Source organism: Schistocerca americana, chromosome 2, assembly GCF_021461395.2.
Source record: "Schistocerca americana isolate TAMUIC-IGC-003095 chromosome 2, iqSchAmer2.1, whole genome shotgun sequence".
Classification (NCBI taxonomy): Eukaryota; Metazoa; Arthropoda; class Insecta; order Orthoptera; family Acrididae; genus Schistocerca; species Schistocerca americana.
In genome coordinates, this window is record NC_060120.1 from 991,598,078 (window position 1) to 991,742,256 (window position 144,179).

The following is a 144,179-nucleotide window of genomic DNA, read 5'->3' on the forward strand; positions in this document are numbered from 1 at the left end:
AAATTCGAAAGCATAACCTGTGCTGCATCACTGTGTTTAATTTTTATCATCCTGCTATGATGCTGCTTATAATTTGTTTTAATTGCATTCATTTCAATTTTCTGAATGTCCACATTTCCGTGAATCTTACTGAAACTCTTTTCTCACTCTGAATCCTACATAAACTGCATTGCTCGTATGCCATGTTTATAAAAGTTGTAGTTCATTTGAAATTTGACTTTGATTACGATGTTAATTTTTTTCTTCTATTGGTATAACTATGAGCTGAAACAGGTTGTTCCTCTGTGAAGAGACATTAATTTCTTCCGTAGCCTTCCATCTTAGGTAGAAATTCTGTTGTAAGTTTTCAATAAAATATTAAGTAATCATTCAACGAGTAAACTTCATCTAATATTACGTAAACTGACAGATAAAGATCAAATATACCTCTCTTCCTACCTTCTTATGTTTTCACTTCAATGGAGGAAGATGGTGTGTATCTATATTTTCCGCCGTCAAAGAGAAACACGAAAAAATTGGTTTGTAGCGGGCGTTGTATCAAACTGCACAATTAATTTGATTTCGCTGAAATTCGTTAAGACTAGTTAAATTAATTATGAGATGCTTCTGAGGTGTAAAAGATTGAAGAAATTATTTAATAATTAAATTTCACATAAACAAATGTAGGTACAGAAGTCTTGCAGAAGAATAAAAATGAAAAAGTTATATATTATTATTATATATGACATTAATCCCCTTTAAAGTTTTATTCCCGAGTCCTTTCTCTATTTCGTGGTCCGAATACTTTTACAAGATCTGCCCCGCAGTTAAATGCCTCTTGTGGGTCGTAGGATTGTAAATTATAAAATTTCAGGGAAACAGCAGCAGATCTATAGTTTCTTAGCGCAAGAAGTCCTGATCCTTCTGCAGACCCCCTGTTCATCAGTCTCCCACATTTGTCGTCTAATAGGTGAATTAGAGACAGTATGCGTGGTCTAGGGATGCCGGGACGGTAGCTCAGCGTGCTCGGTCAGAGGGTTAGCAGCCCTCTGTAATAAAAAAACTGAGCTAATCGATCAACAACGAACTTAAACGGATGTCTTACGACGTCCGCCTCGAGCAGATGCAACGAACAAAAGCGAACAAATTGAGACTTAAAAAAAAAAAAAGAGGGTAGCGTCTTTGATTCATAACCAAAACGTCTTCGGTACCGGGTTCGATCCCCACCACTGCCTAAAGTTTGATAAATAATCAGCATTGGCAGCCGAAGACTTCCGGCATAAGAAATCAGCCTCATTCTGCCAACGGCCTTGTCAAAGAGGGCGGAGGAGCGGATAGAGGTTCAGGGCACTCTCTTGTCCTAGGGGTGGGAAATTGCCCCTAAAGGGGGAAGGATCAGCAATGATCAACGACATGAGGATGCAGAAGGCAATGGAAAACTCTGCATTAAAGACACGTAACGTGTATCCACAGGACATGTGGCCTGTATTTGAAGAAGTGTCATGATGATCTCTCCATCGGCAAAAGATTCCGGAATAGTCCCCCATTCGGATTTCCGGGAGGGGACTGCCAAGAGGGAGGTTACCATGAGAAAAAGATTGAATAATCAACGAAAGGATAACGTTCTACGAGTCGGGGTGTGGAATGTCAGAAGTTTGAACGTGGTAGTGAAACTAGAAAATCTGAAAAGGGAAATGCAAAGGCTCAATCTCGATATATTAGGGGTCAGTGAAGTGAAGTGGAAGGAAGACAAGGATTTCTGGTCAGATGAGTATCGGGTAATATCAACAGCAGCAGAAAATGGTATAACAGTTGTAGGATTCGTTATGAATAGGAAAATAGGGCAGAGGGTGTGTTACTGTGAACAGTTCAGTGACTGGGTTGTTCTAATCAGAATCGACAGCAGACCAACACCGACAACGATAGTTCAGGTATACATGCCGACGTCGCAAGCTGAAGATGAACAGATAGAGAAAGTGTATGGGGATATTGAAAGGGTAATGCAGTATGTAAAGGGGGACGAAAATCTAATAGTCATGGGCAACTGGAATGCAGTTCTAGGGGAAGGAGTAGCAGAAAAGGTTACAGGATAATATGGGCTTGGGACAAGAAATGAAAGAGGAGAAACACTAATTGAGATCTGTAACAAGTTTCAGCTAGTAATAGCGAATACCCTGTTCAAGAATCACAAGAGGAGGAGGTATACTTGGAAAATGCCGGGAGATACTGGAAGATTTCAATTAGATTACATCATGGTCAGACAGAGATTCCGAAATCAGATACTGGATTGTAAGGCGTACCCAGGAGCAGATATGGACTAAGATCACAATATAGTAGTGATGAAGAGCAGGCTGAAGTTCAAGACATTAGTCAGAAAGAATCAATACGCAAAGAAGTGGGATACGGAAGTACTAAGGAATGACGAGATACATTTGAAGTTCTCTATCGCTATAGATACAGCAATAAGGAATAGCGCAGTAGGCAGTACAGTTGAAGAGGAATGGACATCTCTAAAAAGGGCCATCACAGAAGTTGGGAAGGAAACCATAGGTACAAAGAAGGTAGCTGCGAAGAAACCACGGGTAACAGGAGAAATACTTCAGTTGATTGATGAAAGGAGGAAGTACAAACATGTTCCAGGAAAATCAGGAATACAGAAATACAAGCCGCTGAGGAATGAAATAAATAGGAAGTGGAGGGAAGCTAAGACGAAATGGCTGCAGGAAAAATGTGAAGACATTGAAAAAGATATGATCGTCGGAAGGACAGACTCAGCATACAGGAAAGTCAAAACAACCTTTGGTGACATTAAAATCAACGGTGGTAACATTAAGAGTGCAACGGGAATTCCACTGTTAAATGCAGAGGAGAGAGCAGATAGGTGGAAAGAATACATTGAAAGCCTCTATGAGGGTGAAGATTTGTCTCATGTGATAGAAGAAGAAACAGGAGTCGATTTAGAAGGGATTCAGTATTAGAATCGGAATTTGAAAGAGCTTTGGAGGACTTACGGTCAAATAAGGCAGAAGGGATGGATAACATTCCATCAGAATTTCTAAAATCATTGGGGGAAGTGGCAACAAAACGACTATTCACGTTGGTGTGTAGAATATATGAGTCTGGCGATATACCGTGTGACTTTCGGAAAAGCATCATCCACACAATTCCGAAGACGGCAAGAGCTGACAAGTGCGAGAATTATCGCACAATCAGCTTAACAGCTCATACATCGAAGCTGCTTACAAGAATAATATACAGAAGAATGGAAAAGAAAATTGAGAATGCGCTAGGTGACGATCAGTTTGGCTTTAGGAAAAGTAAAGGAGCGAGAGAGGCAATTCTGATGTTACGGCTAATAATGGAAGCAAGGCTAAAGAAACATCAAGACACTTTCATAGGATTTGTCGACCTGGAAAAAGCGTTCGACAGTATAAAATGGTGCAAGCTGTTCGAGATTCTTAAAAAAGTAGGGGTAAGCTATAGGGAGAGACGGGTCATATACAATATGTATGACAACCAAGAGGGAATAATAAGAGTGGACGATCAAGAACGAAGTGTTCGTATTAAGAAGGTTGTAAGACAAGGCTGTAGCCTTTCGCCCCTACTCTTCAATCTGTACATCGAGGAAGCAATGATGGAAATAAAGGAAAGGCTCAGGAGTGGAATTAAAATACAAGGTGAAAGGATATCAATGATACGATTCGCTGATGACATTGCTATCCTGAGTGAAAGTGAAGAAGAATTAAATGATCTGCTGAACGGAATGAACAGTCTAATGAGTACACAGTATGGTTTGAGAGTAAATAGGAGAAAGACGAAGGTAATGAGAAGTAATAGAAATGAGAACAGCGATAAACTTAACGTCAGGATTGATGGTCACGAAGTCAATGAAGTTAAGAAATTCTGCTACCTAGGCAGTAAAATAACCAATGACGGACGGAGCAAGGAGGACATCAAAAGCAGACTAGCTACGGCAAAAAAGGCATTTCTGGCCAACAGAAGCCTACTAATATCAAATACCGGCCTTAATTTGAGGAAGAAATTTCTGAGGATGTACGTCTGGAGTACAGCATTGTATGGTAGTGAAACATGGACTGTGGGAAAACCGGAACAGAAGAGAATCGAAGCATTTGAGATGTGGTGCTATAGACGAATGTTGAAAATTAGGTGGATTGATAAGGTAAGGAATGAGGAGGTTCTACGCAGAATCGGAGAGGAAAGGAATATGTGGAAAACACTGATAAGGAGAAGGGACAGGATGATAGGACATCTGCTAAGACATGAGGGAATGACTGCCATGGTACTAGAGGGTGCTGTAGGGGGCAAAAACTGTAGAGGAAGACAGAGATTGGAATACGTCAAGCAAATAATTGAGGACGTAGGTTGTAAGTGCACAGGAAAGGAATTCGTGGCGGGCCGCATCAAACCAGTCAGTAGACTGATGACCAAAAAAAAAAAAAAAAAGGTGGACCAGTTCAACGAATCAGGGAGTATCACTAATAGTCATGTCTCATTACTATTTCCAAACAATCTGTAGTAAAATACAGCACTAACGTTAACCAAGTATTTCTCCACTCGTCTGTTAACTACGTTCCGTCACACTGCACAGCTCCTGTATCAGCGGAGGCGGTTACGCCGCTGTGCAGTTTCTGTGAAAGCGGGTGCCGTGACTGCGCCTTAGTGAATGTGCGGGAGCCGGATGTTGTCCTGCTAAATGTATAAAAGCCCGCCGCGGCCTGGCAACAGCATCAGTCATTGCTTGCTCTCAGCAGAACACACAAGCAGCAATGAGGATCCTGGTGAGTACCACAGTAAATACTTGCTGCAATGTACCACACTCTTTCAGGTCAACCGCAGATGGGAACGGATACCGAATGAACGGCTTGTGTGACCTGTAGTTCTCGAAAGAATGTTTTACATGTCGGAAGATTGTGAAACTAATCAAGTGTATATCCATCATGTTTAACAACATTTTATTTCCAGTTAATCTTTCAAAAATGTCTATCATTATTCCTCCACATGGCGAACACATTTTTTGATATCTTAGTGTGGTTAGAAACAGTCTGCAGGGTAGGTTTGCTGAAAAATAATTGTTAAGAAGAAAATTCGATATGTACTTGATAATTGATATGTTGTATAGCTCTATGGTCTGCATTGAAATACACATTTGCAGGGGACCCTTCTATGTCTAATTTTCATAGTTCAGTGAAAATTTAACTGCATTCACTATAGTTCCTTGAGTAAAGTTGATTTTCTGGAACAGAAACAAATGCTGCACGCAAAACAGTTAACGGATAACAGGGAAAGTATTTTCTACAGATAAATGGGAACACTTCTCTAGTGTGTAAGCATTCAACATAACAAATTGTTGTTCACAGCTCTATTATCTATCATAGTATTTTCGCTACAAATGTGTGACTGTCAACAGATGTGCATGTATCTGTGCGGTCTGGCCCTGTCCGTCCTAGCTGAGGAGGAGCAGCCGGTGAAAGAGAAGCGAGGACTCTCCGGTTCACTGGGTGGTTATGGTGGCGGCTACAGTCTTGGAGGTGGCTACAGTGGCGGCTATGGAGGCGGCTACGGTGGCAGCTACGGAGGTGGCTACGGAGGTGGATACGCTGGTGGACTCGGAGGCGGCCTTGCAGGCGGCATTGGGTCCGGCATTGGAGGGGGACAACCACAGATCACTGTCAACAGAATACCTGTCCGGGTCCCAGTCCCTGTGGAGAGGATCGTTCGAGTGCCTGTGAAGGTCCCATTCACGGTAACTGTGGACCGGCCTGTTCCTGTCCAGGTACCGCAGCCGTACCCTGTCCCTGTAGACAACCCTGTGCCCGTCCCTGTCAAGGTCCCCACCCCAGTGTCCGTCCCAGTTCCTCAGCCCTACGTCGTTAAGCATCCAGGGCCCTACGTCGTCAGTGCTGGCCACGGTGGTATCGGAGGAGGTCTTGGCGGTGGTCTTGGAGGAGGCTACAGTGGTGGCCTTGCTGCAGGATATGGCGGAGCTGCCGGTGGCTTTGGAGGACATGGGGGCTACGGAAAGTATGGCCACTGAAATCTGGAGCCAAACCCAACAACCTGACTCATACATGCCACCAGTATCCATAGTAATGGAATGTAAAAGCTTTAAAAAAAAATTTTTCAGAATAAAATCTTTTCACTTTTGCTTTATTTTGTCCCACCATGGAGTAAGTGCACTCTGACACACTCATCTTTCACGGAAATGAAGGACAGTAAGTTATGTAATCATTCTATATTCACTCTGTCAAACAAGTTTTATCTTCCAATGTATGACACTGACGTTTGTCGTCCAAGAAAGTTATGTATTTTTAAGGTTTTTGTTGCTGCACATTATACATGTTTAGCATATATTTATTCTGTGTGACTGACACATAAAATCAGTCAAGAATACTGATATATAATGTAAACTTCCTCGTCTTGTGGAGGGAAGACCTAAAGTAATTTTGTGTTTTATACATTTTTTTACACCTTTTCTTCTTATTTTCGCTTTCATGTCTTTAATTTCCCGCTTTGTTGACGAGTATATTTACTATATTTGACAGCAGAGACTACTTTTGTTGTGGGTTGGCAGGAGAGCCAACACCGGGTTTTAGCTCACGCAGGCTGGCGTGAGGTCTGGAACAGGACAAGGAAATTAGACTTTAGAAAAAACGGACGTAGCTGGTGGAATACTTAACTTTAATCCATAACTGGTGAACGTCGCTCTTGACTGTACATTATTCACAATATCAATAGTAACCGAACATGCCGCCTTGCTAGGTCGTAGCAAATGACGTTGCTTAAGGCTATGCTAACTATCGTCTGGGCAAATTAGAGCGTATTTTGTCAGTGAACTATCGGTAGCAAAGTCGGTTGTACAACTGGGCGAGTGCTAGGAAGTCTCTCTAGACCTGCCGTGTGGCGGCGCTCGGTCTGCAATCACTGATAGTGGCGACACGCGGGTCCGACGTATACTAACGGACCGCGGCCGATTTAAAGGCTACCACCTAGCAAGTGTGGTGTCTGGCGGTGACACCACAACTTTATTACTTGTCGAGACGTATGTGTCATCATTAAGCATGTATGTCACTGATACTGACATCATAGTGACTAAACGCAAGCACAATCACATTCACAGACATGCCCATGTAAGACACCAAGCCAAAACGCTATGACTACCCACAGCTCACAACTGACTGGCATTGCTAACTGGGTTGGCTTTTAGTCAAAGTATTGAAAGTCAGTATCAGATTATCTTTAGTGCTTCAGAGGTCAGTACAACATTTACTCTGATCAGAACACATTTACAATCCACATTTGATGAAAGCCTTTAAGAAATACCACTACCAAATACCGAATCATAATAATGATATATGTATTTGGCTTTTCAGTACCAACAATATCATACACTTTCTGCGTAATTAGTGAGTACTTGGATAAACCTTTCACATTTCATTCAGTAAAAATTACATTAAAAAAATTAAAAATTAAAAAAATAAGCATACTCTTGAAATATAATATTCATAGCTGTGGGTTCCACCGGTCAACGAACTACGGTCGGGTAGTGGTAAGGTGCCGAGCGCAAATAAAACGAAACATTAAACAGATTTATTTAACAAAAAATTTAAGGATACCTAAATATAGTGAACATACGTACCAGTAATGCAGCTAAAGTCAAATTTTTAGAGATAAAAGTTCACCGAGAACGAAAAATTTTCAAAATATCTAAATCTAGAAAACACAAGAAACACTAGTGCAGATATTATGCGGACAGTATATCGTGGCAGTCAGCCGCGACCGTTAGCAAAAGAGAAGTTTGACTGCCGGAGCGAAGAGGAGCGTTGTGGGAGAATAAGCACCACCTCCTTCTCGAAGGGTTGCCACCCTACGCTCACTTTCTGTGCTTCCACGAAAGCAGATCTCACATAATGGTCGTAGAAACCGCCGATTCCTTTTGTTGTTGTGAGAGTCGCATTCGATTCTCTTTACGCACGAAGATTAGCCTCTTCACTCATTTCAGACTAATAAAAAAAAGCAGTCCACAACACAAAGAAAACTGGACACAGACAAAGCATTTGGTAGTGGCTACAGTGCAATTGTTTCCTTCGGTTGGCGTTGGTAGTTCCTGCCCGACATCTACCGGCATCTTACGCAACCGTAATTCAAAACATCTCCCCACTCAAAACCACCACTGTGTAGTGTCCACAAAATAAAGACAAATGTCTATGGGCGGAAGGTAACTGAGAATAAAAGAAAAGAAAGTTTTAAAATACTTAAACTTGTATAATACAAGCACTAGTAGTAATGTTAGAGACTATCATTTCTAGCCAAATGGCCACGCCAAGGGGCCCGGGTTCGAGTCCCGGCTGAGGCTGGAGACTTTCTTCGCTCAGGAACTGGGTTTGTGTTGTCCTCATCATCATTTCATCCCCATCTCCGACGCGCAAGTCGCCCAATGTGGCGTCGAATGCAATAAGTACTTGCCCTCGGCCGCCGATCTTCCCCGAATGGGGGACTCCCGGCCCACAATTCCGTACGCTCAATTCCATTCCCACCACACAGGCTGCCCCAAACGTTTACAACAGCTTCCTTGTGCTCCAAGATTACACTAACTCGGTAGTACGAATGCCGTAATTGAACCCTGTTTCTGCATATACTCCACGATGGCAACATTTACATCTGATACCAGTGGCGAGTACATCTCTCTAAATCTGTAATTGTGTGCTTTACACAAACTTAAACTTGTACAAGATCTTGGAATAAAAGTTGCAGGTAAAATGGAAATGAGCGTACGGCATCGTTGGCCGGGAGGTCCCATGCGGGGAAGTTCGGCCGAGAAGTGCAAGTCTTATTTCAGTCGACGCCACATTGGGCGACTTGCGCGCCAGTGATAAGGATGAAATGATGATGAGGACAACACAGCACGCAGTCCCCGAGCGAAGAAAATCTCCATCCCAGCTGGGAATCGAACCCCGACCTGCGTGCAGGGGCGGCGAGCACGTTAGCACTCAGCTAAGCAGGAAGACCTTTTGCAGGTTAATGCAGCTGCAGTTAGGACACAGCGGCCACACAAAATAATCACGTTTTAATTCGGCAGTCGGGATTTTCTGTTTAAATATACTGTCTAACAACGAATAATCGCAGCAGGCACAAATGGCTCTGAGCACTATGGGACTTAACTTCTGAGGTCATCAGTCCCCTAGAACTGAGAACTACATAAACCTAACTAACCCAAGGACATCATACACATCCATGCCCGAGGCAGGATTCGAACCTGCGACCGTAGCGTTCGGGCGGTTCCAGACTGTAGCGCCTAGAACCGCTCGGCCAATACTGACATCTCTTTACACAAATAGCACAGTGCTATATTTAAACAAATACACATCATACGTTGAACAATTAACACAGCATGATATTTTAACAAATACACAAATATCTCAATTTAAACGAATAGCACAGTGCAATAAGTCATATGCTGTCTACGTTATACCCGCATTATTGGTGTCTGATGTCACTATAACGCTGCCCCTAGTAGCCCCGAGTAGAATTGTAAGTAACGTCGAAAACCCAGAGTACGTACACAGACACGACATCGTTAAATTTATACTCTAAACAAGTACCACCAAAAATAAAAATGTGATGTCACAGTATGTGAAAACAATGACTTCGCTATAAGAATGCACACACCATATTAGCAAATAATGGTGGGAAATAGGAGTATATACCCCCACAACACATCGCTATGCGTACGCTGTAAACAATTTCCCCACAACTGGTACTGAATCTATGAAGAAACGCACAATATTTTAAAAACAGATAAAACCTGTGCATATATTCCTCACCATGCTCACTCACGACTTTCCAGATCACTAGCTGAGGGCTGTCACCACCTTCTGCCCACAATAGTATCTCCAGCCACAAAGTAGGTGGCAGGCCGCAACAAGCATCTCGCACATATTACCGACGGTCACAGAATTCAATGTACTGATTATGTTATTGGAGAGACACACTGACAGGGAGAGAAGAGAGAGACAGTCACCCATGGTCAACGTACCTCAGCTCACAGAAGACAACGCACCTTGAATTCCAGGAGCACACATATGCATTTACTTATGAAACACACGACGGTGTCATCAGTGGACCATGATAAAACACACGAACCTTACCTATACATACGCGAAGCAGGGCCCAGAGGAGAATACAGCCAGTCTTGAAGAAAAATACAATTTCTTTTGTTGCATTTATCTTTAATACCTGAGACTATTACTTGCAAACGTAAGCACTGTCCACAGCCCCTGGTGGGCCCATTTGCACCGACCGACCACCGTGCCATCCTTCGCCAATGGCGTCATTGGATGCGGTATGGAGTGGTGTGGCGTCAGCACACCGCTCTTGCGGCCTTTATTAGCTGTTGTGACGTGTAGTCTCTGCTACTCGGTCACGTAGTTCCTCAGCATCATGAAGCTGAGTGCTCCCGGTTCGATTTTTCCCAACAAGGAAAAATTCCTGGCGCCACTGGGAATGAAGACCGGGTTCTCCGCATGACAGTCAGCTCCCTTAACCACTCAGCTATGGGGGCAGACAATAGTGCCAGTAATGACTTGAAATTAACAACAACCTAGATGTACTGCTATTATCACCAAAGTATCCTGTGCGGCAACAAGCTTTTTCTAAGTCAACTGTACTTAAAAAAACGTTCTGGTACTTTGGCGGTGTCAGTTCTGTATAAAGTGTTTTCTGTTGATGACAGTCTTACTATACTAAAAATCGTGATGGAGTCACTAAATTGGCTCTTTGTTTACAATTACAGAGGTAATCAGTAGTTGGTGTATCACATGTCATTGTGCCAGGCGTGTTCTCACGTTGACTCCTACAATGTATAGCCAGTTCTTTTTGCTTACCAGAAAAAGAAACACACGAAAGGCGAGATAAATAATAATATTTGTATGGACTTTCAATAATACCGTGATTCCTTATGTATTGTATTGTATTGTATTGTATTGAACTTGGGACCTAGAAACGACGGAGAAACTTCGTCCCCGCCATGCCCTCAGTGGTTTACAACCCCACAACAGGCTACAGCACTCCACTCATCACACCGCCGCCCCACACCGAAACAAAGGTTATTGTGCGGTTCGGCCCCCAGTGGACCCCCCCGGGAACGTCTCACACCAGACGAGTGTAACGCCAAATGTTTGTGTGGGAGAGTAATTATGGTGTACTCGTGCGCGGAGACAGCGATTGCACAGCAATCGCCGACATGCGGTAACTGAGGCGGAATATGGGGAAACAGCTCGCATTCGTCAAGGCAGGTGGAAAACCGCCATAAAAACCATCCACAAACTGGCCGGCACCCCGGACCTCGACACTAATTCGCCGGGCGGATTTGTGTCTGGGATTGGCACGCCTTCCCGCCCAGAAAGCAGTGCGTTAGACTGCACGGCTAACCGCGCGGGCTTCCATATGTAACTTATTTCTGTCTCGTATTTCACACACACCTGGAGTGGATGGCCTGTACTGAAACTCTTTACAGACACTTATCGGTGAGTTTGAAGATGATTCTTATCTGGGAGGCGCAAGAAAACCTGATGCACACGCATACAAGTTGAAGCCGCGAGGCGGGGCTCACCGATTCGGCTCAAACTGTGTGAACAGAAGCAGGCAGATGCCTCTTTAAATTTAATAGAATATCTCACCTAAGCAGGCCGGAACGCTCTCAAAGATTTTCGAATAGAGTGTAACAGATTTTTCAGTACTTTCTTTTAAAGGGCCACAGCGCAACAGTTACGCACACGCTGCTACCGTTATTTTATTTCTTCGTAATGTCATTGCTCATTGTTGTAATGCCCTGGTCTTCATTGTTCACAACACCCTCGTGTGTCATGAAGGCTTCCCATTTTTCGGAATTGATGAATGTAGTTTTGTCATTTGTAGTGCCACGTTGTATTATTTATTTCCTCCAAATCTGAAGGCTTTTTTCCGAGATTGGGAACTTCCACTTTGGATAAGAATCAGCAAAATCGACGCCGTTCGTCTTGTCATCCAAGGACACCAAAGTGCGAGAGAAATTTTCATTAGGAAGATAAGCACTGTCGTTCACGTCTGTACTTGAAGAAGGAACCTATCACAAATAAAATAAGGCTGCGTATAGTAAAAGTGTGGTTGAGCAAAGAGAGAGAGGGAGAGAGAGAGAGAGAAAGACATAGAGAGTGAGAGAGAGGGAGGGAGAGAGAGAGAGAGAGAGAGACAGAGAGAGAGAGAGAGAGACAGAGAGAAACAGAGAATGACAAAATCCGCATACTTATTCACAATGATTTTGTTCATCAGGTTCGATATGCTGTATAGCATAAACTCTTCATCATTTATTATGAACTAATGATTCATAATTTCAGTAACCTCCTCTGCAGCTGCTTGACACATACCTATTACTCATGGACCCACAGACCAGAGGAACTGTTGAAAACAATACCTTTTCCTTTCTAAATTGAAATAAATTGAAAATGTGTAATAAAAAGCAATAGTGAATTTTTTTTCTTAAATATTTATCAACAGTTATGGTTTTTATGTTGTCACCAATCACTTCACTGCTAGAAATTTCTTTTTGGTTTCCACTTTCCAATAAAATAAGAAGTTTTCACTGAAATTAATCATAGATGCGTGAGGAGACGCTCTTCATAACAGTAGAGACCATCACAAAATGTAAGAAAAGAAATATCGTAGGGACCGACTTAAGAGATTTGAAACAGCTGCCAGAGTCATGTGCTCTGAAAGCACGAAAGAGAACAAAGGAAAAAACAGAGTGGGGATATGACTACAACAGAACGTTACTACTGAAGAACAGTTTAAATCACAAACTGTCAGAAATGTATCATTTAAAACAATTCTTGTTTACATATATTATTTAATCAAGTTTAAGTAATCGTAACTAAATTGAATGTAATATTTTTACGTATATAAATTTAACTGTTTAAGTAAATTAAAATTTTATATTTTACTCCTTTTTGTTGCTCAAAAATACCTCTACCCTATTCAGAAATCTCTTTTCTCTTTTCCTACGGCTTACTCAAACGAAATATTCTAGGAACCTGAAAGGGGCTTCTGCCCACTTTTACTCACATAGTATGAACCGAAACGGCGAGCCTCGTCACGCCCCCCGCCCCTCCCCTTGTAAGTTCGCATCTCCAATTACGTGGCCTTATTTACCAATTATTTTGAAAGAGCTTACTTTCTCATAATGTCTCGTAACCTTTTGCATTTCTGCGTCACCAGATAAATTAATTTGCAACCAAATACTCCAACGGTACTCTAGAGTGACTACTTTTTCTTTCGAAATGCATCCACAAAATTAGTGTAATATTAGAAAGGAGTCTGACATATGGATGAAAGCAGCACCTAACAAACAATCGATCGCCTAATGTCATTTTATTAGTAGTTTCAGTTAGATTTATTAACCGAATTTTCAAAAAACGAGCGAGCATTATAGAGATGCTTCATAAACACGGATAGAAATCCCTGGAGGGAAGATGAGCTTCTTTTCACGAAATACTATTGAAAGTATTTACAGAAACTCCATTTGTAGCTGACAGCAGAGCGGTTCTACGGCCACCAATGAACATTTTGGGTATGTATCGCAAATACAAGAGAAATTAGGGCTTTTACAGTGCTTTTGGACGGCCGAATTTTCCCTCGCTGTATTCATGAGTGGAACAGAAAAGGAAACATCTAGTAGTGGTACAAGGTGTCCTCGGCTGTGCTTCATACGACTTTTTGAGTCTATTGCCCTTAAAAAGCAATTTTAAATTTTGTATCTGAATACATAATTTGGATGAATGTTATACCAATTTAATAAGGTCCAGGATTAAAAAAATATATGTTCCCTCAGCTGAAATACAGCCATTATGTATATAATGCATTACTGTCTGTTTTCAGTATCACCTCCTAGTTTATAGGTACGCTATAAAAAGGATAGCTGATAACTTTTTCTTGCTCTCCATTGTCTGCGAGAGTAGATGTACTTCTACATAAGTCAAATTTCAGATGTCGTTATTACCACTCCAGTAGAAAAACTGCAGATCTGAATCCCTAATAGGAAATGAAAGCCTGTTTGATACACATTGTTTTCTTGATGCACTGTCCGTCACAATACAGAATTTAGATATATGCTGCGTTACTTTAACAAGATCCTGGGCTGAAAGAAGTATGTTTCCCCAACATTAACACGGCGCATATGTAGAATATCTATGTCGTCTGTGTTGGAGTCTACACTAGGGGTGTCAGCGCGCGCCCTTTTCAGTGGAGTATCCTACAAGTTACGTTATGAGCAACTCTCAGACCCCTAGTTTTAGCAGACTAAGGCCATACTGGATCCCGTCAAGCATATGTTCCAGTACAGAACTACATTTTTTTCCCACGTGTACACCCACTCCTGATTTTGTAACTAATTCCACTTATAATAGCCTGTACTCAACTAGTGCAATGGAAACTGATTTGTAACATACTTTTCAACCAAGAGTTAGTCTACATTATGGGTGTCAGACCCTTCTCTTACTAGAATTTGCTGTGTAGTGCTACTTACTACAGCTAACAAAATGTTCCATAAAAACTACATCATATACAACCCATCCTGATTTTGAAATGCAATTTGCTTACAATAAATACCGAGCAGAGCAGCAGATCATTGGAACTGGGTGCATTACAGATTTTCACATAGTTTACAGGCAAACAATTAAAACTGCTGGCAGAATGAGCGTGGTTTACATCATTTTCGTGATACTCATTGTTTAGAAGGTGCACTTCTACATTAACAAACTTTTGTGTGTTCTTATTACTGCAGAATGACAGTAGTGCTACATATATATATATGTTTTGCACTCACAAGCAGCTAGCCCTCAGCCAGTTTCGTTTTATAGCAACAGTGTATTTGTTGCACTGTGCTACTTGTTAAACATTAAAACCATAGGATGCTACCAGGTACTCGCTGACTGTTAGGACATATAACATGGTTAGATGGCTACTATTTTCAGCCATAGTGGCTATGTTTGTGAAGCGTGACTGTGTGGGATAATTATTTATTTCTAGTTTCTGCTACCAGTCACTTTTTTATTTTATGTTTAATCTAACATAATACAACGCGTTTCGAACATGTTCTGTTCATCTTCAGGCGTTTAAACATACATACATACATACATAAAGAGAAATGTTACTTAAAGTTAAAGACTCTTAAACTAGATTAATCTAGAACTCTTTGTCCATTGTTTGTTACTGTAGTGGCTGGTGTGGTACTTTGGGGAGGGGGGAGGAGGGGGGCAGTGTATGGCTAGAATTTGAAATCAGTGATGTCTTCTGCTGGTTTTCTTCCTTGTGGTTGACTCTGTATGATATCACAGCCTGTATAGCATGCAGATAGATTTGCATCACTTATGTGTTACGAAAACAGTGTGAAAGGCTTTTATGACAGTTGATCACTTACGATTTCACCATCTTGCTGCTTCACTTGCATCACTGGTGTAATGGCGGAGCTGTTGATTGACATTACACTATTATACATTGTATTTTGTCACTGATTGCCAACGTAATTCACTGCGCAAACTGCTTCGACGTTATGCACACACCACAAGATGGCGGACTGTAGCATGAGAGTGTGTATCGATTATCGAGGTTTTGTATCGATATTCTTGGTACTGACAGATTTGTAGTCATTATTTACATTGACATATATTGAATCTCTTGGGTTAGGACTGGCTTAAGATATTTGAAGAATTTTGAGTTTTTGAATTCGGTTATTTCATTAAGAATGCTCTCTCCATGCTTTGTATTATGTATGAAAATTTCCATTTCTTCCATGATATCCATTCTTTTACTTTTTCCTGTTTTTTTGTAAAATTTCGAGGTTGTCTTCGGTTTTCAGAGAGTGGCCTGTGTCTTTAATGTGAGTTGCTACTGCTGATTTATTACATTTATCAAGCCTGTAGCAGTCTAAATGTTCTTTGAATCGGGTTCTGAAATTTGTGCCTGTTTGGCCGATATAATATTTATTACATTGGCTGCAGGTAATTTTGTAAATGCCAGAGGCATCAAGCCTTGCATCTGGTGGTTTTATATTGTGAATAGCCCTCAAACTCAGAGCACAGCGAAAAGTCCATAAACCCGACTCACCTATCTGGCCTATTGTGAACTCAATTAATAGCCCAGCCTACAAATTAATGAGAGAACTAAATGACATACTTGTAGAGAAATACACATTTGAAAAATCAAATTCGATAAAGATCAGCTATGAACTTATTAACAGTTTGAAAGAAATGTCAGTACCACCTCAAGCCAAGCTTCTGTCTCTATGTGTTCACATGTTGACTGCAGTGGGCACGGAACCATCGGGATTCGATCGTCGATCAATGGAAACCTTTTGGCTCGTTGGATGAATCACATTTTTGATAAATTAAGTCGATGGTCGTTTCCACAAACGCCGTCATCGAGGTGAGCGGCGGCTCGAAAGGTGCAGCGTGCTTCCGGACACAGGCTGTTGGGAGCAGTATTATGATATGGGAGACATTTTCATGCACTTGCATGGGGCATTTGTAGTTATCGAAGACACGCTGACAGCTGCGAATCACCTGCGTGCCTTCATTCTTGATGTTTTCCCCGACAACGATATCATCTTTCAGCAGTACAATTGTCCGCGTCTCAGAACCAGAACCATGTTATCAGGGTTTGAGGAGCATTATAGTGAACTAACGTTGAAGTCTCGGCGACCAAATTCACCTGATGTAAAGCATATGGACCGATATGGGTCGCTATCGAGAGCCATCAGCGCGTACACAAATCAGCGGTCTGTTGTTTATGCGAAATACGTGAGCTTTTAGTAGATATTGAAACTTATTTCTTTTTGTCTACTGAAAGAAGTGAGTGGGTGAAACTTCTCAGTTTGTACTGAAACTGCTGAATGCAACTGAACCTACTGTCTCGTTACTTATTTTTATCATTACAACACTTACCTACAGAATTTTCCCTGACAAGGACGACTCAAACTTAACCGTTTCATTTATTACCCACAACATACACGCGCAACGCAGTCTGACTGCTCTAAAATGACAACCTGACTTCAAATAATTAACACAAAAGAATGGCTCTAAATTGGAAGAAATCCTAAGAATAATCCATACTTTTTCATAAGTCACTTACCTCACAGAAAATCTTCATAACACGAACTACAGCAATTACAGCAAGCAGCAACTACAGCCAGCTGAATAAAAAAAATTCTAACTACTATAATCTCTAACTACTAGTAGGCATGCGGTTAGCAAAAGAAAGATTTTGTTGAAGGGCAAACAATGTATTTAGCAGATTTTGCCTTAATCATGTGACATCCAGTTCTGAAAATTATACGAGGGTTGGAACTTAAATAGTGGCAACTATTTATTCACAACCGATAGAAAAGAGCTACATGTTTGCACCTGTTACTGTCCTTCAAAGCAGTCACCAGCGCTGTGTAGAACCCGTTGCCAGCGATGTGGAAGGCATAGTATACCGTTAGCAGAGCCTGTTCTGTTGATGGTGCGAATGGAGCAGTCTAAAGTTATGGTGATTCTCGTGTATGACTGTGATGGTGTTATCCTAACGCATTATTTTCCTCCATGCAGACTGTCAGTGCACAGTATTACTGTTCAGTTTTGGAGCATCACCTGCGACCAGCTTTGTGCAACCCACTCATCATTTTGCACGACAATGCTCGGGCGCATACAGCGCAAGCTGTGGCTACTCTGTTCGGTCGAGGGGACTGCGAAGTCCTGTACCATCCACCATACTCCCTAGACTTAAGTCCTTGTGACATTGATTTGATTCCGAAGATGAAGGAACCACTTCGTTGCATTCGCTTCAGAACTGCGCCAGAGATTCGACAGGTAGTAGACCGCTGCATTGCACACCATCAACAGAACATGCCCTGCTAACGGTATACTACGCCTTCCACGTCGCTGGCGACGGATTCTACACAACGCTGGTGACTACTTTGAAGGGCAGTAACAGGTGTAAACATGTAACTCTTTTGTATCGGTTGTGAATAAATAGTTTCCACTATTTATGTTCCAACCCTTAGATAATCGTCTGTAATTCCACTCCCCGAACATTATCAAATACATCAATCATCATTTTACGAGGTGCATTCAAGTTCTAAGGCCTCCGATTTTTTTTCTAATTAACTACTCACCCGAAATCTATGAAACTGGCGTTACTTCTCGACGTAATTGCCCTGCAGACGTACACATTTTTTACAACGCTGACGCCATGATTCCATGGCAGCGGCGAAGGCTTCTTTAGGAGTCTGTTTTGACCACTGGAAAATCGCTGAGGCAATAGCAGCATGGCTGGTGAATGGGCGGCCACGGAGAGTGTCTTTCATTGTTGGAAAAAGTCAAAAGTCACTAGGAGCCACGTCAGGTGAGACGGGAGCATGAGGAATCACTTCAAAGTTGTTATCACGAAGAAACTGTTGCGTAACGTTAGCTCGATGTGCGGGTGCGTTGTCTTGGTGAAACAGCACACGCGCAGCCCTTTCCGGACGTTTTTGTTGCAGTGCAGGAAGGAATTTGTTCTTCAAAACATTTTCGTAGGATGCACCTGTTACCGTAGTGCCCTTTGGAACGCAATGGGTAAGGATTACGCTCTCGCTGTCCCAGAACATGGCCACCATCATTTTTTCAGCGCTGGCGGTTACCCGAAATTTTTTTGGTGGCGGTGAATCTGTGTGCTTTCATTGAGCTGTCTGGCGCTTTGTTTCTGAATTGAAAAATGGCATCCACGTCTCATCCATTGTCACAACCGACGAAAGAAAAGTCCCATTCATGCTGTCATTGCGCGTCAACATTGCTTGGCAACATGCCACACGGGCAGCCATGTGGTCGTCCATCAGCATTCGTGGCACCCACCTGGATGACACTTTTCGCATTTTCAGGTCCTCATGCAGGATTGTGTGCACAGAACCCACAGAAATGCCAACTCTGGAGGCGATCTGTTCAACAGTCATTCGGCGATCCCCCAAAACAACTCTCTCCACTTTCTCGATCATGTCGTCAGACCGGCTTGTGCGAGCCCAAGGTTGTTTCGGTTTGTTGTCACACGATCTTCTGCCTTCATTAAACTGTTGCACCCACGAACGCACTTTCGACACATCCATAACTCCATCACCACATGTCTCCTTCAACTGTCGATGAATTTCAATTGGTTTCACACCACGCAAATTCAGAAAACGAGTGATTGCACGCTGTTCAAGTAAGGAAAACGTCGCCATTTTAAGTATTTAAAACAGTTCTCATTCTCGCCGCTGGCGGTAAAATTCCATCTGCCGTCCGGTGCTGCCATCTCTGGGACGTATTGACAATGAATGCGTCCTCATTTTAAAACAATGCACATGTTTCTATCTCTTTCCAGTCCAGAGAAAAAAAAAATCGGAGGCCTTAGAACTCGAATGCACCCCATATGAACACCTACTAAATGAGAAGAGCAGCATCCAACACCTTACAAGAGAACAAAAATAATGTAAATAGAGATTTGTACGTAATTTCCTGTCTGCAGACGAGTACAAATATGTTATCTGGGTGGGAATCAAAGAACATTTCTATGGGCTCTATGGCACAAAGCCATCTGATGATACAAGATTTTACGTATGTGTATCACTCGAAGGTACTACTACTTTATCAGAACCAGTATCCGAAGAAGAATTAGGAGACATAATAATAAATCATGCCAAATTACAGGAGTCCAACAGCTGAAGGTACCCCCTACGAATTTTAAAAAACTTTCAGACCGATCATCAGGAAAGAGTTCATGGAGTTAGTGAGGGAGAAACAATACTGCGGCACTTATACTCCGAAAAAGGACCTGGAGTAATCACACTCGATTCCCCAAGAGAAAGAAACCACAATGGATAACAGGTTTCATACTGACAACGTTGTTATGTGCAGACTCGTGAGTCACATTTCCTGTCATAGCGACAAAATTTAAACTGACCTCTGAAGACTCCCTCAGGCCATAAGAAATGTATAGCATGCCAACCAAAAGCATCATAGGCGAAATTGTTCATTAAAACATACTGCATTCTTCTCATGCCAGTATGTCAAAAACATTAGCGCTACTGAACATCGATTTAGAGAAAGCAGTCGGGAAGGCTAGCCATCAGTACCTGTGTCGCTCGAATTCCGCGTAATAACCTATGTCACATTTACAAACCTACATTTACATGTACATAGCTACACTACAAGCAACAGAACGGTGCGTGGCAGAGGGCAGTCATTTTCTTTCCTGTTCCACTCGTAAATAGAATGAAGGAAAAGCGATTGTCAACATGCCCCTGATGGTCCCCTTATTTCTTGTATCTTATCGTTGGGGTTCTTACGCGCAATGTATGTTGGCGGCAGCAGAATAGTTCGCCAGTCAGCTTCAAATGCCGGTTCTCTAAATATTCTCAATAGAGTTTCTCGAGGAGAACGTCGCCCTCCCTCCAGGGATTCCCATTTGAGTTCCTAAAGCACCTTCCTCACATTTAAGTGTTGCTCGAACCTACCGGTAACAAATCTAGCAGAGCGTCTCTCAGTTGCTTCAATGTCTTCCTTCAATCTGACCTGGCACGGATCCCAAACACTCGAACAGTACTCAAGAATAGGTCATACCAGCGTCCTATGTGCTATCTCCTTTACAGGTGAACCACTCTTTCCTAGAAGTCTGACAATAAACCGAGGTCGACCATTCGCATTCCTCACAAGATTGTTCCATCCTCATATCGGTTTGGAATGGTACACCCAGATACACTACTGGCCATTAAAATTGCTACACCAAGAAGAAAAGCGGATGATAAATGGGCATTCATTGGACAAATATATTATACTAGAACTGACATGTGATTACATTTTCATGCAATTTGGGTGCATAGATCCTGAGAAATCAGTACCCAGAACAACCACCTCTGGCCATAATAAAGGCCTTGATACGCCTGCACATTGCGTCAAACAGAGCTTGGGTGGCGTGTACAGGTACAACTGCCCATGCAGCTTCAACACGATCCCACAGTTCATCAAGAGTAGTAACTGGCATATTGTGACGAGCCAGTTGCTCGACCACCATCGACCAGACGTTTTCAATTGGTGAGAGATCTGGAGAATGTGCTGGCCAGGGCAGCAGTCGAACATTTTCTGTATCCAGAAAGGCCCTTACAGGACCTGCAACATGGGGTTGCGCATTATCCTGCTGAAATGTAGTGTTTCGCAGAGGTCGAATGAAGGGTAGAACCACGGGTCGTAACACATCTGAAACGTAACGTCCACTGTTCAAAGTGCCGTCACGTGTAACCAATGGCACCCCATACCATGATGCCGGTCGATGACGAATACACACTTCTAATGTGCGTTCACCCCGGTGTCGCTAACCACGGATGCGACTATCATGATGCTGTAAACAGAACCTGGATTCATCCGAAAAAATGACGTTTTGCCTTTCGTGCCCCCAGGTTCGTCGTTGAGTACACCATCACAGGCGCTCCTGTCTGTGATGCAAAGTCAAGAGTAACGGCAGCCATGGTCTCCGAGCTGATAGTGCATGCTACTGCAAACGTCGTCGAACTGTTCGTGCAGATGGTTGTTGTCTTGCAAACGTCCCCATCTGTTGACTTAGAGATCGAGACGTGGCTGCACAATCCGTTACAGCCATGAGGATAAGATGCCTGTCATATCGACTGCTAGTGATACGAGGCCGCTGGTATCTAGCACGGCGTTCCGTATTACCCTCCTTAAACCTCCGATTCCATATTCTGCTAACAGTCATTGGCTCTCGACCAGCGCGAGCAGCAATGTCGCGATATGATAAACCGCAATCGCGATAGGCTACAATGCCAGGTACGCATTTCTCCTCCTTACACGAGGCATCACAACAACGTTTCACCAGGCAATGCCGGTCAACTGCTGTTTGTGTATGAGAAATCGGTTGGAAACTTTCCTCAAGTCAGCACGTTGTAGGTGTCGCCACTGGCGCCAACCTTGTGTGAATGGTCTCAAAAGCTAATCATTTGCATATCACAGCATCTTCTTCCTGTCGGTTAAATTTCGCGTCTGTAGCACGTCATCTTCGTGGTGTAGCAATTTTAATGGCAAATAGTGTATTTAAATGCCTTGACTGTGTCAAGCAGGACACTAGTAATACGGTATCTGAACATTACTCGTTCGATCTTCCTACATCCGCATTAGCTTTCATTTTTGCACATTTACGGCTAGCTGACATTCATCAAACAAACTGGAAATTTTGTATAAGTCGTCTTGTATCCTCCTACAGTCACTCAACATCGACACCTTACCGCACACCAGTGTATCGGGCACTCCTGACGATACCCTTATCTCTGGTGAACACTCGCCGTCGAGGACAACATAACGAGTTCTGTTATTTAAGAAGTGTTCGAGCGACTTACGTATCTGTAACCTTATTCCATATGCTCCTACCTTCGTAAACAGTCTGCAATGGAGCACCGTGTTAAGTGCTTCCCGGAAATCTAGAAATATGGAATCTGCCTGTTGCCCTTCATCTGTAGTTCGCAGATATTATGTGTGGAAAAGACAAGGTGAGTTTCGCACGAGCGATGCTTTCTAAAACCATGCTGGCTCGTGGACATACGAAGCTTCTCAGTTTCAAGAAAATATATTATATTCGAACTGAGAATTTGTTCAAGGATTCTGCAGCAAACAGGCATATTGCTCTGTAATTCTGCTGTTCCTTCATTTATCCTTTTTACGTACTGGAGTCACCTGCTCCTTCTTTCAGTCGCTTGGGATTTCGCACTGGGTGAGTTATTCACTATAAATGCAAGCTAAGTAAGGGGCCAATGCTGTAGAGTACTCTTTTTAACACCGAACTAGGTGATTACCTCCACCTTGGTTCATCCGGCACCTGGTAGCTTGTTTTCAAGATAGCAAAATTCCTTCACTTCGTCTACTTCATGGACCTCAATTTTTGGTGTTAAGTTTATTGATAATCCAATTTCTGCTACTCTTCCTGACTTCCGTGTTACTCCGGTCTACTCTCACTCCTCATAGCGTGTGCTCATAAATTGTTCGTTCCATTCAACAGTCCGACAACACTTCCTCATACTGTTACATGTATGTGTACTGTACATGCATACATTGTTCACTACTGTATCTTACACATTTTTGCAATAGTTTACTCCGCTTTTCGTCAGAATTTCTATCATTTTACACCATTGTACGTTGTTGGATACACACACTAATGATCTTGTGACAGTTTTGATGGCATGATAAATTCATTTATTCATCATTTTATGATTATTAAATGAACATAGCCCTTTGTGTGAAGCAAATTCGAAAGCATAACCTGTGCTGCATCACTGTGTTTAATTTTTATCATCCTGCTATGATGCTGCTTATAATTTGTTTTAATTGCATTCATTTCAATTTTCTGAATGTCCACATTTCCGTGAATCTTACTGAAACTCTTTTCTCACTCTGAATCCTACATAAACTGCATTGCTCGTATGCCATGTTTATAAAAGTTGTAGTTCATTTGAAATTTGACTTTGATTACGATGTTAATTTTTTTCTTCTATTGGTATAACTATGAGCTGAAACAGGTTGTTCCTCTCTGAAGAGACATTAATTTCTTCCGTAGCCTTCCATCTTAGGTAGAAATTCTGTTGTAAGTTTTCAATAAAATATTAAGTAATCATTCAACGAGTAAACTTCATCAAATATTACGTAAACTGACAGATAAAGATCAAATATACCTCTCTTCCTACCTTCTTATGTTTTCACTTCAATGGAGGAAGATGGTGTGTATCTATATTTTCCGCCGTCAAAGAGAAACACGAAAAAATTGGTTTGTAGCGGGCGTTGTATCAAACTGCACAATTAATTTGATTTCGCTGAAATTCGTTAAGACTAGTTAAATTAATTCTGAGATGCTTCTGAGGTGTAAAAGATTGAAGAAATTATTTAATAATTAAATTTCACATAAACAAATGTAGGTACAGGAGTCTTGCAGAAGAATAAAAATGAAAAAGTTATATATTATTATTATATATAAGACATTAATCCCCTTTAAAGTTTTATTCCCGAGTCCTTTCTCTATTTCGTGGTCCGAATACTTTTACAAGATCTGCCCCGCAGATAAATGCCTTTTGTGGGTCGTAGGATTGTAAATTATAAAATTTCAGGGAAACAGCAGCAGATCTATAGTTTCTTAGCGCAAGAAGTCCTGATCCTTCTGCAGACCCCCTGTTCATCAGTCTCCCACATTTGTCGTCTAATAGGTGAATTAGAGACAGTATCCGGGGGTCTAGGGATGCCGGGACGGTAGCTCAGCGTGCTCGGTCAGAGGGTTAGCAGCCCTCTGTAATAAAAAAAACTGAGCTAATCGATCAACAACGAACTTAAACGGATGTCTTACGACGTCCGCCTCGAGCAGATGCAACGAACAAAAGCGAACAAATTGAGACTTAAAAAAAAAAAAAAAAAAAAAAAAAAAGAAAAAGAAGGGTAGCGTCTTTGATTCATAACCAAAACGTCTTCGGTACCGGGTTCGATCCCCACCACTGCCTAAATTTTGATAAATAATCAGCATTGGCAGCCGAAGACTTCCGGCATAAGAAATCAGCCTCATTCTGCCAACGGCCTTGTCAAAGAGGGCGGAGGAGCGGATAGAGGTTCAGGGCACTCTCTTGTCCTAGGGGTGGGAAATTGCCCCTAAAGGGGGAAGAATCAGCAATGATCAACGACATGAGGATGCAGAAGGCAATGGAAAACTCTGCATTAAAGACACGTAACGTGTATCCACAGGACATGTGGCCTGTATTTGAAGAAGTGTCATGATGATCTCTCCATCGGCAAAAGATTCCGGAATAGTCCCCCATTCGGATTTCCGGGAGGGGACTGCCAAGAGGGAGGTTACCATGAGAAAAAGATTGAATAATCAACGAAAGGATAACGTTCTACGAGTCGGGGTGTGGAATGTCAGAAGTTTGAACGTGGTAGTGAAACTAGAAAATCTGAAAAGGGAAATGCAAAGGCTCAATCTCGATATATTAGGGGTCAGTGAAGTGAAGTGGAAGGAAGACAAGGATTTCTGGTCAGATGAGTATCGGGTAATATCAACAGCAGCAGAAAATGGTATAACAGTTGTAGGATTCGTTATGAATAGGAAAATAGGGCAGAGGGTGTGTTACTGTGAACAGTTCAGTGACTGGGTTGTTCTAATCAGAATCGACAGCAGACCAACACCGACAACGATAGTTCAGGTATACATGCCGACGTCGCAAGCTGAAGATGAACAGATAGAGAAAGTGTATGGGGATATTGAAAGGGTAATGCAGTATGTAAAGGGGGACGAAAATCTAATAGTCATGGGCAACTGGAATGCAGTTCTAGGGGAAGGAGTAGCAGAAAAGGTTACAGGATAATATGGGCTTGGGACAAGAAATGAAAGAGGAGAAACACTAATTGAGATCTGTAACAAGTTTCAGCTAGTAATAGCGAATACCCTGTTCAAGAATCACAAGAGGAGGAGGTATACTTGGAAAATGCCGGGAGATACGGGAAGATTTCAATTAGATTACATCATGGTCAGACAGAGACTCCGAAATCAGATACTGGATTGTAAGGCGTACCCAGGAGCAGATATGGACTCAGATCACTATATAGTAGTGATGAAGAGTAGGCTGAAGTTCAAGACATTAGTCAGGAAGAATCAATACGCAAAGAAGTGGGATACGGAAGTACTAAGGAATGACGAGATACATTTGAAGTTCTCTATCGCTATAGATACAGCAATAAGGAATAGCGCAGTAGGCAGTACAGTTGAAGAGGAATGGACATCTCTAAAAAGGGCCATCACAGAAGTTGGGAAGGAAACCATAGGTACAAAGAAGGTAGCTGCGAAGAAACCATGGGTAACAGAAGAAATACTTCAGTTGATTGATGAAAGGAGGAAGTACAAACATGTTCCAGGAAAATCAGGAATACAGAAATACAAGTCGCTGAGGAATGAAATAAATAGGAAGTGGAGGGAAGCTAAGACGAAATGGCTGCAGGAAAAATGTGAAGACATCGAAAAAGATATGATCGTCGGAAGGACAGACTCAGCATACAGGAAAGTCAAAACAACCTTTGGTGACATTAAAATCAACGGTGGTAACATTAAGAGTGCAACGGGAATTCCACTGTTAAATGCAGAGGAGAGAGCAGATAGGTGGAAAGAATACATTGAAAGCCTCTATGAGGGTGAAGATTTGTCTCATGTGATAGAAGAAGAAACAGGAGTCGATTTAGAAGGGATTCAGTATTAGAATCGGAATTTGAAAGAGCTTTGGAGGACTTACGGTCAAATAAGGCAGAAGGGATGGATAACATTCCATCAGAATTTCTAAAATCATTGGGGGAAGTGGCAACAAAACGACTATTCACGTTGGTGTGTAGAATATATGAGTCTGGCGATATACCATGTGACTTTCGGAAAAGCATCATCCACACAATTCCGAAGACGGCAAGAGCTGACAAGTGCGAGAATTATCGCACAAACAGCTTAACAGCTCATACATCGAAGCTGCTTACAAGAATAATATACAGAAGAATGGAAAAGAAAATTGAGAATGCGCTAGGTGACGATCAGTTTGGCTTTAGGAAAAGTAAAGGAGCGAGAGAGGCAATTCTGACGTTACGGCTAATAATGGAAGCAAGGCTAAGGAAACATCAAGACACTTTCATAGGATTTGTCGACCTGGAAAAAGCGTTCGACAGTATAAAATGGTGCAAGCTGTTCGAGATTCTTAAAAAAGTAGGGGTAAGCTATAGGGAGAGACGGGTCATATACAATATGTACGACAACCAAGAGGGATAAATAAGAGTGGACGATCAAGAACGAAGTGTTCGTATTAAGAAGGGTGTAAGACAAGGCTGTAGCCTTTCGCCCCTACTCTTCAATCTGTACATCGAGGAAGCAATGATGGAAATAAAAGAAAGGCTCAGGAGTGGAATTAAAATACAAGGTGAAAGGATATCAATGATACGATTCGCTGATGACATTGCTATCCTGAGTGAAAGTGAAGAAGAATTAAATGATCTGCTGAACGGAATGAACAGTCTAATGAGTACACAGTATGGTTTGAGAGTAAATCGGAGAAAGACGAAGGTAATGAGAAGTAGTAGAAATGAGAACAGCGATAAACTTAACGTCAGGATTGATGGTCACGAAGTCAATGAAGTTAAGAAATTCTGCTACCTAGGCAGTAAAATAACCAATGACGGACGGAGCAAGGAGGACATCAAAAGCAGACTAGCTATGGCAAAAAAGGCATTTCTGGCCAAGGGAAGCCTACTAATATCAAATACCGGCCTTAATTTGAGGAAGAAATTTCTGAGGATGTACGTCTGGAGTACAGCAATGTATGGTAGTGAAACATGGACTGTGGGAAAACCGGAACAGAAGAGAATCGAAGCATTTGAGATGTGGTGCTATAGACGAATGTTGAAAATTAGGTGGATTGATAAGGTAAGGAATGAGGAGGTTCTACGCAGAATCGGAGAGGAAAGGAATATGGGGAAAACACTGATAAGGAGAAGGGACAGGACGATAGGACATCTGCTAAGACATGAGGGAATGACTGCCATGGTACTAGAGGGTGCTGTAGGGGGCAAAAACTGTAGAGGAAGACAGAGATTGGAATACGTCAAGCAAATAATTGAGGACGTAGGTTGTAAGTGCACAGGAAAGGAATTCGTGGCGGGCCGCATCAAACCAGTCAGTAGACTGATGACCAAAAAAAAAAAAAAGGTGGACCAGTTCAACGAATCAGGGAGTATCAGTAATAGTCATGTCTCATTACTATTTCCAAACAATCTGTAGTAAAATACAGCACTAACGTTAACCAAGTATTTCTCCACTCGTCTGTTAACTACGTTCCGTCACACTGCACAGCTCCTGTATCAGCGGAGGCGGTTACGCCGCTGTGCAGTTTCTGTGAAAGCGGGTGCCGTGACTGCGCCTTAGTGAATGTGGGGGAGCCGGATGTTGTCCTGCTAAATGTATAAAAGCCCGCCGCGGCCTGGCAACAGCATCAGTCATTGCTTGCTCTCAGCAGAACACACAAGCAGCAATGAGGATCCTGGTGAGTACCACAGTAAATACTTGCAGCAATGTACCACACTCTTTCAGGTCAACTGCAGATGGGAACGGATACCGAATGAACGGCTTGTGTGACCTGTAGTTCTCGAAAGAATTTTTTACATGTCGGAAGATTGTGAAACTAATCAAGTGTATATCCATCATGTTTAACAACATTTTATTTCCAGTTAATCTTTCAAAAATGTCTATCATTATTCCTCCACTTGGCGAACACATTTTTTGATATCTTAGTGTGGTTAGAAACAGTCTGCAGGGTAGGTTTGCTGAAAAATAATTGTTAAGAAGAAAATTCGATATGTACTTGATAATTGATATGTTGTATAGCTCTATGGTCTGCATTGAAATACACATTTGCAGGGGACCATTCTATGTCTAATTTTCATAGTTAAGTGAAAATTTAACTGCATCCACTATAGTTCCTTGAGTAAAGTTGATTTTCTGGAACAGAAACAAATGCTGCACGCAAAACAGTTAACGGATAACAGGGAAAGTATTTTCTACAGATAAATGGGAACACTTCTCTAGTGTGTAAGCATTCAACATAACAAATTGGTGTTCACAGCTCTATTATCTATCATAGTATTTTCGCTACAAATGTCTGACTGTCAACAGGTGTGCATGTATCTGTGCGGTCTGGCCCTGTCCGTCCTAGCTGAGGAGGAGCAGCCGGTGAAAGAGAAGCGAGGACTCTCCGGTTCACTGGGTGGTTATGGTGGCGGCTACAGTCTGGGAGGTGGCTACAGTGGCGGCTATGGAGGCGGCTACGGTGGCGGCTACGGAGGTGGCTACGGAGGTGGATACGCTGGTGGACTCGGAGGCGGCCTTGCAGGCGGCATTGGGTCCGGCATTGGAGGAGGAGAACCACAGATCACTGTCAACAGAATACCTGTCCGTGTCCCAGTCCCTGTGGAGAGGATCGTTCGAGTGCCTGTGAAGGTCCCATTCACTGTAACTGTGGACCGGCCTGTTCCTGTCCAGGTACCACAGCCGTACCCTGTCCCTGTAGACAACCCTGTGCCCGTCCCCGTCAAGGTCCCCACCCCAGTGTCCGTCCCAGTTCCTCAGCCCTACGTCGTTAAGCGTCCAGTGCCCTACGTCGTCAGTGCTGGCCACGGCGGTATCGGAGGAGGCCTCGGTGGTGGTCTCGGAGGAGGCCTCGGTGGAAAATTCGGCGGAGGCTACAGCGGCGGCGTTGCTGGAGGATATAGTGGAGCTGCCAGTGGCTTTGGAGGACTTGGGGGCTATGGAAAATACGGCCACTGAATCCTGGAGCCAAACCCAACAACTTGACCCATACATGCCACCAGTATCCATAGTAATGGAATGTAAAAATGGTTGAAAAAATAAACTTTTCTGAATAAAAACTTTTCACTTTTGCTATATTGTCCCACCACTGGATGAGGATACTTTGATATCCTCTCAGGAAAATGAAGGCAAGTAAGCTATGTAATCATTCTGTCTCATGTTCACTTCCTCAGGCAACACCCATTTCATCTCTCTGTGTACGAAAACGTTTGTCATCAGAGTAAATAATGTATTTTTAAGTTTTTTGTTGCAGAAAAGTGTACAACTTTAGTTTAAATTTATGTGATGTAAATGACACCAAAGTCCACTCAAGAAAACTGAAATCCTTTCAAGACAATCTCATGTAACCTGAAAGGAAGACTTAAAGAAAAGCTCTGTGCTAATACATTTTCTTCCTAACCTCTTCCTCTTTTTTCTATTTTATGTTTGTAATTTATCGCTTTAATTGCATTTGAAAAGTATATATACTTTATAACGCAGTGGATACTGCCTTATTACCTGACATCCATGGTCGTTGTGTCAGCATTTAGCTTGGACATCACCGCCACTGACATCACAGCAACTAAGAACAAGCACCATGACATGCACATCCATTCCCATGTAAGTCTCCAAACTAATTATGACTACTGAGAGCTCACTACGTACTAGCATAGCTAACTGGGCAGGCTATAGGTCGAAGTATTAAAAGTCAGTGTCAGACTATCTGTAGTGCCTTACAACATGTATTCTGATCACTGAAGTCAATATTTGGTACTTTTTTAAGGATTAATCATTTACGTTATAAGAATATGGAATTCCTAATAACAATAATTATATGTGTATTTGGTTTCTTAATTTCTATCAGTGAATATGAACACCAACAAATTCATACATTTTCTATGTTATTTGAGATTTTTTCGAAAAACTATTCGCATTTCAGTTATTCAAATCCATATGTACAACAGCAAAAACGTAATAGTAAATGAACGGATTGGCCAAATATTTTTTCCAGTTTGATAGTTAATTAGGGGCTCCGAGGATCACTTTTCACTATAAACAGTGACGTGGTGATACATATTAGTTTACAGAACATTAACGTTTATAGCATTACACCCTTGGATGCATGAGTGCCTCAAAACACAAAAAATGCATGAGAGGGGCCCATAAGACAAAATAAAAAAGTAATTACTAGAGAAATGTTACCAGATTTAATAGGTTTGGTAACAGAATCAATAATAAAGTAATTACGATATTGTAACTTTCATTTTAGTAACAAAATATAATGTCAAATATTGTGTTAAAGTTTTTCTGAGAGTAAACAACAAACTTACAATTTTATTGAACATATACCAGAAATTCTTCTCATGAAAAATATATGCCTCAATTTGTCACATGTTTGATTACTTTTTCTGTCTAATCCATGCGAGCTCACAGAACATCTTATTTTTGTTGATCTTCATGTTTCTGCAATCTCTGGTTAGTGGCAATACAGTCCAGTGATCTGAGCAATATGACACATTTGTTCGTTTTGAGCACATAACCTACAATTCTAAAATTATCTTCTAAGTCTTATAATGTAGAAAAAAGTGGTCTGAACATGGAAGCCTTCACTTATAGTGAAATTCCTTAGCTCCCACATTGTTTCGTTTCCAAATGCTGTAATATTTACCTGCATCACATCTTCAAATAAAAGATCACTTGTGAGAAACTTTTATAATGTTTGTTGATGTGTCTCCCAATGGCTTTATTAGTGTATTTAATGTAGTAGAAGCAATATTCGTATTCAGAATGAGATTTGCACTCTGCAGCGGAGTGTGCGCTAATATGAAACTTCCTGGCAGATTAAAACTGTGTGCCGGACCGAGACTCGAACTCGGGACCTTTGCCTTTTGCGGGCAAGTGCTCTACCAACTGAGGTACCCAAGCACGACTCACGCCCCGTCCTCACAGCTTTACTTCTGCCAGTGCCTCGTCTCCTACCTTCCAAACTTTACAGAAGCTCTCCTGCGAACCTTGCAAAACTAGCACTCCTGAAAGAAAGGATACTGCGGAGACATGGCTTAGCCACAGACTGGGGGATGTTTCCGGAATGAGATTTTCAGTCTGCAGCGGAGTGTGCGCTGATATGAAACTTCCTGGCAGATTAAAACTGTGTGCCAGACCGAGACTCGAACTCTAGTTCTGCAGGGTTCTCAGAAGAGCTTCTGTAAAGTTTGGAAGGTAGGAGACGAGGTACAGGCAGAAGTAAAGCTTTGAGGACGGGGCGTGAATCTTGCTTGGATAGCTCAGTTGGTAGAGCACTTGCACGCGAAAGGCAAAGGTCCCGAGATCGAGTCTCGGTCCGGCACACAGTTTTAATCTGCCAGGAAGTTTCATATCAGCGCACACTCCGCTGCAGAGTGAAAATCTCATTCTGGAAACATCCCCCAGGCTGTGGCTAAGCCATGTCTCCGCAGCATCCTTTCTTTCAGGAGTGCTAGTTCTGCGAGTTCCGCAGGAGAGCTTCTGTAAAGTTTGGAAGGTAGGAGACGAGGTACTGGCAGAAGTAAAGCTGTGAGGACGGGGCGCGAGTCGTGCTTGGGTACCTCAATTGGTAGAGCACTTGCCCACGAAAGGCAAAGGTCCCGAGTTCGAGTCTCGGTCCGGCACATAGTTTTAATCTGCCAGGAAGTGTCAATATTCGTATTTTTTTTTTCTCTGATCACAGTCCAAAAAATGAGCTCATTTCATCAAATGTAATATTCTGCCTATTTTTTCTTGATACTAGCAATGCACGTACCTTCTAAAACAACGCAATGCACGGCTCCCTGTCACATTCTTTGCGAGATGAAGTAGTGCCATGGGTTCTCAGAGTGGCAGCTGCGCAACGTGTTTCTGCTTCAGGGGAAATTTTCACGGTATTTTGTACTCGAATTCTGCTGCTTGGTGGCGGTGTTTTTTGCTTCACACAATCCATCGTTACCAATAAATAAATCGACATCTCTACAATCTGCGTTCACTTGGAATGCTAGAAGACACGGTTTGCATAGTGATTCTAATCGTCAAACGAAACGTATGGTCACCTGAAACAATTCTGACATAAAGAAATAAATTTACTTTCCATGAGAATACTCAGTTGTAGCTTTTTCAGAACTTCTGACTTCTCACGTATAAGTGTAGGTGTGTCCGCCCCGATAGATGGGTGGTCAGCGTGATGGACTGCCGTCCTATGAGCCCGGGTTCGATTCCCGGCTGGGTCGGGGATTTTCTCCGCTCAGGGACTGGGTGTTGTACTGTCTTCATCGTCATTTCAACCCCATGCGGCACGCAGGTCACCCGATGTGGCGTCGAATATAATGAGACCTGCGCCAAGGCGGCCGGACCTGCCCTACAAAGGACCTCCCGGCCAATGACGCCAAGCGCACATTTCCATTTTCAGTGTAGGTGCACCGTGCTCGTAACCGTTGTCAGCAATCTTGTCAACATAATGTGCCATTCAGACAAATGTAAATAAACTGTCCGACACGTGGTTTTTTTCATAGACAGTTTAAAATACCTCTGTCATTCATTACACGTGTAGGAATAAAAAATTAATCAAGAAAAGTAATTAATATGAATTGCGCCAAATAATATTATTCCTAAGGGATGTTAACTGCTTTCCCAAGGATTATACAGAACGTAAACAACTGCAATACAGTTTATCCATAAAATCGAAGACTCCTGTGTCCAAAAGACCCCTGTTTGGCATCCAAGGGTTGAATAAGACAATTACTGGCCATTTACAGGTCATTTCGCATAACATAATACAATATTTAGTTTAATAACACGAATAAGTATGCGACGCTTTCGTACTAAATAAACTAGTATGTCAGGGAATGGCTGTCGTGATAGAGGGGACTGTAGAGGAACAAAACTAGAGGGAAATAAAGAGAGATGAATAAATCTAACAAAATAAATGCGGAGGACCTTGGGTGAAGTGCGACGGAGAGGGTGGCACAGAAGACGACGTCGTGGTGCGCCCCATCAAACTGGCTGTATTACTAACGATCAAAGTAAGCTAGTTTCTAAACATTACTCCTTCAGTGGAATAAACTGAACTGCCTGTAAAGAACTACTTCAGCTAGTTTCGGATCAAGTCCTGCTGCAAGAAGAGTTGCTAACCTGTGTTCTGAACAAAATTGTGATGAAACTGGAGCTTGCTTCGTAAAAACAATAACCCTTGTTATAACAGATATTGTATTGCATGATCTACGAGGTACAGGTGGAATGGTGCCTAGGTGAAACCAACGGACCCATTCCCACTGACGACCGCATGGGCAGGCACCTGGTGTGCATGACGATTACAGACAGAACTGTCAGACCAGAGTTTCAGCACGGCTGTGGCGCGGCGCATGGCTGCTTCTGCAAGCACCATTCGTCGCCGCCTGAAGACGCAGTTAGCATTATCACGCTCCCATTACTGCTGCACCGAATGTTTACCTCTGCAAGAGTACAATGGATGTCTAACGTGGTGGGACGAATGCCACGTCGTCATCGACCGCTGTTCCTGCATTTCACGCCACCTTGCGAACGTTTGGATCTCATACCAACGCGTAGCACGTCTGTCGAATTTCATAATTCTGTGGAAAATAATTTGTATTTCTTAAAGCGAACATAACAATACAGATCGAGAAAATGGAGTCGAAGTTGCAGATTAATGCCACTGACGCCTAACTTAGCTGCAGGGAGAACAAAACGGCCACACCAACTGGGGAAGTCAGAAGTTCTGAAAAAGCTACAACTGAGTATTCTCATGGAAAGTAAATTTATTTCTTTATGTCAGAATTGTTTCAGGTGACCATACGTTAGAATTTACGAGGGCCTTTCAGTAAGTAATACCCCACATAAAAAAAAGTCGTTAATGTACGTAGACAAACAGCCTGGTTGGTGCTTCACATTTGATGTTTGTTCTGTGCGCCGAAGAAGTTTCGAACCGTTCTGGAATATGGCAGAGCCGAAGTACAGCTTAAAAATGGCGTCTGCATATGACACGTTACAAGCAGCGTGCTGTTATTGAATTCTTGTGTGCACAATAAGAAACCGTGGTGAACATCCATAAACGTTTGTGTGCAGTGTATGGCGATGCTGCAGTTGATAGGAGTACAGGTGAGCGATGGGTAAAGATAGTTACAGCCTCAGGAAATACAGAAACAGAGCTCCATGATCAGCCACGCTCGAGACGTTGTGTCACAGCCACTGCTCCAGACATGCTGAATCGTGCGGATGACATTATTCGTGCCGATTGCCGCTTAAAGATTCTCTATGGGGAACATACTTTGAAGATGACGAGAGTGTGAGTCGTGCAGTGAAAACATGGCTACATCTACAGGACAAGAGCTTTTACCATCAGAGAATACATGCTCTTCCACAACGTTGGCGAATGGCCAGCGAACGCGATGGAGACTACGTATTAAAAATATGATATGGGCAACACATGTTAATGTATATTGTCACCAAATTCTGACTCTTAACAATAAATATGCTCTGAGAAAAAAAATTTTGGACGTTAGTCGCTGAACGACCCTCTTATTTCTTAAGTATGCTGTTTCAGAATAATGACTGCAGGCATGTCGTACACTCTAACGCCTTACTATGACAAAAATTTGAATAAACACATAGTGGGAGAACTTTACTTTCATGTGCACAATTTTGAATTTTAAATGAGGAGAAAGAATAATTTCGTTCATACATTAACTGGAAGGTTGATGCCGATAGTGTCGATGAGTTACTGTCCTCCAGCAATGCATTTATGTGATAAGAATTCAATAGATCAATAAAAATGCATACACACATTGATATGAACGACATTATTAATCATACATAAAAATTATACAGTAAACAATTTTAAATACATTATGCAACCAGTAATATTCTCTGGCGTGACTGTAACGATTTTTAAACATTAAATATTGTCAGGTAGAAATCGTGTAGTGAAACAAAGAAAATTTTAGTGCAGTTACGTGAAGTAGAGCCCTTAGGATTAAAGTGTGGAACAGATTAATTGAATTGTTAAGGCTTTCGTGGGCACTTGTTCACAAACTGCCTATTAGCTTCTGTCACTGCAAGTTGGGGCAGGTGGAGAAATCGGCCGTGGCAAAACACGCGCTGATTGAGACCGACCACGTAATAAAATTCGCCGATAAGAAAGTTCTGGCTGGCCGGCCGCGGTGGCCATGCGGTTCTGGCGCTGCAGTCCGGAACCGCGAGGCTGCTACGGTCGCAGGTTCGAATCCTGCCTCGGGCATAAGTGTGCGTGATGTCCTTAGGTTGGTTAGGTTTAAGTAGTTCTAAGTTCTAGGGGACTTATGACCTAAGATGTTGAGTCCCATAGTGCTCAGACCCATTTGAACCATTTTTTTGAAGTTCTGGCTGTAGAGAAGCACTATCACAACCGCTTGTTCAGAGAAGCTGTAGAAATACAAAAACACGCAAACAGCTTCAACAAGAAAGAGGAAATCCCTAAGGTAAACGGATCCTGGCTTCCAGTACTGCAGCGAACGACCGTCGCAGGTAGCAAGAGGAGAACCGCACCGAAAACGACCGCGGAGAAGCCCTCGGACATCGGCGCGACAGGTAAGTATAGCCTGCGGCCGCAAGCTCGGCTCCAGTTCACCACCGGCAATGAAGGGACAAGCTTTGACAATGCCAGCCACTCATGCTGGCGAAACGTCAGTAAAATCATCAGATGAACGTCGGCCGAAGAACCCGAGACAGAAGCCAATAGGCAGTTTGTCTGGTTAACTGAACTTGGGTGACCAGTACATTATTTATCTATTTATTGATGGCATAACTAAGTAGCATCATACAAATATAAATTTGATTTATTCTCAGCAATAATTGTGTTAACTAAATTTATTCAAATTGAATATCATGCTTCCTGGCCTAAATTTTACTTCAAAGCGATAAAAAAGGAGTGATAGTAAAATATTTATTTCAATTTCGCATCGTGTATAATATTATATAGCATAGGACAACAAGCCAGTTCTAGCAAATTTACAGCTATACTAAATTGAAACGAGTCAAATGATCTACTATGCATACAATCAAAAACAACAGAGAACAGTAAGAAGATAAGTGCAGTTAAATGCGATTAAGAACGAACCTTCCATTTGCAGGAGCCAGGATGTTTCCCGTCTGAATATTGCTGTCACATATACCTTGGTACTCGAACCTCAGTCCACCAACACTCCAGACAAGTCAAATAATTTACTATGCATACAGTAACACCAGTTAAGAACAGTAAGAAGATAAATACAATTAAATGCGATTAAGAAAAGAAATGGTTCAAATGGCTCTAAGCACTATGGGACTTAACTTCTTTGGTCATCAGTCCTCTAGAACTTAGAACTACTTAAACCTAACTAGCCTAAGGACATCACACACATCCATGCCCGAGGCAGGATTCGAACCTGCAACCGTAGCGGTCGCGCTGTTCCAGACTGTAGCACCTAGAACCGCTCGGCCGCACCAGCCGGCTGCGCTTAAGAACGAAGTTTCCCGTTTGTAGGAGTCTCGATATTTGTCAACCGAGTTCTGCTGTCACATTCACCTTGCTATTGGAAGATCAGTCCACCGACATATAAAGGCACTAGAAATACCTCAAAAACTAACCTGAAACAGCTCAGAATTAGAAACAGAAATAACTGTGCCTTCTACTAGTAACAGGAACTACGGCAGTTGCAGGTGACCAGTAAAACAGTACTACTAACTGTAACATGCAAAATTTTGAATCCCATCTGTCCACTGACAGCAAACACTCTTTCAAGTTCCATTAAAGTTATACTCCTCAGTTCAGTCAATCATTATCCTCCTCTATCAATGTAATGCACTTAGATAGCTGTTAGATAATTACTGTTATATTATCCATCAGACTACAGTACCTGTTCAGAATTGAATGTTGCTTTCCACGATCGGTTATGCACACGTCGTGGCCACAATGTAACTCCGTGTATCTGACGTACGTGGGTCATAGACACACGTACTTCCAATTTCTCAGTCAAGGCATCTCGCAGTTCAGCACATAAGATTTCCATCATATTTTTCAAAAATTTATCTAAATGAGCTAAATGCTTCTCTAATGAGTATGTGTTAGCAAGAGTAACTGCATCCGTATTTGATTTATCGTATGCCACTATCATCACCACCCCCACCCCCTGCCCATGCCGGCTAAACCGCAGTGGCACCCCGACCAGTAGAGAAACAGATGTACCTCAGCAGTAAAATCCGCCTCCAAAATACACTTCGCCGATGACCTCCACGCCAGTCTTCCATGAAAAGTGGCCATACGTGACCTTGATTCTTAAACACCCTTTCACTATCAAACTCAATTTATCTGCAGTCAAACATTGTCCCTTATCTACTACTAACCTTTCCTACTGATGTTCCTATAGCAACTTACAATAAACTGCAGAGATCATGCTGTCAAAATTCCAGCAACGTGTAGATTGGTTCATTATTTAATACCATGGCCGTGCATATAAACGGTAAATGTGGACTTCCTTTATCCTTGAAGACACTAAGCAACCTACAGTGTCATTGCTGTAATCGTCATAATTCTTGTTTCCGGCCCTCCTTCCCAACATATTTCCTTTTCACAGTATTGAGCTTGCCACAGTTCCAACACATCACCTTGAATGAGTCTCTTTACATACGTCCTATGAGTTACCGTTTTGTTTGAGTGCTTTTCTGTAAAAGTTTTTTCCCAAGCGTCACCTCTTATGGTGCTAGTATCCCTCCGATGATCCACAAATTCAGTTGCATGTATTTGCTGTACTACTTCTTATAATTGAACCAATATCTCAGGGATTCGACAAAATACCGCTCTCTGTCTACACTCGAGATTCAACACCTCTAAAATATGACTCTCTATCTGTTCGGTGTGTTTTATTTCCAGTGCCACCATACTCCTTTCAACTCACTCCATATAATTTATTTAAACTTTGACAATACCTATTCACTACCTGGCTGACGACAGATAAACTCTTTTAGAGCTGTTGGCGGATTTAACCTACAAATTCTAGAACGGAATTTTGTCCATATACGAGTATTATTTCCCCTTATGACCTCCTATACTTCTTCATGCAATTTATCCTTTACCTTAACAGTAAATGATCTTAATGTTCCGGAGTAAAGTCAAGCGCCGGCACGACGGTCAGGCACGCTAAAGCAGAGAGGACTGTAAAGAAGACGTCAGCCAGTAGTATGCTGACCGACCCCTCTCTAGGACGACAATGAGACAGCAGCGGCATCTAGGCAAAGAGAACATAAGCGCGGCCCAGTTGAAGACTAGCCGTTCTACGAGCTCTACAGCAGCGACTTACGAACTATACAATTTCACTTGTATTAGAAATTGTCTATACTGATGAGATTTCTTATTTTCTCTGTCACACATTGCTTGCAACACATCTGTTGTGTACATAGTTCCGCGTAGTCAGCACGTACACAACTTTTCCACTAAAGCGCGCCCTGCTAAGCACAACAGTGCAGGCGCAGCACTCGTCCATCTCCGCACTACGAGATGGCGCAGCCTTAGAGACGGACCAAATTCTGCTTCCGCCGATCCACATATTAATATGTAAAGCAGCCAATGAGATTGCTGCTTTTCTCCTCACGGATCACACACGCACAGTGATACCTGAACGCGCGAGGTATTATAACGAGTGTACAGACCTCTGATCAGTCAGTCTGCATTAGTTTGTACAATTCTGCATTTATCTGCACCTGTCTGTACCAGTCTACATTAGTCTGTACCAGTCTATAGTCGAGTTTCAGTGTGCACCTAATAAGATTACCATATTCCTGTACATAGCCATGAAGATAAATGAATGGACACTTTGTCAAGTATCAGAGATATGTGGGAATAAGATTAACGTACTAAGACCAAAGGAACTTCAGATTGCCAATTGTAAACAGTATCCAGAATCAAGTTACGTAATGTCTATGCTTTTTATTATTTTAATAAATGTGTGTGAAAATTAATCAAGTTCTGTTTAAAATTGATCACCGTCAATCTGCTACTCTAAGCGTGCAAGAGGCATTTCTATCGTCTGACCTAACGGCAGAAGATAAACACGCCACGATAAGACCACGAGACATATTGCCTTCTTCGTTAGAGCGACAAGTCAAATAATCTGATGGTGTGTGTGTATCGAAGGTCTTACAGTACGCACACCACAACATCATTGTGAATTCTCAAAGTAAAGTATTGCCAGTTATCTTATTGTAACAAAAATTCATTAACACCATTTTCTTGAATTGTTGTCTAGCGATCCGAGAAGCAGATTTCCTAGGCAACACATACTTGGTGAGTAGGCAGCAACAACGTCACTCTTTTCCAAGACACGGACTATAGTTTGAAACGCCACCGTAAAAAGTCTACTGCATGGTCAACTCAATTCAGACTTAAATGAGAACATTAATTCAAAAAATCCTGTAATGCATTCTGCAATATAGCAAACGAGGTATCAAGGATCATTTACCCTGACTCATTACAGTGAACTCTCTGATTAACTTCACTGCCAAACTCCTGCGTTTACGTTTACAGGCCTGAAACAATTCGATAATAGTATTGTTGTAGGTCTAACAAACACTGTTTGTGATTCTTGCTCACGCCTATTAGCTCAGTCATTCTGTCCCCAAAATGATTAAAACGGGCCTGCAACTGAGCATTCAGCTGTCGTCTTCTTGCATGTGCTCAAACATTTCTTCGAACGGAGCACAAGTTGCGGCAGCAGCCAAAATTACCCCACTGGACTCAGTAATTGGTTGCACCACTATGTTGCATGACTATTTTGGCACATTTGTACGACCAGATAACGGATAATACATATGGGCACTAGGTTCGAGCACTGTAATTTGTACATCAACTCGCCTTGTCTCAGGAAACTCTGATCTCTTACATTTCCAGGCACTCTGCAAAATATCAGCAGGAAAAGTAACAAGGTACATAAAATTAAAACCGAAGCTTTCCCTTTCCTGGAGCCTGGATGTCAGTCATATGAATACTACCATCACATACAATCGATCAAAGTCCGTAAAATTATACAGGAAACATAAAACACTGTGGGCCATTAGCTCAGTACCGGCAGTTATCAACAAAGTCTATCGACACATTGCACATGGCTAAGTTATTATATAATTAGAGTTATTGTATCCATCACATTATAGCACCTGCTCACAACTGAACGTTGCTCATCACGATCAACACATCTTGTCCAGGATATAGCTCCATGTGGCTGACGCAGATGGAACATAGACACTATTAACAAATCCATAAGCCACACGTTACAACGTCTCATGAGTGCTTAGTATTGCAAGTCCACACTAACTCTGTGCGTGCGGACGTTCACATATCAACAGAGCCGCTTTCAACTCCCGACAACCACCTTTGTCCCCATGGCTCCACTCACTGCCCACAGGACACAGACAGAAAATCAATTCCGAACCAGAGAGACAAGCTTCATTCGCTAGCAGCAAAGTACAGGAAGTGCTGCCAACTTAGAAGGCTATATCCAAACAGTGCCACACTCGGCACAGGGTCAAGAAACATTGTCGAAGCAAATTTGCATTTCCATTTGGAAACAATAATTAATATTGTTTTAGTACCGTGGGTTAAAAACTATTTACATCGTGTGGCGTCACCTGGAAGTCTATCTAATGTATGGCGCGATTGGCAGCGCGGAGTGGCCGCATGGTTAGAGGCGTCATGTCACGGATTACGCGACCCCTTCCGCCGGAGTTCGAGTCCTCCCTCGGGCATGGGTGGGTGTTGTTCTTAGCATAAGTTAGTTTAGGTAGTGAAAAGTCTAGGGACCGATGACCTCAGCAGTTTGGTTTCTTAGGCAGTCACACACACTTGAACATTTCTTTTAATGGCGCAATTTATTCAGCCGATGTGAATGTAATGTAAACAGAGACAATAATACCGGTAACATTATATGCCATTTCCTCGAGCCTAATAATATTATGTGACAAATATTGTAAATATTTTTCACTACTCTAAAAGATAAAGAATACTATATTTCAGTAGGTTCCATGAAAGAATGGAACTTAAAGTGTAATATAATGTTGGTCTCATCTGTTTGTTCTCTGTTTGTCGCTTTTTATCTCTCTCCTGTGGATCGACGTATGTATAACAAGCTATCTGTATGAGCTTCAAGGTTACAGTTTATTGTCAATTGAAGTATCTTACGTTTTCTTTCAAAAATACCTCTCCCTCCACTTGAAATTATGTAAAGGTAATAATAACATTGCTGTCGTTTGCCTATCTGGCTTCAACTGTTTCGATGACGCCTAGTCCACCATTAAGTGGACTAAAAAGTATTTCAGTATTTGCGAGATTCACTCACAAAGGAAAATAATTCTAAGTAATTTTATGAATTTTTACGGTCAGTTTTCAATATTAAAGTTAGGTAATATTTTTTATTACGAAACTTATTCAGAGATTTAACACCGCAGGGCATAGGTAAAGCTTCACCTCTGGTTTAAAATATTTTCAGTTAACTGAAAGGTTTAAAATGTTAACCCAATTCTTAAAGAGATTAAGTTAAAGAAATTCTTTGCAATTATTTCAAAAATACGCCGGTATATGTACCATAATTTCTTTCTGCGTAACATTAGATTAATTTGCTGGGAAAAGAAATCATTTCATGCTCTATATTATCGCTGAGTTAGTTGCAGTTTACGTTTCATTGTCATTCATTGAAAGAGAGAGTAACATTTCCATCAATAATAAATAACTTTTTGCCTGCGTATTGAGATTAAGTCACGCTACATATATTTTAGACGCATTTACTCGCATTCAAAATATGCGTCGTGTTCCAAACCAATATTCAGAATATAAACAGCTACGTTACATTAACATTGCAATAGGTTGCGACTGACGCCTGCAAGCGTATTTAAAACCGCACGTATCAATCTGCTCTGATTTTTACAAAATAACCACAAACATTACGCAGAAAGGAGGAAATGGTACAACAGGTAAATTTGCTGAAATCATTTTTAATTTATGAAAATAGAAGTTCAAAGTAATGTTTCAGAACTACACTTTACGAGGTTTATTGGCCTATTTATCTTTGCAGGTGCGTTTTGAAGTGGATATCATGACTATAGTGTCTGACTAGCATTTTACTCTCTCTTCCTCAGTGTCTCTGTGTCGAGTTGATGGTTAATAATCATTGTGATAAAAATCTTCCTCCATCATCTCAATATATCACCTCGATACATCACCTCCACACGTATTTATAAAACTATATGTCTTCCACAAACACACACAGCACACTAATTGCCTCACTGCCAGAAACAGACGGCTCATCTCTTTCAAAAATACTAAACGTTTTTGACCTGTTTGCTGTGCTTAATTTCTAAATGTTATCAAAAACGTTTTTCTTTAATCCTTAAAGAAAAGTATAAAAAGTGATAAAGAGAAAAATTACAACTTTGCACAGAAAAATAAAAACATTTACATAAGCAGTTGATCAAGACACTAACATATAGCGCTACATTTTATGTTCACAGAACATTTGTATGTATATTGAGATGCTTCAAAATTAATTAAGAAATTAACAAATAATGGAAATAAAATAATGTGTGTTGATACCTCGAATTTACACATGTGTTGAGTTTGCATGTTGTCTTGAATTTACTGTCTTATTGCAAGAAATCCCTTACAGCATGTTTCACATTCTTGAGAAGCGGAGATAAGGGGCAGACGGACTATTTGGAGCCATAGTAAAGTCAAACTATCTAAAGAAGCAATGTTAACGTGGAGATTGCAAAAATGGAACTCCGCTACTTGGTTTACTCTAACAGCGTTCATAATTCCACTATGGAAGGTACGCTAGATAGCTTCAAATAGCGGGGTTTGTTATAACAACAGAATATCACAAAGAGGTTAAAAATTTTGAAGGACGAGAAAAAGTTGTAGGAGGGATTTAGCAGTAGTATCAGAAACCAAATAGAAACAGCAGATGTATTAGGACATGTCTGATTATGTTACACAACGAGGTTTCACAAAAGTAGCGTGCCGTAGCAAGTATATCTGCACTAACAGACAAGCGCTGCTGACATAATATAATTTGCTGTAAACTTTTAGTTAAATAGAAGTAAAATGGGAAGAGGTGTCTAACGATATTATCCATGTGCACTTAAGGAGATAGAAATGATCAAGATAAGTTTACGACAATAAGGAGCACGTCTTTTAAATTAATACTTAACTTCATTATTAAATTTTTGTACTTCGAAAGAGAAAAGAATTTTTTTTTTACTAGTACACATTCATAGGAAATCATGGAAGTACAGTCGAATTAAATCGAGTATTATTACACTACAGTACACACAATTACCTGCATTAATACACAGGATATCCCAGGAGGAATGATTAATATTCGGGGATGTGACAGGAGCGATCATTCGGCCGGCCGATGTGGCCGAGCGGTTCTAGGCGCTTCAATCAGGATCCGCCTTAAATAATCTCGATCTGTGATTACCCAAACTATTAGATGAGGATCAGAAACACATGTGTGACTGCCTTCTTAAGTTTTCCTTTCCTTAGACAGAGAAGAAGAAGTGTATCAGTTTTTAGGGAGCTCCATTCCGCCATTAGTGAGAAACGGGAAAAATAATGGTTATAGTCGTTACTGTATCAAACAGCACCATTAATTTGATTTGACTGAAATTAATTCAGACCAATGGAATTAATTATGAGTAGATCTGAAGATGTAAAAGATTGAAGATATTATTCAACAATTAAATATTGCATACTGAAACGTGCGAATTTTGGAGATGATTAAAAAGAATACAGGTACGTAAAACATCGCTATTATTATTTTATATGTGACACTAATCCTATTTAAAGTTGTTTTCCCTGGTCCTATCTCCACTTCGTGGTCCAAATTATTTTTGCAGTGTCTGTTCCTTATTTAAATGTCTTTCATGAGGCATACGAACTATAAATTGTAATGTTTCACGTCAGTAGGAGTGGATATTACATTTTCTTAGAGCAAGAAAGCCACAACTTCCTGCATAGCATTAGCTCCGACATCTGTCGCCTAAATAGTAGACCAGATTAACGGATCTGGAAGTATCGCGAATAGTCATCTCTCATAAATAAAGGTTTGTGATCAGGAAGGGAACTAGTTTATCAGCAATTTTGAGAAAAACAACAAGAACTTTATAAAACACATAATTTTGCAGTATGCTTAAATTTTTTGTACACTTAGGGTGCTGTAAATCGTTACATCATTAGAAGAAATCTTTGAATTCGAGGAAGTTTTACAGTCTGTAAAATGAGTTCAAAAACTGTCAACAAGTTCCCCTTTTGCACTGAACAGGAAGGCCCATTTTGAATAAGTACACGGTATGAAAATTACCAGTACTTAATATTTAATCGCTTTATACAACGACACACTCAAGTAAACATAACTGAACAGAATCAGTCTTCAGTTAAAATTTCCGGGTTGAGAGGCCGTGGTCGATGTATAAAGTTTCCACCTGACGTTTCGTCTCCATCTACGGGAAATATCTTCTGAAGTCGTTCGGCTACTGCCACTGAGGCTCCAGGTACTCTCGCATTTATAGAGCGCATAGAGGGCACCACCATTCGTCACGTGATGCCGACGGTATGCCTATCTTTGGAAGGCGTCATCATTCTCGATTAAGAGTAATCGATTGTCATTCTGCTGGCGCAACGTCGACATCCATATTTTGTCTAACTTTAAAACTTCCTCTTTTCTATTAAAATTGTTATGGTGTTTGTAAAACTCTATTGCTTCTCTATAGATGCGCGCATGATAATGGGATGTTCGTACTAGAACGCTTGTGGTGTGGACTCATGGTGAAGAAGAATTGGATGTCTTCTTGGTGCATCTGAACAGCATTAACCCGAAGATACAGTTTACGATGGAGAAAGATAGCAACGGTTAACTCAATTTCCTGGATGTGTCCGTAATTAGACGGGTGGATGGGACGCTGGGCCACAAGGTATATAGAAGGAACACCCACACGGATCGATACCTCCACAAAGAATCTAAACATCATCCTACGAAAAAAGAGGTGTCATGAAAATCTTGGTGGACAGAGCACACAAAATCAGCGAGCCGGATTACTTACAATCACCTAAGGTCAGCCTTCATGAAAAATGGATATGCCAGCAAGGAAATTGATCGAGCCCTCCATCGAAGAAGAAAAGAAGCCAGAAGTCCAGAGCAAGAACGGTCACCTACTGGAAAAGTTTTCTTGACGTTCATTAATAAAATCACCGACCGTATCGAGAAAGTTCTGGCAAAGTTTGGGATCGAAACAATCTTCAGACCCACCAATAAAATTAAGGAATATTTAAGAACTGCAAAAGACGCCCGACACCCCCTAGCAACACTTGCCGTATACAAAATTCCATGCAGTTGTGGACAAGTACATATTGGAACAACGAAAAGAAATGTAAACACCCGCTTAGCCGAACATAAAAGAAACTGTCGCTTAGGACACATCGAAAAATCGGCCGTAGCTGAGCATGTTTTTCGAGAGGGGAATCACGAAATTAAATTTAATGAGACAAGCGTTCTAACACGAACATCCCATTATCATGCGTGCATGTATAGAGAAGCAATAGAGATTCACAAACACCATAACAATTTTAATAGAATAGAGGAAGTTTTAAATTTAGACAAAATATCGCTGTCGACGTTGCACCAGCAGAGTGACAATCGATTACTCTTAATCGAAAATGATGACGCCTTCCAAAGATAGGCATACCGTCGGCATCACGTGACGAATGGTGGTGCCCTCAATGCGCTCTATAAATGCGAGAGTACATCGAGCCTCAGTGGCAATAGCCGGACGACCTCAGAATATGTCTCCCGCAGATGGAGACGAAACGTCAGGTGGAAATTTTATACATCGACCACGGCCTCTCAGCCCGGAAGTTGTAACTGAAGACAGCACCGGCCGTGAAAGCCTACATTGTATGATAGAACAAAATCAGATTCATTATAGTAGTTTCAAAAACAATATTTCAAGCAAAACTGTAATCAATCCGTATCCCACGCTTCACTTTCTGAATCTTGCGGTTTGGTTGTCCTCTGTCAGAAAATCGCCCAACAATGATCTTGAAATAATCATGGTGTTCTAATGCCATGAATTCAAGCATTTTAGCAACATCATTGGCCTTGGCAGTTTTTATTGGTAATAAGTCAAAGTAGTCTGGGGGCGCACCTGACATAGTAGGATGCCTACCAGGTTTTAGAAGTGAGAAAACGTACGTAACTATACCACTGCAATGGGGAGCTATTATTACACATTTTATTGTTGCAGAGAACGCAAACATTTTATGTAAAGCCACAGCTCATTTATTCCCATTCACTACAACAAATTTTTTGAAAAAGGAATTACAATTATCAGCAAAATCGAAAATTATACCATTAGTACATGTTTGGGACACTTACATTGTCGGATTAATACGTAACATGTCATACCATCGACCATTGTCAAGGGGTATACGCCGTATCTTGATTTTTTTTTTAATTACAAAAAGTCTCGCTCGTGTGCCATGCATGAACGACCATGTGAAGGAAACATATGGCGTAGTACAGAAACATTACTGTTGTAGACCAAACTGTACCAAAATAAACAACTGTTTGATTCCTATTTTGGACTGAAGAAGCCTCTAAGAAAACAGTTTTCTTACAGTAGTAGCTATACGTTTTTCAGTAAAACTCATTAGCAGAGCAGCAACTTAGCTTGGGCTTTTCCTAGCAGGTGTCTCATCATGCATATAGAAGAAGGCTTTATCATGTAAAAACCTGTGTGTTCTGCTTTTGCTTTCTTCTGCCTTTAACTAGTTCTTCACAACTTTCCACACTCATATAAAACGCTTTCACTCTTAACTTGCGAAGTTATAGCTCCTTTTCCGGTTGTACCTTTGAAGCTATGTTTGTTTCAATGTTGAGTTTAAATTGTTCACAATTACCACGTATATCCACTTTAGGTCGGCTAAATCCGTAGCTGAAGAGATCTTTGAAATAACAGTAAAAATAATGGTATTTCTCTTTCGGATTGAGTGTATACTTATCAGCTCCTCTAGATTTCATATATTGATAAATTAAGTACATATCTGTAACATATTTCTGCATGAATAGCTATCATAACCTCGTAACTGATTAGTCGCAAGACAGATACTTCTTTCTTCTACCAGTTTTCCCATAATGAGCAACTCTGAACGAAAATGAACGAATAAATTGCCCTATTAAAACATTGGTATCCTGTGGAATCTTGCGCTGTTGGTTGTGTTTTCCTAGACCATCTGATAGGGAACACACACCCTCCTGGACAAAGTCTTTTCAGTCACCGCTTCATAATGCCAGGAATTGCGGGAAATGCCTGTTTGCAGACGACAGGGTCTCGGAAACCAACTTTAACTTAAGTCGGAACAAAACTATTGATATATTGGTCGGTGTTAGAAACTATTATTCTGTTGTTTTATGATCTTTGACATGTAAGGCCCTATGAGGGAACTCAGATAAGTGTCCTGTCCATTTTTACTTACTCAATTAAACTCGCTCAATAATAAGACCTTTGAATCATTAGATATTTTAATGAAACATTTTCTTTTGCATCTGTAGGTAGGAAAAACGGAACAATTACTATTTGATATTGATCTTTTAAGAGGACATTGCAGCCATCACTCAGCAATGTATTCGGTGGGTTCGTGAACGAATAAGGCGGCATGAATTCAATATTTATTTTTCTCATAAATGGAACATAAGTATGTTTTAAGATTACATTAATGTGAAAAGGAGCGAAAGTTTCGTAAATATCAATAATTAAACTTAAGTATACAACCCGAATAAATGAATAATATATTATTAAACATAATTATCTGTAATCTGCACCTGTTTGGAACAAGTTCTTCTTTCGAATACTCATGTTACTCGATATTTACTTTCTTCAATTTCAGGTCTTCAGTTTTTTTTAACGAATTCAGAGCTTTTATCGTTACTATCAGTGCCATGGTTGGCTATTTTGCCACTGCTACAAACACATTAAAGGGAGTGAGCAGCACTTTTCCCATCAAGCGGCAGAGAGATCCGTGCAAGAAGAGGAGCTGTCAAATGACAAGTCCTCTTTTTTCCAATTTAACTCAGGAATTTTCCTAAGAACCCAGTTGGCAATAAGTCTCGTTTTTACGTTAAGTAACGTCTAATGCACTAGTCCACCGCACAATTCTTAACTCAGATACCGTAAAATAGTGAAAAAATCCCCCACTTTAATTTGAGTGCGGGGCCGCGAGTAAAGTCTTTAGTAAGGCTCATTTGAAACTGTTGTGTTAACACTTCCGACAGTAAAAATATTAGTTGCTAATAATTCACCACGTGCATCAGGTGGGTGACAGAAAATGAATGTCCAGGAGGCACAGAGATCAACATACTATGGGATGCACGCAAGAAACGACGCACCATAGACATCGCAAAGTTTCGCACCATCAAAATCAAAGGTGAAATCCTTGGGAGCTACAAACCGTGCACGACATTCAGTTAAGTATCAATTAATAAAGAATGCATATAATAATCATATCGGTGTAAGGGGTGGATGAGAACTGATAGAATATGATGGCATGAAACTGAATGTGAAATAACCTGTGTTGGAGCTTATCGTGAAACTGGCTATCTTTCAAGGAGTAGCTGCAGACAGTTCAATAATATGTTTTATAGGCACGGAAAAAACAAACATCCAGAGGCTGAATTTGTCCAGTGCTTCCAGTTGGTATGAAATGCAATGTCGCACACTTTTCAAGACGGATGGTTTGCTCTAAAGGAGTATGATTTTTATATGCAGTCCAGGAATCAAGAAAAAGAAAGTTATTTCGAACAGCTATTGGTCAACAGCAGTGTTCATACCGTGGTTATAGTTATCTTGCGGCCATTTTCCCTCTCTTGTTGCTGTGACGTAAATATTCCCTGCTGCCATTGAAACATATCGAACACGAGAAAGAATCATAGGGGGCAGAGCGCCGCCAACATCTCGCTGCACAGTAAATAACTTTCCACCCAATTTACGATCCAGAGTAACAGCTGGCATAACTGTAGACGATTGCGTTAAGGCATTGATGGTAGTAGACTTAATTTACAGGGTTCCTTTCATATGCATTTATTCTTGAAATCCCCGTTGGTCAGACTTGAAAACAAATTTCTTACTAACGATAGGATAAGTTTGTTTACCTCATTTATAAATTTTCAGTCGATTCCTCAGTTTGCCACGCATCAATCTGACACTTTGTTTCTTACGTCTTCAAATTCTGTAGCACTGTTTGAGGTTACGCAGCCATCCACTGCTTGCCTTAGAATCACTGTAATCTATGTCGAGCGCAGTTTGATGTGCGTAACGTACTAGGTCAATATTATGGACATCCTGTGAACTCTATAGACCAGCCTTGAAAGGCACAAAAAACAGTTTTTGTAACAAATCCGCCTTGTACTTCCTTGAATATCCGGAGTTTTCCTTATGCACTACACGATGATATTTCTAGGGACTTATTCGAGATGTGTTCATAGTTGGATTTTTTACTATGCTGCGGATGATCTTCCGTGTACGTAATTATGTTTAGTACCCGCTCCTTGGAGAAAGATCTTTACTGCCTATCACTGGGGGTTCTTCGATGACATTGTAATTCTGTCAGAGACAGCAAAGGACCTGGAAGAACAGTTGAACGAAATGGACGGTGTCTTGAAAGGAGGATATAAGATGAACATCAACAAAAGCAAAATGCGGATAATAGAATGTAGTCGAATTAAGTCGGGTGATGCTGAGGGAATTAGATTAGGAAATGAGACACTTAAATTAGTAGATGAGTTTTGCTATTTTGGGAGCAAAATAACTGATGATGGTCGATGTAGAGAGGATATAAAATGTTGACTGGTAATGGCAAGGAAAGCGTTTCTGAAGAAGAGAAATTTGTTAACATCGAGTATTGATTTAAGTGTCAGAAAGTCGTTTCTGAAAGTATTTGTATGGAGTGCAGCCATGTATGGAAGTGAAACATGGACGATAAATAGTTTGGACAAGAAGGGAATAGAAGCTTTCGAAATGTGGTGGAACTGAAGAATGCTGAATATTTGTTGGGTCGATCGCTTGTCTAATGAGGAGCCACTGAATAGAATTGGGGAGAAGAGTGATTTGTGGCACAACTTGACTAGAAAAAGGGAACGGTTGGTAGGACATGTTCTGAGGCATCAAGGGATCACCAATTTAGTACTGTAGGACAGCGTGGAGGGTAAAAATCGTAGAGGGAGACCAAGAGATGAATACACCAAGCATATTCAGAAGGATGTAGGTCGCAGTAGTTACTTGTAGATGAAGAAGCTTGCACAGGATAGAGTAGCGTGGAGAGATGCTTCAAACCAGTCTCTGGACTGAAGACCACAACAACAACAATACTGGATACGGGATTTGTGGCTCCCTGTCCGACAAGAGTGATGAACTGTATGGCTCGACATATGTTTCAATATCACTTTCACCCCATTGGGCACGTATCGTCGTCATTGTACTCCTCATGTACAATGTCCGCACAGTCGAGTGGATACGACAGCACATATTCCACTGGCTCATCTTGCAGAAACGTTAATAATACATCTGCTTCTTCTTTCTCGCTCTGTAAAATTCGTTGCCGGCCGGTGTGACCGTGCGGCTCTAGGTGCTTCAGTCTGGAACCGTGTGACCGCTACGGTCGCAGGTTCGAATCCTGCCTCGGGCATGGATGTGTGTGATGTCCTTAGGTTAGTTAGGTTTAAGTAGTTCTAAGTTCTATGGGACTGATGACCACAGATGTTAAGTCCCTTAGTGCTCAGAGCCATTTTTTTGTAAAATTCCTTTTAACGAAATGTGAACTTCGGAAACTGTCGTTGTAGATGTAATGTTTGCTTTGTTTATCGTTGCCATTGCTGTGCTTTCTATCAACACCACCAGCAGTGTAGCACTGTTTTGTGTTACTCGTCGACTAAGAAGTTCAACCACTCTTCGTAACCTCTTGCTGTGCTCACCATTGGATATTTCGAGTCCCGCCTGTATTGCCATTAGCAGCCAATATTTCGATTGCATAGTAGAGAATATGTTGGGCGTCGAATGTCGTAAACATCACTGGCCTTCTGCAGCTTCTCACTCAAGGGGTTCCTTGTCATTCCTTCAATTTTCTCCAAACATTCTGAGGTAAAGTAAGGGACTTATTTTTACCAAGAAGTTCTACATCTATATCTACATCTGTTCTTCTCAAGCCAACTTGCGGTGCACGACGGCGGGTACTTTGTGTTTCACTGCCTCTTCCCCCCTTTCTCGTTACAGTGGCGAACAGTTCGAACTAAGAATGATTGCGAGAAGCCTCTGTGTGGGCTCGAATCTGTTTAATTTTGTCTTCATGATTTTCTGGCGAGATTACGTAGGGCCAAGCAATATATTTGATGGCTCTTCTATACATATCTGTGCTGCAGATCGCCTCTCTTGCAGCGTCTGCCATTGGAGTTGGGTGATCATATCTGTGATGGTTTCGTGCTTTCAACGTTAACCTGTAACGAAACGCGCTGCTCTTGATTGGATCTTCTCTATTTTCTCTGTCACTCCTATCTGGTACGGATCCCAATACTGACGAATAACATTCAGACTGATCGAACGTGTCGATTACCACATTTCCTGAGGATTCTTCCTATGAATCCACCTTAAATTACTCCGTACTGCATACTCCGAGACATTTCACGGATCTAGCTTTTTCCATCGTTCGTTCTGTACCCGTGTAATCACACAACAATGGGTCTTTCTGTCTGTGTATGCACAATACGTTACATACAATGATGTTCGAAAGCATTTTGAGCACGTGCTTAATAGCTTGTTTGTGCGTCTTTGGAATGAAATACATCACTGATTTTGTATATCAGGGGTCCGACAGTTTATTGGCAGGTTTGTGGAGGAATGTTGCATTAGATGTCTACGAACAGGTCATTTATATATCGTAAATATAAGGCCACTGATCTACGTACGCTGTGATGACGACCGATAGCGACCCAGATGGGTTCCATAGGATTTGCAGTAGGCCAATTTTATCGTCGAGACATCAACGCGAGTTCATTACAATGCTCCTCAGACCATTGTAGTGTCATTCTGGCACCAAGATACGGACAAGTTATGCTGCTGAAAGATGACATCACCATCGGGGAAGACATCAAGCACGAAGGGATGAACGTGGTTCACAACTGTAAGCCTGTCTCCGGTCACCACCACTGGTTCCAACCAAGCGCAGGAAAATGTCTCCCATAGCATAATACTGCTGCCATCACCCTGTGTCCGTGGCGCGCTGCACGTTTCCAACCGCCGTTCAGCTCGCCGACGGCGTTTGTGGAGACGACCGTCGACCTAGTGTAGCAACAATGTGTTTCACCCGAAGAGCCGACACGTTTCCATTGATCGACAGTCGAATCTCAATGGTCTCGTGCCCACTGCAATCGTAATTGACGCTGTCGTTTGGTCAACATGTAAACACATAGTGGTCGTCTTGTGCGGAGCTCCATGTTCGACATTGTACAATGTACACTATGCTCCGAAACACTTGTGAGTGCAATAACATTGTATTCCTTCGTCACAGATGCCAAAGATCTCCAGCTATCCTTCTTTACAAAGCAGTCAAGCCTCCGAACCCCACTTTCTGTGAAGAGTCGTGGACGTCCAACTATTTGCAAAAACAGACATAATGTCTTATGGGATAACAGCAATCAGTGATTTTATAATGTTACTTAAAATCCGTCTTGATTGCAAATTTTTTAAACATATGACCGGTTTCGGTTCATTCCATCTTCAGATCTGATATTTCAGTTACAGGAGTGATCCGTCCAAATCCAGCAACTTTCACATGCTAGATCTGAAGATGGTTCTGAATGAACCGAAACCGGTCATATGAATAAAAAATTTGCAATCGAGACGAATTTTAAGTAACATTGTCCAACTATTTAGCGGCTAGTGGTAGTTTCACTGTCCTTCTACCTCTTTCTGTAGATGCTCAACACAATAGCACGTGAACATTCAAACAGTATCGCCGTTATCGAGACAATCGTTCAGAGGCTCTGGGTAACAATACTCTGCCCTTTTTCTAAGTCGCCTATCTCAATGGATTACCCCATTTGCAGCCCATATCTTCGCTGGGTGTTCCCCCGTCTGGGTCTGCTCCGCTTACATACGTTTGTTGTCACGTACCCGCAGAGCCACCAGGCAGCATATAACGTCGCGGTGGGCAGTGGTCACAATGTTTTGGCATTTCAATATATGTTTATGTTGAGGGTCAACTGTCAGTTCTTGCACCAAGCGTCGATTCTCTGCAGGTCTTCGCTATAATTTTTTAGTGTTGCGTCTTCTCCTTGTACAATAGTACCACCCGCGAAAAGCTTCATGGAACTTCCGATGCTGTCTACTATTTTTTAAGGTAATGGACCTATAACGCTTCCTTGGGGCACCCCTGAAGTCAGTTTTACATCTGAAGATATAACTGAGAATAACTTGTCTTCTGTTTGCTAGAAACTATTCAGTGCAATAACACAACTGACCTGATATTCCATACACCCGTGTTTTGTTCATTAGACGGCAGCACGGAACTGTACCGAATGTCTTCCGAAAGTCTAGGAACACGGCATCCATCTGAGACCTGATATCTACCGCCTTCTGCTTATCTTAGAGGAACAGACCGAGGTGGGTTTCAGACGCCCAATGTCTTAGAGACGCATTTTGAGACGACGGAGATTTTAGGTGCCAATAAATATCTTAATACCCGAGCTACAACTGACCGATGTCAGAGGCATATGACTAAAGATTGTGCATGTGTTCGATAATGCTTCCTCAAGACAGAAATGATCTGTCCTTTTTTGCAGACATCAGGAGCACTTCTCTCCTGCAAACACCTACAAAAACAATGGTTCAAATGGCTCTGAGCACTATGGGACTTAACATCTGAGGTCATCAGTCCCCTAGAGTTAGAACTACTTAAACCTAACTAACCTAAGGACATCACACACATCCATGCCCGAGGCAGGATTCGAACCAGCAACCGTAGCGGCCGCACAGTTCCAGGTTGAAGCACCTAGAACCGCTCGGCCACAACGGCTGTCAAAAACCTACAGTACACTGCTGTTAGAAACAGGGAATGTTCTTTCACACATTCTCTGTAGAATCGTTTCAGTATCCTATCAGGTGCAATGTTGGGTCATTTCAATTTATCTCATGGCTTCTTATTTCATTATCATCCATTCTGCCGTTCACGCGACGAGTTGAAGGAGGTACTACAGTGCGATATTCCTCTGTGCAACAGTTTTGGAAAAAGACTTTTAGTATTTCGGCCTTTCATTTGTCGTCCTCTGTGTCAAAGTCATTATGATTGCAGAGTGTCTGCAAAAATGGTTTAGGTTAGTTTACTGATTTGTCACAACGCTAAAACTTCTCAGGGTTTTCTGTCAAGTCGGTAGACAGAATTTCGCTTTCGAATACGTTGAAAGCTTCACGCATAGCTCCCCATGCGCTGTTTTCTGTTTCCTTTGGTATTTGTTTCTCTGTGAGGCTACGTTTAAATTTGCTTGAAGCTTTCTTTGACTTCGTAGCAGCTTCCTAATATGGCTGGTGAAGAACAACAGGTTTTTTTTCATCCCTCACAACTCTGCTCGGCTCATAGCTGTAAAGCGTATTGTATGAGGGCTTGCTTAAAAGTAAAGCATCCGAATTGTTTTTGCGAAAACTCTTAAAGCTTTTTAAATAAAACACACATTATTAGCATTCTACATCTTTACTCTTCATGTTTACAGATTTATTTCCCAACTTAGTTACCCTGGTGACGAATATATTCCTCGAAAGGAGAGAGCCGCCCTGGGTGGCCGAGCGGTTCTAGGCGCTACAGTCTGGAATCGTGCGACCGCTACAGTCGCACGTTCGAATCCTGCCTCTGGCATGGATGTGTGTGATGTCCTTATGTTAGTTAGGTTTAAGTAGTTCTAAGTTCTAGAGGACTGATGACCTCAGAAGTTAAGTCCCATAGTGCTCAGAACCATTTGAACTATTTGAAAGGAGAGACCAGTTTGTTGATACCACCACTAAAGAATTTTTTACTTTGTTGACGGAACCCCAACCTCACCTTTACTTGCACCGCATCAACACTGTCAAACTGAAGCCCTCGATGGTGTTCGCTTGCTTGGGAAACAGATGAAACTCTGATGGGGCCAAGTCGAGACTGTATGGAGGATGATCGATGACAGTGAACCAAAGGCGTCCTATTGTTACAGATGTCGCGACCCTCGTGTGCCGTTTTCCATTGTCATACTCAACGAGAGGGCGCTCCATGCGTGGACGGAGCCTTCAAATTAGAACTTCAATTACAGGACATGTTTCTCATACACCGCCATGTTACACACTACAATTCGGAGCCGTCTCGCAATAGAGGGTTGCAGATATCTAGACGTGACGAATAAAGATGTAGAACTTTAATAACGTTTGTTTTATTTAAAAAGCTTTAAGAGTTTTCACAAAAGAAATTCAGAAGCATTAATTGTCAGCATGTCTTCGTACAACGCTGTTGAATATGCCTACATCTACATCTAGATCTACATGGTTACTCTTCAGTTCACATTTAAGTGCCTGGAGAGGGTTCATCGAACCATTTTCATACCACTTCTCTACCATTCCACTCTCGAATGGCGCGTGGGACAAAGGAACACCTAAATCTTTCCGTTCGAGCTCTGATTTCTCTTATTTTATTATGATGATCATTTCTCCCTACGTAGGTGGGTGTAAACAAAATATTTTTTTTCATTCGGAAGAGAAAGTTGTTGATCGAAATTTCGTAAAGAGATATCGCCGCAAAGAAGACCGCCTCTGTTTCAGTGACTGCCACCTCAATTTGCGTATCATATCAATGACACTCTCACCCCTATTGGGCGATAACACGAAACGAGCTACCCTTCTTTGCACTTTTTCGATGTCCTCCGTCAATCCTATCTGGTAAGGATCCCACACCGCGCAGCAATATTCCAGTAGAGGACGGACAAGTGTAATGTAGGCTGTCCCATCTTCTAAGTGTTCTGCCAACAAAGCGCAGTCTATGTTTCGCCTTCCCAACAATATTATCTATGTGGTCTTTCCAATTTAAGTTGTTCGTAATTGTAATTCCTAGGCATTTAGTCAAACTGACAGCCCTTAGATTTGTGCGATTTATCGTATACCCAAAATTTATCGGATTTCTTTTAGTAACCATTTGGATGACCTCGTGTTTTTCTTTGTTTAGTGCCAGTTGCCACTTTTCGTACCATACAGAAATTCTCTCTAGATCATTTTGTAATTGGAATTGATCGTCTCATAATTTTACTAGACGGTAAATTACAGCGTCATCTGCAAACAATCGAAGGGAGCTGCTCAGATTATCACCTAGATTATTTATGTAAATCAGGAACAGCAGAGGGCCTATGACACTACCTCGCGGAACGCCAGATATCATTTCTGTTCTACTCCATGATTTAGCATTTATCACTACGAACTGTGATCTCTCTGAGAGGAAATCACGAATCCAGTCACACAACTGAGACGATACCCCGTATGCTCGCAATCTGAGTAATAGTCGATTGTGAGGAACGGTATGAAAAGCTTTTCGGTAATCTAGGAATATGGAATCGATCTGAGATCCCTAGTCGACAGCACTCATTACTTCGTGGGAATAAAGAGCTATCTGCCGCGCGGGGTTGGACGAGCGGTCTGAGGAACTGCAGTCATGGACTGCGCAGCTGATCCCGGCGGAGGTTCGAGTCCTCCCTCGGACATGCGTGTGTGTGTTTGTCCTTAGGATAATTTAGGTTTCGTCGTGTGTAAGCTTAGGGACTGATGACCTTAGCAGTTAAGTTCCATAATACTTTTCGCACATTTGAACATTTTTTGAAAGAGCTATCTGTGCTGCACAGTAAACGGTATTTGCTGAATCCGTGTTGGTTTTGCATCAATAAGTTTTTTTCTTCAAGGTGAATCATAATGTTCGAGTACAGTATATGCTCCAAAATCCTACTGCAAATTTAGGTCAGTGATATGGGTCTGTAATTCAATGGGTTACTCCTATTTCCTTTCTTGACCTGTCCTACTTTCCAGTTTTAAGGAACAGGTGTATATGATTACCAATAAAGGCGATAGTGTGTCTGCATACTCTGATAGGAACCTGGTTGGTATACCATCTCAACCGGAAGACTTGCCTCTGTTAAGTGATTTGAGTTGTTTCGCAAGACCTAAGATATCCACTTTTATGTCACTCATGCTATGAGCTGTTCTGGTTTCGAATTCTGGAATATTTACTTCGTCTTCTTTCGAGAAGGAATTACTGAAAACTGTATTTAGTAAATCCGCTTTAGTGCACCATCATCGGTAACATTTCCGTCGCTATCGCGCAGTGACGGTATTGACTGTTTTTTGCCACTGGTGTACTTTACATACGACCAGAATCTCTTTGGGTTTCCTACCATATTTTGAGACAATGTTTCATTGTGGAAACTATTAAAAGCATCTCACATTGACGTCCACACTAAATTTCGAGCTTCCGTGAAACTTAGCCAGTCTTGGGCATTTTGCGTTCTTCTGAATTTGGCATGCTTCCGCAACAGTGTTCTGACGTGTTTTGTGTACCACGATGGATCAGTCCCATCTCTTATTAACTTATGCGGTATGGATCTACCTATTGCTGTCGATACTGTATCTTTGAATTTGAGCCGTATCTGGTCTGCACTTACCTAATTAGCTTGGAAGGAATGGAGACTCTCTCTTAGGAAGGCATCAAGCGAATTTTTGTCTGCTGTTTTAAACAGATATATTTTGTGTTTATTTTTAGTGGTTTTGGTTGATATGGTTTTGAGCCTCCTTGTGTTCCCTAATCCCTGTATCCGTCATGACGCTCTCTATTAGATCAGGATTATTTGTGGCTAAGAGGTCAAGTGTGTTTTCACAACCATTTACAATTCGTGTGGGCTCATGAAGTAATTGTTCAATGTAATTCTCAGAGAAACTCAACGCTGTTAGTGCTCGAGATGATTGCTTCGTGCTGGCCGTTCAGTTAATCTGAAATCTGTTTCTTGTCACTCCTCCTAAGCTGGAGGTTCTTCCTGCCTTTCTTTATATTAATATTTACAGCCATATTCAGTGATGCCGAACGGCGTTGTGATCACTGATTTTCTGTTGTACTCTGAGTACCAGCAGATCTGAGATCTGCTTCACTTTTGTATTGACATCTTACTACTTTCCATAGTTCCACATAGCTCCTGTATCAGCGGAGGTAGTTACGTAGCTGTGCAGTTTCTGTGAAACCGGACGCCGTAATTGCGCTCCGGTGAATGTGGGGGAGTAGGCGGGTATTTGGCCTGCTACGGGTATAAAAGCTCACTGCTGCCTCGGAAGAGTATCAGTCATTGCTCGCTCTCAGCACAACACACAAGCAGCAATGAGGATCCTGGTGAGTACCGACAGTAAATACTTGCTACAATAGAGCCCCTTCATTCAAGTCTAGTGTAGATGCGTTTATGCACCTAAGTATGTGATACACATTCAATAGAAACATCGAGCGAACGCAAAGGAAGACACATGAGTCTTATCAAGGTTTGTTGGGTTGAACCACAAGAAAGACACTTTTGGCATTAGACAACGTCTTCCGTAAAACTAATTAAGGATTACAATGCCAATATTTTGAACCATATGCAGCACTCCTCCACGAAGCGAAGAAACAGGTCAAGGTTTCTTTGAGAAGGAGAGATCACGGCAAAAAATACCGAGAAAGCTGAACTATAAAACATTCGAAGCAAAAAGCCTAATGGGCAACGGAAACACAATTCGAAGAATACTGAACTGTCAGTCACGCGAAGCAATAGGCCTAATGGCCAACGGAAACACAATTCCAAGCACACCTCTTCAGACACCCATTTACAAATTAGAATTTAACACAAATTTGACGTCAAGGTTACAAGAACGGCATACTTGCTATGACTGGAACGATGGAGGAAAAGACTGACCATGGGTTTTTCCGGCAACCATCCCAGTAATTGTCTGATCTAATTTACGGAAACCACGGAAAACTTCAGATAGGGTGGTACAGCTTATTCTTTTCACGAATACAAATTCTCGAAACCATTGCACCACCTCGCTTGATGAATTTAGGTACAACCCGAATGCTTCAGATTCGGCCCCGATTATCGCTGGAGATCGACTTGGACTAATAAAAAAAATGTAGACGAGAATAATAAACTGCTAGTCTTCCCCGAAGCCTTCACGGAGCGGAAAGAAATGATTAAAATGTGACGCAGCTGACCTGGAACATATTTACAGTTACGGAGTCAGATATACATATTTTGTCTAGAAATGAGAATGTAATGTTCCTATACTTACCATGTCAATGCTACCTGTAGATTAAGTACTGAATGTGAATATCATATATTCTAATTTCGTTCATCAGTTACGTAGGAAAGAATCATTTCGATAGGTTATTCATGGCTCACTTTCATTAATACATAAAATTTATGCTTTACTTTCCCTGCTTACAGACGGTATAAAAATATTTACTTTATTGGCTTTACATACATCACCTAAGGTGCGCTGATTTATTGCGAAATAGTTTTGAGTTTTGCAAACGTCACAATCCTGTATTTTTTGTCGTAGCTTTTGAAACTTGTAAACTGGTTACACATATATTCATCGTCTTTAGCAAAAGTTTCTTTTCAGTGAGTTAAGTATTATTCCTCCCACCACACGCTGGACATTAATTATTTGAACATGGAAGAAACCACTTAGATACAGCAGGGCTGCTCCATTGTAGCAGGAAATCTGGTTCCAATTACTCTCCAAAACCGATGCCCTGTAAAAGAGCTTAACTAAGTCATTTAAACGGTGAAAACCAGTGTAACAGTAGTTTTCTGTTTCCTAAAAAAAGAGTCAATTTTCTATATCATCACATAATGAAGCATCATTTTCTCTTTACCCTTCCACATCTTTTAGCACAAGAAACGTGCACTGTTTCTTTAAATCTTTGTCATAAGTATAAGTAGTATCCAGCAAAATGCAAAATGTAGAAATATCATATACTCTCTTCGAAAAGTTGGTAACATTTTGGATATCTGTGTTATGTAACATCGACCTAAGGTTTCTAATGATGCAGCTATATGAATGGACGAGTAATCTTGCTCTATAAGTAAAATTCGAGCATTTTCTGTGTAGTCTACATCAGAACAGTTGCGACTATTGTAAATAGAAGTATGTACTTTTCTTTCTGACATTTCAGAAGTCTTGCGAACAACAGTGAATGATATAATAGTGACATTTTACTGCAGCAACAGTTGCGAAATGTCAAAATGTGAAATTAAAGGCTAACGGTCCAGTTATTTCACCTAGTCCAAGGGCAGTTGCACAATGTTTACTCGGCACTGGAACTCACAGTTCCATGCCGTCAGGTTTCAACATAATTCATACGAAAATATACCGTTGAAATATTACTAAGCATCATATCACAGGGTCAGAGTACGCCGTCGCACCAAACGCTCCCGGTTGCTACGTCCAATCTGTGTATCAGTACGCAAAACAAGTCGTGAGTTGAAACAGTACAACAAACTATTCCTAAATACAATTCACATGCATGAAAATTTTCTCAGTTAAAATTTCTTCATTTCAGATAAAATCTGATATCATAATGCTACGTAGACTTTTATGACTAGAGTATATTTCTGTTGAAACTTTCAGGATCAGAAGCTTCAGACGTCTTCTGAAGTAAAAACGCAACTGCCATTTTACTTTCAAAGATGTCTGCCGCAGTCACAGATGAAACGCCAGAGAATAGTTGTATATTAGATTGTTGCAATAGTTCGCAGCGTTTTTTCGTTAGTTTAATAAACACAGCGGATACAAATAACAGAGACTAGTCTTCAATAATACAGTATATTCTCCTTCATTACTTACAACAGTCTGCTAGCACTGGGTAACATTTCTATTTCGCGACTGTAGTAATCACGTGGTTTTAAAGCGAAAAACTCGTCGACGAATGTTCGCAGCGTATTTTCATCAGGAAAGGACGTTTATTGAAGGCTGTTCAATAGAGAGGGGAACAGCTGAAAATCTGAGGACGCAAGATCAGGTGAATGCGATGGATGCGGAACGACTTTCAAATCCAACTGCTGTTAGTCTGGCAGAATGCGGGCTGGCGTTATCGTAGAGTGGCAACATTTCACGAAGTCTTCCTAGTCATTATTACTGGATTGCTTCTGCAAGACGTCTCAGTTGTTGACAACAAATGTCAGCAGTGATGATTACACCTCGGGGAATCAATTCGTAGTACATTACACCAGATAAATAACATTATCTTTTATGTATGCGCACAGGATTTTCTATGGGGATTTGCTGCTTTGTTTGGACCTCCAAATGACAGAACGATAATATCTAAATTAGCAGCAGCGAACTACAGATAAAAAGTGACAATCGATAAATAAACCCATAGTAACCAGAATACCCACATCCGACCGATAGATCTGTACCTACAGATTGGAAAATTGCGCAGGTCGCACCAGTGTTTAAGAAGGGTGCTAGGAGTAATCCATCGAACTACAGACCTATATCATTGACGTCGGTTTGCAGTAGGGTTTTGGAGCATATACTGTATTCAAACATTATGAATCACCTCGAAGGGAACGATCTATTGATACGTAATCAGCACGGTTTCAGAAAACATCGTTCTTGTGCAACGCAGCTAGCTCTTTATTCGCACGAAGTAATGGCCGTTATCGACAGGGGATCTCAAGTTGATTCCGTATTTCTAGATTTCCGGAAAGCTTTTGACACCGTTCCTCACAAGCGACTTCTAATCAAGCTGCGGGCCTATGGGGTATCGTCTCAGTTGTGCGACTGGATTCGTGATTTCCTGTCAGGAAGGTCGCAGTTCGTAGTAATAGACGGCAAATCATCGAGTAAAACTGAAGTGATATCAGGTGTTCCCCAGGAAAGCGTCCTGGGACCTCTGCTGTTCCTGATTTATAAATGACCTGGGTGGCAATCTCAGCAGTTCTCTTAGGTTGTTCGCAGATGATGCTGTAATTTACCGTCTAGTAAGGTCATCCGAAGACCAGTATCAGTTGCAAAGCGATTTAGAAAAGATTGCTGTATGGTGTGGCAGGTGGCAGTTGACGCTAAATAACGAAAAGTGTGAGGTGATCCACATGAGTTCCAAAAGAAATCCGTTGGAATTCGATTACTCGATAAATAGTACAATTCTCAAGGCTGTCAATTCAACTAAGTACCTGGGTGTTAAAATTACGAACAACTTCAGTTGGAAAGACCACATAGATAATATTGTGGGGAAGGTGAGCCAAAGGTAGCGTTTCATAGGCAGGACACTTAGAAGATGCAACAAGTCCACTAAAGAGACAGCTTACACTACACTCGTTCGTCCTCTGTTAGAATATTGCTGCGCGGTGTGGGATCCTTACCAGGTGGGATTGACGGAGGACATCGAAAGGGTGCAAAGAAGGGCAGCTCGTTTTGTATTATCACGTAGTAAGGGAGAGAGTGTGGCAGATATGATACGCGAATTGGGATGGAAGTCACTAAAGCAAAGACGTTTTTCGTTGCGGCGAGATCTACTTACGAAATTTCAGTCACTAACTTTCTCTTCCGAATGCGAAAATATTTTGTTGAGCCCAACCTACATAGGTAGGAATGATCATCAAAATGAAATAAGAGAAATCACAGCTCGAACAGAAAGGTTTAGGTGCTCGTTATTCCCGCGCGCTATTCGGGAGTGGAATGGTAGAGAGATAGTATGATTGTGGTTCGACGAACCCTCTGCCAAGCACTTAAATGTGAATTGCAGAGTATTCATGTAGATGTAGATGTAGATCTAAAACAGAAGTCCATGAAATTATGCACCAACCTCATACATCGGCCACAACCGTTATGACCTGAAGTTTTAACCAAAAGAAATCAGGTATACAGCATAATCCTCTGGTCTGTATTGCAATACACATTTACTTGGATATACGTCGTAATTTCAACATTCTAAGTTTAATTTTCATAGTTTCACTGGAAACTTAATTGCTTCCACCATAATTCTTTGAGTAACAGCTGATTTTCTGCAATAGAAACAACTGCTGCACACAAAACTGTTAACACATAAGAGTGAATGCGAAATTTCTGTAGTGTGTCAACATGCAACATAACAAAGCAGTATTCACAGCTCTATTACCTATCTGATAGTTTGATTACAAACGTCTGATTCTCAACAGGTGTGCGTGTTTCTGTGTGGTCTGGCCCTGTCCGTCCTAGCCGAGGAGGAGCAGCCGGTGAAGGAGAAGCGAGGACTCTCCGGTTCGCTGGGTGGATATAGTGGCGGCTATGGTCTGGGAGGTGGCTTCAGTGGCGGCTATGGAGGCGGCTATGGTGGCGGCTATGGAGGCGGCTATGGAGGCGGCTATGGAGGTGGCTATGGAGGTGGACTCGGAGGCGGCATTGCAGGCGGCATCGGGGCTGGAATTGGAGGGGGACAACCACAGATCACTGTCAACAGAATCCCTGTCCGGGTCCCAGTCCCTGTGGAGAGAATCGTTCGAGTGCCAGTGAAGGTCCCATTCACAGTAACTGTGGACCGGCCTGTCCCTGTGCAGGTACCACAGCCGTACCCCGTCCCTGTAGACAACCCTGTGCCCGTCCCCGTCAAGGTTCCCACCCCAGTGTCCGTCCCAGTTCCTCAGCCCTACGTCGTTAAGCGTCCAGTGCCCTACGTCGTCAGCGCTGGCCACGGCGGTATCGGAGGAGGCATTGGTGGTGGACTTGGAGGAGGCTACAGTGGCGGCCTTGCTGGAGGATACGGTGGAGCTTCCAGCGGCTTCGGAGGACTTGGAGGCTATGGAAAGTACGGCCACTGAAATCTGCAGCCAAACCCAACAACTTGACCCATACACGCCACCAGTATCCGAAAAAATGGAATGTAAAATCTTTTAAAAAAATTAATTATTTAGAATATAATCTTTTCACTTCTTCTTCATTTTCCTAACACTGAGAAAGTATACTTTGATCTCCTCATCTCACAGAAAATGAAGGAAAGCAAGTTATGTTACTATTCTACCTCATATTCAGGGCAAAACAATACTAATTTCATTCTCTATGATGTGATGTTTGTCGTCGGAGAAAAAAAAAATGTATTTTACACTTTTTTGTTACTGCAAAATATGCAGATTTAGCTTCTACTTATTGGATGAAGATGTCACAAAAATGACTTGCATAAACTGAAATCATTTTGGGAGAACCTCATATGATGTGATCTTTCTGGTGTTGTGGAATAAAGACTTGAAATGAAACTATGTGCGTATACTTATACATGTGCTTCTTACAGATCTTCTTCTTGTTTAGGTTTTTGAGTTGTAATTTCTCGCTTTGTTGATGAGTCTGTTTGATTTATATCCCACTGGAGAATGCCTCATTACCTGTCAATTGTGACAGTTATGTCAGTATTACGTATGAGCATCACTGACGCTAATATCGCAGTATCAAGAAGTACCATCACAAACACATCCACGTCAGTGTAAGACTCGAAGCCAATACACTATGACCTCTGAGAGCTGACCAGCATAGCCAATTAGTCTGGCTGTTAGCCAAAGTACTAAAATTCAATGTCAGCGTACCTTTAGTGTTTTAACGTTAATTCTGAGAATAAAACCTTTAAGATACACTAGTATGAAATATCTAATCACAATGATTGTTTGTGTACTTGGTTTCTTAATTTCTTTTGCAATAGCTGTTCACATTTCATTCAGTGAAATCTATACTTACAAACAAAAAATAATAATAAATTAACACACTCCCCAAACCTGATTCCCAGTTTGACAGTTAGTTACAGGTTTCATAGAGCACCTTTCTCGATGAACAGTAATGTCATGGAACATGTTAGTTCACAACGTATTAACATAATTAGTTTGGTATGGCTGGTTACTCGTTGTTTACAAATGAGTTCACATTATAGAATAGAATATTTAGTTTAAGGAAATGTCATTGTGTAGATAAGCTAAGACGTCAGAGAATAGCTTCCATTGTACGAGCGAGGACCATAGAGGGCAAAAACTGTAGGAAAACACAGACTTTGCACTATATCAGACAAATAATTGTGGACGTTTAGCGTAAGTGCAACTCTGCCTTGATGAGATTGGCGGCGAAGAGGAAGTCGTGTTGGATCACATCAAACCAAACGTAATGTTAATGACTCAAATAAAAAAAGCTTGTTTGCAAATAACAATTCTACAGGATGGAATATATTGTGCAGAATGAACTACATAACCTACTTCAAATTTCGTTTTTCTATTATATGAATAGCCAAGCTGTGTTCTGGACAAAACCAAGACGAGATTGTAAAAAAAAAGAAGCCTCAATAACGTGTGTTTTGTATCACGTGATCAATGTGGGACAGGTGGATAAGGGTCTAGGTGAAGGGAACTGTCCCATTCCCACTAACGACCTCTTGAACAGACACCTGATGCTCATGATGGGTACAAACAGAACTGCCACATCAGTTACCCACACTCAGGAGTTTAGGGCTTTGGCGACTTATGTTTCTGAATCAGCAAATACAGTTCGACACCGCCTGCACTGCGGTGCAACTACGTCAGCTCCTATTACTGAGGCTGCCCCAAATGTTTATCACAGGTTTCTGGAGCTCCAAGAGTGCAATGGACGTCGAACTTGGTAGGACGAATCTCATGTCGTCGTCGAAACCGATTCCTGCATATAGCCACACGATGGCAATATTTGCTTCTGATACCTATGCAAAGCACATCTGTCTATAATTATGTGACAATAATTTCAATTTATTAACACAAACTTAGCAAGAAACCACTCATTACTATGGGATTAAAGTTGCAGTTTAATGCCAATGATGCCTAGCTAAGTTTCAGTGAGGACACAACGGCCACCCAAATTGGGCAGCCCGTAGTATAACCGCCGGAATTTATTGCTTCAGTACTTCAACACTTCAATACTTCAATACTACAAATAATGATCACGGGCACGCCTAAAACCTGACGTCGTGTTGTAAGGAAAACTTGCATAAACACATGATGGGAGTACTTTATTTTCGTGTGCACAATTTTGGAACTGAAATTAGACGAAAAAATTTTGTTCCTGTGATAACTGGAAGACGGATGTAGATATTGTCAATGATTCAGTATCCTCCAGCAATGCATTTATATAATAAGAGTTTAACATGTCAATAGCAAAAAATTCTTACACACATTCACGTTTACTACATTATTAATCACGCGTAATAATACTGTAAACAGTCTTAAATGGGTTTTGCAGCTAGTAACATTGTGTGAAGTCACAGAATGATTTTTAAATATTAAATATCGTCAGGAATAATTCCTGTAGCGAAACAAAGTAAACTTTAGTACTGTTATGTGAAGTAGGGATCAGTTAATTGAATTGGGTTAACAGTACACTATTTATCCATTCATTGATCACAAAACTAAGTAGCATCCTACAAGTATAATATTGATTTCTTCTAAAAAAATTCATTCATTAAATTGATTTAAATCGAATAGCATTCTTCCTGTACAAATTTTAATAGCATAAAAAGGAAGGGTAAGAGAATAATGCTTTTAATTTAGCACCATATTCAATATGGTAATACAAAGGACAACAAGCTGGCACAAGCAAATTAATAACTATATTTAGTCCAAGAGCATCAAAAAATTACCATGCAACCGATTAAAACCTCTTAAGAGCAGTAAGAAGATAAATAAAATTAAAATGAAGCTTTCCTTTTCAGGAACCAAGATGCTTGCCATCTGAATACTGTTATTAGATACAACATGATACTCGAACCACAGTCGATCAACCCAAACATGAACAAGAAATATCTCAGAAACTAATATGAAACAAATCAGTATTACAAACAGAGAAAACCATGTCTTCTATTAGCTACAGGGACTACTACAGGTCTGCATCTGTGCAACAATACCGTTAATTGTACTGCACAAAATGTAGCATCCAAAATGTCCACTGACCACATACACTCGTTGAAGAGCTGTAAAATTCTACAGCAAACATTACTGTAGGCCACCAGTACAATACATTCATTTTTAACACACTATGAACACACTGCATGTAGGTTGTCGCAAATAATGCCAGACATAGTATCCATCGGATTACAGTACCCATTCACATCAGAATGTTGCTTGCCACAGTTACTTATGCACTCATTATGGCTACTATGTAACTGTGTTTCTGACCTAAACAGAACATAGACACTTTATCAGTAAATCCATAACCTACAGGTTGCAACGCCTCAAGGCCTCTCAGCTCAGTAACCTCACACTAACTCCATGTATGCAGATCGCCACATATCAACACCTCCTGGCCTAGCTGCCAGGCAACTGCCTCTGCCCTTGTAGCTCTTCGAAATAGTGCCACACTCAGCACGTACTTCCTCCCTCCCCCCTCCCTCCTCCCTCCTAAACCGGCAACCTGCTATGGAGAATCAGACTAGCACTTAGAACCTGGGTTAATCTCAGAGAGGTGAAACCTAATTTCCTTCCACGTAACTAGATCACTGAACAAACAAATGAAGGAGGTATAACCTTTTAACCTCCAACGGAACCTTAAATCTGGGCAATAATTTCTTCCTCGCCCTTACAGAATTCCTAACAAAAACCTTGTACCAACTCACTTTGTGTTTGGTCACCACATTACAGTGTTTGGCTACCCTCTTGTGTGTATGCTGAATATTCCTTTTAGCCGACCCCCATTGTGCAACCATCTGTTGAACATCTCTCTTTTGAAGGAAGAGGTCATCAATAGACCGAAATCGCACAGCACAGTCGCTGTACAGTAGCCCAAAAGCAAGGTGATTACTTTCATGAGGAATGGTGTTAAATACCATCGTTAATCATCCACTTTGGTTCCATCGTTAACCATCCACTTTGGCTATTACTCTGACAGGCTATTGGGGCTGTCTAAGTGTTATATGAATGTGCTCTGCATGAGATGGATTAAGGTATCAAGGTTGATGTTATTACACGACGCACTCCCATGCCCAGCCAAAATTTATTGAACGTATGTGCAGTAAATGGAGTCGCATTATCAGTTACTATAGATTGAAGAGGTCCAGAGGTACCGAAAATGCCCTGTAAACTTTGGATCACTACTTAAGTCGTCACCAAAAGTGTAGGCAGTAATCAGACGAAGTCTGATTTTCTCACGTGTCTTATACACTGCTAAATGTGCTCCCACAAGAGATTCATACAGCTACAGAACCAGATCCTTGGGCACAACTTTCTTAAAGTGATTATTCCTGCATGATGTACAGCATACTACTTTCTACTCTCAAAATAGAATTTCGTATTTTCACCTTTCTGAACCCTCTACTCGAAAGATGCATGTACATAATTTTATAGGTAATTTTCTTGTTTGTGGATGTCTTACGACACGCATGTAATATCTGATCGTTTAGTTACGCGCGCACAGACGCATCAGAAATGCTGCCCTCCACGGAGGCTATTTAGGTCATACTTTTAGGCAAAGATGCGCCAGTGTTGATCACGGGCAGGGGAAGTAGGAGTTGTAGTGCGGTGTTATGGCAGTTAGCTTGTACAGGAAGAACGCAGAATATGCTCTTGAGAACTATTTTATTGATCTGATGGAAGGTATTATTATTATTATTACAAAAGGAGCATTATCATTATTCATTGAGATGGGTATACTAAGATTCACGCTGTTCTGAGAAGAATGGGATTTAAGTTAACAAACATATGTTACTTGATTACGGCAGCATTTAGTTACGCATTGTTGGTTCAATACAGACACACAAAGCAGGAATTTCTTGCTGTTTTTGTAAATTCTATCACAATTATTGCTAAAGGATCTGAAAAGAAGAAAAGAATTTAATCATTAGCACGATGACTTTTGTGTTAGAGTAAATTTTCATGTTGAGCTACGATTTCGTATTTCTCGTCTTGGTTTTACGTAACTGTAATTTGTAACGAAATATTATGTTCTTATTGGTTGCCAGCTCTTCAATGGTGAAATTTTGTAAATGGAATTGTGTCAAGAGATTCTTGGGGGGGTGGCGACAGGAATGACATCCGACCACCCTCTGACATTAACATCGCTAAATCCATAGTAACATGGCCGACCCCGCGTTGAATTGTGACAACGGCCCAATGTAGATGAAATAACAATGTTGCATATAATTACTCTCATTAAAGTTCAAAGTTATTTTTTTTGTAACAGACAGTGTTTGAAACGTCCCCTTTGAACAATTTATACATGACTGTGCTTAAACTGACATACAATATTTTTAGCGCAACGCAATCTGACTTTCAAAAATCCCTACAAAAGAATGGCCCTGACTAACATTAACCTATACGTTTCACAAATCACTTACCTCACAAAAATCTTGGTTACTCGAACTACTGCAATACAGCGAGCACCACTACTGCCAGCTAAATAAAAGATTCAAACTACGGAAGGCACTAACTACTGATAGGGATAGTTAGCAAATGAAAGATATTAATAGAGAACAAACAATGTACTTACCTTAATATCATAAAAAGTCATAATATATATAGGAGTTCATAACATCCATTCTTACAAATATCAAAACTCCGCCATTTCTCTCTCCACATCCACCACTACTGGCGGCTCACCTCCAACTGCACAACGCTACGCGCTGTTAACATCCAGCTGCCCAACACTACAATAGCATATATTCCAACAACAATGCAAACCAGCCACAGACTGCACACAGCACATACAGTGATTTTCATTCAGAGCGCTACGTAACGTTGCCAATAAAAAAAAAAAACATAAACAGCCTACTTACATGTTGATTCAGACAGATCATATTTCATTTAGATTCACGCAGTCAGCTTTGGTTCTCATTCTCGCTGACAGATTTAGTTCTTGAGAGTAAACTATTTCTTTCCTATTAATGGAATTTTTCGGTATGTAATAGCTTACATTCAGAAAGAGACTGTAAATTCAGGAAGAGGCAATTCAAAACCAAAGCGAACAGGTGCACATTCACATAATCTGTGTTCTCTTTTTTATTTATTTAGTTAACTTTCATCCTCAGTTTCATTAATGCTTTCGTCTTGATCATGGAACTCCCTAATATAATGAAATAGGTGCTGAATCTGAGTCAAAATCGAAGTCACCATTGGACCTGAACAACGGTCCTGCACTAGCCTATCGTCTCCTGGGTTATTCTCACTACATTCAAACCTACGACTTCATGCCAAAATAACTGCCAGAGGTTCCAAATCAGAGTACCTTTTTCCACTCCATTTAATTGCCTCGATTCATAGGCTTTGTGTTAATATTCCCTTCTTGCTGTTGCAGCGGGACCAACTACCCCTAAAAATGCTTGGTTTAATGCCAAAACTGAGACTTCTTGGGATGATCCAAAAGAAATTTACGTCATTTTTTGCTCATGACGTCAGCAAAGAGGCACGTATGAAAAGTAAATTTATTCTGGCGCATATCAAGTCATTGTCATTAATAAATAATTGCTAACGAAAGTTGCCTTTTGTCAATAGACATTAGGAGGCGTCTACTGGTAATAAATATTATCTTTTATTAATTTTACAATGCCAGGAAACGTTGATAGTTATAAATAAATGAATAGCTTTGGCATAATCGAAGATTTACGATCTTATACGAATTATATCTATTTTAAGCTGAAGTTGCAGACTGTGCGCCATAGTCGGGAGTCGTCGATGGAATGGCTTTCGATATAGTCATGGAGTAGACCATGCTCTCGTACCGTTAATAGTTAGCTTATAATCAGTGTGAACAAGTTCATTTTAGGGTGTTTCTTAAATAAACGCACCATAATGGCAGCCAGTGAAAATTTATTTGCACAAAAATACTTCTTCCCGCTTCATTACGTGAAACATACACAGCACTTTCAGAATGCGGCGGCCCTGCTTCAGCTCTGCAAGGGGAGCACCTCCACATAACAGGTAGGAAGAATTTCTAGGCGCGGCTTACTAAATAAGTCAGAGGACGGACTGGCCTAATTATCGAAAAACTCGGGTGGGAAAGCGTGGCCACTTGTACTGTACGGCCCTTATACCGCTACCTATGGACTCACCGATTAAACTGAGACATTTCTGGAGGTTTAGTACGAATGGGGGTTCTTGCATCTCTCATCCCTGGCGGGAAATGTATCTCGCAAATCTGGATAGATTACAGTGGATCCTTTTACCACGTCTTCGCAATTTGGACAATTTGTGGTGGATGCCTCTTGCACTTGACATCTTGTGACTGAAATACGTCTGAACAGAAATAACTTGTGACGGAAAAAACTGATTATTGCAAATTTATGGCCAAATAGGAAGTGCAATTTCGATGAAAAAGAAGCGGGAAGTAAACAATAAATGTTATAAGTGATTGAAATGTGTAACATTAAAACAGTGTGAGTCAGGTAATGTAGGAAGTGTGTCACGTAAAGTGATAAGTCTCACATAGCGAAAACTACAATTCGCGTCACTGGAGTACGAACATTTCGCGAGTGAAGAGTAGTGAACGATCGTGGAGAAGAGATCGTAGAAGAAGAAAGAAGACAGCGACGTCCAACATAGTAAGCAAGCCGCGTAACCGGAGTAAACAACGCGACGCAATGGCACTGCGTTGATAGCAACTCAGCTCAAAACAGCAGCTGAGGAGGAGTGTGCTGGAGGCGCTCTAACTCGGGTACGGAGTTCGATGCACTGTGAGTCAAAGGAGCATTACTGCACCCTGTAAAATATATAATTTTAAAAGTAGGTTAAAGTGACAGAATAGTGTTGTATGTAGTCAGTGTTAGAAGTACTAAAAGTAAAATGAGCATACCAAATATTAGCGAGAATGTGGCTTAGGAGACCTCTGACTTATCAGAAACGCATGATATATTTCCGCTGTAGTCAGGATAAATGACATTCTAGGCAACGAGCGGCAGGAAGTCCCATTAAATGCTTTAGATACCACAGAAAATGCTGCTGAGTCAGAGACTCAGACAATGGTCAAGAAAAATATGACGACAGAAACTGAACGTAACAAAATTAATGGTTCAGACTTCAATGTGCAAGCCGTGTTTTCAGTTATGATGAGTAAACTAGAGGAAAGTGCTAGAGGAACTAGACCAAAAACTGGAAACTACTAGCATCAAAACAAAAGAAACTGCTAGGGAAACTATTAAGAAAGTACAAGAAAATAAACAATAACACAAAGTAACCAATAATACAATAGAGGAAAGTGCTAAAGATACTAAAGAAGATAAAAATTACGGAAGAAATTAATAAAACACACATGATAAGCTAGATAAATTTATTATAGTTATTAAGCAAAATTTAAGAGTGGTAGATGAAAAAACTGAGAATATAATCAAAGAACAGCGGGCAGTGGCTCAAAATTATGAATAAAAGTGTCACTGCTGGGGAAGTAGCCGTAGTAAATCACAGTAAATTTATTAAATAGTTGTAACACAATGTTAAAATTTTAGACCAAAATTGTCTTAGAGAGACTGAAGAATATAATGCGTTGAACTCCAAATTGATGACCGTGCAGCTTCTCTAGAACAAATGATAGAGAAGCTGCACGGTCATCAACGGTATCTATTCATTCGAGAACAGTTACTATGTTCATATATGGTTGAAGGCTACCCGGCCATTGACCTTCGTCTTTGCTAATGAGCACAGGTTACCCAAACTCTTGCGGGAATCGTCACCTTAGTGGCGCGAGTAATGAGTAGATGGGCAAATATCTATTAGGAACATTACGTACGTAGATTGTGGACAGTTGGGAATGTGGGTCTCACGGGAAGCGTAGCCGGTACGGTAGCTCAGCGTGTTCGGTCAGAGAGCCGGTTGGCCTCTGTAATAATAATAAAAAAAATTTAAAAAAACTGAGTGTAAGGATCAACAGACGAACTTGAACGGATGTCATGTGTCGTCCGCAACGACCAAACACAACAATCAATAACGACCAAAATGAAAAAAAGAATAAAGAAAAAAGAAAAAGTCTGCCATGTAAGCAGGAGATCCCGGGTTCGAGTCCCGGTCGGGGCACACATATGCAGCTGTCCCCATCGCGGTATATCAACAACACCTCTTGGGAGCTGAGGGTTTCAATTAATTATCATTTAATAAATATTTGCTAACAAATGTTGCCTTTTGCTACTCGGATATTAGGAGAAGTTTACAGGTAATAAATGTTATCTTTCAGTAATTTTACAACGGCAGGAAACGTTGATATTAATAAATAAATGAATGACTTTGGCATAACCCAAGACGCACGATCTTATACGAACCATACCGACTGCATGCTCAGGTTACAGATTTTGCGCCAAAGTCGGCAGTCGTCGACAGAATGCCTTCCCATTAAGTCATACATTAGACCAAGGTCTCGTACCGTTAAAATTTAGCTTACAATTAGTGCGAACAAGTTAATTTTACGGTGTGTCTTAAAAAAAAACACCATAATGGTATCCCATGTAAAAATTATTTGGGCAAAAAACTTCTTCCCGCTTCATTGCGTAAAACATAGACAGCAGGAGGAGCAGCTTAATTTTCTCAAAACTCGAATGGGAAAGCATGGTCAGTGGTACGCCCCTTTTACCACCATTTACGGACTCACCGGCTAAACTGAGACATTTCTGGACGTTTAGTACGAGTGGGATTTCTTGCAAGATGAATCCTCCAAGTTTCTACTAGCTTGGTATGCTTTTTTATAAAAGTTTTACCCATCTAAGTCTCTATGCTCCCACATTCTTCCTCTTACTACGCAGTTATCTCTCCGTTAATCCACAACTTCAGTTGCCTGTATTTGCCGTATCACCTCATATAACTGAGCCAATGTCTTAGAGCTACAACAGAATACTGCTTTCTGTCTACTCTCGGGATTCAGCCCACTAAAATATAACTTACATCCTGCTCTTCAGTTTACATCAATTCCAAGGTCGTTACACTCCTTTCAACTCGCTCTTCACTATTAACGATTCGTCAGTGCTCGGATTCTACCTTTATGACAACAGATTAACTCTTGTAAAGCTCTGAGCGAAATAAACCAACAAATTCTAACCCAGATTTGTTGCCATGTACTATTTTCCAGTATGCCCCGCAATACTTTTTCACACAGATGATCCTTCACCTTAACGGCGATAATGTTAAAGCATCTACATCACTCATTTCAAAGACATACTCTATACTGAAACCCCATAGGCTCGATTAAGAGGTCAACTGAATTAAAAGATAAATGAGAACATTCACATCCTGGAACGGATTCTCCAACATAGGAAACATAGTGTCAAGGATCATTCACCGCGACGCACTGTCGAAAACTCTCTGATCAACTTTACCAAACTCACTCAGTTTTTTATTACTGGCTTGGAACCCCTACATTAACAACGTTATAGATCTCCAAACACTGTTCCATATCGTTTAGCTCAATCATTCTGCCCCCATAATGTTTAAAAGGGTCCGGCCACCTCCATACGTACAACCGTCCTCATCTTGCAGGAGCTGAAACATTTCTTCAAGTCAGGCAAAAACTGCAGCGGCAGCCAAACTTACCTCACTGGGCGCTGTAAATTGTTGAACCACTGATGAATTTCTATTTTGGCATGCTTGTTCAACCAGCTCACAGGCAGTACCTTTAGGTTCTTGCTTTCGTCACTATAATTCACAAATTACCTCGCCATGTCTCAGGAAGCCGGATGCTTTACATCGCCAGGCAATCTGCAAAATATCAATAGCCTAAGCAAACGGAAAGCTACAGTAATTCCGTAGAAAAAACTATTGCCCTCTCAATCAACCGTGCTCTGCTGCCATATGTTGCGTGAAGTAGCGCACTTAGATAGAAAGGTGGAATCCATTGACTGAGTTCGGGTTAACCGTGAAACACTTATTCATTTATCGATAACATAAGTAAGCAGCTTCCTAGAATTATGAATTAAAGCGTAACAATAACAAGATAAATACAGTTAAGAACCAAGCTTCCCCTTTGTAGGAAGCTAGAAGTTTGGCATATACTGCTGTCACATACACTTGTTCAAGGTCTGTAATAACACATCAGACATAAAACACTGTGGACCATCAGATTAATACAGTCAATTGTTAACACAGTCAGTCGAAACAATGCACATAGGTAGTTATTAGATATGCCGATTAGAGTATCCCTCAGATTACAGTAGCCTGCCTGTCCAAAATTGAATGTTACTTGCCACGATCAATTCTGCGCATATTGTGCCCATAACATGACTCCATGTGTCTGACATACACGGAACATAGACACACTATCAGCAAATCCATAACCCACAGGCTGCAGCGCATCAAGACTGCTCAGCTCCGCAAGGACACAAGAACTCCGTGCATGGGGACGGCCACATATCCGCAAGCCCGCTCTCAACTCGGAAACTACGGCCGAGAAATCGCGTCTGTCCACGCAGTTCATGGCCAACCTAGAAGATTAAGTCAAAATAGGGTCACACCTCGGAGCAGTGCCTAATAACATTGCTGAAGCCAGTTTGTATTCCCATTTCAAAATAATAAATTACGAGGCCTGTTCAGAAAGTAAGCTCCGATTGATTGCCAAATTGAAACCACAGTGAACATCAGAAATGTTTTACTTGTAACAATTAGCTACACCTTTCAGCTACTTCTCTACGTAGTCGCCGTTCTGACTTAGACTTTTGTCATAGCGTTGTACCAACTTTTCAATAGCCTCATCATAGAAGGCAGCCGCCAGTGCTTTCCGCCAATTCTCCACGCTGGCCTACACCTCGTTGTCTATGTCAAAATGTTGTCTTCAAAGACAGCGGTTCATGTGACCAGAGATGAAACTCAGGGGGAGACAATTGCGGACTGTATTGTGGGTAATCTAACATTTCCATTTGAAAACGATGCAGGAGCATCTTCATTGCCCCTGCAGAATGCGGCTGAGAATTGTCGTGAAGACGAAACAGCACGACAGTTATGTAATGTTAGCTGCATAGCTTCAGGAGAAATTTCACACCAGGCCCTCATACTTGGCGGCAGACACTATTTTCTAGACATCTTTACGCACTCACTGCGAGCTCAGAAATGAGAAGAGCGACGTGATGCTGACTGGGGTTATACTAGAGACACTACCCAACACATCTGTGCAAAGCTTTATCGGATTTTCATAGTCGTTTCCATTTCGCGACCGATCGGAGCTTACTTTCTGAACGCCCCTCGTATATTGTTTATTATCATGGGTTAAAAATTATTTAAACGGCAACTTTGTCGAAACCACTCTTAACCCTGACGAAAGTAAGAATTCAAAGTAATCATTGAGAGCTACGCTTTACAAAGTTTGGTGGCATACTTATTGCTGTATGCACATTGTTGTAGCGGATATAATGACTTTAGTGGTTGACTGGTATTTTTCACTTTCTCTTTCAGCGTCTCTGTGGCGGGTTTATGACTGATAACACGTTGTGATAGACGTCTCCCTTCGTTATCACAATACATCGCCTCCTCACTATAGCGTTTCTTTTTAAATCAGAAGCTAAAATTTGGCACAGAATTAGTTTCTTTTTATGAGTGCGCGATGTGTAAATGTAAAGACTTTGAATACGGTGCATATTTTTAACTTAGAAACCTGGAGGGCTAGATGTACGCAAGCTATTTTTTGTCCACTTTTTTTCGTGTGTCGCTTCCTCGCTCACTCATCTTTCTCTGTCCAGTTGTTACAGAGGCATTATGTAACAATACCAGAGAAAAAAAGTTGCTACTCACCATACAGCGGAGATGCTGAGTCGCGATAAGCACAATAAAAAGATTCACACAATTAAAGCTTTCGGTCATTAAGGCCTTTGTCAGCAGTAGACATACACTCACACACGCACAGACATACACACACACACACACACACACACACACACACACACACACACAGATACTCACATAAACGCAACTTGCACACACATCTGCAGTCTCAGAGAGCTGAGACCACACTGCACTGGCCGAAAGCTTTAATTGTGTGAATCTTTTTATTGTGCCTATCGCGACTCAACATCTCCTCTATATGTAGCAACTTTCCTTCTCTGGTATTGTTACATTCCATCCCGGATCTTCCATTGCTTGATTTTTGCCAGTGGCAATATGTAAGTTATTCTACTGTCACTTACGAAATAATAACTTGAAAATTGCTTCGCGGCGTTTTATTTCTTTATGTCCGGTGACATACCTTATTTGAATTCATATTTCCTTTATGAAGTATTTTACTTATATTGATAGAGGCTGTTTTCTTCAAAAGGTTGTTCACTGATAAAATGATCCGAGCTTTATTTGTCCTCTTTCGTTAAACTTTCTCTTATCAGAGAAAGAACCTACCTTCGTCAATGTAGGAATCCGATTATCTTAATTCCTTCGTTATTTTAGTGCAAGAACTTTATTAAATTTTCACTTCGAGCGTTCCTAAGGAATGATGGCAAACGACCAAAACATGTTGTTCTGAGACGTAATACTTTTTATTTTTCACCGATGAGAAACACTGATGATATTTCTTTTTTTATATTACGACAGGTTACTCATAAAGAGGGTGTATGCCGAGTATACAACACAATGAAAATCCCACCGTTGTTCTAATGCGCGTTCTTGCCACGACAAAAATAGGAACGCGCAATTTTGAATCATTAGCAGTTCTTAACGTTGTTCAGCTGGAAAACTGTTCTACTGTAGAACTTTCTCCTTCGAGTGGGCACATTTCAGCTCATATATGGTACACCTCAAGTAGCATCTTTTACTCCAGACACCACAAGCTTACACTGCTGTATCGAGAAAACATAGACTCTCATACAAATCACAGACAAACTCAAAGGATCGATAAGTGATTCGGCAATAGTGTCGAAAACCAAATGGAGGCAGCAACTGTTTTAGAAAGTGTCTGATTGTTTTACACAGAGAGGTTTCACGAGAGCAGCGTTCTGTTACAGGTATGTCTGTACTAACAAACATCAGTTGCCGTGAACAAACAGGTAAGCCACTTGCAGTGCGAACACAGAAATGAACACAGTACTTTTACGATAAGCTGTAAGAATATTTTAGTTGAGAAAGAAAAGTCATTATAGTCTGTGATATCTCAAAGCGCTAGGTGGTAACAGATTTCGGCACTACAACAGGACCAAATAAAAAGCGTCTCAGAAATTGAGATTAAACGTTTTCGTATTTCCAACGGCCAAGAATTTTTATTTTTTTATTTTCTAGCAGTACACATTCAGAACAAAACATGGAAGTATCGTCGAATTAAATCGAGCTCTGTTACACTACCGTACATACACTCTAAGACAAAAAAAAAAGACGCACCACGAAGGAATTAATCGAATGGTACGGAAGCCGGTATATGTGAGCTACATGTACAAACAAACGAATGATCACAATTTCATAAAAAATGTACGATTTGTTCAAGAGAAAGAGCTTCACAAATTGTGCAAGTCAGTAACGCGTTGGCCCACCTCTGGCCGTCATGCAAGCAGTTACTCGGCATTGAGTGAGTTATTGGATGTCCTTCTGAGGCACAGCGTGCCAGACTCTGTCCAACTGACACGTTATATTGTCAAAAGTCCGTGCTGGTTGTAGGGCACTACCCATAATGCTCCAAACAGGGCCCCGCTCACAGTGCTCCAAACATTCTCAATTCGGGAGAAATCCGACGACCTTACTGGCCAAGTCAGGCTTTGGAAAACGTGAAGGCAGGTATTGGAAACGCTGGGAGGTGAAGAGAACGGCACAGGAGAGTAAGTCGAGATGGCCGCATAATACCAGAAAGGGAAGCTGACGGCAGGAGAAAATAATTTCTCTTGGACTAGATAATACATTTCTACAACTCGACGGTGCTCTGATCGGTGCCCTTTCGCTCACTGTGACAGAGCTATATGGGCAAGGAAGGGAAACCCCAGCTCCAAAACTCTACAAATATCCACGCAAAGCAGATCCCAAAGAGCGTTCGTTCATAAATTTGGCTAGGAAAGATAACCGTCGATACCCTACAGCTATTCCCATCGGAAAGAGAATTTTAAGCCACAAAGTGGGTACCATGTGAGGGTACATAGAAGTTTATCATGGTAGAATTTTAGCCATAGTTCTGATGTGAACTCGTAGGAGACCTCGTAACCGTATGAGGCGAAATACCTGTGAGACTCTTTCCTCTTGTACAGGATGACTTTTGGTGTTACATCGTCCTTGCACTACATGTTAGACAAGCATTGCGCTGCATCACCCAACTGCAGTTTAAGCCCCACTGCAATTGTGCACACTTCCTCTCCCGTTTCTTCCACAGGCTCCAAAACATATGACTAGTTTTCACACGCAGAAGAGTAATTCTTAGTACTGGGTTTAGGTAGGAACGGGGAAAAAAGTTGTTTTAATATGCTGAAAATCCAAACCTTATACATGTGCTTATTAATGACACAGTGAAGCACATTATTTTGCTTGCGTACGACTATCTCATGCGCATTGTTAAAATGTTGATGTCGTGAATTTCCAATCTCCTGATTCACCCTAGTGTTTCTTCAAGTTTTGAATATATTTTTAGTGTTTCCAAAGATCATTGACTTATGAAAAGGGAGAAGGAAGGAAGATTCGGGCTAAACACCTTGTCTACGACTAGGTCACTACAGTACACGCTCTGGCTGAATGAAGACGAGGAAGTACATCGGTTGCGTTCTTCTGAAAAGAACTAGCCTTGCATTCGCTTTAAGGGTTCTAGGAACACCGCAGAAAGCTGTGATGTGGTTGGATGGATGAGATTTTGAACCTCACTCCTTCGTTTCATACTGGCGACAGAAAAAGAAAGGAAGAGATATTTAAATTACAATTTGCTTCAATGAATATTAAACTTGAAGCATTAAAGTTGGAATGAATGTCATTTAACTGTTAAGTTAAATGTTAATGTGCTTCACAGAGAAGTTTCGTCATCATTAATACAGCCTTTTCAATGGATCTAAAGTTGCAGGACCGCACAGCTATGCCTATGTTCAGTAAGTTTACTTGCATGATGTAGGTTCGAACAGTAGCCGTAATGATCAAATGGTAGCGATAGGAAGCTGTAGCCTCAACACTACGCAACGCTACTGTTGCACTTCCCTCTCCCGAAAAATTTATTTATTCTCACGTTAGACATGCATGGCCAACTACACTCGTGGCACACCCTGGGGTATATGAATGTAGTCCTCTCAATTATGGGGGAGAAAATAATAGTAAATTACAATTAAAATCCAAAGACGGCCTATAGCGACGCTTGCAATCTAAAACGCTCATAAAGCCACTGAGAGGAATGTCTAGTCGTGCGTATATGTAAACTTGAAGCACAAACTTCCGAAGGTGTTAAAATGGTGAACTTGCTCGCCTTTGAAAAATATTTATTTAGACAGTAGTTCTCTTTAACAAAACAACTACTTTCGTATTTCTATTCAGAAGATACTACGTCTCCGTGTTTAATGAAACTTCATTCTTTAAGCAAATGCGTAAAGCCTGCTGTGCAATCATACAATTAGATCCGCTCATACAGCACGTATTTCTAGTCCAGTATTTCAAGCCATAGCACGAAGTGTTATTAGGCCAGTGTCAAGGACACTGTAACAGCAAGAAGTAGCATTCTCGCAGTCATTTTCTTTGGCTTCCGCACATGCGTTATTTCTCAAGTGCGCACAGCGTCGAGTTCGTAGAATTAGTCTGTATCATGAAACACTGCGAACACAGGTGATACACCCAACCCATCTCAAAATTAGCTAAATTACAATTTGTGCCGTATAACACTGTCAACACAGCTGACATACACAAACCATCTAAAAATTAGCGCGTTTCTAATCTCGTAAGTCAATTCGCGTCAATAGATTCGGATACAAATCAGATGGCTTAACTGCCGTTCTACCTCACTATGCGCAGTGGCAGGTACTCTGTGCTTCTATGGCGGTTTTCTCAAACGCAAACAGGTGGATGTTTCATGGACTCATACATACAAATACGAGTGCCGTTCAGTAAGTAATGCAACACATTTTTAAGTTTCCGCGATTCCATCTATAAAAACGGAATCTTATAGGATATCTTTGTTGTCTGTCTGGCAGACAGTTGAGAACTCTATCACTCAGAACGTATCAAGTTCAAGTTTCTGTCATATATTAAGGTCTACGGTCCCTTGACAATGTAAAAGTTTTAAGCGTCTAACTGAATTCAATCAAAATATACGGCCTTTTACGAAAACTCAGTCATGGCAACTTATCGGGTTCTTCCCGTCGACCTAGAATCATGAAATTTGGCAAGAAGCAACGTATCACAGGACACGTAAAGGGAAAATCCGAAACTGTTCGCTTGTAATCATACTACACGAAAGAAAAATATCTCTTTTCTTTTGTTATTCGACTTGATATTTGAAATTGAAACATTCTCGAAAGTTTTGGAATTCCTGGAGCCGATGTGTCTTCAATGTCGGCAACAGGCAAACATGGTCAATATCCTCGCTTCCCGGAGTGGATTAACTGTCTACATGTATAATTAAGTTTCTACTGGGCAATTGTTTTTCTCGGCCAGTTTCGGTTGAAAAAATGCGGCATTTGTTGTGGGACATCGAGGAATATACTCGCTTTAGTCCCTAAACTTTCATGAAGTTCCAATTTGTGGCGGCGCTATGTGTAGCTTTCAAAATGGTGTCCGCAACGGAGGTGCGTTCCAAGCAGTGAGCTGTCACATAATGTGTTAATCGTGGAACGCTATTAGAACAACAGATCAACATGTTATCTGAAGTCAACGTAGGTCCATACAAAGTCGCTTAACTGTTGGGAACGGTTTATTAAATACACGTAGCTATCCCATGAACGGTCCTAGTGCACAAGAATTGCTGTTGTCCTGCTCAAAACCACTATGAAGTGGAGAGAATGCATTTGCATCACGTCAAAGTACTCTGTCCTCTTTATTACGTTCGTCTTTTTTCGATTTACTCTCAATTTAGAATATGTGCTCACAGTAGGTTCTGCAATTCTTCCTGATATTGTCACTTATGTACATATTGTTCATATGTATATAATTACATATCCTATAGACCACAGTGGTTTTTCTCCGAATGTAAAACATATTACATTATCGTACACATACACGCTAATTATCTTGCGACAATATTGATGGTTTGAGACGTTCATTTATTAACGATTCGTTCATTTCACTGTTATTATATGAACATGAGGTATTGCGTGAAGTAATTTCGAAAGCAAAACCTGCACTGTATCAGTATTCTTAATTTATAACACTCTGCTGCGACGCTACTTACAATTTTTCAGTTGCAATTATATCGGTTTTCTGATTGTCCACTTTTCCATAAATTTAAATATATCTTCTTTCTCATTCTATAAGGAAATTGTAACCTCCTAAGTGTTAAAAATATATAATAACCTCCCAACAGTAAAATAAAATATATTTATATTGCATTCACATTTAGCGTAACCTCCCAATAAAAAAGTGTGACTCATAAGTAACCTTTCAATAATTGACTGTGAATTTAAACTGGTAAATTTTGGACGTCAGCAGGTCTGCGTCATGGCCCTGAAAATTCATTCTGAATAAATTGCAAGTTCTTACCTCAATAAAGTCGCCAGATAACGCATATATATCTGCTCCTATAAGAAATCTTTCTGGCACAGCCCAGTGCAATGCTGGCCGATGAATTTGTCATGTATAAAAAGAAACAACTGATTTTTCATAAGAAATTTTTCTGGCACAGCCCAGTGCAATACTGGCTGATAGATATGTCATGTATAAAAAGAAACAACTGATTTTTCATAAGAAATTTTTTTGGCACAGTCCAGTGCAATGCTGGCTGATAGATTTGTCATGTATAAAAAGAAACAACTGATTTTTATTTACAATAATCGGGATGACCATGGATTGGAGAAATTAGTAAATTCTTTAAATTGAGATGAATGATTGTCAAAAGTTAATTTTTATAAGAAAGATTATAATTAACAGATTTTTTAAAAACATTTACATGGAATTTCATACATATGCGCGAGGTTGCTTTTACCTTATACTACATCGCTCAGGCACCGCCATCGCTCCCCACGACCGGCCCAGCCAACTCCATACACCAGACACGACTGCTAGCTACTACTTACTCCTACTAACACCCAGTTCCTACTGCATCCAACACTGCTCCCTGGTCTGAGATTCTCTTACAGCTTACATATCGCCGGCAGCGCGTGAGTAATCCATCGAAATTACATTTGCTCAAGTGCGCTAGCAATAAATTCCTTAGTCATGTACCTCTTACATAAAAAAAAATTTGGCAGCGATGGTGAGTCATTTGGACATGCTATGAGCAACAAATTTTTTCTATAATCTATGTAGTTTACTAATTCTACAGTCACAGAGTATATACATATACATAACATTATTGATAAATAACGTAAGTACAGAACATATTAAGAAATGAGAGTGCACACACACTGAGTACAGAACATATTACGAAATGGCATAGTGTATACGAAATGAGTACAAAATATATTAACGAATGACATAAAGCGCACACGAACTGTATAAGTCTTTAACATTTTTACATGAACTAATCACATTAAGAGATGAAATTAAGTGCACACGCACTGTATAAAGCCTTAACATTTAGTGCAAGAACTGAATACATTAAGAAATGAAATAAAGTGCACACGCACTGTATAAGTCTTTAGCATATTTAGGAGAACTGATCATATTAACAAATGAAATGAAGACATACACACTGTAAAAGTCTTTAGCATTTTTTACAAGGCCTGAATAAAGATGGAAATAAAGTACACACGCACTGTAAAAGTCTTTATCATTTTTACATGAATTAATCATATCAAGGAGTGAAATAAAGTGTACATACACTGTAGAAGTCTTTAGCGTATTTTACGTGGCTGATCACATTAAGTGATGAAATAAAGTGTATACGCACTGTATAAGTCTCTAGCATTTTATAAGAACTAGGAAAGGAATGGAAGGATAGCATCATGGTTTTAGCACAGTGAGTTGCACATAGCTGCACTAAAAGTCCATATCTTTCTACAGATGCACAACACCAAGTGAAACAATCTGAAGTTCTCTTCCCTGAAGTATTTATCAGTTTAGTCAAGACGCTGAAATGTTGTATTAATACTGTATGTTACCATTTTGGTAGTACATTAGGTACACCAAACAGTAGGACCATAATAATATCTCCATCGTTCAAGGTGGTGGACAGGTTGATATGCAAACATCACATTCTTGTACAATCCATACTCTTACATCAACGTAGAATTCGTGCAAAAACCAAATATTGTGCTCCATGATCATGAGGATGGACACGACATATGGATATAGGAGTAATTGGTGGTAATTAGGTCAGAAGGTGAAGGATACATTAATGCTTATGCTAGTGATCATTCAGAATTACACTAGTGTATCAACCGATTTGAATAATTATAATTATTGGCTCTCATTCGCTATTTACTGAACATTTATGTGGTATGTATGGAGTATTACAGAACATTATTCACAAGTCACCTCATTACAGTAATCATTGGCATTCGTTGGCTATTTACAAAGCATTTATGTAGTATGTATGGAGTATTACATAACATCATTCATAAATCATCTTATTACAGTAATTATTGGCATTCATTGGTCAGTTACTAAACATGTATGTAGTATGTATGGAGTATTACAGAACATTATTCATAAGTCATCTCATTACAGTAACCATTGGCATTCGTTGGCTATTTACAAAGCATTTATGTAGTATGTACGGAGTATTACATAAAATCATTTATAAGTCATCTTATTACGGTAATTATTGGCATAGCATTTATGCAGTATTATAAAATATCATTCAGTATTACTCAGAAGTCATCATTCAAAGAGTTATTCTGTGTAGCATCAAGCTGCTAGTGTTTATATATATCATGCAAGTGACATAAGACATATTTAAAATGTAAGACATTGGAACTAGTATTCAAGGTGTTTAGTCCTATAATACATAGACATAATGGAATCCATACATAAGAGAAATTTGCAATATATTTAGGACTAGAAATATATCTTAAACTGGTAGCATTATTTAGTTGTATACTGGTAATAGTTGGGATTGGTAATAATTTTTTTGTGCTAGCAATGCATTGCATTAGGATCGATAATTGCTGGGGCATGAAAATATTTGCTTTTGACTTATTGCTGGAAATAAGGATTAATAACGTCATTCATCATGAGTCAGCTGTAGCAAGGTTATTAAACAAGTAGAGTATATGTGATCACATTCATAAATGACAGACACAACTGGGTAAAAAAAATGCAAGTATTAGAACAGGTTTCATAATTAAGTGCTTATAGCATACTAACATCATGAAAAGCTTCTCCTGGAAAAAATACAAAATGGATTATTGAGCTGAAAGAAGATACGTACATCATGCTGAAAAGTAGTAAACTTCGAATTAACAGGTAATGAAACGTGTGCTCAATGTGTATGTACTCTAGCTGTCTTTCCCAAAACATTTAGTCATTATACTATGTGACATAAGACACACTGTCAAAAGGAACTGCAACAAATACTTAAATAACTACATAGCATTTCTTAACTAACATAAAATATATAAACTTCATCATTATCATCATATGCAAAGAAAAACTTCATTATTGATATTACCACAACTTCATATAACTATTCATCATTATTTATTATCATCTACAAAAAGTAGACACTTCATTATTCATTATTCATATTCATATTACCATATTCTTCATACAACTATTCTTCTTCATTTATTATCATCTGCAAAAAATAGACACTTCAGTATTCATATTACCATTTACTTCTTACAACTATTCCTTATCATTCATTATTTCACATAGTATAGAGTTTCTTACATCTAGCATATTTCATCATTAAAATTAATATGTGTAGTTCTGTTTGACAGCCTGCATCAATCGCCTTGTATTCTGAAAGAATATACGGTGTGTATAGCATATTCTTGTTAATGCTTGTTAATTCTGATCCATTTACTCTTCATGACAAGGTATTTCATTTTCTTTCGTTCATTCCAACTGTGAAATTTCCATTTCATAGTAAACCACTGTGGTTGTTGAATTTATTTGTTTTACACGATATTGCTTTCTGAAAATGATGAATAAGGGTTAATATCTTGCATTTAAATCATATACCCATTAAATGAAAACTTGTTTCTAGTGATATAACTAAGCATATAGCATAGCAAGACAGAAAACGTATTAGGTCAAAAAACATAGACAATTTTCGAGTGCAAAAATTGCACACACAGTATCATAATGTAGTAGCAAAAAATGTAGAATAGTCAAGATATTGAGATATCATAAGGCAAAATGTCAGAGTCAACTGGTGTTTGTTACATCTTAAAGATTTCATAGTTCATATCGAGAAAATTCTACTTTCAATACGAAAACCATCATATATACATAAAAATGGAAAATGTGTACAGTCTGATATATAATGACAAGAAAAGCGACCTGCTAACCTTACCTTGCCGGGCACTTGCCAAGTAATATATATAATCATCATGGCATTACAGTGTGATAAATCATAAAGTATGTTCATTCAATGAAGGGTTTAATATTGGAAATACGGTGATTGCCCTTGCTTTTTCTGGTTCTCAAAGTTTCGACGTATACTACAGTGGGTGAGGAATGCTGCGAATTCTATGTGGACCTGCGTATAGAAGCTTAAATTTACTGCATCTACTTTTTCCTCTGTTGGATAAATAATGTGTGTGTACTAATACCTTCTGTCCAATGTGAAAGTCACGGCGTGTACAAACCTGTTTTCGCTGTCTTCTGCGCGCTCTGCAGCACGTTTGATGTTGTTGAGCGCAATGTTAATTATTTCATGGTGGCGTAGTCGACGAGATGTAGTAAAAGATACTAATTCGGTAATTTTGTTAGGTGGTTCAACATTTTTCAATATAACAGTCGGAGATATCATAGTTGATTCATTTGGTCTGGAGTTAATTACATCCTAGAATGAAAGTATGTGTGTATCCGAATCTATATGTCTTTTATGGCAGTATATTCTACATAGTTTACCAATTTCTTTCATCAGTCGCTCACAAGAGTTTGAAGAAGCGTGATACCTAGCTATATAGATCGGAGAAATGTTTCTACCTCGTAACATACGTGTCCATATCGCAGATCGAAATTGTGGTCCATTGTCGGAAATTACTTTCAATACATGCCCTACATGGAATAAAAAATGGTTTACAAATGCATACGAAATAGATTTAGCAGTAGCTTTGCGTAACGGAGTGAAGGTAACAAATTTCGAAGTCAAGGATGTAACAAAAACCTTTATTAGTTCTGGGAATCGGACCAAAAAGTCTCAATTTAATCGGTACAGTCGGATGTAACGGAGAATATGTGAAGTCGTATCTGATTCAGCTTTCAGGCAGATTTTACGTGACGCAAAAACTCGTCGAATACGTTTCTCCATGTTGGCAAAAAACAGTTCTGTCTCAGTATAAGAAAACATTTTCTGCCTCCATAATGTGCGTAACTTAAATGAGTATATCAAATTAATTTGTTCACAAGTTCGTCAGGAATACATAATAACCAGTTGTTGCTGTCAGGGTGAGAGCGGCGGAACAGAATGTTCTTGCGTACAGTATAATGGTTTCTAATGGTAACGTTACTCCTATCTTGCCAAAGGTGTTTAATTTCTTTCCATACGTTGTCTTTGCTCTGCTCCTGTGCTATGTCTCGTAATGAGGACGGAATGAAATTTTCGAATGCAACTTGTGGAACATACATGACGCTAAAATTTGCTTGGCAGAAGTTGGTTGCGATGTCTTGCTGATTGTTGCTGAGAGAACAGGATAGTGCGTCTGCTACAAAATTTTGTGTACCGGGAATGTGATCAACTGTAAAATTAAATTCCTGTAAATAAAGATTCCAGCTGCTTAATCTGTCATGTGTAAACTTAGCGGAAAGTAAAAACTGTATAGCTCTGTGATCTGTGTAAACGGTAGTATGTCTTCCATAAAGAAAATGCCTAAATCTGGTTAATGCCCTGTGTAAACGGTAGTATGTCTTCCATAAAGAAAATGCCTAAATCTGGTAAATGCCCATACAACACATAATGTTTCAGGTTCTGTAACAGAGTAATTGCGTTCAGCAGGTGACAGAATGCGACTTGCAAAAGCGATGTTTTTAATTACTGTAGTACTGTCTTCTTCAATTTCCTGAAAAATGTGTACGCCTAGAGCTGTGTTAGAACTGTCGGCGGCAATGGAAGAAATTCTGGTAGGATCTGGGTGTGATAAAAGAGGTGCATTCAACAAGGCATGTTTCAAATTAACAAATTGAGACTGTGCTTGGCTATCCCAGGACCAACTAGCGTTTTTACCCGTCAACTGGCATAATCTAGGGGTGTCTAAAACAGAGTAATGAATAAATTTACGGAAAAAGTTCATTAATCCCAGGAAGCTGCGTAGTTGTTTCTTCTTCGTTGGAACAGTAATGTCACGTAAAGCTTGAAGTTTTCCCGGGTCAGGCGCAATGCCTTCTGCTGAAATTAGATGTCCAAGAAATTTTATAGAAGTTTTACCAAAGTGCGATTTGCTAAGACTAACTGTGAGTCCTTGTGCACGAAAAGTTTGCAACAGTTGTTCAAGAATCAAATTGTGTTCAAACTAGTTAGCTTCTGCAATAAGGATGTCGTCTACATATGTTGTGATTCTGTCTTTAAGTTCTGTCGGAAGTATACTATTCAAACAGCGAATAAATGCTGCTGAAGAAATTGTTAAACCGAACGGTAATTTGCAAAACAGGTATCAGTCACCAAAACAGAGAAATGCTGGGTACTCTCTGCAGTTCGGATGGAGCTGAATTTACCAAAATCCCGATTTCAAATCTAATGTGGAATAAATAGCAGTGCCATGAAATTTCTGTAAAAGTTATTCTAGTGTCTGTGCGCGATCTGTTTCAGTAATAATAATGTCGTTGACACGACACGAATCAAGTACGAGGCGAAGTGATCCACCCTTTTTCTTAACAATATGGAGCGGGTTTATGTACGGACTAATTGCCAGTTCAATAATTCCTTGGTCAAGCATAGCTTGCAATTCTTTCTTAACTTTTTCTCTGTGAATATATGGAATGGGATAATGTTTGGCTTTAAATGTGTCGTGCTGTTTAACTTTAAATTCATACATGAAACCGGACATAGTACCAGGGACGTTGTCAAAAACTGGAGCTTGCTGTAAAAGAATATTGCGTAGTTGAGTACCTTCGTCATCTGTATTTGCGTTGCTCTGTTTTACCTTCTTAGAAATCATTTGCATAACGTCATAGTCGACTTCGTCTGATGTATTGTAGTTGTGTAGATACGCATCTGTGAACAATGTGGAATGACACTCTATGTTACGCGATGTAGAAATGACCTCTGTTCGATTAAATGCCTGTTCCTCTGCAGATAAAGGTGCTGAAATTCTAATGCCAGTTGTACTTTTTCATCCTTTAACATTAAATAGGAATTTTGAAAGTCAATAATTGCGTCGTGTTGTACCAAAAATCTCCTACCTAAAATAACGTCTGTTGTCAATAAGGGAACAATCCAAAAATTTTAGTGGAACGTATGACCTTATAATTCGATAAGTGTGTCTGTAATTTTACATCTACTCCTTTACCAGATACTGCTACTTTTATTTTAGTTTTGCCTAATGGTAACGCAGGATAGGTGTTCTCTTTGTTACATTCATTGAAAGTTTCTTCATTTACAACTGACATAGGTGATCCAGAATTGATTACTGCTGAAAATGTGGTTGATCCAATCCTTACTTCAATGACAGGGTGGGAAATGATTTTTTTGTATAACTAGTTTTTCATGCAAAAGTGTGTCTCGGGTGTCGTCAAAAGTAATAACATTTTCGTGAACAAGATTCTGTGTGTCAAAAGTATTGCTTACGTTGCTGGAAGATGCAACCTGTACTGTATCTAGTCAAATTCCTTCTGACGTGCTGTTATTTGTGGGAGGATGCTGTGGAATTTCGACAATTTCCACTGTTCTGTTATTTCTTCCTGACTTATTAGGTTCGGGATGATACTGACTGTCTGGTTCATTCATGATAATCTGTTGTTGGGGGTGATTCTGCTGCTGGTAAGACCGACTGTTACGCTGAAAACTGTGCTCATTACTTTTACGTCTGTCATAATAATCATTGCTATACGGCGCATTGCGATAAGAGTTGAAATAATGTGTCTTCTGTACGTAGTGATGTCCTTGTTGCTGTGTATTACTATTTGGTGAAGCCGACGCTATACGTGTAGGTGGCGAAACATTAAAGCTTGGTTGACCTCACACATTACATTGTTGGTTAAGTATGTTAACCGGCTGCTTTTGTTGCTCTTGTGGGGAAAAGCCTCTATTGTTGCCAAAATGTGTTTGCTGTTGCTGACAATTTTGATGATACTGATAATTAAAATTTTGTCTGTTATTAAAATTCTGGTGGTTGTCATTCCTGGAGCGTCTATCACCTTTACTATTGATATAGCGTGGTTGATCATAATTACTGTATGTTTGTTGGCCTTGGTTGTGATGTGAAAAATTTTTGTTTATGAAACAATAGTCTGATTGCTGAACTTCCAAAAGCTGTAACAGATCTCTAAATGCCGAAATATTTTCTTTCTGCTGACCTGTTAAAAGTGGTACTCATAACGATCGTGGTGATTTAGAAATACATAATTGGATAAGTGCTGATTCACTGAATGGCTCACATAAGTATTGGTTTTGTTGTACCATGTGTTCAAAAAATTGTTTGACAGTGGGAAAATTTGAGTTCTCATAATTCGCTAAGCTAATTAATTGATCTTTGATTCCGCGCTGTGTCGTCTTCGACCAATACGCTGACAAAAAAGCATTCTGAAATTCTTCTACCGAATAGCATTGTCTCGCGATCGGTCTCATACGAGTTGCCGGTTCACCTTCCAAAAAACTGCAAATAAATTCAAGTTTGTGTGTTACGGGCCAAGTTGGTGGAAAAGCAAAGCTAAATTGTTGTATCCAATCCAAGGGGTGAATCTGTGTTCTGTCATTCAAAAATGCCTTAAATTTTCTCACGGATAGAAAGTGCTTATAATCAAAATTATCATCTTTGTATGTCTGAACAGGTTCAGGATTGTATGATAATCTGCTTGTCTGTGACTGTTCGGAACCTAAGTCACGTACTCTCTGTAAATTACCTAAATTATACTGGCTGTGTGAGTGTGAGAAATGTTCGGAATGTGGCGTATGCTCCGTCGTGTTAGAGGCTGAAACATTTTTCATCTCTGTCACTTCGTGCTGTAAAGATGACAATTTTCTACGTAATGTATTACTGGACGATCTTATCTCATTGATTGTCTGCTGTAAATTTTGGAATTCGGGTGTTTGATTAAACGAAACTGGTGACGTATCGTCTGATTTGGTGTCATTGTTATTTTCGATAACATCAATACGACTGGCCAATTCATCATATTTTTATGTCAGTGCTTTTACCTGATCATCATTTTTAGTGTCACAAGCATTAATTTGTTTTTGCATTTTACGTGTGGTTTCGTTCAATTTCTTAACGTCTGCTTTAATGGCATCGGGATCCTGTATTCATTCTAACTGTTCAAGTCTGCTGTTCACTGTCTGAAAGTCTACTGTGTGTCTGTCTGTTTTTGTTTTAAGATCAGAGATTTCATCATGCAATTCGGTGTTCAACTGTTTGATAGTATTGATTTCGTCTGATACTGTAGCAATGTTGTTGTCTGCGTATGATTTTGCTTCCGTAAACAATTTACGCTTATCTTCCTGTCTCTGTGCACCAATAGTTTCCATGACTTGTTTCTTTACTTTGTTCTGTTACTGTATGAATTTACGGTAACGCGTTTCACTGTTTTGTAGGTGGTGATTAAAACGTTCGTCAATTTGGCTGTTTTCTTGTTCAGATTTCTTGTCGACTTTCACATCCAATGTGCGTGAAAGTTTTGCTGACATTAATTTAAACCAGTCGCGTAACTGTGTTGCGTTTTCAGAACATTGTTTAGCGACTGCACTAATTTCATCTTTAAGTAACTTGGTTGTGGCTGCATGTGTATTACTTAATTCTTGTGCAACAGATCTAATTTCTTCCCTACTGTTCCTAGCGCAAGCCTTAATTTCCTCACGTAATTGCTCTTTAGTATCATGATATTGCACGGCAACGGCTGTAATCTGTTCTCTAAGTTGTTTGTTCTGTTCATTAAGGTTGGCGTGTTTTCCATTCAACTGTTTGAGATTTTCATTAAGTTGTTTATCGATTCATTAAGTTGTTTGAAATCGTTCTCTTGTTTTTCATTCGACTGTTTGAGATTTTCATTAAGTTGTTTGTTCGATTCATTAAGGTTGTCTTGTTATTCATTAAGTTGTTTGTTCGATTCATTAAGTTGTTTGAAATTTTCATTAAATTTAGCAATACTGCCATAACTTGATCCATGCCAAAATTAGCGACTCTATTTTCTGTGCTGTGTGAGGGTGTATCTGCATATGTCACGTTTTGTGTAACCATTTGGTCATTGCCTGATTCACAAAAAGGTTGTGCACTGTTGGTCACTACATCAGAATCAAATAAATCTGTCATATTTCGAGTACATTGTTCACCTTCGTTAGAAACATTTGTCTGTTCACTGTGTAAATTTTGCAAAACAGGTGTGTCAAACGGCCTGCATTCATTGTAACGGAACATGCCGTGTCATCAATTGTCGTTAAATTAAGTGTGGACATGACTGAATTTGTTTGTTCATCATCTGAAATAAAATCATTACTGGTGGTCGGCACACACTGATTATCTGTAATTAGAGGATATCATTATGACACTGAGTGCCACTAGTATTTTTGGTCAAATTATTCAAATCGGCTTTTTCACTCATTGCGCATCGCGATGTACTATTAGCAGTTTTTCGCGGCATTTTCACAAGTCAATGATAAGCACAAGATCAAATAAAGCAGAAATGGACCAAATACAATAACAACAAAGAGCAATAAATTGCCGATGATTTCTGAAAGAAAAAGTAACAAATTAGTAAATGCGTTGCGCCAGATGCAAACTACATTTAACATTAAGTAAATAAGAGCAGATATATAACTGACTACTTCTCAGAAATTCACAAAAATACGATCCTGGCAGGGTCGCCGAGTGTAGCCTTCCAAGTGTTAAAAATATATAAGAACCTCCCAAGAGTGAAATAATGTATGTATAATGCATTCACATTTAGTGTAACCTCCTAATAAAAAAATGTGACTCATTTATAACCTTAACTGTGAATTTAAACTGATAAATTTTGGACATCAACAGTGCTGCGTCATGGCCCCGAAAATTCATTCTGAATAAATTGAAAGTTCTTACCTCAATAAAGTCGCCAGATAACGCATATATATCTGCTCCGATAAGAAATTGTTTCTGGCACAGCCCAGTGCAATGCTGGCCGATATATTTCTGATGTATAAAAAGAAACATCTGATTTTTCCTTACAATAATCGGGATGACCATGGATTGGAGAAATTAGTAAATTCTTTAAATTGAGATGAATGATTGTCAAAAGTTAATTTTTATAAGAAAGATCATAATTAAGAGATTTTTTAAAAACATTTACATGGAACTTGATATGACAAAAGTACAAATGTGCGAGGTTGCTTTTACCTTATTCTACAGCGCTCAGGCACCGCCATCGCTCCCCACGACCGGCCCAGCCAACTCCATATGTAAATAGGCTGTTTAGGTTTTTATGTTGGTAACGCCACATAGCGCTCTGTATGAAAATCACTGGCTATGCTGTGTGCAGTCTGTGGCTGGTTGGCATTGTTGGAATTCGCTATTGTAGTGTTGGATGCGAACAGCGCATAGCGTTGCGCAGTTGGAGGTGAGCTGCCAGCAGTGGTGGATGTGGGGAGTGAGATGGCGGAGTTTTGAGAGCGGATGATCTGGACATGTGTCCATCAGAGACAGTAAATTTGTAATACTGGATATCTGAACTGATATACATATATGATGACTTTATAACATTATTAAGGTAAATACATTGTTTGTTCCACATCAAACTCTTTCATTTGCTAAGTATGCCTATCAGTAGTTAGTGCCTTCAGTAGTTAGAGTCTTTTATTTAGCTGGCAGTATTGGCGCTCGCTGTATTGCAGTAATTCGAGTACCGAAGATTTTTGTGAGGTAAGTGATTCATGAAAGGTATAGGTTACTGTTAGTCATGGCCATTCTTTTGTAGGGATTATTGAAAGTCAGATTTCGTTGCGCTAAAAATATTGTTTGTCAGTTTAGTGTTGATCTGAATAAGTAAAGAGAGAAATGTCTGAGTATGTTCACTTTTGCTCAGATGTTTGAAAATCAAATAACGTAAGAGGTTTATCAGCACAGTAATTCATTAATTTTTCTAAGGGGATGTTTCACATACACCAGACACGACTGCTGGCTACTACTTACTCCTACTAATACCCAGTTCCTACTGCAACCAACACTGCTCTCTGGTCTGAGATTCTCTTCTAGCTTACATATCGCAGGCAGCGCGTGAGCAATCCATCGAAATTACATCTGCTCCAGTGCGCTAGCAATAAATTCCTTACTGCTCAAGTGCGCTAGCAATAAATTCCTTAGTCATGGACCTCTTACAAAATTACTTGTATTTTGTGCTTATATAAATAGGTATTTTATTGACACCCACCGAGAATGACATGTTATGTTCTGTTTGCTTGAAGCTCTTCAGTCGAATCACACAGTTGATCTGATATTCCGTACTCTAGCATTTTGCTCTTTAAACGGCATTGAGGAACCGTATCGAGTGCCTTGCGTAAGCCAAGGAACACGACATTTATCTGGGTACCGGTATTTACCGTCTTCTGGATCTCGCAGACGAACACAGCCACCTGCATTTTACACGGTCGATGTTTTCGGAACCCTTGTTGATTTCGGCAGCGGAGATTTTAGGTCTCTACAAATGTCATAACACGCGAGCATAAAACATGTTCCAAGCTTCTACAACTGATCGCCGTCAGAGATATACGACTGTAGATGACGTGACTGCGCGATGAACTTTCTCAACAACAGGAATGACATGCTCTTTTCAATTAATCAGGTACACTTCGCTCCTGCATTGCTGTTAGAAGGAGGGCAAGTTCTTTCGCGTATTCTATGTAGAATCACTTTGGTATCCCATCAGGTTCAGTGTTGGGCGATTTCAGTTGCTTTTCTATCCCATGTCCACTTATTTCGATATCACCCACTCTGTCGTTCATTCGACGAGTTGAAGGAGGTGCTACAGTGCGATCTTCCTCTGTGAAACATATCCATCTAAAGCGCATTGTACGACGGCGTGCTGAAAAGTAATGTCTCCGTGAAAACACTTAAAGCTTTTTAAATGGTTCAAATCGCTCTGACCACTATGGGACTTAACTTCTGAGGTCATCAGTTCCCTAGAACTTAGAACTTCTTAAGCCTAACTAACCTATGGACATCACACACATCCATGCCCGAGGCAGGATTCGAACCTGCGACCGTAGGGGTCGCGCGGTTCCAGACTGTAGCGTCTAGAACCGCTCGGCCACTCAGTCCGGATTTTTAAATGAAACAAACGTTATTAACATACTACATCTTCACTCTTCATGTCTACATATTTATTTCTCGACATATTTGTCCTATCGACGAACACATTTCTCTCAACGAGAGATCAGTTTGTTAAGACCGTCACTGTAGAATTTTTTTTCGTTGTTGACGGAGCCACAACCTCACCTCTGCTTGCACTGTTCCATCACCACCAAATCCAATTCCTCGAAAGCGTCCTAAAAAAAGTTTTGGAAATCGGATTGGGCCAATTCAGGACTGTAAAAAGGATGATCTATGACAGTGGACCCAAGGTGTCGGATTGTTGAAGATGTCGCAGCGCTCGTGTGTGGTCTGACATCGTCATGCTGCAGAAGCACAGGCGCCGACTGCATGGGGCCTGAAGGGGCCCGAGCCCCCTCTAAAATTTGTTTGGGGTGGTGGAGGGGGGGGGCAGAGTCCCCTCAATAGTTTAAAAAATTATTATTAGTATGATGCTTTGTAAAATCGCAAAATTATTTTGGAAGACAGTTCACCGCATACTTTCAAAGGAATACTACAAGGCTATTTCCATTGAAGTTTGTGAAACGGTGCAATCTTGCATTACTGAGCGCTTTGCTTCAACTGGACTCACACAGGTCATTGCAGTTGAACAAGAGTGTTTGCTTTCATCAAACAGAGGTGAAACAAATTTGGAAAAATCGAGTGAGTTTTTTTGAAAATGACCTAGACAATGAGATACTGCGCTTACACTTGAATATATTAACCGATATCGCTAATAAAAAACAACTGGTCTTAAAAAGCATGCGTGATGTAAGAAAGTACGTAACACAAGAGCCTGCAGTTGGAGAAATGTTATGTGAAGTAGTGAAGTGCATTAAGCTTTTCCGAGTACAAAATTGTTAAGGCTTTCGTGGCCATTTGTTGACAAACTGCCTATTGGCTTCTGTTTCCGGTTCTTCGGCCGACGTTCATCTGATGATTTTACTGACGTTTCACCAGCACGAGTGGCTGGCACTGTCAAAGCTTCACCCTCCATTGCCGGCTATGGAGGGTGAAGCTTTGACAATGCCTGCCACTCGTGCTGGCGAAACGGCAGTAAAATCATCATATGAACGTCGGCCGATGAACACGAGATAGAAGCCAATAGGCAACTTCTCCAACTAGTTCCAATCCCGACAGCAACAGCCGAAAGGTCATTTATCGCCCTTAGATGCCTGAAGTCGTATCTCCGATCAGCAATGGGACAGAAGCGATTGAACAACTTGGCTGTTCTTCATTCCAACCGAGATGTTTTGGATGAACTGGATATCCGGCCAGTCATCAACGATCTCTTATTCATATTAACAGAATCTTCCATCGGTTCTTGGTAGAACAACATTATAATAAATGAAAAGCATCAGTTTCCTTTTGTTCTACATTGTAGACCTCATATTCAGTAATCCAGTCAGACGGTCGACATTTGCACCTTTCTAAAGACACTCTGGCCCTAATAATGGCATTTAGAGCAATATTAAAAAACTTTATAAAATAGAGAATTAAATACGTAGTAATGTTAAATTTCAGTTTCGAAATATTAGTACTAGTTTAATACTGTAATACTATATTACTATAGTACCGTATTAGTTATTCTGAAATACTTAAATATTTTTAGGGTGTAATACCCAACTAAAACCCTCTATTTACATACTTTTTGACTGAAAGTATTAGGCATACTGTATTAACTTTATTAATTTTATTAAATCATTAACTTTGAGATACTTTTTTCATTTAATGAACTCTGAGCCTTATTTAAAGTAATCTTAAATCAGCTCTTTCACTTATTAATCAAAGTGCTATTACTGTGCTACAAAAATATTTTATGTTTTATTCTTTTAATGGTAGTTTAGGATTTATTTAAATATAATTTCAGTCTTTTCAGAGCTACACATTCACTGCTCTTTAATAGTCTATTAGCATGGTTACTACTGTAAATTAGATTAGCTTTTTACGAAAATACCAAGCGTGTTTATGTTTTGTTTCTTTTTCTAAAGTCAAAATACGTGACAGGCTTGTCGAGTTTCCCGGAGTGTCGAGTTATCAAGAGTTAATTAAGTTTTCTGGGTTCCAATGTTGATCATATGCCTTTAAAATGCTTAAAAAACTTTAAAAGTCATTGTTTCTCATCTAAAATTTAGATAATTTCCTGAGGCAAGACCCTCAGTATGACCTCCCCCCCCCCCCCCCCCAAATACTTTTTATAAGTCGGCCCCCCTATGTAGAAAAGGCTGCTCCATGTGTTGACCAACTCTCTGAATTCTAAACTCGGTTACAGTACGCTTTTTCTCATGTACCGACATGGTTATGTTACACAGTGCAATGTTACAACGTGCAATTCTGTGCCCTCTAACAGTAGAGCGCTGCAAATATGTGGGCATTAAGAATAAAGACGTAGAATGTTAATAACATTTGTTTTATCTAAATCGCTTTAAGAGTTTTAACATAAACTATTCTGAGCAATTACATTTCAGCACGCCATATTCAACTTCGTCTATTGATATTCAGCGTTGTTACGGGTCGAGATGGAAGTTTCGTGCTGGCACTCAGGTAACCTGTTTCTTGTCGTTCTTGCTAAGCAGAAAGTTCTTCCTGCCTATCTTTATATTAATATTTACAGCTATATTCATTGATACTGTAACGGTATTATGATCAGTGATTGCCTGTTTTACGCTGAGTCGAAAAGTTCGACTTCTTCTTCACTCTCGTATTGACAACCTACTTCCTTCCATCGCTCCACTTATTGTTAGCTTACGTATCAGCGGAGGTAGTTACGTCGCTGTGCAGTTTCTGTGAAACCGGACGCCGTAATTGCGCTCTGGTGAGCGTCGGGGATGCGAATGTTGGCCTGCTAGAGGTATAAAAGCTCACCAGCACCTCGCAGTAGCATCAGTCATTGCTCGTTCTCAGCAGAACACACAAGCAGCAATGAGGATCCTGGTGAGTACTGACAGTAAATACGTGCCACAATAGAGCGCAAAGTTTATGGTCTATTGCAGATAGGAATGGATACCGAATGAACTGATTGTGCGAACTAATGCATTTGTGTCTCTAGGTATGTGACCAAAATTCGACAGAAACTACGCGAAAGGACGAGTAATCTTGCTGTGTAACTAACATTCCTGTAATCTCTATGTAATTTGACTCTACAGCACATACGAGCATTTTAAATATAAATCTATACTTTTCTTGATAACATTTAAAAAATATTACGAACAACAGGAGAATGTTATAAAAGTGATATTTTACTACAAAAGTAGTTGCGAAATGTGCAGAATGTGATATTAACGGTAATTTAGTTTCACCTAGTCCACGCCCAAATGTACGATGTTTACACGTTATTGGAATTCTCAGGTAGTCAGGTTTCCACACAAATTATGCGAAAAGATACTGTAGAAATATTATTAATCATCATAAGACGGCGATAAGAGAACGCCATCGTTTCAAACACTCTCGTTTGTTACGTCCAATCTAGGAAAATGCAGCTGTAAGTCGGTACACAAAATGTAACTTCTGTAAACTCTATAGCAAACTAATCGAAAATTACAATCCACATATATGAAAGTTTTATTAGTTCAGATGTCTTACTTTCAGACAAAATCTGTTATAATCGTACTACATAGGCTTCCACGAGTAGTATTTACTTCAGTTAAAACTTCTGAGCTGTTAGGTAGAGGCCAATACATAACATTTTTGAGTGACGTTTCGTCAGAGACTTTGAGGGACGCCTTCAGTGGAAAAAAGGCTACTACCTTTTCCTTCTAAAGACGTCTCCAGCAATTAGAGATGAGACGTTAGAGAATAGTTTTATATGTCGACCAAATCGGCAGTTTTAACCGATGGAGGGTGAACCATCTGAAGAACTATACATTGGGTAAAAATAGTGTGTAAGAAAGTTCGTAAGCTCAAAGGGGGCACCAAATGATACACGTGACCCCCAGCCCCCACCCTGTTGAGTGGGGTGTGGGGGCAACTTTTAAATCTTAAATGGGAACCACCATTTTTTATTGCAGATTCGGATTCTCCATAAAGAAGTAATCAGGTTTTATCTGAAAAGTTATTTTAAACCTTTGACAGATGGCGCTGTAATCGAGAAAATTAAAATTGGGGAAGAACTCCGATTTATTTAGAATGATCCGAGAAGGATGCATCAAATCAATACAAAATGCACACCAATTCTATCATTACGACGAATTAAGCTATTTTTTTTACAAAATGTATGCTACCCACAACAGTTTTTCGATAGAGGGAGTCGGAATGGTATCAAAATATCGTTAGGGAACTCTTCACAGTTGCATAGCTCACCTGACTGTGGCGTTACCGTGGCCGAAATGGGAACTATGGCTTAGTATAAAAGCCAGTGCAATATGATCAGACGTCACTTCACTTTCAGATTGTGAACCGTAAACATCAACTGACGAAAGTGAATCGTTCTTTAGCGAAACATGGCTCACTATCCTCCTACAGAGATTGTCGACATGATGTTAATTTTGGTTGAATGCCATAACAATTACGCTGCAGCTGCGCAATTGTCTGCGGATCGTTTCCCAAACAGACGATATCCGAGCAGAAACATTATTCGACATCGAACTCAACGAGCTTGAAATGGAGACATGCACCGTCCACCTCGTCATCGCGAATACAACGAAAATGACGCTCGTACCCTTACCGTTCTCGCCTATGTTCAGCTGGTTCCCTAAATGAGTAGTCGTACGATTCATAGACAAACTGGAATATCTATATCAACTGTTTTGATGATTTTGAAGCACATAAATATCGTGTGTATCATATCACACTGACACAGGCGTTGATATGCAGATATGCAGATACCGGTGCATTTCTGCCAATGGGCCTTGGAAATGATGAGAGATGACAATGATTTTTTTAGATCGTTATGTTCACCGATGAAGCCACATTCAAAAACAATTACGAATTAAATCGTCATGATTGTCATTATTGATCCCTTGTCAATCCACACTGGCACAGACCCGTTGACAATCAACACAAATGGTCGTTAATGGTCTGGCGTGGAATTTTAAACGGTTACTTGATAGGGCCGTATTTTTTTTTTTGACCGAAATGTTATTGTAGAATCTTATTTACAACTTCTCCACGATGATTTGTTGGAGCTAATGGAAAATGTTGATTTAGAAACTAGGCAACGAATGTGGTTCCAACAGGACAGAGCAGCTCCCCATGATGCTAAACATGTGCGAAACGTCTTAACTTTACGGTACCCTGGTCGGTGGATAGGAGATTACGAACTTATCTTACCCACTATTTTTACCCGATGTCTAGTTTTCGAGTTGTCATCCGAAACTTCAGATGGACAAGGTGCGATCGGTCGCCAAAATGAAAACCAAAGCGAAAATCAAAAATGTTTTATTCGCGACAGTTAGCCATATATTCCATCTATCTTCATAAATAATCACCGCTCCGACTTAGGCATTTTTCGCGGTGTTGTACAAACTTTCCAGAACCCTCGACACAGAAAGCAGCCGTCTGTGATCTCGCCAATTCTCTACACTGGTCTGCCTTTCGTTGTTTGTGCCAAAATGTTGTCTTAGTAGCCAGCGGTTAGTGATCACTTCGCGCTCGGAACCGAAAAGAGTGACGGAAAGCGAGCCGGCCGGAGTGGCCGTGCGGTTCTGGGCGCTACACTCTGGAGCCGAGCTGCCGCTACGGTCACAGGTTCGAATTCTGCCTCGGGCATGGAAGTATGTGATGTCCTTAGGTTAGTTAGCTTTAATTAGTTCTAATTTCTAGGCGACTGATGACCTCAGAAGTTAAGTCGCATAGTGCTCAGAGCCATTTGAACCATTTTGAACGGAAAGCGATCGCCAGGTACACTAAAGACACTGCCCAACACATCTGTGCAAAGTTCCATCGGATTTTCAAGTAGTTTTCATTCCGTGCCTAATCGGACCTTACTTTCGGAATACGTCTCGTATGTACATACCTCTAGGCTCCACTGCAATACACATCTGTTAGGATATGTGCCACGGTTTCTACGTTTTGTGTCTGATTTTTATAGTTTCATTGGAAATTTAACTGCATACATTGTGTCTCATTGAGTAAGAGTTGTCTTTTTGCAACAGAACACCTGCTGTGAGTGAAACAGTAAACGCGTAACAGTCAGAGTACTTTGTATAGAAAAATGAGAACACTTCTTGAGTGCATAATCATACAATGTTACAAATTTGTGTTCACAGCTCTATTACCTATCTGATAGTTTGATTACAAACGTTTGATTCTCAACAGGTGTGCATCTATTTGTGTGGTCTGGCCCTGTCCGTCCTAGCTGAGGAGGAGCAGATGGTGAAAGAGAAGCGAGGACTCTCCGTTTCGCTGGGTGGCTATAGTGGCGGCTATGGTCTTGGAGGTGGCTACAGTGGTGGCTACGGAGGCGGCTATGGTGGAGGCTATGGAGGTGGCTATGGAGGAAGCTACGCTGGCGGAGTCGGAGGCGGCCTTGCAGGTGGCATTGGGGGTGGCATCGGAGGGGGAGAACCACAGATTACTGTCAACAGAATCCCCGTCCGGGTCCCAGTCCCTGTGGAGAGAATCGTTCGAGTGCCTGTGAAGGTGCCATTCACAGTAACTGTGGACCGGCCAGTACCTGTGCAGGTGCCTCAGCCGTACCCTGTCCCTGTAGACAACCCTGTGCCTGTCCCTGTCAAGGTCCCCACCCCAGTGTCCGTCCCAGTGCCTCAGCCCTACGTCGTTAAGCGTCCAGTGCCCTACGTCGTCAGTGCTGGCCACGGCGGTATCGGAGGAGGCCTCGGCGGTGGTCTCGGAGGAGGCCTCGGTGGAAAATTCGGCGGAGGCTACAGTGGCAGCTTGGCTGGAGGGTACAGCGGAGCTGCCAGTGGCTTTGGAGGACTTGGGGGCTATGGAAAATACGGCCACTGAATTCTGGAGCCAAACCCAACAACTTGACCCATACATGCCACCAGTATCCATAGTAATGGAATGTAAAAACTTTAAAAAATAAATTTTTCACAATAAAAATTTTCCACATTTGCTTTATTGTCTCGAAAGTACACCTTCATATTCTCTCAAAAAAGTGAAGCAAAGTAAGTTATGTAATCATTCTACCTCATATTCACTGCTTTAGACAACATCAGTTTCATCACTTGATGTACCAAAATATTTGTCGTCGGAAAAAGTAATGTACTTTTCATGTTTTTGTTGCTTCAAAGTATACAAATGTAGCTTATCTTTATTTGGTGTGGATGACACAAAAATCAATCGAATGAACTGAAATCCTTTCAGGAAACCAGGACGACTCATGTAAAGTAAACCTCTCGGTGTTGTGGAAGTAAGACTTGGACTGATGCTACGTGCTTCTTTTCAGTTTTAGGATTGGAACATCTCGCTTTGCTGATAGTATATTTACTTTATAACCGAGTGGAGACTCATTACTTGTTGTTTATGAAAGTTATAGAACTGTTGTTTATGGTCACGAGCAGCAGACATCACAGCAGCTAAGAAGCAGCACCATCACACACATACACATCCACGCCATTGTAAGACTCGAAGCTAATACTCTGTGACCTCTGAAAGCACACCAGCATAGTTAACTGGAGTACCTGTTAGCCAAAGTATTCTAAGTCAGTATCATTCTATCTGTAGCGCTTCATAGTTCCCATACAACATTCATTCATGAGAATAAAATCTTCAAGAGGTTCCAGTATGAGATACCTGATATGAATAATTATATGTATACCATATATGGTTTTTTTTATTTTTTCCGTGTTTACAAGCACCAACAAAATCATACTTCCTGTATAATTAGGAAATCTTTGGAACAAATGTTCATGTTTCATACCTTAAAATCTACATTTAGAATCGAAATAATAATAATAAAATAAACAGATTGTTCAAAATTGCTTCCCAATTTGAGAGTTACATGTTCCATGGGCCACTTTCACGTTAAACAGTAATGTCATGGAACAAGTTAGTTCACAGAGTATTAAAGCAATTAGTACTGAAACACGGGTGTTTTCTGACCATTTACAGATGAGTTCAAATAACAGAAAACATATTTAATTAAAAAAAAACAGTTTGTAACACTGGCTAATAAATGAACTATGACGTCAGAAAATACATTCCATTTTACTAGCAGGAATCATAGAGGGTAACATAGAGAGTGGAATATATTACGCAAATAACTGCAGACAATTGGTGTAAGTGCTGCTCTGACACGATGCTGGCACAGGAAAGGGGGTTGTGGCGTGCTGCATCACATCATACGGAATACTAAAGACGAAAGGAAAAGAAGCTAGTTTCTAAGTAAAAATTCTTCGGTATAGAATGAATTGCTCAGAGGAATCCACTTAAGCTTCTTTCAAATTTAGTTTTTCTGCGATGTGAGCAGCGAAATTGCACTGTGGATTAAAACTATGATGAAACTGGGAGATTGGTCTGTAATAAAATAAGCCTGATAGTGGATATTGGATCACATGATCACGGGGTACAGGTGCAGAGGTGTCTAGGTGAAGAAAACGGGCTGCTATTACTGAGGTTGCGCCAAATATTTACCACAAGTTCATGGTGCTGTAAGAGTGCACTGGATGTTAGACTCATCGTCATCGAACCCTGCTTCTGCATACAGCTTGACGACGGCATCATTTGCTTCTGATACCACAGCGGACAACATCTATACGATTCCTATTGTTATGCGGCAGTACTTTCCATCCATTAACACAAACTTAATGTGAACTTAGTCAAGAATTTGTAACCAAAGTTGCAGTTTAATGTCACTTGGGCAGACTATCTTCAAAGTATGTCCGTCAGCTTTATGGGTCGGAGAGAGGAGGGAAAGGAGAGGCAGGGCTTAGAGCTGTCGGCTTAGAGACTGCGAAATTGAAGGTCTACTGCTGGGCTTACCCTGCACAGCGTTCGTAATGACGCCTTGGTCCATGCACTCTCTGTTCAAACGGATCTAGACACCTATTATTGAACATATCTCTTCGTCTTTATGATGACTTGAATTCTGCTAGCGATATTTTCTTAATATGATTTCCATAGGAGGTCAAATGTATTCGGTACATCGATTCCAAGTATATAGCGCAGATGCTGATGGTACTAGTCGCTTTTAATCATAGTCCTCGTGTTGGCCATTTTTAAAGCTTATTTTCACTACGAACAGTTTGACTGAATCGTAAGGTCATATCAGTTCACCCTCTTATTTTCTGTTTTAATTTTTTCGCTGTTATTGTTATGTGAAGTGCAACGATTATGTGTGCTCTTTGTACATTCTAATACTATACAAGTCATCTCTATAACTTTGTCTGTTATGTTACGGTTTGTTGGACATTATGACATGTAGTCAGATTTCAGAAGCGTGTGTATTTCCCAGTGCATTGTTTTTATACGAATATTCTTTGTCTCAGCCAACAGCTGATGGACTTCCTCGCACGCTACCGAAAGACTTAACAACGTTAATTTCGTACATTTGTCTTCGAGGGGCTTGAAAGGGTGCAGTGATTGAAAAGGGAGTGAGACAGGATTGTAGCCTATCCTCAGCGTTATTCAATCTGTATATTGAGCAATCAGTAAAGGAAACAATAGAAAAATTGGGAGTAGGAATTAAAATCCATAGAGAAGAAATATTTGAGGTTTGCCGACGACAGAGACAGCAAAGGACCTGGAAGAGCAGCTGAAAGGAATGGACAGTGCCTTGAAAGGAGGATATAAGATGAACATCAACAAAATCAAAACGAAGATAACAGAATGTAGTCGAATTAAATTAGGTGATGCTGAGGGAATTAGATTAGGAAATGAGACACTTAAAGTAGTAGATGAGTTTTGCTACTTCGGGAGCAAAATAACTGATGATGGTCGAAGTAGAGAGGATATAAAATGTAGACTGGCAATGGCAAGAAAAGCGTTTCTGAAGAAGAGAAATCTGTTAACATCGAGTATAGATTTAAGTGTCAGGAAGTCATTTCTGAAAGTATTTGTATGGAGTGTAGCCGTGTATGGAAGTGAAACATGGACGATAAATAGTTTAGATAAGAAGAGAACATAAGCCTTCGAAATGTGGTGCTGCAGAAGAATGCTGAAGATTAGATGGGTAGATCACATAACTAATGAGGAGGCACTGAATAGAATTGGGGAGAAGAGGAATTTGTGGCACAACTCGTCTAGAAGAAGCGATCGGCTGGTGGGACATATTCTGAGGCATCAAGTGAGCATCAATTTGGTACTGGAGGACAGTGCGGAGGGTAAAAATCGTGGAGGAAGACCAAGAGATGAATACACTAAGCAGATTCAGAAGGATGTATGTTGCAGTAGTTACTTAGAGATGAAGAAGCTTGCACAGGATAGAGTATCATAGAGAGCTGCATCAAACCAGTAATAACAACACGTTTGCCTTTGCTACAACACTGATTATGTTTGATCATACATATATTCTTTACGATGTAAATTTATGTACGAATATTATGTATGATTTGTAATTGTTACATTCCTTAAATGCGGTATTCACTGGTATCGAAGAGGCCATTACACTTAGCGCCAGCTAGTTTGGAACATACGCACCGCACTCCTTAGAATTACGTGTAAGACAATTAATTTAAAACGTCAAAAAAAGATACAAGAACACTGTATAGTCGATATTGCATGATGTTCACAATGCAAAATACTTTTGTAATGCCAATATATGATGTATCTCAAGCACCACGTGTAAGTTCCACCTAATGGTCTCCGTTTATCACGGCGTTCGTGAGTGCAGCCAAATCACTTTGTACCTGAATGCCATGATATTTAGGCCGATAAAATACTGTGTATCTATATTAGACCCATTCTGCTGCTTTTTATTCATAAAACATGACGTCATGTTTTTCGGTAACAGTTAAGTTTCATTCGCTTTTCACGATGCTCTTATTATTTTGGATGTTATGTTTCTCATTGATACCCATTTCATTGTATAGCCTTTGAAAATTGCTTAACATCGAAAAGCTTAATGTGTACTACAGCCAGTAAAATACTGTGGTGAACACAAACAATTTCATTAAGGTGCAAATACGAAAGAAAAGAAAATATATTTCATGAATGTAGCAATGAACTAGTACTTTCTAGTACAATTTTATGAATCGATACCGGAACCTACAGTGAAAAAATTAATCAAAGAAGTGATATAAACGTACTAACAAAACGATATTACCATAAGAACCCTGCCATTTAAAAGAAAAGACGCTTTATGTGACATTCCCGCTCCCAATGACATCAGTAGACTAAAGGAAAATGTAAAAAATCAATAGACTTCATTCACGTACCTACAGCAAATATAGAATTGCTCACTTTGTATTTAACTCTAGCGAGTATTTACATTCTGTTCATATACTGCACTAGACCGCGTCAAGTTATGCTTCCCAAGACCTACATATGTTTCAGTTTGTAACATTTGTAAAGAATATCTCATCCCAATTTAACTAAATATCTTCATGAGACACTTAATCAAATATCTTCGTGGGATACCTATCGACGGTTAATACCTCATAAAGTACGTAACCACTACGTTTTTAGTTTGAAGGACCATTATATTCGTTGCTGCTGTACTGATCACGAAACTGCTAAAATCGTGTCTTTCATCACCACATAAATTTCATGTTACTTGGTTAAAACACCGCCAGCGATCTAATAATTACACTTAGGTATATGACTTGCTCCTCGTGGGGCTGAGTAGTGCAAAAGCTGCTGCTTCCTCAAACTACTGAGGTGGCATTGCAGCATTTCCTCGCATGTTTCCAGCTTGAATTATGTCGTCTTGCACATTTAGTTACGTTCATATTTACTGTACTGCATTATGTTATCTAACTCATTATTCAAATTACACTAATAATCACACTGTAAAAAAAAATTAATTGCTAAATTACGCAGATATCAGGCAACACGCTCTAGCTATTGCTCGATATTTACTATCGTCGTTTTCTTTTCACTCGATATTTTAAAATGTATTGTAAATGATTATGCTTTGATCTGGCCATCAGTGAACAACAGAGTTCATAGTGTCTCAAGACTGTTTAAATAAATTCCAATGGAGTGTTTTAATTTCCATAAGATCATTATAATAAGTATCTGAATTAAGTAAGAGAGACGATATACTACAAGTACATCCATGCAAACCTCTACAGGTTTTCGACGTCGTAAATCTTCTCCTTCTGCGTATTTAGCCTTAGGAGATCCCTAATTATAGAAAGTCAGTGGTTCATTATGTTCACAATGCTTTTCAGTCACGTATTGATTGCTACAGACATTATCAATCTCTTCTAAACATATTTTTCTCCTGTGTCACAGTTACTACAAGTATACACCTAAGTCTGCTGCTAAGCATTACCACATATACTTTATATGTGACATTTGTCAAGCGTTTTCCTCTACCATTATCACAGTTACATCCGTTTTTAAAAGCCGAAGCAGCTGACGGATAATAGTTTGCTGGGAGGTCTACTGATAAAGAGTAGGAATTAGTGAATATTCCATAAGCTTTGTTTTTCAGGTGTCCACCACATTTGCTTTACAGCTTTTCAATTGAGCTATTACTGTTTACAAATTATTATAATCTTCTTTCATTAAAAGAAATGTTTCATAGATTCATATTTTCTTCCTTTTATAATGTTGGATCGAAAGACCTATAGGTTCTATGTGCCTCTCTCTTGTTTCAAGTTAAAGCGAGCCTTTCTTCACCTTCGTTTACACGATTTAGAGGCCTTGATTTGGTCCGTCCTGCATATATTCTTGTGTTTCTTTCTCTCGAGACGTTACCGACGACAGGAAAGCAGGAAGTTAGCTTCATTATTGGTGTAGTGACCGTGTGGCCGGCATAATAGCGCCGGGAACGGTGCTGTTAGGCAAATGGCTCGATTAGGATGCGGCGTGGGTCCTATACGGACTCAGCGCCCTAAGTGTTCCATAGCCTCGAAACGCAGTAGCGGCGTACACCCAATTGAGCGTCAATGGTCGTGTTGTGAACTGCTGGCCGTTCTGGGTTTAAACCCTGCGCGATGCCGGACATTTATTTATTATTATGTTAATTCAGTACGGCACGTCAGCTAACCACAAAAAGTGACTTATCAATACAAATGCAAAGGGTTATACAATGATACACGAGTCCAATATTTATCAGACTTTGTGGAGATGTTCCTCACGTAATGTGTATGAAATGATTAAACTGTCATTCCATTCATGACTGATGACCATTATACACGGTGTTACAGAGGCACGAATACATTGTTACATTCATTGTGGCATGTAAGCAGACAGCCTCCGAACGTCAATCTGAGGTATTTCTTGCCGCTCCTGAAACCCTCTGCGTATTAGTTCGTGAAGACTGCTGCCTTGAGGCTGACTTGAAAGTATATACCACTTCCCATTATATCCTAGGCATGCAAACTGGACGACCGATCAAGTCAATCGAGGTTCCTTGAGTCCTTAATGTATTTATTGTGTGAACTCCCGCGTGATGTCACGCATTATCCTGCTGAAATATGTTACTTGGTACTATGTTCATGAAGGGTGCGACAACATGTTGTACCACTCTCGTTCTTCAATATTTACCTAACAAATTCTGTTATCATATCCTCTAGTACTCCACACCATGGTTCCAGAAGTTAGAGAGATAAGGGTCTACAGAATTAGTGCTTCATTGACTTTTCACCAGATCCTCTACGAACTTCTTGGCGTCTGGCGGTCACCATAAACAGAAGTGAAAACCAGCAAGTGCCACTCAGAGTCCCAGGGACTCTGGCTGTACACCAGGCATGTCTCTGTTGCCAGCGGTAAATGGCGCTTGGCAACAAGAGGTAAACCAGCTTCCAGCAATCGGTTCCCGACTTTTCGTGGTAAAACCGTGCCGGTAACCACTTCCCAGTTTCAGCTGTTGTCATCCGTCCGTTCGGCAAAACTGGAAGAAATTATCCTATAATGCTGTATCACTTCTGGAAAGCCCATGCCTACTCTACTTGGAACACTGTTGTGTGAGTCCACCTCGCCACTACCCGTTCTGCAGTCCAACTGACATCTGTCCGTTAGATTTGTCGGTATGGCGCCCCAATGTCCATCATGCCAATAATTCGACGTATAATAAATTCCGAAAGATGAAAATAAGTTGCACATGTACGCTGTCTGGACATTCTCTGTTGTAAATTCCACGTGAAAATTACTAATAACATTAGACACATCTCTCAGTCATCATATACTCACACCATGCCTCATGTGTACGAATGAGTTTTTTTGAACTGCAATTAAACTCGCATAGGGAAGATCTGTAATCAATCTATCTTTCAGGGATGAAAAATGAAAGCGGTTGCGAGCTGGTGTTAAATGATAAGGTACTGGACCAGAATAAGTTTATCAAAATTTAAACAAATTGCTTTATTTAAACAAGCAAAAACTTTCACCCGAAAACAAGCTCTGGAATAGCTTAAAACATATCGGCTCAAGCAGTACACAACACCAGAATTTATTAATACGATTTTACGAAAGGCTGTTGGTGGCAAAACGTACTAAATGGCCCAACACAGCAATTAACTGACGTCAATATTAAGCAACACCGCCAACAAGATTTATTATTACAGCGTAAGAAAAGCAACTGTTGGCAGAATTTAGAAGAACAAGCACAAAGTTAAACAGCAACTGCCAACAAGATTTACTTCTACAACATCATGAAAGGAACTGTTGACAGAATGGAATGGAATTATCAAATGACTTCAACGCTATACGACACCTGCCAACAAAAGAACTATTTTTCAATAAACTCATTGGCGTAACTAAAAAGAAATTAGTTTAACATTGACAGTTTAATTGAAAGTTAAATTTAATTCGGGGTGCGTAGCCGACCGAAATACGGGACCAAATGTTTTTACTCGTACCGGACCAGAAAGAAGCCTTTAAATTACAAATGTCAAAACGAACAATACACACTTTTAACCAGACAACTTAATACAGACAAGGCACTCAAATTTAGCGTGACCAAAACCGAATACCTGAAGCCGTACAAAATTCTGCCTGTAAAATGAGACTGTCGGACGGTAACAGAAGCAGAAACAGAGCAGAAATTTTTGTCTTAGCGACACTAGGATAAACGGCTAGCCAGCCTAACTAATTTCTCAGCTTCATTAGCGCAGATTATGGATAAAACAAATCCAAGTCAACTATCTGTTTCAGTAGAGGCGTTGCTTATAATATTCTGGTCCTGGTTCTAGGTTCCATGGTATAAACAAAATGAACAGACGGAATTACAAGTCCCCCTTTCTGTAACACACGAGAGACAGATCAAAAAATTATGCACTTGGTAGTGCGAGATAGGCACTGGTGCAGTGTCCCAGTCAGGACGTAAAGAGGAAGGAAAGTCAGTCTGGAAATCATAACTCCCTCCGAACAGGCCTCAAAAGACCAAATGGAACCGACCAACCGCAGATTCATCCTCAACAAACGGCGTCAATGGATCCAGATATGGAGGAACATTTGGTTATCATACAGCTCTCCCAACTGTTGTCAATTTTTGTGAGCAGAGTCGCCATTTATCAGTGAAGTATCTCCTCAATTGACCCCACAAGGGCCGTGCGACTCAGCTTGCCAACCGTTCTTGTCAGACGCGAACGGTCACCCATCCAAGTGCTAGTCAAGCCGACAGTGTTTAACGTCGGTGATCCGACAGGAACCGGTGTTTATCACTGCGGCAAGGTCGTTCCCAATGGAGCAAATAGCGAGGCACACAACTGGCGCATTGGCACACCAACTCGAACAAAAAGCACAGAGTGTCCCTGCAGTGGATTCATTACATCATAACGTCATTCTGACAGTACTGCAACTGCCGTAACAAAAAGTAAATCATGTAGAAGAAAGACTTTTAGCCAACTGGCACAACAGAAAGTGGCAAGCTGAAGAACTGAAAGCCATTGTTGGTACTCCGCAATATGGTGTAAGGCGCCTACAAACTTAGAAAGTGGGGCCAAATTCGCCCATAGCCATAGCTCGATAACGTCATCAGCATGACCCAACCAGCATAAGCACTGGGACTTCTGAAGCAGACATTCCATTCTATTCAGTTGCCAGTGGTAAGTCGTCAGCCAGTGTAACAGTCTTGTGAGACACAGCGAATCCACTTCGAGGCTGTTCCATGATGTGCAGCCCATGATTTACCTGTTGACTTCAGGTACAAGAGAGTAGCCAGGCTGATGCGCTCCACTGCTGTGGAATACCGCTGCTGCCTACTTTGCCACTAACGTGAACACCTGAGCGTCTTCGATCCGTATCCCCCTAAGGGTCCAACGATGATGACGTGCTAGCTTCCGGCCACACACTCCTTCCAGGAGAGGCGCATTAACACACCTGGAAGCAGCTACTGGAGTCTTAGCCTCCTCATGTTGGGAGGCCAGGGTATTCTTCCGCATTGCCTGCATCATCCGGTGTGGAACTGTTGGCTGCAGACCTGTGTGCGATCTCATCTTCGAGAGAAGTACGCCATGACGTTGGCGTCCCGGCTGGGCGGACAACGCCTGCAGACCTCCAGGTCTGCATTTTGCATGACGTCGCCCCTGGTGAAGGTGCTGGTGCGACATGCAACGTAAACTCCACTGTGCTAGAACTACACTACTGGCCATTAAAATTGCTACATCACGCAAATGACGTGCTACAGGCGCGAAATTTGACAGACAGGAAGCAGATGCTGTGATATGCAAATGATTAGGTTTTCAGAGCATTCACACAAGGTTGGCGCCGCTGGCGACACCGAAAACGTGCTGACATGAGGAAAGTTTCCAACCGATTTCTCATACACAAACAGCAGTTGACCGGCGCTGTCTGATGAAATGTTGTTGTAATGTCTCGTGTAAGGAGGAGAAATGCGTACCATCACGTTTCCGACTTTGATAGAGGTCGGATTGTAGCCTATCGCGATTGCGGTTTATCGTATCGCGACATTGCTGCTCGCGTTGGTCGGGATCCAATGATTGTTAGCAGAATATGGAATCGGTGGGTTCAGGAGGGTAAAACAGAACGCCGTGCTGTATCCCAACGGCCTCGTATCACTAGCAGTCGAGATGAAAGGCATCTTATCCGCATGGCTGTAATGGATCGTGCACCCACGTCTCGATCCCTGAGTCAACAGATGGGGACGTTTCCAAGACAACAACAATCTGCACGAACAGTTCGACGACGTTTGCAGCAGCAGGTCTATCAGCTCGGAGACCATGGTTGCGGTTACCCTTGACGCTGCATCACTGTCAGGAGCGCCTGCGATGGTGTACTCAACGACGAACATGGGTGCACGAATGGCAAAACGTCATTTTTTCGGATGAATCCAGGTTCTGTTTACAGCATCATGATGGTCGCATCCGTGTTTGGCGACATCGCGGTGAACGTACATTGGAAGCGTGTATTCGTCATCGCCATACTGGCGTATCACCCGGCGTGATGGTATGGGGTGCCTTTGGTTGTCGTGTCGGTCACCTTTTGTTCGCACTGATGGCACTTTGAACAGTAGACCTTACATTTCAGATGTGTTACGACCCGTGGCTCTACCCTTCATTCGATCCCTACGAAACCCTACATTTCAGCAGGATAATGCACGACCGCATGTTGCAGGTCCTGTACGGGCCTTTCTGGATACAGAAAATGTTCGACTGCTGCCCTGGCCAGCACATTCTCCATATCTCTCACCAACTAAAAACGTCTGGTGAATGGTGGCCGAACAACTGGCTCTTCACAATACGCCAGTCACTACTCTTGATGAACTGTGGTATCGTGTTGAAGCTGCATGGGCAGCTGCACCTGTACACGCCATCCAAGCTCTGTTTGACTCAATGCCCAGACGTATCAAGGCCGTTATTACGGCCAGAGGTGGTTGTTCTGGGTACTGATTTCTCAGGATCCATCCACTCAAATTGCTTGAAAATGTAATCACATGTCAGTTCTAGCATAATATATTTGTTCAATGAATTCCCGTTTATCGTCTGCATTTCTTCTAGGTGTGAAATTTTAATGGCCAGTAGTGCAGTTACTAATTCTCAGCCACGAGCGCCACTCTACTGCCTTCGGTCAACGCCACAGAGAAGCTACTTGCGTTGTATTGATGGTGAAAATAAACCCGTTTACAGCTAACACTGCGTCAACGAGGCCGTAGGGTGTTTCACCGGACCAAACTCCCCCACTCCGAGCTCGGCATCCTGCGCCAATACAGACCATAGCTTCCTGGATCTCCACACACGTATTGACGCTCTATGGGTTTTCCGTACGATAATCTATGTGTTAAGTACATCATAACTTGATCGGACACAATAACTTCCTCTGCGTGAGTGTCGCGTTGTATTTAAGCATTCTTTGGTGGTGTATTTCTGGCCACTGCTGAGTGGAAAAACAGGAGCAATTTGCGTCTTGCATTGTTCAGTGCTTGTTAGTGGGGCATCGCCCACAACACTAAGCTACACAGCATAAGGAAGTAGAAAGTATCGCCCATAAAACAACCTTACTAATTCCCATTTCGCTGTTTCCCTGCAAGCATGTTGCAGTGTAATCTTTATTCAAACGCCTCTTATTAAAACCTGTTTTAAAGAAAAACGAAGGGTAGCGTACATATCTGATCCATGGTCAGGAACACCCAGTGTCACCGATAAAGCCATAAGCAACTATCTGTGCAAGGTTGAAATGGTTCAAATGGCTCTGAGCACTATGGGACTTAACTTCTGAGGTCATCAGTCCTCTATAACTTAGAACTACTTAAACCTAACCAACCTAAGGACATCACACACACCCATGCCCGAGGCAGGTTCAAATGGTTCAAATGGCTCTGAGCACTATGGGACTTAACATCTGTGGTCATGTCCCCTAGAACTCAGAACTACTTAAACCTAACTAACCTAAGGACATCACACACATCCATGCCCGAGGCAGGATTCGAACCTGCGACCATAGCAGTCGTGCGGTTCCGGACTGAGCGCCTGAACCGCTAGACCACCACGGCCGGCCCCGAGGCAGTATTCGAACCTGCGACCGTAGCAGTCGCGCGGTTCCAGACTGTAGCGCCTATAATCACTCGGCCGCTCCGTCCGGCTCTGTGCAAGGCTTAGAAGTTTTCATACAGAGGTTGGTGATTTTGTATAAATCAGTGCGGACACCTCACGTTATTTTGGTACGTAATGAGATACCTTTCCTTCAGGAAGATGCAGCGTGTGATCCGAAATCAGAGTTTTAGAGCTGTGTTTACGCCTGCTAATGAGGTGATAGATTTAGAACCAAGTGTACATTTTCTGTAGGCTTTTGACCCAGCTCTGTCCGATATCCAATTTCTGCCCAATTTTTTCAGTTAGTCGTCTCTACATTCTGGCCATCACGTCCATCTGTAAGATAATGTAATGAACATAGCTAACAACGTGTTCACTGTTGCGTTATGCTCCTTGCATCCTCTGATGATGCACTATGCGCGTGTTCACTCTCTCGGCCAACATTTTGTCATTTTTACGTCGTCTGTTTCGGGGAGTATAAACAAATACACAACTGATCCAAGTGGATTTTCAATGTTTGTGAGCACACAAGTCTTACATAATACGTTATACAATATGTTACTGACACGTGCGTATCGTTGCACTCGTAGATTCAGTCGCACCCTTAGCGCCCAAAGAAACTTACGCCACCAGGTAAGTGCTGATGGCGGGACGGTCCTTAGGGTGGTGGGCCTTTATAAGGTAAGGTGTATACGCGTCTGAAGAGTGAGGGGACGGAAAAGATACTTACTGGCGAGAGGGTGCGTGGTGCTACAAGGGAGGTAGGTTCTCTGGCACCACTGGGAGTGAGCAGGAGGTATGACCAGCGGACATATACGGAAGTCCGATGGTTGTGGCATGGTGGAACCGTGGACAAGTGCCGGAACTGGGTTCCGTCGTAGCAATGTGAGCGGTAGTTATGCACGGAATTGCCGTCGTGATTGTCATCCATAGTTTAAATTTGGCATGTTTGTTTCCTTGTTTCTGCAACAGTGTTCTAAACCGTTTTGTGTACCAAGGAGGATCAACTCAGTCGTTTGTGGTCAGTGGTTCACTACATTTAACTGCTGCTGCGCTTTGCTGGTTTTCGCCAGGAGTTAATTGCTGAAGAAAGAACTTCGATACTCCTTAGTGAGCTGCTTGAATGTAGGTTTTCCTCTGTCACGATTTCATCAGGGAACTGACATCAAGCAAATCACTACCCTGTGCTTTAGCCACTTTGTTACCGGTCGTATGCGAAAGCCACCCCCCGAAGCTACTTTGTATGTGGTAATTTGGGTTCACTGTGCACTCATTCTCTTAACATTAGATATTCGTTGAATAGGTCACGTGTCCACTATACGCAGTAGGAGGCTACACGGGTAACAGGGGCTGTGTGGCATGGATTGGGCGGTTTTTTAGGTTAGAGGGTCTCGGGACAACACAAGACGGGCTTCAGTCACAAAGGGTGCAGGCTGAACACAGGAAAAACGTAGATACAGGAACCACCGGTATAACAGTTGTAAACAATGCTGGGAAACTACCAGAGCTCCAAGCGCCAATAGAAAGCACTGATGCTCAAATCGTTATAGGCACTGAAAGTTGGCTAAAGCCAGATGTAAGCTTAGCCGAAATTTTTGCGAAGAACCTAACGGTGTTCCGAAAGGATAGGCTAAACACGGTTGGCGGTGGAGTATTTGTTGCCGTCAGAAATAGTTTATCTTGTCGCGAAACTGAAGTAGATACTTCCCTGAGTTAGTGCGGGCAGAGGTCATTGTGGCAACCGGAATAAAATAATAATTGGATCCTTTTACCGACCTCCCAATTCAGATGTTGTAGCTGCTGAGAGGTTCAAAGAAAACATGAGTTTGATTTCAAACACGTACCGGGCTCATATGATAATAGTTGGTGGTGACTTTAATTCACCCTCGATATGGTGGCGAAAATACAAGTTTAATACCGGTGGTACGCATAAAATATCATCCGAAATTGTGCTAAACGCATTCTCTGAAAATTATTTCGATCAGTTCGTTCATGAGCCCACGTGAACAGTAAACGGTTGTGAAAACACACTTGACCTCTTAGCAACAAATAATCCTGAGTTAATAACGAGCATAAAAACCGGTTCAGGGTTTAGTGAAAACAGAGTTCTCGTAGCGAGATTGAATATTGTAATCCCTAAATCCTCGACAAATAAGCAAAAAATATACCTATTCAAAAAAAGCAGACAAAAATTCACATGATGCATTCCTAAGAGACAATCTCCACTCATTCCAAATTAATAATATAAGTATAGACCAGATGTGGCTTGGATTCAAAGAAATAGTATCGGCAGCAGTTGAGAGATTTATACCAAACAAATTAACAAACGACGGAGATGATCCTCCTTGGTACACAAAACGGGTTAGAACACTGTTGCAGAAACAACGAAACAAACATGCCAAATTTAAGCAGACGCAAAATCCCCAAGATTGGCGATCTACAGAAGCTCGAAATTTGGCGCGGAGTTCAATGCAAGATGTCTATAACAGTTTCCACAACGAAACTTTGTCTCGAAACCTGGCAGAAAATCCGAAGAGATTCTGGTCAGTTCAGTGACTTATAACAACACAGTTCCATATTTATTCACATCAAAACGCAATCCTCGAAATGTTTGAGCCTGATATCGTTCAACACAGTGTTTCACCAATGACCCAACGATCAGCGGCTTTGGACCCACGAAAACTGTCTTAGGTAATGGGGAGACCAGAAAAAGGAAGTGAAACATTCCCCAGTCGTAAACTTTCAATGCATAGTAACAACGTATATACATTGTGAGTCATGCTGCGAATGGTGGTAGTATTACTGATTCTGAAGAAAAATTTCATGTGGATATATGCCCTATTGTGAATGGTTTCCGAGACGTAAACATTTAATATCACTTACGTGCGTTTTTCAGGAATAACTGGAAAAACCACACCCTCCAGCAAAAACGTGACGCTGTACAAAGCTGAACTAAATTAAATTTTGTAGAAAAATAACCTACTCATTTTCTTCCCTGGAATTAACCGTTTGCGCGAAGATAGCACAAGCGACGTGTATATATAGTAACCTAGGTAGTTTTTGTAGGCCAATTTAAGATGGGTTCCCGACTTGATACACCACAAGTGTCTTGCATCAAATTGTTCATCTCAACTTCATCAACATTATTATTGTATGTTGATAACAATGACAATATCTGAAACCATTCAGAATAGGGTATATGTCAACATGAAGTTTTTTGTTCATAATCGTTAAAACTATCATCCCTCAAAAAGCATATACATTTCCTCTTGATTCTCCTGGTTCACGCTATATATACTTAAAATCTTGTTTTCAAATTTGTGAAGACTTTCTTAAAAATTCTAATTTATGTATGCAAATATACGAGGGCTGTGTGGAAGTAAGGAACGATCTGTCGCGAAATGGAAACCACAGTCAAAAAAAAAAAAAAAAAAAAAAAAAAGAAGAAAGATGAAGCCTTGGACAGCTATGTTGGACAGTGTCTCTAGTATTCACCCGGGGAACGTCACGTCGTTCGTATCAGTTCTGAGCCCACAGAGAGCGCGTAAAGCTGCCAACTAAACAGTGTGTCCCTTCAAACAAAGGTGCCCTCTGCGAGATTTCGCCTTATTGAACAATGCTACGAAGCGGCGACTATGCAGAGAAGTAGTTGTAAGGTAGGAAGGAGTAGCTAACTGTTGTAAATAAAACAGTTTTCATTTTCACTGTAGTTGTCCTTTTTGCGTCCTACCTTCCTTTACTTTCCTAATAGCCCTCGTACTAAAGCATAAATAAAGTAAAACACCGATAATGCTGTAACTTCAGCAAAACTTTCGAGGGTATGAGAACGTAAAATTGTCTTTGCTCCAGGCAAAACCTATCCAAAAGCACGTTTAAAACTGTCTTAGTTCATCCAAGACTATAAACGCTGTGCACTGTTCGCAGTTCATTCATTATTAATGATCGTCTTTCTGCAGTTCATATCGATACATCGAAACACAAACACATTGAAACATTTATGTCTAGACATGTGTAATATTTGAAGGTACTGACGTTTACTATTAAACACACTGCACAAAACAAAGTAAACCAATAATTAACGTTAAAAGACAACAATAATATAAAAATCAACACAAAACTCACTAATAACTCATCTTTTACTGTCTGTTAACACTTACCATTACCACTAGCATTCACACGTGCGTAGGCACAGACGAATTTCTTTATTATGATTAAAAATCTAATAGTTTTAGGTGAATTATGTAAATACAATAGTAGTCAGTTAAGTGATGTAAAGAGGAATCCTTATGATCAGATGAATATAAAGTACTAAATACCTTGCCAGTTAATCATATAATGGGCGTTGCCGTCAATACGAAGAATAAAGCAGCTCGTCCGCCTAGGTAGCTGGGGGGTCAGCGTGGCATATTGGTAACCCAAGTTCGATTCCGAGGCGAGTAGAAGATTTTCTCCGCTCGGAGACTGGGTATTGTGTTGTTCGTACATTCCTATCGTCATTACTAGCACGATAATCGCCAAAAAAACACTTTCAGATCGTTTTCCCACTACTGAGATGGCTGCATTGGCACGAATGGAAAGCCAATTAAAAAAAATTAACCACACAAACATGCCGTAAAGTACCTAATTATTGGTCCCAAATTTGATCTGAATGTAACATTCGTTATCATTAGACAGATTTGTACGTCTAAATCAGAGGCTAGCCCTAATGATGAAACAGAAAAGAGTGCAGGACAAAAACTGGCAAAAATCAGAGCGATGTATGTCTGCAATTGTATTGTTCTGTAGTGGAATATGGAAGTTTTCTTCTTTCGACCGCTATATCACTCCTTCCTGAACCAGCTAATGCGTCTACCTGTTACATAATAGCATCAGATACGATTGTTCGTCAGAATATATACAATGATCATTGTGAGAGGAACTTTTCCTGAACATTATGTTAGCGAAAAATAATTGTGCAACATCGTTAGCTCAATTGTAGTATGACATATTGCTGCCCAATCTACTAATGTGTCTCTTTAGCACTGAACACGTAAGGGAAGTTCAGTCTACAACGAGGACTAAATAGGTTACACGTAGTGTCGAAAAGGAGCGTAGAAATAACGGAGTTAACTTTCGTCGATAAAAAGTTTTTAAAGCGTCTTTGTGAGGAAATGTAAAACCGCTAAATGTGAATGAAGTGAAGCTCGAAAATGAAAATTTACCTGAAAAGTTCTGACACCATTAAGTCTAAAATTGCTTCGGAACGTAATGAAGCCATTATCTCTTCTTGTTTTACATTGTTCACATTTTCTTCTGTTTTAAAATACTGCCTGGAAATGAAACATACGGGGTGACCACGCAACTTTTTAAATTGTAGAGCGGGACAACACAGTTTGTATTTTCGTGAGAGATTGCTTTTAATCACACACATAACCTTAATTATTGCATCCACACACTTAATTAGTAGGCGAGTTCTTAGATAAGTCGTTAATCTTAAATCTAGACTCTCTCTCTCTCTCTCTCTCTCTCTCTCTCTCTCTCTCTCACACACACACACACACACACACACACACACACACACACAAATACATAAATACATACACACTTTTTATATTAACCTGCGACAATGGAAATCCCAGAAAGGAATTAAAAATAGTTAAGATTCCCTAGTGCCGACGAAGGTTATTTACCTTGGTAGTAAGGTGAATGCTGAAACTGGTAATCCCTTCCCACTTGCTGAGGGATCAATTTGAACAACGTATTGCTTATGCAAATCTGGTGACGTCAACAGAGGGGCCCGCACCGTAGCCTCCTTCAAATCCTTAAATGCCGATTGCTGGGATTCGCCCCACTGCAATTCACAACTCTTTATGCGTAACTCATTCAGTGGCCTGGGCAACAGAGTAAATTTCTGAACGAATTTTCTAAAGAAATTAACCATTCTGGTAAATCTTGCCATGTCTTTAACATTTCTGGGAGAAGGGTCAATCACCTCTAGTAACCTCAGTACGTTCAGGATCGGTTCTAATTTCCCAATGAGATATGATACGTTCAAGAAATGACATTTCTGGGAATCCAACTGTCACCTCATCTAGTTTAACTATCAACCCCACCTTCCTAAGAGACTTAATCTTTTCTCTCAAGTATTACACGCATTCCCGCGAATGCTTGCTGAAAGTTAAGACATGGTCCAGATAATGATATACGAATTTAATCTTAATATCAAAAAATAATATATCCAAAGGTCGAGAAATACCGCCACACCAGTTGCCTTACCAAAAGGCAACTTGTTAAACTCAAATTCCAATCCGTAGCTAACGCCATAATATGCTTCCACTCCTCGTCTAGCACGAACTGATGCAAGTCAAAGGTGCTAAAAGCATAGGCGCCTGTAAAGTAGCCAAAGAAATTATGGAAATCAGACAATGCAATGGAATGGAGGCCGACCTTCTTCTTACGTTCTCTGTAACCAACCACAGCTCTCGATTTGCCTGATCGTTCAAGCAAGGTGATGATGTGGTGTTGAGCGCAGTTCGGAGTCAATCTGGTTTGTCCAAACACACCCGACCCCAGAATTGGCTCAGTCGATAGGCCCTCAACTACCTTTAACTTCCGCATAAACTAGCATATCCTCAACGTAACTATAATCCATCCCAATATCGGCAATGAAATTGAATTTGTGGTTAAATATAAAGTGTTCACCGGATCAAAACTTGGCCAGACACGTACTTTTGGTGAGTTTTTAAACTACTCCTTACTACCTGTGCCTAAAAACCCACATATCGTTCACACAGGAGATTTCTGAGTATCGTACTGCGTCATAAGGAAAAAAACTGTAATGGCGAATCAACATTTCGGCCACGGTTACAGTGGCCTTCTTCTGGTTTAATTCAGTACGATACTCAGAAAGCTTCTGTGTCACATGAATTTCTGGAAGTCAATGGCATTATATTAACCCACATATCGGTTCGTTATTTATATCGCAGCAGACAAAAGGTGTTCTCTGCCGGTGATCCCAATATGTGACTTTTACTCCAACCGGGGCAGCGATGGAACTGGTCCGGCTCGCTGCACCCTAAGGACACAGTCAACTGTTATTATTGTTCAAAGCTTTTTGCTGCGGGCAGTCTCTCCAGAAGCACCACATCACTTCACATAAGAAACAACCATAGTGTTTACTACACATCTCTCGCAAACCCTTATCATCTACCGCATTCACTTGGGATTAGCGAAATTCCTAAACCGAAATTCCTAAATCCGAAACTCCTAAATCTGATACGCTAAATCTGTGAAAGCACTGAAGTTACAAGAAGGAGGCGCCAATAACACCCGCATCCCGTCAACATCTTTAATGTCTTGAATACGCTGATGAGCCAAAACATCGTGACCACCTGCTTAATATCTTGCTTGTCCGTCTCTGGAACGAAATACGTAACTGATTCTGAGTATCAGGGATCCGAAAGTTGGTTGGTAGTTTTGTGGAGATGTGTGGCAGTTATATGTCTACGCACAGGTCACCCCAGATGAGTTCCATAGGATTTACCTCAGGCTAATTTAGTCGCCAAGACATCAGCGCCAGTTCGCGACAATACTCCTCGAACCACTACATCACGGTTCTGGTTCCAAGACAGTTACACTGTTGAAAGATGACATTGCTGTCCGGGAAGACATCAAGCTTGAGGGGAAACAGGTGGTTCGCAGCTCTCAGTGTGTCTTACCACAGGTCCCTTGCAAGGGCAGGAGAATGTCTCCTGTAGCACAATACTGTTGCCACAACACAAACCTGCGTACGTGGCCTGCTGCACGTTTCGAGCAGCCGTTAACTTCGATGTCAACGTATGTGGAGACCACCATCGACCTAGTGCAGCAAATGTGTTATTCACCTGAAGAGCCGACACGTTTACACTGCCCAACGGTCGAATCCCGATGGTCCCGTGCCCTCTGCAATCGTAACTGACGATGTCGTTGGGTCAACATGAGAACGTGTGGGGGTGGTCTGTTGCGGCGCTCCATGTTCAACAATGTACGACGAACGGTGTGCTCCAAAACACTTGCACGTGCACCAGCATTGTGCTCTTTCGCCAGAAATGTCACAGATCACCATCTATCCTTTTTTACACAGCCACCACGTCCAACCATTTAGCGCCTAGTGGTAGTTTCTCTTTCCGTAGATGCCCACGACAGTAGCACGTGATCATTCGACCAGCTACCCCGCTTTCGAGATACTCGTTCACAGGCCCTGCGTAATAATAATCTGTCCTTTGTCAAAGTCGCTTATCTCAATGGATTTCGCCATCTGCAGCCCATATCTTGGCTAGGGCGATCCCCGCCCGTGTCTGCTCCGCTTACATACTTTTGTTACTACGTCACGTGCCCGCAGCACCAGCAGGAGGCACCCAACGTCGCGACGGGCAGTGGTCATAACGTTTTTCCTCATTACTTTTATGGTCTCAATGACAGAAATACAAAATACACGAGTAGCGGTGCGAACTCTGCTAACTTTTCCTCCGGAGTGCTCATTTACCGTTTATCGCCAACACATCTCCTTGCTATCCAATTTGCCAGACTATCGGTAGCATGTGGATATATTAGCTGTAAAATATATATGTCCCACAATTTAAAAATGTTCCTGTCCTCAAGCATGTCAGTTTATAAAGGCATTTCACAGTATCAGAAGTGGAATCAATAGAGAGCACCTTATTGTTAAACATTGCTGCTATCAGTTGGTAATACTAGCAAACTGCATCTTCCAACCCATAACTTCCTCTTCCGCTAACTCTACCTTCCTACTTTGTGTAATCCAATCTTCCACTTCTATGTGCCAGTTGGTTTGGCTTCCTTGCACTGAACTCACTGATAATAATTTTTGTGATTTTGAATACTAATCTGGTCAACCTCTCACACAACTAATTTAAAGCAGATCTATTTTCTTCTCTAACACTTCCTAATAGTTCACTAATCATATTCTTATAATACATAGCCCTTACTTGTAAACCATACACCTGGCCGAACTAGTAACACTGACAGCGCTACTCACTTCCTTGCCCTGCTCTTCAGTTAACTACAGCAGCTCACCCATGACCTTCTGAAGCTTGTGGGATAGCTTTGCCACCGTGCTGGCCAGTACCCGCCCACACACCGTCACCTCACAAGTGAACTCGTCCTTCATAAGCCAAGCTGTGCCTGGCGCGTCCCTCACCACAATGACTCAAACAGTACACAGGAAAGCAAGGCACTACCTCTCATAATATTCTAAGGTTAGTATCCTTCTGTGGATAACGCACACAACAAGGAGAGAAGTGTGCCTAGGTAGACGAGATCAGCACAAAGAGTAAATCTGAAATGTCCGGTGACGATGCGTAACTAAGTTCACTGTGAAGAAGTCCTTGAAATTCGATAACGACAATGAACAGAGTATTCCAGACAGTCGGCAGCAGCTGTGATCCTCACGAAGGCGTGAGATTGCGCTCTTCCATGGGTAGCGGCAGCGGCAGGCCTTATGGCACGAATCGTAGACTTGAGACAGCTGGTGGTGGTGTGGAAGCCGCAGCTGAACTGACTTTCGAGGGGTTGAGTGGTGATTAAGTTCCCATCCACGGAGGAACACAGGCGTGCTGTCAGATAGACACGTGATAGGGCAGATGCGAATATGTGCCAGCAACTGTGGCACAGTTAATCGCGACCCAAACGCCACGTAACAGTGGGACATACACTTCCGAGACGCTGTGCTGGCTACAGGAGGCTTGGGGCTGAACAGTTCAAAGGCTCTTTTGACAAACAACTTGCAAGGTCCTTGCTTTGCTCACGGAGCATAAGTGCGAGTGTGGTGGCCGAATATTCAGGGTATTAGTCCTGTATACACTAAGGGGACAAAATCGTGGGATAGCGATATGCACATATGCAGATGGCAGTAATATCGCGTACACACAGCACATTGAAGACCCAAAGAAACTAGTTCACCTGCCTAATACCGTGTAGGGGCCCGGCGAGCACGCAGAAGCGCCGTAACACGACGTGGCATGGACTCGACAAATGTCTGAAGTAGTGCTGGAGAGAACTGACACCGTGAAACCTGCGGGGTTGTCCATAAATCCGTAAGAGTACGAGGGGGTGCAGATCTCTTCTGAACAGCACGTTGGAAGGCATCCGAGAGCTGTTCAATAATGTTCATGTCTGGGGAGATTGGTGGCCAGTGGAAGTGTTTAAACTTATAGAAGAGTGCTCCTGAAGCCCACTCTGTAGCAATTCTGGACGTGTGGGGTGTCGCAGCGTTCTGCTGGAATTGTCCAAGTCCTTCGGAATGGACGGCCGGAGTAGCCGAGCGGTTCTAGGCGCTACAGTTTGGAACCGCACGACGGCTACGGTCGCAGGTTCGAATCCTGCCTCGGGCATGGATGTGTGTGATGTCCTTCGGTTAGGTAGGTTTAAGTAGTTCTAAGTTGTAGGGGACTGATGACCTCAGTGGTTAAATCCCATAGTGCTCAGAGCCATTTGAACGAACCTTCGGAATGCACAATGGACATGAATGGATGCAGATGATCAGGCAGGATGCTTACGTACGTTTCACCTGTCAGAGTCGTACCTACGCATGTCAGGAATCTCATATCACTCCAATTGCACACTCCCCTCACCATTACTGAGCCTCTACTAGCTTAAACAGTCCCCTTCTGACTTTGAGGGTCCATGGATTCTATACCCGTGCACGTCCAACCGATAGATACAATTTGAAACGAGACTCGTCCTACCAGGCAACATGTTTCCAGTCATCAACATTCCGATGTCGGCGTTGACGGGCCCCAGGTGAGGCGTAGGGCTTTGTGCCATGCAGTCATCAAGGGTGCACGAGTGGGCCTTCGCCTCCGAAAGCCCATATCGATGACGTTTCGTTGAACGGTTCGCACGCTGACAGTAGTTGACCGCTCAGTATTGAAATCTGCAGCAGTTTGCGGAAGAATTGCACTTGTGTCACGTTGAACGATTCTATTCAGTAGTCGTTGGTCTCGTTCTTGCAGGATTTTTTTCTGGCCGCAGCGATGTCAGACATTTGACGTTTTACCGGATTTCTGATGTTCACGGTACACTCGTGAAATGGTCGTACGGGAAAATCCCCACTTCATCGCTACCTCGGAGATACTGTGTCCGGTCGCTCGTGCGTGGACTATAACAACACGTTCAAACTCACCTCAGTCTTGATAACCTGCCATTGTAGCAGCAGTAACCGTTCTAACAACTGGCCCGGACACTTGTTGTTTTACAGAGGCGTTGCAGACTGAAGCGCTGTATTCTGCCTCTTCACAGATCACTGTATTTGAATACGCATTCCTATACCAGTTTCTTTGGCGCTTCGTTGTATAAAAGGACAGCGCATTGACGGAATTGTGAGTTGTACTCAGATGATGCATATGAAAAGTATCGGGTGATCAAAAATGTATAAATTTGGAAACTGAATAAATCACAGAATAATGTAGAAAGAGAGGTACAAATTGACACATATGCTTGGGATAACATGGGGTTTTATTAGAACCAAAAAAATACAAACGTTCAAAAAATGGCCGACAGATGGCATTTCATCTGATCAGAATAGCAATAATTAGCATAACAAAGTAAGACGAAGCAAAGATGATGTTCTTTACAGGAAATGCTCAATATCTCCACCATCATTCCTCAACAATAGCTGTAGTCGAGGAATAATGTTGTGAACAGCACTGTAAAGCATGTCCGGAGTTATGGTGAGGCATTGGCGTCGGATGTTGTCTTTCAGCATCCCTAGAGATGTCGGTCGATCACGATACACTTGCGACTTCAGGTAACCCCAAAGCCAATAATCGCACGGACTGAGGTCTGGGGACCTGGGAGGCCACGGATAACGAAAGTGGCGGCTGAGCACACGATCATCACCAAACGACGCGCGTAAGAGATCTTTCACGCGTCTAGCAATATGGGATTTTTTGGTTCTAATAAAACCCCATGTCATTCCAAGTATATGTGCCAATTTTTACCTCTCTATCTACATTATTCCGTGGTTTATTAAGTTTTCAAATTTATTCTGACTTTTTGATCATCCGGTATTCTGACGTGATTATGGCCGCACAACAGGAATTACCTGAATTTAACGTGTCAGTGCTTACAGACGAACAACGCCGCGTGAAATAATAGCAAAAACTAATGTGAGACGAACGATAAACGTATACTTTAGGACACTGCGGCGAAATTTGGCATTAATGGGCCATGGCAACACACGACCGGCACCAGAGCCTTTGCTAACAACATGTCATCTCCTGCAGCGCCTCTCTTGTGCTCGTGTCCATATCGGATGTACCCTACACTTCTGAAAAACCGAAGTTTCGTCAGATGTGTATCGATTTCAGTTGATAAGAGTTGATGGCAGGGTTCGAGTGTGGCCCAGATGCCACGGAGCTATAGACCGGCTCTGTGCAAGCCGGTTGTGGCTCTATAATGCTGGGGGCTGTGTTTACAAGGAATGGACTGTGTCCTTTGTTACAGCTGAACGGATCATTGAATAGAAATGCTTATGTTCGCCTACTTGGAGACCTTTCACAGCCCTTCATGGACTTCATGGTCCCAAACAATGATGGAATTTTTATGGATGACATTGCGCCATGTCACTGTGCGACGATTGATCGCAACTGATTTGAAGAAAATTCTGGACAATTTGAGCGTGTGATATGGCCAATCAGTAATCGATAGGTCAGTTCACGCACAAAATTATAACCGGCCACCCTTTCGCAACTATGGACAGCGAGGCTCAATATTTCTGCAGGAGACGTCCAGCGACTTGTTGATTCCATGTCATTTCAAGTTGCTGCATTACGCCAGGCAAAAGGAGCTCCGACGCGATATTAAGGTATCCCCTGACTTTGTCTCTTCGTTGCGAAGTACAAAAAAATGGCTCTGAGCACTATGCGACTTAGCTTCTGAGGTGATCAGTCGCCTAGAACTTAGAACTAATTAAACCTAACTGACCTCAGGACATCACACACATCCATGCCCGAGGCAGGATTCTAACTTGCAACCGTAGCGGTCACGCGGTTCCAGACTGAAGCGCCTAGAACCGCACGGCCACAGCAGCCGGCTGCGAACTACAGAAAAGCTATTAGACGACGACCCACGCTGGCACAATGCACAGCCATACACTGCCACCAAAAACTAGTGAGGGATATAGGTGGAGTCGGGTTTGGGTTGTGGGCTGTGGGGACGTGGGGTTCAATTCAATGATTATTTTATGAAGTATCCCAACCTCAACTAACGCATACAACTGGGCAACAGCATACCAATTTAAAATATCCAGCACTCGGCCATAACCAAAAATAATTACTGTAACAGTCATTTTGCCAAACAATACTTAATCACATCTAGGATCAGTAAATACAACCACAAACTCCACCTCTGTCTACTATTACCACTGTCACCAGACAACTAAAACACCAGCTATCTACAACACCAACTACCCACACTTATGTCTAAATAACTTCTTAAACAATAACATACGTAACAGCTCTTTCACATAACCACAATAAAAACAAAACCTTAATGCAATATGAATGAGCCCGAGACTCAATCAGATAAGATCAATAATAAAAGAAATTCTTAAAAAACACAGGAGTAACTATCTTATTTATGCTCTTGGCAATAAACAATGTTTTTGCTTAACAGACTCCATGGAACCTTCAGCGTAAAATAACAGTGTTACGCCTACTGTGCCCCATAGGACACACGCTCCACTTGCCATAAATAACCAAAGCTACCTACTCAAGTTACACAAACTTCCGTGCAAGAAGTTGTTTACACCTGGCTACACTCGCTGCACGGTTTGCACATAACACGGTGTGGCGCCTTAGTCACATGCCGCCTGGATGCCACCATTTGTTGTGATAGCGCTCAGTTAGCGATCCTTATGGAATGTCGAAGTTGTTCATTCATCTCCACTGGAATTGTTGAGTGTCAGTCTTGGAAAGACAGAAACTGTTCTTCCGGGTTGTTCTCCACACGGCACCACCGTCTCGACCGTGGGCTTGGCTCCGCCTAGAACGTCTTTGCGTCACACCAGCCACTGACCATGCCTCTGTTCGCTTATGCCTCCAGCTAAACCACGATGGATCAAATGGTTCAAATGGCTCTGAGCACTATGGGACTCAACTGCTGAGGTCATTAATCCCCTAGAACTTAGAACTAATTAAACCTAACTAACCTAAGGACATCACAAACATCCATGCCCGAGGCAGGATTCGAACCTGTGACAGTAGCGGTCTTGCGGTTCCAGACTGCAGCGCCTTTAACCGCACGGCCACTTCGACCGGCTACCACGATGGTGCTCACCTGGTTAATGAGGGCGAAGAATATAGTTGTCATTAGTATTTCGCTATCGTCGACAGCAAATACCATGACTCGAGGAAATAAGTATTCTCCAACATCTGCACTGTTAGTGCATTAAACATAGACAGATAAATGTGGTGAGAAATCAAGCTACATGCAACTACTCTATAATGAAGGATTGGAGACCACGGGCGCATTATACCAAAACACTTAAAAAATATCCCTGAAACACTTTCAAGATGATGTTGGTAGATGTCACGTCCACCCCGTGTATCTGATGTCATTTTTTACATTTTATGGTGATGAGAGAAGGAAGAGGGTGAAACTGAAGGAGTGAAACCTGATGCTGACACAAAACCTACTCCTACTCCTCTCAAACAACATATAGGGCACCTCCCATTATAACGTTCCTGTCCAGTCACTATCAACAGAGTCACATGTCCTAGTTCTATGAAAGACTGCAAACGAATGGTCTTTTTAAGTGAATGGCCATTGAGTTATATTGAATTGCTATGGAAGCGCGAATAATAAAAAACAAAGCAGAATGACGTTCTTTCTTTAACGTGAACCTATGTTTTTTGTAATTTTAACATAATTTTTTGATACTGTCAAATCGGATGCACGCATGTTTACGAATTTTGCTAATAACTTACGTAATTTATTGAGGTCGCAAACTGATCATAACAATATTGGGGTTATCTTAATATTATGCAAATACGTGTATATAGCCTTAGTTTTCTGGGGGGGGGGGGGGACGGGTATTCTTTCAATATTTAACATGGATTCAGTGGTGTGCGATGACATGTAAAACATGTAACGACTAGCAGCAGCACGCACTCGGACTCAGGTCTCTTTGGTCCATAGTCTTCCGAAGTTGGAGGCTTTCGTCTTTTCCGAGGGTAATTATTTGCTAAGTTTGCTTAGCAGCAGTCGAAACATTCTGAGCGGCAAAGCTGCCTCGCTCTTTAACTTTTTGCTGACAAAAAATTTTGGGTAAGTGCAGGCCCATACTTTAACTTTCCAATGGACTTAAAATATTCGATGATGGTTTCGGTGACTGAGTTTGAGCGCCCATATGAACTTATATCTGTGGGACTCAAGGCAGCTGAGAACTTTATCCATTTTGCTGAAGTTCGTGCTGACGCGTACGTGTGATGGACTTGTTTGCCTCTTTTTGCAGTGCTTTTTTATGATAATGGGCATTTGTTTTATGTCTTGATTAACAGTAAGAAGATGTGCAATCTGACTTGGAGTGTTTGCTATTGAATTGTTTTGATTAAAGGGCTGTTAGACAAACTTCAAACGTCTGTGTTACATTTGCTTTGCTCCGATTGAGTGCACTAACAGTTATTTATTTTTGTTTTTATTTGTTTCCGCATTTGTGTAAAGCTACCATTCACAAATTTGTTAATTACGTCCAGTAAATATTAATTTGATTTAAATGACAATTTCTCATTTCTACAACATTATTAAACCGATGAGAATTGTACGTGCAGTTTACTTATTTAGAAATTATTTACCTAAAGCGCCTACTAAATTACCATGATGTAAGGGTCACTCATTTAAAGATTAACAGCGGAAGCTGTACCGGAAGTCCTTATCAGCGCCGTTGCGCAACCGGAAGCGAATTATTCTGCAACAAACAGACAACTAAAATATTAGCCGGAGAAAAATTCTAAGTCCAACAATAGTAAATAAATGTACCAGACAGAAGAAATACCTGCCCACCGACCCCAAATTAGATACAGCCACCTCCCATAGTATACTATCTATGAACCTATTTTATTTACCCTGAGAAGGAGACCTCACTTACCGTGAGGCCATTTTCTAGGATGGCCTTCGACTGTGCGTCTGAGTAGGACTTTGAGGTTTTTAATTTATTGAGGTAATAATCAAACACCCTAATAAATAAACAATAATAATGCCTAATAAGGAAATAATTGTGCAACACAGGCACTAGTAATACTAGGTCCTGTGTTGCGCAGAATGTGATTTCTTAAGAGCTCATTTAAAGATTAACAGCGGAAGCTGTACCGGAAGTCTTTATCAGCGCCGTTGCGCAACAAACAGACAAGTAAAATATTAGACGGAGAAAAATTCTAAGTCCAACAATAGTCGGCGAATGCTGGTTTACAAATCACTTGTCAATGTGGACGGCACTCTTGGTGCTTCGACATCTTCTGCGAAGGGTAAAAAGAATGAAGTAAGAGGAGTAGGTAAAACTGCTCAATTTGTTCTTCTTAATGGACCTAGTTTATTTTGTGGTGCGAAGTTAAATTTTTCTTTAAAACAAGCTTGGGCTTCAGAGCGCAGTTGTTTGACATCTACGACAACAAAAAGGGAGCCAAGCTAATAGTCTAGGTATTTCAGTGCTCATACAAAATAGTGGTCTTTAGAAGGACCGGTGCTGGCACGATTAAGCTGGGACACCGGGCGCAAATTTTGGTAATTTGAAACTTGACTCCACCACCTCTCCACCCCTTGCTGGCTGAAAACCGGCCTTGAGAATTTGTCCTACCACTACGTTTAGCACTGGTTAACTGTGGCTGGACGGCAGTCAGAGAAAGAAGACCGAGCGATGCAGTGCAGTAGAGTCCATGCAGAATGCTATGTCCCGTAGGTGCACAGTCGGCAGGGAACACGTCGTGGGAGTTCCCAGTTGGCGCTGCAGGGAAAATGCCAAGCACTGGAGGGGAAGTGTCATTTTAAACTGAAACCTGCGCTCACATTTTTTCTAAATCTTATGTGGAGCCCCTCCAGGCGAACACCTGAGTGTTGAGCATGCGAAAAAACCTGTCACCTCTGTTTAGGTAAGTGTCAAAAAAGAATTCCACAGAAAATGCAGCGATTTATTTTCACCTGGCTTGTTAACCATTTGTAACTTTCAGAGAAGCGTCATGACTGGCGAATTTTGAGTAAAAGCTACACATTTCTCTTGTTGTCACGTTAAAAATTGCATCTTTTGCGATAACAGAGCGGAGTTTACACAGTGCCACCACACTAACATGTTGTGCACAGACAGTTGCAAGAGAATTCTGAAATAGTGATTTATTAAGTAAGGTCAGTATCTTTCAAAGAAGCACATCCTCAGTACGAATTAAACATGTAAGTCTTCATTTGAGTTGTTCCAAAACCTATAGCATTTCTCGTTTCATAAGATATTGATGGCCCTTAAAAATTACATTCTTTCATCGAAAAAGTCAGTGGTTGGTGGTGTAACACCGAAGATAATTAAGTTTTACATAATAACCATATTGCAAAATACTCTCCTCTCTGCGTCTATCATTTGCTAAAACCTCATTTCGATATTTCAAATTGTTTATGAAGTATTAGGAATGTTGTTAATATTTCACTCTGACTTTATCACTGGCGTGGCGCGATGGCAAATGAGTATGCTACATCAGGTCAGTTTTCTCGAGGCTGGTGACTGATAAAGACCTCCACCCAAGTCTAAAGAAAAATTCAGTATGTTTGTTAAATTTCACACGCACTAACATTTTGTGTACTGTGCACCAAATGCAAAATCATAGCGATCCCTGTTTTTGGTTGCAAACTTTTTCGAATGTCATGTAGTGTCTTACACCCACTTAAATATCACAATAACTGTGATCAATAACGAAATGATGGGCACTTCACCATCAACTGCAAAAATGTTTTTTTTTACCGAATATTTTCTGTAAGATTGTTTGAGGAAGACTGCAGGGCGTGCGTCTCGATTCTCTCATCACCGACTTGCCGACACGTGGCACACACTGGCTGCCTCACGTTCTGAACAAACGAATGAACTCGCCCAGCGCTTTGGACGAAAACTGTCACAGTCCGTCGGAGTTAGCACAATGGACTCGCATCCGAGAGGACGATGGTTCAAATCCGAGTCTGGCCATCCTGATTTAGGTTTTTTGTAATTTCCCTAAATCGCTCCAGACAGATTCCGGGACATTTCCTTAGAAATGGCACAGTTAGTGTCCTTCCCCACCCTACCATAATCTGAGCTTGTGCTCTGCCTCTAATGACCTCGTTGTCGGCGGGACGCTAAACACTATGTAAGTAGGCTGTTTAAGTTTTTATGTTGGTAACATCACGTAGCGCTCTGCGTGAAAATCACTGGCTGTGCTGTGTGCAGTCTGTGGCTGATTGGCATTGTTGGAATATTTGCTATTGTAGTGTTGGGCAGTTAGATGTGAACAGCGTGTAGCGTTGTGCGGTTGGAGGTGAGCCGCCAGCAGTGGTGGATGTGGGAAGAGAGATGGCAGAATTTTGAGAGCGGACGATCTGGACGTGTTTCCATCAGAAAAAGGAAATTTGTAAGACTGGATATCATGAACTGATATATATATGATGACTTTTGATATTATTAAGGTAAATAAATTGTTCTCTATCAAAATCTTTCATTTGCTAACTATGCTTATCAATAATTAGTGCCTTCAGTAGTTAGAATATTTTATTTAGCTGGCAGTATTGGCACTCGCTGTATTGCAATAGTTCGAGTAACGAAGATTTTTATGAGGTGAGTGATTCATGAAAGCTATAGGTTAGTGTTAGCCAAGGCCATTCTTTTGTAGGGATTATTGAAAGTCAGATTGTGTTGCGCTAAAAATATTGTGTGTCAGTTTAGTGTTGATCAGAATAAGCAAAGAGAGAAATGTCTGAGTAGGTTCAGTTCTGCTCAGCTGCTTCAAAATCAAATAACGAAAGGGTCTTGTGGTATCACCGCCAGACGCCACACTTGCTAGGTGGTAGCCTTTAAATCGGCCGCGGTCCGTTAGTATACGTCGGACCCGCGTGTCGCCACTATCAGTGATTGCAGACCGAGCGCCGCCACACGGCAGGTCTAGAGAGACTTCCTAGCACTCGCCCCAGTTGTACAGCCGACTTTGCTAGCGATGGTTCACTGACAAATTACGCTCTCATTTGCCGAGACGATAGTTAGCATAGCCTTCAGCTACGTCATTTGCTACGACCTAGAAAGGCGCCATTACCAGTTACTATTGATGCTGTAATACATGTACCGTCAAGAGCGATGTTCACCATTTATGGATTAAAGTTAAGTATTCCACAGCTACGTCCTTTTTTGCTAGTCTAATTTCCTTGTCCTGTTCCAGACCTCACGCCAGCCTGCGTGAGCTAAAACGCGTGCCTTTCGGCTTCCTCTCAAAACAGGTCTTACCAGCACTGTCATTCATAATTTTTCTAAGGGGACGTTTCCACTAATCTTCATTCGTTCGGAAAAAAATGATCCATGGAAGCTGAACAAACGTTAAAATCACCGATACCGTAGCATCCCCCAGAGACATAGAATAACAGAGGCAACAGATTAGCAAACTATAAACCATAAACTGCAAATGAACAGAGTTGCAATTCTCTGTGACAGATACAGTGGGAACCTGAGTGGTTTAGTGCTGTTCGTGTTTAGAGTACTTAATAGCCTGATAAGGCGTATGAAGGGTATGTAGAGCGCCAAAAGTTGAGTGATCACTGGCAAGGACACGGAGATGCTGCGTACTATGTGAGATAGTGTAATCAGCATCTGACAGAGCTTGAAATGGGCCTCATTTGAGTCTCCATTTGGTACGCTAGTCGGATCGTGCAATATGAACATTTTTTGGGCATTCAGATGTGTCAGTGGTCCCATGTTGTACCAAATGAGAACGTGAGGGGAGGGGGGCGGGGGGGAGGGGGGATACTCGTCGTCTAAGATCCAACCGACCGCAACTGACCACCGCAGTGGAGGATCACCGTATTGTTTACCAACTACATTATAAACTTTTTAAATTTTCACCTGCAACATTCAATGTCATCCTACACTACTCATCAAAATGGTTCAAATGGCTCTGAGCACTATGGGACTCAACTGCTGAGGTCATTAGTCCCCTAGAACTTAGAACTAGTTAAACCTAACTAACCTAAGGACATCACAAACATCCATGCCCGAGGCAGGATTCGAACCTGCGACCGTAGCGGTCTTGCGGTTCCAAGCTGCAGCGCCTTTAACCGCACGGCCACTTCGGCCGGCCCACTACTCATCGAAGACTGGCAGAGGCCAGACTATGAAATTACCGTACCATGCACAGGCCGCTATTAACACCAGAATGTAAACGCTGCCTTAGGAGTGACGCCGTGACTGGGCAACATGGACTGAATGTTGATGAATGGCGACGGGTAGTGTTCAGCAACGAATCGCAGTTCTGCTCTGTCCACGATGACCATCGTCGGCGAGTTTGGCGGCGACCTGCGGAGAAAACCCATTCTTCCAATGTTTTGGAGAGGCAAAGTGGTCTAATCCCTGGCGTCATGGTGTGGGGAACCATTGGGTACGACTTCCGATCACGACTGCTAGTGCTGAGGGAACCCTTACAGCAGAACAGTACGTCACAGGCATCCTTCGCCTAATTTGCTACCTCTCGTGCGATAGTATTGTGGTGGTATTTTTGCACATGACAATGCTGAAACGCCCTGCTAATACCGCAGGAGAGGACAGATAGTATAAATTGTGGAAACGGGGCCAAAATGAGGGCTCTCAATTACACTCTAACATCCAACTTTATTATTTGATCAAACATTATAGACCCCAAAATAATTAAACACACACACACAGCTTTAATCCTTGGGACTTAATTACCGGCTGAAAGCCACTTAAAGTTAAAAACGGGTGAAGGCCAATAACTTAAAACGCAAGCATATTCAGAAATTTAACAGGCAAGCCTTATCTTAAAACAGTTCTTTAGTTACGCTGAAGTAAACAAGTTAAATTCAAATCGGCTGAAGGCCTAACACTTAAAACACCATAACATTATTTTTTTAAATACCAAAGGCCTTACGTGAAACAGTTCCTTGATTAAGGCTGAAGGCCTTTAGAGCAACAGGACTCAAACTCAAAATCGGCTGAAGGCCCAAGACTTAAATTTCAACAACATTAAAATTTTTAAAATGCCCAAGGGCTTACGTGAAACAGTACTTTAAACTAGGCTGAAGGCCTTAAGAGCAAAACATCTCTAATCTTTTAAAAATTGGCTAGAAGCCATACAAGTATAAACAACAAGAACATTTTTTTTTTAAATAGGGCAGTACGTGAAAGGGTGCTCAGATGTTCGAGAGTCGGCCTGGAATTCAAACACTAACTCTCGCTTAGGTGAGACAGGCAGTCGGCCTAACCATTTTCAATCCGCTGGGAACCCAACCGACAGACAGTCAACAGACCAATGATCAAGATCAGTTCCACTCCACACTTGCACCAAAACTCAAGCGATGCTAACAGCGGCGACTGGAACAAGAACCAGAACGGATCACAGACAACCAGTAAGTGGTGGACGACTTAAATACACGTCGTCTAATCAGACGACCGACCAAACGGGCAAGTAAGGTCTTTGCCACTCAAACGTGTGTGCCGGCAATCGTCGGGTGAGTGATGGCTATATCCTGTCCTTCCTCGCTACTCCACGCCAAGCGACCAATTCAGAGCCAGTACGCCGACAACCTTTAAATAACTTGTCAGTCAAACCACATAAACTACACACAGATTCACGAACACTTGCACGAAGAACTAGCAGTGACTTAGCAAAACAAGGACGAATCACGAGTCGGCACACACAGCCAACCCATAAGCGATCGCTGGGCAAACACACGTCGTCCTACAAGACGACCGACCGACGATCAACCAAAGTCGTCCCCACTCAAAACATGGGTGTCGGCAATCATCGGCGAGTGATGGTTATCCGCGCCTCCCTGGCGCTGCATGCCCCACTGGTGTTACAACACGACTGTGCCAACCGACCAACTGCTACACATCAGCACGGAGAGAGCACTAAAATAATTGGGCAGTGAACATCACAGGCTACACAGAATTTCACAAACACTTGGACAAAGAACGAGACCAATGGTAAAAGCAGAGACAATGCAGTCACCAGGACGAACCATGAGTTGAGACACACACCCCCAACCCATAAGCGATCGGCGAGCAAATACACGTCGTCCGGTAACACGACCAACCGACGATCAACCAAGACCGTCTCCAGCCATGTGTGCCGGCAACGGTCGGGCGAATCATGGCTATCCGAACCTCACTGCCGCTCCAACCCGACTGAACTTCTGCCGCGTCCCAACTGTCCGACTGCCATGTTCGAAGTCCACTGCTAACGCGTTCCAACTGACTTCATTGCCCCTGTCCGAACTGCACAGCTGGCGCGTTCCAACACCTTGGATGACACACGACGACCAAGAAGTAATAGCGGTCCAGCAAAGATAATATGGCAGGGTCTATAGCGATAAGCGCTGCTGCTGCCGCTCACGGGCAGGCAAGGCAGGAACTCAGTGACACCAGTAATTAAAACATAACGGTAAAAACAGGGTGTTAAATAAGAGATGGCACGAACACGAGCCACGCACGGCTCAAATGCTTGTCCGCACATGGCATTTATCAATGTGAACTCTAAGTGTGATGTTGATGTACTTACGTGGCGCCGGTCGCTGTGGCCGAGCAGTTCTAGGCAATTCAGTCCCGGACCGCACGACTGCTACGGTCGCAGGTTCGAATCCTGCCTCGGGCATGGATGTGTGTGGTGTCCTTAGGTTAGTTAGGTTTAAGTAGTTCTAAGTTCAAGGGGACTGATGACCTCAGATGTTAAGTCCCATAGTGCTCAGAGCCATTTGAACCATTTGAATATACGTGCCCTGTGAGATCCCCAGGTATGTCCCTGATAGAACATGTAGGGACCACTTCAAATGTCATCTACCTCCCCCTGTCAGTATACAGAATATGAAGCACCAGTTACAAAAGTATTAGGCCAGTTTGCCTTAGAAGAGGATACGACGCCTTTATGATACCCTTCCAAAGCGAATCAATGCATGCATCCATACCAGAATGGGTACAACGTCATATCGCTAATTGGGCTTATACTGTCAAGTTCTCTGCGAATTTGACTCGCTACTGCAACCAGTGAAATTACATCACATAATCTCAAAACCAGTGAAGTTTCATTTCGTTTCCTTCTCCACTCCCGGGTGCTTCACCTTTTCTGTCAGGCAGAGTAGCAGACATGCCTCTCTTCTTAACTCAAATGAATGATAAAGTGGCTTGTCGAGTCTCCTAGAATGTCGGTACAAGCATCATTCGTTTTAAAAATACAGACTGCACATGTCGTAACGTTCTTCATCAATTTTCTTCTTACCATTGCAGGCATTGCTCCATCTGTGCCTTAATATCAGTACGTGTTCAGCATGTTGATCTTCTGTTTCCAGTTCGGTCCAGAGTTAACACTTCGTGATTTTACAACCGACTACAGCTTCAGCACATTATTCTTTCTTTTTATAAACACACACCAATGAAAGGTTTGCATCACTTTAGTTCCGAAAGGTCTGGAACCTGTACAGAAAATTGGAATAGAGATCAACATAAACATCATTTCCGCCCTTTTTACTGCTCATGAAAACCACACAATGCATGTTGTATCACCATTCAGCGAGACCTTCAAGGTGGTGGTCCAGATTGCTGTACACACCGGCACCCCTAATACAAAGTAGCACGTCCTCTTGCGTTCATGCATGCCTGTATTCGTCGTGGCATAATATCCACAATTTCATCAAGGCACTGTTGGTCCAGATTGTCCCACACCTCAACGGCGATTCACCGTAGATTCCTCAGAGTATTTGGTGGGTCACGTCGTCCATAAACAGAACTTTTCAATCTATCCCACGAATGATCGATAGGGTTCATGTCTGGAGAACATGCTGGCCACTCTAGTCGAGCGATGTCGTTATCCTGAAAGAAGTCATTCACAAGATGCGCACGATGGGGGCGCGACTTGTCGTCCATGAAGACGAATTCCTCGCCAATATGCTGCCGATATGGTTGCACTATCGGTCGGAGGATGGCATTCACGTGTCGTACAGCCGTTACCGCGCTTTTCACGACCACCAGCGGCCTACGTCGGTCCCACAATATGCCACCCCAAAACAGCAGGGAACCTCCACCTTGCTGCACTCACTGGACAGTGTGTCTAAGGCACTAAGCCAGACTTGGTTGCCTCCAAACACGTCTCCGACGATTGTCTGGTCGAAGGCATATGCGACACTCATCGGCGAAGAGAACGTGATGGCAATCCTGATCGGTCCATTCGGCATGTTGTTGGGGCCATCTACACTGAGCTGCATGGTGTCATGGTTGCAGAGATGGATCTCGCCATGGACGTCGGGAGTGAAGTTGCGCATCATACTGCCTATTGCGCACAGTTTGAGCCGTAACACGACGTCCTGTGGCTGCACGAAAAGCACTATTCAACATGGCGGCGTTGCTGTCAGCGTTCCTTCGAGCCATAATCCGTAGGTAGCGCTCATCCACTGCAGTAGTAGCCCTTAGGCTAGTCTCTATGTACCTCCTCCATGTCCGAAGAACATCGCTTTGGTTCACTCCGAGGCGCTTGGACACTTCCCTTGTTGAGAGCGCTTCCTGGCACAGAGTAACAATGCGGACACGATCGAACCGAGGTATTGACCATCTAGGCAAGGTTGAACTATAGACAACACGAGCCGTGTACCACCTTCCTGGTGGAATGACTGGAACTGATCGGCTGTGGGCCCCCCTCCATGTAATAGGCACTGCTCATGCATAGTTGTTTACATCAATGGGCGGGTTTAGTGGTATCTCTGAACAGTAAAAGCGACTGTGTCTGTGATACAATACCCACAGTCAACGTCTATCTTCAGGAGTTCTGGGTACCAGGTGATGAAAAATTTTTTTTGATGTGTGTATCACTCGTCTCGCACTATCCTGAACCTAACAGACATAACGAAGTGCTCGTCAAATTAATTGCCGACGCTTACCGCAAACATAACGGCATTCAAACGTCAGCACGATCCTCGTGAATATCCCTTGATTCCTGTCTGTTACAACACGGGAACTGACTGTGTGTGCTCGTGTTATAATTTATGTTCAATAGCTATCTGCAGAAAAGCTTACATTGTTAAAATGCAATCCTGTGCACCTATAAACTTCCTTATTCGAGAGTAATATACAGCCATTTCTCCAGACATTACCTGTTGCACAAATAATTTTCTAATTGCGAAGAAGTTTGTTCGGCCTGGTTGTAAATACGTATGAAACTGTACAACTGGTGAAACTTCTGGCAGATTTAAACTGTGTGTCGGACCGAGACTCGAACTCGGGACCTTTGCCTTTCGCGGGCAAGTGCTTTACCAGCTGAGCTACCCAAGCACGACTCAGGGCCCGTCCTCACAGCTTTACTTCTGCCAGTACCTCGTCTCATACCTTCCAAACTTTACAGAAGCTCTCCTGCGAACCTTGCAGAACCAGCACTCCTGAAAGAAAGTTTCACATCAGCGCACACTCGACTGCAGAGTGAAAATCTGGTTCTGGAAACATCCCCCAGGCTGTAGCTAAGCCATGTCTCCACAATATCCTTTCTTTCAGGAGTGCTAATTCTGCAAGGTTCGCAGGAGAGCTTCTTAAGTTTGGAAGGTAGGAGACGAGGTATTGGCAGAAGTAAAGCTGTGAGGACGTGCCGTGAGTCGTGCTTGGGTATCTCAGTTGGCGCTGGTTGGCCTCTGTAATAAACTGAGTGAAAGGGTTAACAACGAACTTGAACGGATGTCTAGTGGCATCCGCAACAACCAAACACAACGATCAACAACGAACAAAATGAAAAAAAGAAAAAAAATGTTGGTAGAGCACTTTCCCGCGAGGGGCAAAGGTCCCGAGTTCGAGTCTCGGTCCGGCACACAGTTTTAATCTGCCAGGAAGTTTCACATCAGCGCACACTCAGCTGCAGAGTGAAAATCTCATTCTGTACCACTGCTGGTCGAGTTACAGATTAAAACTACGACTAAGTTACACTCTGTGTGTGTGTGTGTGTGTGTGTGTGTGTGTGTGTGTGCGTGCGTGCGTGTCTGCGCGCTCGCAATTATACAGTACATAGAAAATTATTTTTCAGTTTTCTGAAGTAATGTAATGTTTCAGATAGGTCTGCGCATTCTAGGCTGTACACTGCTTAGTATGCTTTTGTTTGTAAACCGTAGTGAGGAGCTTTTCCAAATTCGCTATTTTCACAAATCCTTTTTAGTACTGAAATAATAAGATTAATTCAAACGCAAACGCAAACAAAAAATTTCACAACTGTAATGTATTTCACACATCGATTACGCATCAACTGAAGCGATCCAACAAAAACAAACAACATTTCTTTTTTAATTTCATGACGTCACAGCTCCGCTTCCAAAATTTCGTAAAGCTAGAGTTCCCCTGTGTATCGATCTCTGTTCTGTAAATCTGGTACCGTTATTCATCTATTCAGTTTAAGTTGGGAATATTTGTTCGTAAAAATTCGTTAAGGTTTTGTAAGAAGTTTACCGTGTTATTTTAGAAGATACGAATGCAGGTAGAAAGGTAAGTTTACGAAGTGTAACGTGGTGTATTGGCAACACTGGTGGAGAAACAGAACCTCTACTTTACTTCTACAATATCCATTTTTGTTTCAGGACTTAATTATCAAAGTTGTCTATTGTCAAATATAAAGGCGCGAAATACATTTGCTCGTTTGATGTCCCCAGCGACGTGTCCTGCTAATTGAAACACTATCTTCTCTCTTATTTCACTGGAAAATTGATTGTTCTATTGCTGTGTTTATTTTCTGGGACGAAGAACAAAGCCTCGACTGGATCGCAGCTTCCAGTGTCGCGCGTCTCCCGTGTCTCGTACGTCAAGGGGATTTCGAGGGTAATCCGGGTCTGGGCCCTTCGGTCTCCTGTTTGTCTGGGAAAATAAAAGAACATCTCCGGACGACGTTTTTCCCCAGTGACAACGCTGGAGAGAGACGATCTGATGGCACAGTGAGAAATTAATTTAGTCTTATTTTCGATAGAAAGAGTACTGATTTCTCCTAAGGGGAAAATCTTAAATAACTTTTAAGGTCGTGATAATAATTAAGAGAATTAACTGGATATGTGAGCACTTAATGTAGCACAATCGTTATTAGTTTAAGTAGAAGAGTTTAGAGAAATTTCTAATTTAGCATAGGTCACACACAGTATCACACTCCTAGTTTTAAAAGGTACAAAAGTCATTTCTTAGTGTAGGATGTTAGAGAACATGGCAGTAAAAGTATAACTTATTTCGTCATTGTACAAATTTTCGGTACAAAGACACAGGAACAACTTCGGCTTTTAAAAATGCAAATTTACGCAATTTTCGGATTTTCATAACGGACTGAAGAACACGATTTCAGTATGTTTCAAGAAGCGAATGCCAGTAAATGCCATTTAGCTAGTTGAGTTATTTTTTTATTGAACTATAAGAGAGTATTCTGAAAATTTTCTGGCCTAACAAGGAAATAAGACTTATTTTTTTATTTTTCTACATAGTCTTCTTGTACATAAACACACTTATCCCAGGGAGACTCCCACATCTTTAACCCGTCCAAATAAAAGTAAGTGTCATTATATGCAAAATAGTTTTTTACGAAGATGATTGACTCTTCTTCGACTTCAACTTTTAGCCGAGGGAACGAAAACAAGCCGCTTGGGCCTAGAACTGTTGAGTGAGGACGGTGCTCAAATAGTTGAAACGGAAATTCGTAGGCTTTCTCCGTAGCAAACTCTGTGGTACGAGATGGCACATTGCCTTGGTAAAGAAAAGTTCTTTTCTTCTGCAAATGTGACCGATTTCCTCAGTTTACGCTTTCAGCTTGTGAGGTAACGTTACTTAGTATGATATTCTCATAGTTTTTCATGTTTATCTAGTAACAATATTATCGTCAGTAGTTGTACTTTTTACCCATCCCTAAACGTTCATCGTCAACCAAGCTAGTACAGCCATGTTTAAATTCAGCTGCCCGGTCCGCAGCTCGTGGTCGTGCGGTAGCGTTCTCGCTTCCCACGCCAGGGTTCCCGGGTTCGATTCCCGGCGGGGTCAGGGATTTTCTCTGCCTCGTGATGACTGGGTGTTGTGTGACGTCCTTAGGTTAGTTAGGTTCTTTGGGACTGATGACCATAGATGTTAAGTCCCATAGTGCTCACAAGGGAACCTCCCCATCGCACCCCCTCAGATTTAGTTATAAGTTGGCACAGTGGATAGGCCTTGAAAAACTGAACACAGATCAATCGAGAAAACAGGAAGAAGTTGTGTGGAACTATGAAAAAATAAGCAAAATATACAAACTGAGTAGTCCATGCGAAGATAGGCAACATCAAGGATAATCCGAACCCAGGAGCGCTGTGGTCCCGTGGTTAGCGTGAGCAGCTGCGGAACGAGAGGTCCTTGCTTCAAGTCTCTCCTCAAGCGAAAAATTTTTCTTTATTTTCGCAAAGTTATGATCTGTCCGTTCGTTCATTGATGTCTCTGTTCACTGTAATAAGTTTAGTGTCTGTGTTTTGCGACCGCACCGCAAAACAGTGCGATTAGTAGACGAAAGGACGTGCCTCTCGAATGGGAACCGAAAACATTTGATTGCTAGGTCATAGGTCAACCAATTCCTCCACAGGAAAACACGTCTGATACATTCTATACGACACTGGTGACGGCATGTGCGTCACATGACAGGAATATGTTGTCGATCCACCTAACTTGTACACTTGGCGAATGGGTAAAAAGATTCTTCTACATTGCCTGATTTAGGTTTTCTTGTGGATGTGAGAATTACTCCCAAAAAAGTGATGAAAACATAAGAGTTTGTCACATAAACTGCAACAAATGAATGCAACAGTTTCACAGTCGCACAGTTTTCTCTGTGCTCTGTCAAAACATATGTTTTTAACGTTTTCAA

General features: G+C 41.3%; 1 protein-coding gene across 1 annotated transcript; it reads left to right on the plus strand.

Annotated features, from left to right (window-relative positions):
- Positions 1–4,746: 4,746 nt before the first annotated feature.
- Positions 4,747–103,099, plus strand: LOC124594594 (glycine-rich cell wall structural protein-like). Its single transcript, XM_047132966.1, has 5 exons — positions 4,747–4,778; positions 5,408–6,021; positions 28,006–28,123; positions 28,753–29,293; positions 102,867–103,099. Exons 1-5 carry the CDS (start codon positions 4,767–4,769, stop codon positions 102,998–103,000), a joined length of 1,419 nt encoding a protein of 472 aa, XP_046988922.1. The 5' UTR covers positions 4,747–4,766; the 3' UTR covers positions 103,001–103,099.
- Positions 103,100–144,179: the final 41,080 nt, after the last annotated feature.

Bases quoted from the DNA above. Each gene is read 5' to 3' on its own strand.
- LOC124594594 (XM_047132966.1), top strand. The intron at 6,022-28,005 runs GTATGGCCACTG...ACTGCGCCTTAG, and splicing joins GGACATGGGGGCTACGGAAA to TGAATGTGGGGGAGCCGGAT. The intron at 29,294-102,866 runs GCCTCGGTGGAA...GTATCGGAGGAG, and splicing joins CGGTGGTGGTCTCGGAGGAG to GCCTCGGCGGTGGTCTCGGA.